The sequence below is a fragment of the Chaetodon trifascialis genome, chromosome 6 (genome assembly GCF_039877785.1).
Source record: "Chaetodon trifascialis isolate fChaTrf1 chromosome 6, fChaTrf1.hap1, whole genome shotgun sequence".
Taxonomy (NCBI): domain Eukaryota; kingdom Metazoa; phylum Chordata; class Actinopteri; order Chaetodontiformes; family Chaetodontidae; genus Chaetodon; species Chaetodon trifascialis.
In genome coordinates this window covers 14,743,769-14,882,517 of record NC_092061.1, presented here as the reverse complement: position 1 = coordinate 14,882,517, position 138,749 = coordinate 14,743,769, and the positions used below count along the sequence as shown (strand labels likewise).

The 138,749-nt window shown below is 41.8% G+C and overlaps 16 protein-coding genes across 19 annotated transcripts in view; 6 read left to right on the top strand and 10 right to left on the bottom strand.

The window, feature by feature from the left end:
* plat (plasminogen activator, tissue) overlaps positions 1-12,271 on the bottom strand; it is a 13,053-nt gene extending 782 nt beyond the window's left edge. The window contains exons 1-15 of the mRNA XM_070965460.1: positions 12,188-12,271; positions 6,706-6,799; positions 6,051-6,093; positions 5,554-5,688; positions 4,624-4,734; positions 3,586-3,760; positions 3,155-3,246; positions 2,879-3,053; positions 2,679-2,764; positions 2,507-2,572; positions 2,205-2,409; positions 1,962-2,098; positions 1,500-1,640; positions 752-900; positions 1-657 (exon numbers count right to left, since the gene is read on the bottom strand). The exon at positions 1-657 is cut by the window's left edge and continues 782 nt beyond it. Of these exons, the coding sequence (XP_070821561.1) occupies positions 490-657; positions 752-900; positions 1,500-1,640; positions 1,962-2,098; positions 2,205-2,409; positions 2,507-2,572; positions 2,679-2,764; positions 2,879-3,053; positions 3,155-3,246; positions 3,586-3,760; positions 4,624-4,734; positions 5,554-5,688; positions 6,051-6,093; positions 6,706-6,768 (1,746 nt within the window). The 5' untranslated portion in view covers positions 6,769-6,799; positions 12,188-12,271 and the 3' untranslated portion in view covers positions 1-489. The remainder of the gene's footprint in view (positions 658-751; positions 901-1,499; positions 1,641-1,961; positions 2,099-2,204; positions 2,410-2,506; positions 2,573-2,678; positions 2,765-2,878; positions 3,054-3,154; positions 3,247-3,585; positions 3,761-4,623; positions 4,735-5,553; positions 5,689-6,050; positions 6,094-6,705; positions 6,800-12,187) is intronic.
* Positions 12,272-17,319: 5,048 nt separating this feature from the next.
* Positions 17,320-35,401, top strand: ikbkb (inhibitor of nuclear factor kappa B kinase subunit beta). The gene is made up of 22 exons (XM_070964019.1): positions 17,320-17,483; positions 18,261-18,391; positions 20,648-20,742; positions 22,792-22,912; positions 24,933-25,002; positions 26,394-26,482; positions 27,422-27,511; positions 27,599-27,723; positions 28,321-28,428; positions 28,535-28,664; positions 28,829-29,023; positions 29,126-29,240; positions 30,513-30,636; positions 30,720-30,871; positions 31,069-31,130; positions 31,226-31,326; positions 31,427-31,476; positions 31,577-31,676; positions 32,726-32,873; positions 33,272-33,369; positions 33,832-33,925; positions 34,048-35,401. The coding sequence occupies exons 2-22, from the start codon at positions 18,287-18,289 to the stop codon at positions 34,105-34,107; spliced, it is 2,232 nt and encodes a 743-aa protein (XP_070820120.1). The 5' UTR covers positions 17,320-17,483; positions 18,261-18,286; the 3' UTR covers positions 34,108-35,401.
* Positions 35,402-35,439: 38 nt separating this feature from the next.
* Positions 35,440-43,860, bottom strand: vdac3 (voltage-dependent anion channel 3). The gene is made up of 10 exons (XM_070964017.1): positions 43,790-43,860; positions 40,536-40,651; positions 39,090-39,161; positions 38,789-38,838; positions 37,700-37,852; positions 37,527-37,579; positions 37,203-37,430; positions 36,900-37,050; positions 36,518-36,575; positions 35,440-36,427 (listed from the first exon to the last, which is right to left on the bottom strand). Exons 2-10 carry the CDS (start codon positions 40,645-40,647, stop codon positions 36,336-36,338), a joined length of 969 nt encoding a protein of 322 aa, XP_070820118.1. The 5' UTR covers positions 40,648-40,651; positions 43,790-43,860; the 3' UTR covers positions 35,440-36,335.
* A 1,515-nt stretch (positions 43,861-45,375) lies between these two features.
* Positions 45,376-48,652, top strand: enkd1 (enkurin domain containing 1). Of its 2 annotated transcripts, none has more exons than XM_070964731.1 (8): positions 45,376-45,454; positions 46,190-46,274; positions 46,440-46,664; positions 46,899-47,071; positions 47,158-47,310; positions 47,481-47,623; positions 47,796-47,932; positions 48,044-48,652. In XM_070964731.1, exons 2-8 carry the CDS (start codon positions 46,190-46,192, stop codon positions 48,202-48,204), a joined length of 1,077 nt encoding a protein of 358 aa, XP_070820832.1. In that variant the 5' UTR covers positions 45,376-45,454; the 3' UTR covers positions 48,205-48,652. The 2 variants fall into 2 exon arrangements, with proteins under 2 accessions (XP_070820832.1, XP_070820833.1); XM_070964732.1 differs by lacking the exon at positions 45,376-45,454 and adding an exon at positions 45,790-45,858.
* A 95-nt stretch (positions 48,653-48,747) lies between these two features.
* On the top strand, positions 48,748-53,871 carry polb (polymerase (DNA directed), beta). The gene is made up of 14 exons (XM_070964864.1): positions 48,748-48,948; positions 49,273-49,330; positions 49,734-49,800; positions 50,561-50,635; positions 50,740-50,798; positions 51,288-51,337; positions 51,503-51,554; positions 51,665-51,719; positions 51,816-51,888; positions 51,982-52,052; positions 52,142-52,228; positions 52,370-52,437; positions 52,710-52,849; positions 52,989-53,871. Exons 1-14 carry the CDS (start codon positions 48,888-48,890, stop codon positions 53,081-53,083), a joined length of 1,011 nt encoding a protein of 336 aa, XP_070820965.1. The 5' UTR covers positions 48,748-48,887; the 3' UTR covers positions 53,084-53,871.
* Positions 53,872-54,801: 930 nt separating this feature from the next.
* Positions 54,802-57,311, top strand: dynll1 (dynein, light chain, LC8-type 1). Its single transcript, XM_070964503.1, has 3 exons — positions 54,802-54,902; positions 55,680-55,818; positions 56,911-57,311. Exons 2-3 carry the CDS (start codon positions 55,687-55,689, stop codon positions 57,046-57,048), a joined length of 270 nt encoding a protein of 89 aa, XP_070820604.1. The 5' UTR covers positions 54,802-54,902; positions 55,680-55,686; the 3' UTR covers positions 57,049-57,311.
* Positions 57,312-57,887: 576 nt separating this feature from the next.
* rpl6 (ribosomal protein L6) lies at positions 57,888-61,914 on the bottom strand. Its single transcript, XM_070964501.1, has 6 exons — positions 60,771-61,914; positions 60,571-60,669; positions 60,186-60,329; positions 58,526-58,574; positions 58,193-58,377; positions 57,888-58,068 (listed from the first exon to the last, which is right to left on the bottom strand). Exons 1-6 carry the CDS (start codon positions 60,915-60,917, stop codon positions 57,916-57,918), a joined length of 777 nt encoding a protein of 258 aa, XP_070820602.1. The 5' UTR covers positions 60,918-61,914; the 3' UTR covers positions 57,888-57,915.
* A 156-nt stretch (positions 61,915-62,070) lies between these two features.
* Positions 62,071-68,255, bottom strand: acaa2 (acetyl-CoA acyltransferase 2). Its single transcript, XM_070964981.1, has 10 exons — positions 68,084-68,255; positions 66,718-66,884; positions 66,444-66,572; positions 65,762-65,878; positions 65,476-65,623; positions 64,799-64,974; positions 64,366-64,495; positions 64,160-64,230; positions 63,335-63,489; positions 62,071-63,255 (listed from the first exon to the last, which is right to left on the bottom strand). Exons 1-10 carry the CDS (start codon positions 68,097-68,099, stop codon positions 63,174-63,176), a joined length of 1,191 nt encoding a protein of 396 aa, XP_070821082.1. The 5' UTR covers positions 68,100-68,255; the 3' UTR covers positions 62,071-63,173.
* mrpl40 (mitochondrial ribosomal protein L40) lies at positions 66,830-70,534 on the top strand. 2 transcript variants are annotated; one of them, XM_070964987.1, is made up of 5 exons: positions 66,830-67,062; positions 68,738-68,821; positions 69,392-69,547; positions 69,822-69,903; positions 70,020-70,532. In XM_070964987.1, the coding sequence occupies exons 1-5, from the start codon at positions 67,010-67,012 to the stop codon at positions 70,248-70,250; spliced, it is 606 nt and encodes a 201-aa protein (XP_070821088.1). In that variant the 5' UTR covers positions 66,830-67,009; the 3' UTR covers positions 70,251-70,532. The 2 variants fall into 2 exon arrangements, with proteins under 2 accessions (XP_070821088.1, XP_070821087.1); XM_070964986.1 differs by lacking the exon at positions 66,830-67,062 and adding an exon at positions 68,447-68,620 and having other exon boundaries at positions 70,020-70,534.
* Positions 70,509-72,026, bottom strand: c6h22orf39 (chromosome 6 C22orf39 homolog). Its single transcript, XM_070964989.1, has 3 exons — positions 71,962-72,026; positions 71,386-71,553; positions 70,509-71,227 (listed from the first exon to the last, which is right to left on the bottom strand). The coding sequence occupies exons 1-3, from the start codon at positions 71,989-71,991 to the stop codon at positions 71,096-71,098; spliced, it is 330 nt and encodes a 109-aa protein (XP_070821090.1). The 5' UTR covers positions 71,992-72,026; the 3' UTR covers positions 70,509-71,095.
* Positions 72,027-72,174: 148 nt separating this feature from the next.
* ufd1l (ubiquitin recognition factor in ER associated degradation 1) lies at positions 72,175-76,742 on the bottom strand. The gene is made up of 12 exons (XM_070964984.1): positions 76,604-76,742; positions 76,253-76,385; positions 75,468-75,500; positions 75,250-75,371; positions 74,961-75,091; positions 74,782-74,854; positions 74,619-74,687; positions 74,464-74,532; positions 74,340-74,390; positions 74,153-74,241; positions 73,401-73,485; positions 72,175-73,136 (listed from the first exon to the last, which is right to left on the bottom strand). The coding sequence occupies exons 1-12, from the start codon at positions 76,604-76,606 to the stop codon at positions 73,062-73,064; spliced, it is 933 nt and encodes a 310-aa protein (XP_070821085.1). The 5' UTR covers positions 76,607-76,742; the 3' UTR covers positions 72,175-73,061.
* Positions 76,743-77,500: 758 nt separating this feature from the next.
* dhx37 (DEAH (Asp-Glu-Ala-His) box polypeptide 37) lies at positions 77,501-85,765 on the bottom strand. Its single transcript, XM_070964980.1, has 27 exons — positions 85,647-85,765; positions 85,318-85,430; positions 85,059-85,228; positions 84,623-84,735; positions 84,141-84,522; positions 83,889-84,037; positions 83,670-83,762; positions 83,445-83,541; positions 83,082-83,195; positions 82,730-82,946; positions 82,478-82,576; positions 82,318-82,388; positions 82,049-82,184; positions 81,874-81,956; positions 81,474-81,706; positions 81,280-81,391; positions 81,058-81,164; positions 80,355-80,543; positions 80,081-80,205; positions 79,709-79,825; positions 79,432-79,604; positions 79,227-79,341; positions 78,708-78,845; positions 78,534-78,628; positions 78,195-78,268; positions 78,009-78,106; positions 77,501-77,904 (listed from the first exon to the last, which is right to left on the bottom strand). The coding sequence occupies exons 2-27, from the start codon at positions 85,415-85,417 to the stop codon at positions 77,828-77,830; spliced, it is 3,477 nt and encodes a 1,158-aa protein (XP_070821081.1). The 5' UTR covers positions 85,418-85,430; positions 85,647-85,765; the 3' UTR covers positions 77,501-77,827.
* Positions 85,766-87,269: 1,504 nt separating this feature from the next.
* On the bottom strand, positions 87,270-89,012 carry gp1bb (glycoprotein Ib platelet subunit beta). The gene is made up of 2 exons (XM_070964985.1): positions 88,943-89,012; positions 87,270-88,011 (listed from the first exon to the last, which is right to left on the bottom strand). Exon 2 carries the CDS (start codon positions 87,997-87,999, stop codon positions 87,376-87,378), a length of 624 nt encoding a protein of 207 aa, XP_070821086.1. The 5' UTR covers positions 88,000-88,011; positions 88,943-89,012; the 3' UTR covers positions 87,270-87,375.
* Positions 89,013-90,384: 1,372 nt separating this feature from the next.
* Positions 90,385-110,380, bottom strand: septin5a (septin 5a). Of its 2 annotated transcripts, XM_070964983.1 has the most exons (12): positions 110,244-110,380; positions 110,085-110,098; positions 97,486-97,576; positions 97,118-97,204; positions 95,681-95,804; positions 95,400-95,534; positions 95,106-95,223; positions 94,846-94,947; positions 93,545-93,641; positions 93,321-93,456; positions 93,092-93,194; positions 90,385-91,581 (listed from the first exon to the last, which is right to left on the bottom strand). In XM_070964983.1, exons 1-12 carry the CDS (start codon positions 110,287-110,289, stop codon positions 91,519-91,521), a joined length of 1,116 nt encoding a protein of 371 aa, XP_070821084.1. In that variant the 5' UTR covers positions 110,290-110,380; the 3' UTR covers positions 90,385-91,518. The 2 variants fall into 2 exon arrangements, with proteins under 2 accessions (XP_070821084.1, XP_070821083.1); XM_070964982.1 differs by lacking the exons at positions 110,085-110,098; positions 110,244-110,380 and adding an exon at positions 99,514-99,917.
* A 543-nt stretch (positions 110,381-110,923) lies between these two features.
* Positions 110,924-134,425, bottom strand: LOC139332016 (septin-2A). Its single transcript, XM_070963676.1, has 12 exons — positions 134,345-134,425; positions 129,646-129,701; positions 129,064-129,163; positions 128,891-128,977; positions 128,317-128,440; positions 127,308-127,442; positions 126,359-126,476; positions 115,515-115,616; positions 115,180-115,325; positions 114,946-115,029; positions 114,801-114,858; positions 110,924-112,250 (listed from the first exon to the last, which is right to left on the bottom strand). The coding sequence occupies exons 2-12, from the start codon at positions 129,670-129,672 to the stop codon at positions 112,185-112,187; spliced, it is 1,047 nt and encodes a 348-aa protein (XP_070819777.1). The 5' UTR covers positions 129,673-129,701; positions 134,345-134,425; the 3' UTR covers positions 110,924-112,184.
* A 1,954-nt stretch (positions 134,426-136,379) lies between these two features.
* cldn5a (claudin 5a) lies at positions 136,380-138,639 on the top strand. The gene has a single exon (XM_070964653.1). It carries the CDS (start codon positions 136,593-136,595, stop codon positions 137,238-137,240), a length of 648 nt encoding a protein of 215 aa, XP_070820754.1. The 5' UTR covers positions 136,380-136,592; the 3' UTR covers positions 137,241-138,639.
* Positions 138,640-138,749: the final 110 nt, after the last annotated feature.

The following is a 138,749-nucleotide window of genomic DNA, read 5'->3' as shown; positions in this document are numbered from 1 at the left end:
AGTGCTGCTGACCTGAAGTCTGTGACTTCTTCTTCAAACCAGCACAAAGCCTGTTAGAAAGAGCAGACAAACATACTGATATTTCCTATTTTTCCTGCCTGAACATCCAGTTTGTTGGATGCAAAACAGAGAATACACATGACAACTTTGAACACAAGAAAAGACAAAAATCATAGATCAAGATGGCCCAGGAGGAGGAAGTAGAGTTTGTCCTGTGTTTCTGTCCATACTGTGAAACTTGAGACCATGGAGCTACATTGAGCCTGTAAACTCATGACTGAGGTCCCCCTTGTGTGCCTCAGTAGGAGTGGTCCTGCTGGTTTAAAACCTCCATCAGGTTGGATTTAGATCAATAGATGAACAGAATCAGAGTCCTGTGGATCTCTCCGTCTGTCTTCTCCATGATGAACATATCTGCGTTCGTTGTTTTACCCACTGCATTTATGGGTACGGTCATGCAACGACATCTTCTTTGCAGTCTCTCTCACATTAGACTGGGTTTGCTGTAATTTTGCCATTGATCCAGTCGATGTAATGGGTGACACGGGTGTAGACCCCAGGCTTATCCCTCTGCCCACACCCGTCGCCCCAGCTGATCACACCCATCAGAGTCATCCTGTCATTGTTACGGCAGACAAGCGGGCCGCCAGAGTCTCCCTGTGGATGAAGTTCAAAAATGAAGATTAGATCGAGCAATGTCATCAGCATTGATTTCAGGAGGAGGTTACGAGTTAAAATCATGCGTTCTCACCTTGCAGGCATCATCCAGGCCTCGGGTGTCACCTGCACACAGCATGTTGGAGGTAATTGTCCGTCCAGACAGCACATCTGGGATGCATCGCTCTTTGGGCCACAGGCGAACGTAACCTCTCTTAACACGCTCGGAGTACTCTGCAGAAACTGTGGAAAGAGTCTTTAAATTAGTACCTCACCATCTCTGAGTCAGTCGATGATTTGATGAAGTGAGACGACCCCCCTGCCCCCATACGACCAACCAACACACGCATCCATGTACACCTCCATTGTTGCAGGACTCCTTAACAACAACTGTGATATTTCTAATTCTACAGTTCCATTTCATCAGTTATCTTCCATCTCTCCCCAATAATATTATAGGAAGACAACAGGCAGCAGTGTGTCTCTATGATCCTCTCACTCTTCCGTCACTACATGATGCTTCTTGTCATGAGGGTGACGCTACTCCATAGGTATTTAGGCTACAGTATAGTATAGACTTGAGTATCTATCAATACACACCACAGTGAGGCTGTTAATTTCATAGGCATGGTCAGAGCCACAGATTCTAACGTGCACCTACTTCAGTCAGAAAAAGGATCAATGAGTCAGGCAGACTGACTAAACACCTTCATGTGCACCTTACACTGCCCTCTGCTGGTCAATCAAGTCACTGACACTAATTTGCTTGTGAGACACATCTGACACAATTGTAGCCCTGCAACATTAAAGAATGCAGTGAATTGGGAGGGACGTTTGCTTACATTCTGAGTCTTTTCCATAGCCGGAGATCTCACACTCAGTCCAGTCAGGCAGCACCAGCCCACGATCAGGCAGACACACAGGAAAAACCTCCGGAGAGTTTATAGCACAGATGCCAACGTCCGTCTTCAGCTTCAAGAGAGCTGAATTGGAAAGTGACCAGAGGAAAGTCAGGGTAATGCAGTGGGAGCATTTGGGATGGAGAACTGAAGGCCGATTTTAAGTCTTAATGAGGCTTTGCTGCCCACTTAAGGTTCCATATCATCACCGCAGGGAGAAAGCATGGCCGCTTGAGTGTCTCATTTAATTTTCAGCACTGTTTCATCTGGACACAACATTTTCAAACTCTATTTTGTTTTTCTTACGTCTATGAAAATCTGACTTGATGCTGCATAGTTTCCAGTAACAACAGAAATATATAGAATATTATATGCTAACATAAAAAGAATGAAATGTTCACTCACCAATGTCATTGTCAAATGATTCATTGTCAAATTTCTCATGGATCCAGTACTTCTCAACCTTGAAAATCTGCTCGCTGGAGGAATTCTGTTTTCGAAACGTTCTTCCCAAAATCACCTCCAATTTCTCTACTTTATCGCTGAAAAAGAAAGTGAATATGTTGTACATATGCTGTATACCAATCATATTAGCGTGTCCTTTCTGTGACTTTGTGCGCATGCGTGAAGGATGAGAGTCTTTCTTACTTATCCTCAAAGCAGTGGGCAGCAGACAGCACCCAGCAGGAGTCAATGAGGACCCCTCCACATCGGTGGAAGTGTTGCCTGTGACGGGCCTGGTAAACATTAATGAGCGCCTGCCACGGCTGCTCCGTGATGTCGCTCTCTCTGCCCCCAAACATGCGGAATGCCGGCCGGTTCAGTGTGTTGTCTAACCGCTGGCCACATGTTGCTGCAGAGAGGACAGGTTGCAGGAAGATGGTTAAATGGTTGGTGATGGTTCCTACACAGCAGACACATCAGAGGAAATGGATGTGAAGATGTCCTACCTCTGTTATTGTTGTTAGGGGTGGGGGCACGCGGGCCGGAAGTGGTGATGATAGATGGGCGTCTTGCTAAAAAAAGAGACCACAGTTATGGGCAGTCTGATAGCACATCACCCATTACCTCTATGCTTCAAGCATAGCTGCAAAATCAAACACTGATAATAAGGCAACTCACAGCATTTGGGTATGTCACACAGCTCCCAGGTCAGCAGCATGTTCTTGTAGGTGTGACACCAGGGGCCTACATCACCGTCTGGATTCCTGTTGGATAAAGGAAGAAGAAATGCAGAGAGAACGCTGAGTTATCCTTTCTGCACGCAGGGGGAACTTTCATGTGTGTTCGTTTTATTACAGTGTGTATCCTGGCACTGCTACCTGCAGAAGTTATGGCTGCCCAGCCCCAGCTCCAATGCATCAGACCTCCAAGCATTGTTGAGCTTGCGTTTGACAGCAGGCGTGTCCCAGGGGAGACAGCGAGAGCCGCTCTTAGTGACAGATGTTGTGCCTCTGTATGACTGACCCGAGCCCAGTACACATTCTTGGTATTTATCTGCTCAAAAACACACATTGAAACAAAGTGTAAAAGCAATTACTTGTTTTATTTTAATTATTAGTATTTCAGCTTATTGTTAGCTTTTAGTAAAGCTGTACCTTCAGGACATTTGGGCATGGAACAAAACTCCCAGACGATCTGAGTGCCTCTATAGATGTAACACCAAGGAGAGTTGTCATTGTCAGGGTTCCTGAGCGGGGAAAAGAAAGGCAAGGACAATGAGTAAACATGCCCAAGGCTCACATAAATGAGGAAAAAACATGTCCTAAACCAAAAAGATTTAAAATGCATCATCCCTGCCAGGCCACTAATTCACCTGCCATTCCAGATCCAAATGTCCATTAGACATGTTTCGGTTTTGGTTTCTTACCTGTCGCTGCACTGCCTGCTTCTTTGACCCATTAACTTTTGCTTTTAACCTTCCTGCCTTGTCAGTGAGCGGATCACAGTGCCTCTTTGATCGAACTGAATACTTGGAGTTTATGCCTCCAGAGGCTCCGACACTAAGCAGATCACTCTGGTCACATACCTGCAGAAGTTGTGATTGCCCAGTCCAAGACTGCTGGCGTCCACTTTTCTAGCTGTGAACCTCCGTCCTCTCAGAGACGTGGAGTTCCAGTTGATGCACTCTGCACCTGAATGGCTGATACTCCACGTGCCGCGGTACCCTTCACCCTGACCCTTTGCACACCTCTCCCTGGTGTCTGTTGGAGAAAGAGACCAAGTTAAATTGGATATACTGTCACTCATTTATATATGAGACTCATATCACTCTAATAACTGACCTAATTTATTTATTCTGACACTATAAAGCATGTTTATTGGATCTGGAAAAACATTGGCCATTCCAAAAATATTTGGATGATTAATGAAAACATTGTTATTATTTCTTATATAAGATATTAAAATCACAACTTGTACCCTAATGGCATTTATATTGTATTTTTCCAATTAGTGGTTTAGAAGACTGACCAAATGTGAACTATGATGATCGTAAATGCAATGAGATTTATTGAGTCTGGCCAATGTAACTCATTACCCTTTGGCTGAAATCACTTGGCTGTGACCACTGAGGTTTGAATAATTATCCCACTGAAAGGGTGGGGTGTCCCTGAAGCCTCAAGAAGTCACCCGCAGAAACAAAAACACTCATATCCCAGAATGTCTTTCCATGGTTTATGAGCCTTTCTTCTCCTGTCCAGACCACAGGCCCATGACACCTACTGTTTGAGTCACACGGTCAGACTTTGACTTTATCTGCAGTCATTAACAAGTTTGTAGAACGTTTTAATCAGTGTTGTGTCACCGGACACCCTGTCATGGACACAGCTGGATTTATTGTTGCTTTAAACCACCGCAAGCCCAAATACCAGACATAGTGGAATAACCAGGGTGGACCTGATGCAGCACAGCACGACTAAATAAGAGACTAAATTAGAGCTGAAATGAAGCTGTTTGATGTAATTAAAAACTCAGTGTTTGAGTTTCTCGACTGTTGGTCGGACAAAATAAAATGTCGATGAATTGAGGACTAATCACGCCCTAGATGGAGTTTTTTAATACTTACTGATCTCACACTGACTCCCACTGAAGCCTGGAGGACACTGACAAATGTAGTCTGAAGTGTACACGGCCTCCTTACAAGTTCCTCCGTTATAGCACTGAGACACATAGCAGTCTGGAAGAGGCAGACAGACTTAGTCAGTCTTTCATCATTCAGTTCTTCAGCACACAAACAATCTGAATAATCAGAATATGACTGATTGGCCACGACCACTCATGCATACAGAGAATACAATTTGTGGGTTTGGTCCTGTGGGCCACACGTGACGTAAAAAGCTCTGAGTAGTGTGCAAAGGTCTGTGTGTCTGGTTCCAGATCCAGATTCTCTTCATAGCCTTACTCTTAAAATATCGTGTCAGGCCAAGGGTTTCTTTCTAGAGCCCAACTGGTTTTATGCCATCACCAGTTTGGTTTTTCATTTATTATTTCAACATTTCCTAAAGGCTGGCGTTCAGAATAACAGCGCCCCACTCACTCCCAGCAGTATGAGCTCACAGACAGTGCACTTTGGCAGACTGCAAATGTGGTTGTAATTTGTCTGAAGGAGGGGCAGTCATGCTTCAGGGAATTCGTCAATGGGGGTGAAAGTGCGCACAAGGGTTCATCTGGCACGAGTATTTCAAACAATCTCAGACTAAACTACACCCACCCAAAAACACAGAGATCCAACAGCTTGTCATTTGGATGCGCTGAAATAACAGGGATTCTGGACACATGAGTGAGGCAAGCCAGCAAAAAATAATCATCCGAGGTAATGGCAAGGACTGAGAGGTCAGTAAGGGCAGGCAAGCAGAGTGGCAGACGAATTAAAAAAGCAGAAGATTATATTCTGCTCATACAAACCAAAAAAGATTGATTAGAAAGGGACAAGACAGAAAGACAAGTCAGCCAGTCCACGTGTGTTTGTGTGTGTATGCATCCATGTCACACTCACTGATGACGGGCACAATATGACAACGCTCTCGTCCCCTTAATGCACAACGGCAATACTCCACACGCTGTCCCCTCCATCGCAGCCAAGTGTCCCCAAAACTACGCACTGCTGACGTCTCACTATCCACACAATGTACTGAGAAAACACACACACACACACACACACACACACACACACACACACACACACACACACACACACACACACACACACACACACACACAAACAATGAGTATACAGCCAAGACACTTAATCAGTGTCACACGTAAAAGCAGTTACAAAAATGAAGGTTCAAGAGCAGAGAGGAAGCCAGACACATAAATGACAATGGTGGATTTAAAGAATCTGAGGATGATGATGGTGGTGATGATGATGGTGGTGTTATTAGGAAGGACAGACAGAAGTGTGAAGGGGCTCACAGGAGGTGTCAAAGGAGGGTGACTTCTTGACATGAACAATCAAAAGCGTCCGTCTAGCTGGCTGCCTGTCAGGCTCACCTCGGTAAAAACGAGTCCCTCTCTTGGAGCGGAGCAGCTCCACCTGCAGCAGAAAGACACACGTTAAACACAGAGCAGCAGTGCATGGGGACTGGTTACGTGCCATTGGTTTTGAACCCAGACAGCCAGTGCTTTGATTTCATTTCTTCAGGATACTGTGAAAATAAACTTGAAGACTTGAAACTTGCTTCACATACAGTAATTCATCCCAATCTGTATTTACTGTAGCTGCCTGTAGGTTTTAGTCAGACATCGCTTGGTGCATACGTAGTCATGCTGCAATAACCAAAATTTGAGAGTGGGTAGCAGGACAAAATAACAAAATAAAAAATAATGAATAATATACTGCAAAAGATTAGTGAAGCAGCTTTTTGCATTTAAAATGTTGCTGTTCAGCAGCTGACTCTAAATTTAAGATGTTGAAGCAATTGAGGGCACAACTGGAGAAGCTTTTCAAACCAGTCAATGCTTAAAACTGCTTCACCATGCAACAAAAAAACAAGTGCAGACTAACTCTTTCCCCTGATGAATTACAAACCACAAGAGAATTGAAATGGATTAAAATAAGTCCTTGATAAGGATGTAGGATTTGTAGTTAATGTGCTGAAATGTGCAAAACCACTTGGGACTTGCATGATTATGGTGCACTTCTTACATTGTCCGCTAGGCTGCAGCAGAGTGCAGACAGGAGTATCAGTGGTCCAAGTGTTCTGGTCATGGCTACTCAAGTGGTCTTCAAATCGAATGATCTGCAAGTAGAATATAAACACGTTAGAAACAAATGACAGAAGATTTTACAAGCTAATACAGTTTAAATGGTCATGTGGAAGAACTGATACAGACACAATCATACAACAAACTGGCATAGATTAGTAATAACATTGTGCCATTATTTGGTATTAATAAGCATTTTTAACAATATCTTAGAATAATATTGAAATAAAAATTTGGAGTCTTTCCACAGAAATAAAAAAATAAAATAAAAAAATGCATGTTTGTACAAAATCTGATCCTGACAAAACGACTATACCGCAGCACAAAGACTGGCAAGAACTAAAATCAACAAATAAGTTGTCAATAATCAGAACACTGAGCACTTCTTTCCTGCATCCTTTGAAAAATAAATAGTGTTTTTTCTGTGCCCAAACACATGAATATTATCTAGCAATGTTGACAAGAAACACACGCACACAATCAAAATGAACAACACAACATAAAACCCTCTGCTGGCAAAGACAATTCACTTCTATTCAGTGCGGCGAGTGAGTGACTGAGCCTGGATTTTATTGTTGCACGTCTATCTGTGTAAATCTTTTGTCATGAATCTGTCATTTTTACTGAGCCAACAATTACAGGAAGACGATCAACACTGCTCACCATCTCCCCACCATACTGTTACTCTGTCCACCTTCCTTCCTCCATCACTACGCCCGCCACTGAGGGAGCCCACTGGGGAGGAAAGGGTGGGCAAGGTGGGGTGCTTGTGGGAAACCGGAGGTTATTTCAAGTTTCTTGAATTTGCGTTGACTTCTCGACTCAAACAGGAAGTTTGAGGAAGAAGGATGGTCTGATAGGAGAGTTAATTCAACAAAATTGTGCTATATGTCTTTGCTCTCTTGCTTCAGTTCATTTCCCTCTATCGCTATTCATCTATAACTTCCCCACAGGGAATAAACAGGAAGCAGATTATGTTCACTTTATGAAAAAATAGACACTGACCACCGCATCAAACACCACACAGTCTGGTCATCCCTGGAGCGATGAAAGGCTGCACGCACAGCAGAAGGTTTCTGCACCATACTGACAGCATTACTTTAACGACGGAGCAAAGCAGCAGCTGCAGGAGGCTGTAGTGACTCAGGACTTCAAAGAGAAGTATGCGGAAACAGAAAGGAAAGCCTAGAGCAAGAATAAACTCATATTTCCCTTTTAGACTTCCAGAAAAAGATGTTTGAAATCAGACTTGTTCCTCTTTTATGGTTTGAAAGACTGCTGTTATGCAGGAAAGAGGCATAGAGAAGAGCGCCTGTTGCTCCTCCGTCAAGTGTGAGTAAACATGAGTCACAAAATGAAGGAGGGGCTCAGTGGATGAAGGAGTAGAGAGGAAACGAGAGGAAAAAGAAAGTTGCACACAATGAAAAGTTTAAAAAAAAGAACTTTCAAGTGGCTTTAAAGATTACTAGAAGAAACGTCTTCTCCTACAGATACATGCATGCAAAGACCCAGACATTCAGCGAGATCCACGTGCATACATGCCTGCACGTCTTTATTCTCTCCGTCAGCTGGTTCTTCACTGACTCACCTTCTGTGGTTGACTGAGCTAATAGAAAACAGCAGTGTGTTTTGATATATCAGTGAGGTAAAACAGCTACGCTGGCAACCACAGACACACACAAACATACTCTCCCTCACACACACACACACTTACACAAAGTGCTCAGGAACGTGGAGCTAATTAATACTCCTACACACAAGGATTTATGGTTGGTTCTGCTATTGTTCATTGGAACAAAGACTCCCTCGCAGGATTTGACTTTTAAAGCACAGACACATGCATTCACACACTCACCATTAAGAGGACAGGTCCCTTGAAAGCTATCCTTGCCTCACACAAATGAAAACCCTGTTGACCTGCGATTTTTCCCCCAACTGAGCCTCACTGACAACAACACATTGTTTTCCTTTTTGTTTCCTTTGTGCAGCTGTTCAGCTCCGTCCCCTCGCCCCAGCACTGTCAGCTAAAAACATGTGTTTCCTGCTAAAACGCTGCCAGCACAGGCCCCATGCATTTCGGAAATGTGTGTACATATCAACACATGCATGCACAAAAACATGTGACACTGTGCACACATCAGACATGAACATATGTGTATCCCACCCTTTTTTAAAGTCTGTGGTATCTGGCATGCAGAGGCCCTGTTTTGGCGCCATCAACACTGCTCCTTTGACCATCCCACAATGCAACTGGCCTGAGTTTTCAGGTTCAAGTCAAACCAGGTTCCTAACCTTTCTGAGTGCAAAAGGGTCAAGGGTAAAAACCCTGATTGGTAATAGTTTATAAGAGCATCATAGCCAATAAATAACAGCAGTAACTATTTAACTTTACAGCCTCTTCTCCCATTAAGGACAGTGGGACACAACCAAACTTTGATGCACACATGCTGCTTGGATCTCCATAACAACGCGTCAGGAGGGGTTACAATCAACAACAATAGCTCATTTTGCTCATAAGGACCAGAGCTATTGATATGCTGACTAATAGCTGGATGCAACAAATGGCTCATGAGCAAGCCACTCTTAAAACATGAGGAGGGCACCAGCATCCCACTGGCACTCATAGGGTTAAGGCATTTGTCTGTTACACCCAATCAGTTAATAGTTGAAACATGTACAACCAAGTATGCTGCCTGAGGAGAGTGTGGTTCCCCTAGTAGGTCAAATATGAATGGAAGAAATGAAAACTTCTTTGGAGCAGCAGCAGCCAGACTGTGAGTCAGCCGCAGCTTCACAACAGTGGTTTTAAGATGCCCCACATTACTCGAGCAAACACTTGCAAAATATGATGAGAGACACATATTAAAAGACTCAGATACTCACACACACTGAGCTGAAAGTAAACGTTATTCACTTCCTATAAATGTGCTGGTCTGCAGGAGCTGGTCTTAAGTGCTGACCACATTCTTTGACATCTTCACTGGACCATTAACGTGGATGTGTAATGATGATGGTGCGCTGAGGTTGTAAAGGTGAGACATTCTTGTCTTCCAGCAACAAGGCCGAAATGTCTAAAGCGGTCAGAATGGTTAAATGGCGTGCAGGGAACATAGTTGCATCTGCCTGTGAGGTTCAAATTTTGGTTCACTGTGCACTTTAAAACATCTGAGGTCACTTTCCTCTCTCTCATCTATGCAAATGTCAGAAATGATACTTAATAAAGGAGCTAGAGTGGGTGGACTGCCCACACACTGGCACTCAGGGGAGGAAGTGGCAGAGGAAACACCTTTACTGTGAGCACTGTGGCACGTTTATCGCCTGATTTTCTTTGGCACTGAAGACAGTTTCTCAATAGTGTTTCTTGGAGAGCTCAACATTTGTGGATCATAAATACCATTCTCTTGTCTCAGCAGGCTGGCAGCAGGCATTTCCGTCAAATCTGAACCTCACAAAATGTATTTGAGCTGGTTTGATCAGCTGGGATTTGACCTTTTACAATAGCTTCTGTTGAGGGCTTTTTCCTTCAGTGAAGAGGTCTGCCTGTGTCTAGTATGTTTGCTGATGATGTGTTATGGCATGCAATATCATGACAGTAAGCTACTTAGCAGGCATTATGCATTCTTTACTGCAGGGTTTTCAGTTAAGCTTCAATAAACCAGCTGTGATCCCTCTCTGTAAAGTCCCCAAGAACACAGGGCTGCATTGTTGCCTCACAGCCTCCCTCTGTGCAGAGGAGCTTTGAACTCCTTATCAGAAAGAAACACAGGCCCAAGGCCAAAAGACGCAGGCAGAGAGAGCAGGTGTTGACATTAGAAATGAGTATAAAGTGAGGAGATAATGGCACAAGAAGAGAGACAGCTACGTGAAAGGAGATGAAAGGATGGAGAGAGGGGAAAGAACAGAGAGAAGGGGGGAGAGGGGCGAAAATAGGGAGAGGAGGGAGATGAAATCAAATCCTTGAGGTCAGCAGAAAGGCAGTGAGTAGTCCTGAGTCATCCCAGTTTCCAGGACTGTACAGAAAGAGAAGAAGGAAGAGACACAGATAGAGGCATTGATAGGCTTTCTAAGCAGTATCGAGCTCATTAGATGAAGATACAGTTAAAAAATGTAGTGAGCGTGGAGGAGTGGAGATGAGAAAGAGAGTGTTTGTCCTGTAAAAGCTGCAGCACAGTGCTGAATTACTGACTCTTGAGGGATTCAGCGTCATCCTCTGATCATTGCTCCCACAGTCTAATCCAGCACCATCCTCTGTCTGACCTACTCTTCACTTAGAGCTTTAAGACCCAACCCGCCGATCCCATGAGTCACAAGCATCAGTGTGAGGCACAAACATAGCTGACTGCCACAGTGCCAGGAATGCAGATAATGGATACAAACTGAACTTGCAACACTTCAGAGTATCAGTGCGATGGAGAGTATCAGCGCTGATGGATGCCAGAGAGGAGAACTCCCAAAGTTCCAGCTCAGACGCAGATCCAGCTCATCAGCCTGATAAGAAGGCTGCATGTCAGTGCTCCTGTGCAGGTTCTGGCTCAGAGTGGTACGCACATGCACGCAGAGGAAACATAATATCATAGTAGGGATGTTCCTTGATAACAAGCACAGCAGCAGAGCACAATATCACTGTGTTCTTGTAACATTTGTAACACTGTGATTTTTTGATGTTGCAAAAAGATTCGCAGTGACCTTGATGACGCCCATTACACATCCCTGAGACACGTTTAAGGATGAAGAGTGAGTGTGCGAGGGAATTTGTGTACTTGTGTTCTAAACAGATTGAACAGCTGGACGCAGATGGAGAGAGCTGCTGAAATCAGTGAGAAAGTGCTGGGATGCCAATTGAATGAGCACATGGTTATCCAAAGTCACAATTTCAGCTGCCCACACAGTTAATGTGAAGCCAGATGAATTAATATCATATAATTATCCTTATAATCTGCGGGTGTCACCTTGACTCAACTGTTAATCACGCTGAGTTGCAGGTTACTACACAGTAACATTAAATATATATTCCTCACTGTCTCTGATGAGATTTTATTTATTTTTACTAATGAGCATTAAAAAAAAGAACACTAATTTACCATCTAATCATGAAAGATTCAACTGTAAGACTTTACACAATGGTACTGAATATTGCCTGGACATATTTTTTGATTTAATGAACTTGAAGAGCACTGGCTAAAATATTTCAATGACTTCTCATCAAATGCAAATGAGACAATCAGAGGTAACAGATGCATGTTAAATGTTTAAGTATCAACATCCGAGTCTATCCATTGAATTCTGATAATAATAATGTTAAAAAGGCACAGAATGAACCGCAATAAGAACTTCTTATATTAGCAGAAAGCAGCTCTATGCACAGTCTGCATAGATCTGTCCTCATCTGCGCAAAGCAAAGACGATAAAAAAGAAGCTCTTACCGACTTAAAAGTCTTCTGGATCGCTCACCTCTCAGCGTCTCTGCAGGAGTACACTGACTGTCGTTGGGATTTGTCGCTCGGACTGAGCTGGTTAACCCTCAGCACCCAGTTTTTATCGGAGCTCTCTGGTCCTGCCGGTGCGCGCAGGGGGAGGGCTGCTGTGACCTCAGCGGGGAAGCGCGGCTGGCCGGACGGATGATGATGCAGCCTGCTGGGCGGTGCCGATACGGACGGGACTGTCCCAAGTGATGCAGCAGGGTAATGGGCCGATTCACACATTATAATAGAAAGGATCTATTCGGACGTTTTTATTAGGAAATCGTCAGCTATCGTTGCAAATAAAAGCTTCAGGAAAAGGGCGTGTGCAATTCATAATTCTTGGAAGGTTTTATGATATTAACTCCTGTCCTTTGAGAGGACAAACAGATCAACTCCTGTGAGGAGATATCAATGTAACATGAGGCTTATATTCAAATTTAGTTGCTTATTTAACAGAAGAGAGAAAAACAAACAAACATTTGCTGAAGAACAATGTTGATAAGATAAGATAAGATAAGATAAGATAAGATAAGATAAGATAAGATAAGATAAGATAAGATAAGATTAACTTCAGTGATCCCTCACAATTAAAAACTTGGTGTCAATCACCAAAAAGGAAGTACAAAAACAGATGCATATCATGGATTAGGGAAGAAACCTCCTCAAATACTATTATAACCAAGCACAAAAAATAAAAATGAACTTACTCTGTACACTTACTATTGTACTCTGTACAATATTTCACTACATGCCTACACCAATGTACAATAAATCATGCCAGCAAAAGATTTATCCTGTATTGTGTTGTCATTTGGAGGTGATTTACAACAGTTTAGCTGTTTCAAGCTACTCTACTGGAGCTTTTAAACTGATTCTGGTAAGTGTGTCGTGACATGAATACCGGCACGTTATTGATTTCTCACACTGTCAGTGACCTCAGGCAGACTGCAATGGGCAGTAGGTGTCACCGTATCTAACCAGCTGGCACCAGGAGTCATTTGTTAAAGCCACTATCGTCTTTATTCAACCCATCCCTTCCTCAGGAAATCAGTCACTTAGCCTCAAGAATAGCTCCATCTTTTCTTAGTACCAAGAGTGATTTTAATAGCAGTGGATAATTCGTGTTCATTGTTTTTACTGTCTGTTAACTCCACATTAAACAGCAGAGAACATGGTGCTCGAGGTTGTTATGGGCGGGTGTAGTTAGTTTGGCGTCTGTCCTCCTTGTTTCCATCTGTGTTATATTAGAGCGCACTCCCACTTCTTGATGAGGAAAATGATACATTAATACAGACACACAGACACACACACACACACACACACACACACACACACACACACACACACACACACAGACACACACACACACACTCATGTGATGACTGCTTTAAAAATGTACTCTATATGGCTCACGCTGAAAGTTATGCATTACATCAAGTTCCTCCAGCACAGCCAGCAGTCTTATCTCTTTGAGTTATGCTCTATTACTGTAGCACACAATATCAAATCCATTGAATACACCTAATCATGTACTGCCTGTCTCCTCCCTTGTGCTGAGAAATTAAAAAAAGTATTGCAGTTATCCTTAATTTGACTGCCCATTATTTACATTATGCAATGAACGGCAATGAAAGTAAATTTTGTGGAAGAATTGCAGAAACTAGACAAACCACTGTTTTAAACCTTTTTGTTTACTGTCTTAATGTGTGGGTGACTGTTTTCACGATTCCTTGGATTCAGACTCTCCATAAACTACAAACAGAGTGTCAAGTGCCACGTATAATGAAGGTAGGCAACAAGTTTGAGCTTGAGCAGAGACAACACAGAGTTTTATATCTGATATGACAATAGAACTTCACATATTTACTGTATGTGAGAGGCTATATATACATATATTGTATGTATATATTTTACATCAGTATACCAGTAATATAGCTATATATGCTTTATTACTTAAAAGAAGTTACAAAAAAACATGTCCAGCTGTGAAAAATTGAATTCAAGATTAAAAAACATTATTTTTCTGTGTAATAATCGTCTTCACTGCACATGCACTGATAGCTATACAGTATAGCTAAACACACTTCCAATAAATGATGAAGACAGTTGGCTTTCAGGGATTGTAAATCCAAAAACAATGAGGCACCAAAAAAAAAAAAAAAAGAGTTACACCAAACTAATGTAAAAATGAAGCTTTCACAAGAAAGATTCATAAGGACAAGAGTATTTATGAAAGCAAGTATCACAGGTGGATGTTTAGTCCCCATGGGAAGTACAACACAGTAATTAATCTAGCAAACATAGCTTTGTACATAGAATCCTGAAAAGCAAAAGTGAAAAGAGTAAACTCATAATTAATCCCAGCATCCAGCCACATGTGGTTACTGGGTTTGCTTACAATAGAGGGCAGAACAAGGCCGGCTCTGTCCAAACGAAACAAAATCCTCTTCCCTGCACCTCAGGTTACCAGTCATGGTAGCCTATCTTGTTTGTTTAATCCAATACAAAAACTGCAGTGTAGAGACAGTCTGCCACATAACCTCCCATAAAAACCTTTGTTTTGTTTTTACGGACTAAACAAACAAGATATAACATGTTATTTAGTGAGATTTAGAGGTGATGGTGGGCAGAGACACCGTCTCACCCGTTTCCAGTCTTAATGCTAAGCTAAGCTAGCCAACTGCTGGTAGCTTTACATTCAGCAGACGTACAGGAGAGTGGTATTCTCCTCTAGCTCAACTAACTCTTGGCAGTAAAGCAAATAAGTGTATTTGGCAAAATGTTGAACTATTGTCACTTAGAATTTTGTATTAGCAACATATTAGCCTCAGATAGCTAGCATAATGGCTAGTTTGGTTAGCAGTTTGCAGGAAAACTTTATTAATAAGCCAGTTAACACAATAAAATCTCAGCAGATAATGTTCCAATAAGGGCATTAGGAGAATTTAAGACATCTATCAATGTTTTGTCACAGAAAAATGGTGCTGTAACAATGTCAGACTGAAGCCAAGGACTAAAAAGGTATTCTAGTGAAACAGATGAACCTAGTGGGAAGTAAACACTTGTGTAATAATATGTTATTGCAGACAACACTTAAGGCATTTCCACAGGCTAGGTTTACATGACTAAACCAAGCTAAATAAGACAACAAAAGTCTTTCATTATGAGTTTCATTTATTCTTGACTTCTGTAGCTCTGTCCATTATATGCTATCCTAACTGGAAAAGATTAGGAAGCAGCATGATAGTTTGTTAGTATAAACAGGAAAGCCCTTTTTTGTCGTACGGACATGAACAATCAGATCTAGTGGATCTTAAACATCCAGAGATTACGTCAAGGAAACGTCAGATACAGTATATATAAGCAAACAGATGAAGTTGGTTGGCTGTTATTGAGTGGGTTATCAGTTTTCACCTGAACTAGACTGTTAAATCCAAGAGTAACAGGTTGTGAAATGGAAAAACGTCACCATACTCTGGAACTTCTGAAGTGCATCCTCTCCAAACACAACATTCATTGGATCAACACTGAATTGGCATTTGGCAACATCTGCATTACAGAATAGCATCAGTATCAGTAAAGACACAATATCCGGAGGACACATCCGAAAACATCCCTGTGTGTAATATATTTTGGTATGATCACAGTATGAGTACTACAAAAACAAATGTGAGGCCAAAAAACTTTATTTCTAAAGAAGAGAGGTGTCATTCAAATAGCGGGACATGAAGTAATATTTACAGAAAGATGAGTTGCAGGTCATGGGAGCAGGGGGTGACTCTGCTGAATGGTTTGGAAAATGTATCCAACCATGACGCTGGAAAACTGAGCCAAGAAGTGTATTATGTCCATTCCCAACATAATGGCAGCCATAGGCATAATAATTACATTCATTGTGCCTGTACAAGCTTTTACTCCACTTTATAAACCAACAGACCCCAGAAATGATTTCAATGAATTTAGATGTTGCATCTTAGTGACCTTGAGGGTTTTCTGTACGAGGGGAGATGACAGAAAACCGATTAAAAAACTCTTTCTTGAATTATAATTCTCTCATTTTCCCCATTTTGCAAACCAAGAGATTTAATCAAATCCTTTTAATGTCTATGGCACCCACTGAAGCACAATGAAGGACCACTGAACCTCAGTTTGGTCACCACTGTGCTACAACACACAACTATAGCAACACAGGAACACAATTTAGAGGCAATCCTGCTGCCTTTTTACAAGAAGCGGTGACTATATATTCTGTGAGCAGTCATGCATTCTTCATTTTTTTCTTCTTTTTTTGCACAACTCAAAATTCAAAAGCTGTTTATTGTGTGGCCATTGTGGCCATTGTGGCCACTATTAGTTAATTCATTTACAACTGCACATGAAAACCTGCATCATAGGTGTTTGGTTATGCTGCCCGGCAGTGGTGGAAGAAATACTCAGATCTTTTACTTAAGTAAAAGTAACAATACCATAGTGTAATACTCAGATACAGATTTTCTGAGTAAAAGTCCTGCATTCATATTCAGTCGTATTTGCATCAAAATATAAGGAAAGCACAAATAGTAAAAGCACTCATTTTGCAGAATGTCCCTTTTCAGAGTAATGTGCAGTATATTTTAGAATTCTAATAACTGATGTATTAATATGCACATTTTTACAGCTAGTATATATACCATACTGCTAAGTATCTTATGAATTCCCAGAGGGATCTGTAAAGTCTGATCCTTAATTTAGATTATTATTCTGAATCCACAAACTATTGTTGACAAGTAAAACTAGAGGAACACAAAATACAATATTTCCCTTGGAACTGTAGTGCACTAGAAATATAATGAAATGGAAATTTAGTCCAGGCGAGTGTAGACATCCCACAGCCAATCAGAACCGAGAACTTTCAGTGGCCGTGGTATTTTCATTTTATTTAAGTTAAAATGTAAATTGTTCTATGTGGGATTAAATATTTTAAAAGTTGAAGTTTACTCATGGAAACGGACTCATCTTTAAGGTGAATTTAGTTAAAAGCACGTGCTTTAGACCGCCAGCTGGAGACCTGAGCCGAGGACACTGCCTCCCTGTGGGCGGGTCTCTTCAGGTTTACAGGAAACATGAGGATCAGGAAGTAGAAAGTTCGTCAGACTTGTTGTGTCGCCAAAATCAGTACTATACAGTTTAAAGTTTAACTCGTTTAAAGAGCGGATACAGACGTTGTTGAGAGAAAACCAGGTGTGAAAGCGTGCGAGCGCTGCCTGCGGAGTGTAAGGTAGGACTTAGTTTAAATAACACTGTGGGAGAAGCGCTTCTCTGCAGGAACCTAAAATCCGACAACGAGTACGTTGTAGTTCATAGTAATAACTCCAGAAAACAGGAAACACGCACAAAGAGAAGTGCTTTTTTATGTGTGTACTTGAACGCATCAGCCTGTAAGGAGCAGAGAGATGAGATTAATATTCACATGATAGATGCACGTACAGTCACTGCAGGACTGAGGAGACCTGGTAATAACATGAGGACTGTAATGACACGGCACTCTGTAGACCTGGGCCTGACTCTTCCACAGACCCTGAGATGTATTTGGACATTTAGTGTAACTAAATCTGTTGTGAAAAGCTTGTCATAGTAGGAATAAGCACGTGTTTTACTAATTACACCAACCTTTGCTTGTTATATTCAAGTGTCCCATTAGGCCATTGCAGTGCAACGGTAATATAGAAGACACGGTGCTGTCTTCTGTGCTTTAGCCTTTGCTCTAATTCATTTGCACTCGTTCTATTCGTAATATCACATGTCAAAATGCCTCTTGAGAAAAAGGCCTTTCTTCTTGCTTCGTGCAGTATCCGCAACTCTCAGTCCAGATTTATCAGCAGTAAGGTCGTGTCGGCCGATTCTGTAGATGTCTGTGTCTCCTGATGTGTCAGAACGTTGGTCCAGAGTGAAATATCTCAGTAAACGTAGGATGGATCAGGTAACATTTGGCAGAGAGATTCATGGTCTCCGCAGGATGAATCCTAACATGTGGTGATTTTCTGTCCCCATCTAGAGTCGCTAGCACCAGCTGAGGAGGCCATGAATCGAGTCCCCCTGCAGCAGCAGCAGAGCTGTGGGCCCTGGGACCAGAAGGAGCGCCTGGGCACCGGAGGCTTTGGGAATGTCACAAGATGGCAAAATAAGGTACACAATCCACACACTTTTGACACACTGCTGTGTCTTTAGTCTGCGGCAGAGGTTTTGGGGTTTTTTTTGTGGCTGTGGTAGGACAGGATGGTAGACTTAATCACAGAAATTCCCTCCAAAAAGACGACATCGGCTAAAAATGTTTGAGCAACACCATCAAGTTATGATAACTCTGATCAGATCTAAATGTCAAAACACGTGTTTCCCTCACTGAGATCAGTTTGCTAAACGTGAACAGAGACAAAATGTAGACAGCTGCACACCCCACAGACCGTGTCATCAACGGATGACCTGCTCTACTTCCTCAGCCAAAGCTGCTCCACAGTTCCCACAATGTGAGCGGCTTTGGGGGATATAATCAGGAAGTATAGCGTTGCCAGTCAGTGAGTTATACTGTGGGATGCACATTTGAGCCTGGCAGTTCCTGTTAGCGGTGTAACCATGAATGCACAGACAGCTATCACTGGAGTACTTTGATGCGGAGGAAAACTTAAAAATGTGACGATTCTCATGCAAATTCTGGAGTTTAAGGATCGTCTTTTTTTGTGCGATTTCATTTATGGAGAAAATGAAATCCTGAGAAAGTGTAAGTCACGCTGAATCTAAAAATACGTGGCCCATGTCTGTGTTCAAGACGTGACTGAGTTATGACTCAGAGAAGGAATACGAATTCTGACCCAAATTTCAGCTCCCCCCCAACACACACACACACACACACACACACACACACGCACACACACACACACGCACACACACACACACACGTTCAACTCTCTTGCCTCACAGTTTGAAAACCTCACTTGTTGTCTGTATTCATATGCAAATATTATCACAAAACTTTCCATTTCCCGTCTGAAAGTGATGCTTTTCTTTCTTCACTGATGTTAGTTTTGTCAGGTAAAGAATATTGCTGTGCTGCACAGCTCCAAGCTTTGGTATATTGTTGTGATAAGACACACACTGCAGAGTGGAAAGGTGTGGAATTAAGCACGGAGGGATGCCATGTTCTGAGTTTGGTTGCAGCGAGGGGTATGTTGAAGGAAGATGAGAAATTTCTTAACTTAACTGTGTAACACCTGTCATACAAGAAAAGCAGCTCATGCACCTTCACGTAAAAAAGACTTAGAATGACCTTAAAAGCGTGTCATGACATCAGTCCAGGAAGCTGCTTTTTGTGCACCCAGTCCAATAGAAACATCTGTAACAATACAATAGCTGTCTATTGTAATGATATCACTCCTAGTCACAGGATGAGAGCGTTGTAGAGTTGCATCATTAGCAACAGGACGCTGTGGGAATACGAACACGCCCGCTGAGTGGACCTTCCTCTTCCTCTCTGTTGCCTGATTTGTATTACTCACACTCACTTTCAAGGCACATTTAGAGCTCCCTTTGAGCCAGGCAGCATTGTCATGTCACTGTATATACACAAGTGGTGGAGAGTCAGAAATGTAGTTGACTACTTGGAAATATTATCTCCTGCACATTTCCTCATCTGTAAACACAGCGTCTGTTGACTGTTTCCATGGTGGTTGAATTCCTGACCTTTATAATTGCTTTGCCGAATGAAAACTGTTGTGTTTGCCCTTTCAAAAAGACTCAAAATGTAGGTCACTCGGGGAGGAAACATGACACACAAGGAGAATCACTTTCAACGTAAAACGGGAAACAACTTAACTAAAACCCCAAAAAGTGACAGAATGTGTCCTGATGAAATCTGAAAAATATTGAATTTTAGACACACAGTTTTTTTTTACATTCACTGTACCTGTATCCTGTAAATCACACCTGTATTGTCTGTGAATTCAGTGTCTACAAGATTATATCTAAAAGCAGTTGGTGCAGACCAGTGTTTAGGAGGCAATGGGAATGACAGGCGGAAAATGACTTTACTGAAGAGACACTGCTGCTGCCGTGGTGACTACACTTACTCAATAGGCAATTTCCTGACTTCCTGTATTAATGATCGTACTGTTGGCTATTAATAGTCCATAGATCAAGTTATGGGAAGCAGGGTGGGTGGCTTTTCCTTGATGATGCCATGAGAAACAGGTACTGAGATGTACTTTTGTTTCCATGGCTAAATGTGCTGCACGTGTTTGGTGTCATACATGTATTTTTGTATGTAGGACTGTTGGTTGGATTAAAAAGACATTTAACGACGTACGTGTGTGTGTGTGTGTGTGTGTGTGTGTGTGTGTGTGTGTGTGTGTGTGTGTGTGTGTGTGTGTGTGTGTGTGTGTGTGTTTTCAGGACACAGAGGAACAGATTGCGATAAAACAGTGCCGTCAGGAGCTGAGTGAGCGAAACAAAGAGCGATGGTGTCTGGAGATCCAGATCATGAAGAGGTCAGATTCACTCTCATATGTATCGACCTACTGAAGGGCCTCAGATCTAAAATCAAGTCCCCTTTGACCCCCATCACCCTGCCTCTGTCGCCTTCAATGCACAGGACACACAGCAGACATGGCAGCCTCATTATATCTTTCCCAGACCCCCAGATGCCAGTCTGACACTTTGTCCTTATTAGACGGATCACAGTGAACATGAAGACAGGAAACTGGAAGGGAGAGGGGGATGACTGGCAACAAAGATCCTGTGCCTTAACCGCGAGGACACACCAGTGTTCCTGTGCTATAGTCACGAGTTTATGTGGGGCTATGTGTCATATGAGCAAAATATTGATGAAAATAATAAAGCTATGAACTACATTTAGTTTGCCATGCTGTCAGGTTTAGGAATGACCTGCCTTAACATCACGCTAAGATCATGTTTAAAGATTATATCTTTTCATGCCAGTGTCGGTTTTACTCTTACAGGAGCTCACAGACGGAGGTCTTCTGTCCAAACAGACCAGATTTCCTAACTGTTCTGTTTATACTTTGCTTGCCCACAGCATCTTACCTCAGCTTGTCCCTCTGTTTACAACAGATTCAGGTCTCTTTTTCCACAGTGATGCGTCTCACTGTGTGACCCATATTTTTTTTTCACTCGACTGGAGAAATCTGTGATTTCCCCGTTTCTTTTTACCGTTCAAACTCTTTTAAGCTTTACCTTAAAGCTCTTTTCTGGCATGGGAGGTAAGTTTTGGTTTGACATGCTGTGACTCAATGTGGTACATTCCACGACAAGCTGCGTGCGTATGAGTTTGACATGTGACTTTTATGGACTCATCTGTTTCACAAGTTTTCTCAAAATACAAAAACTAAATTTGTATCCTGCAAAAATCACACAAGGCTTTTGATAATTAGACCAGCACGGAGGTTTGTGCTATTTTGGTCTGTTTGTGGTTATTTCTGACGGGATAATGTGCCGCCTCCTCATTCTGCCCTGCTCTTGCTGTGTATTTCATTTCCACACACGTCTGTCTTGTCTATTAGCAGTTTCACTTCGGGTGTTTGGTCGCTGGAGTTGGATGGCAGCTTATGAGGGTTTTCATTGTTTGTGAGATGCGAGATGTGTTTGTGTCTGTGTCTGTGTGTGTGTTTTGTCATTTGAGGGTGCAAACATGAGCATAAAACCATTTCTTTCCTCGACCCAGTTTTAATTAGTGTGTTGTTTTCAGGCAGACATGGTCACAACCACAGCCCTCGTGTGCACCCACGCTCAACTCGTGGAAAAACCACAGGGCAGGGGACGCATACATGGCAACCCACTATTATACTATTGCAGCTACTTAATACAGATGTACACATATCATGGAAAACACATCATTTTCACAATGTTTTTGAGGTGTGATCTGTTTATAGAGCTTGTATTGGATTAGTTTTTCATCAGCTGAAAGTTTTAGTCAAACCCAATGTGTTTCCAAATAGGCTTAGATTAAGCATGAGAGAAATATTTTCCACATCAGATCATATATTGAGCAGTTGTCTCAGCTGCAGCGGACTCACACTGATCACATGTTGTACAATGTTATGGTTACACTGTAAAACATCTTCCTGGTGGATCAGTCTGAGTTTGTTATCTTTATATTAAATCAGACCTGAACCTCTGATCATCATGAACACATTTTCAGTCAGAGTTATGAAACGGTGAAGAATGAAAAACAGAGAAAGTGACGGCGCAGATCAAAGAGCAGAGCTGAGTGAGGATTAATGCGACGCAGATATGTGCTGAGTGTCGTGTTGCTTCATAAGAAAAACATGTTTTTGCTGCACAAAATTCATGAGTTTTCACTAACTGCTCAGCTTTTTCTCCCTGTGAATTAGTGGATACTTTTGTATCTTCTCACAACAACCAGAGTGACAGATGTTACCTCATTTTAATGGATCACAAGCCAAAAACATGGGGAACCACTGGTCTAAATCGAGATTTCTATTGAAATTTGTGTCTCAGCAATGAGATGCTGGAATACATTGTGCAGCCCCACTGACTGCTGATCTTGGCTCATGTAGGTTGGATCATGTCAACGTCGTTGCAGCCAGAGAGGTTCCTGAGGGGATGCAGAAACTGGTGGCCACCAATGACCTGCCTCTGCTGGCAATGGAGTACTGTCAGGGAGGGGATCTGAGAAAGGTAAAAGTCTGTGGTAGGTTTGCGAGAGTGTGTACTTGTATGTGGTTTAGGACTCTGGAAGAACCCATAAACCAGATCAAAGTGTTGAATCACAATGAATTAGCAAGCAACAGTAGTCATGTGCGGTGATGATCTGTTTTAAACCGCGTTTAATGACTCTTTCTTTCTCAGCACCCAGTCTGAAAATGGTTTGGCTCTTATTGGAAATAGATCCTGCAAAGAATCTTGTGGAATAAGAAATACAGACACATCCAAACTGAAACCACAAATGTCACTGTTGATTGGATTTTTTTGTAGTTCACTGAGTTTGAGAATCTCACACATGAACGTGACCGTCTGATTTGAACAGTCAGGCCGTTGCTTGCACTTTTTTCGAGAGGGGAAACCCAGAGCATTTTTTTTTTTTTAATCCGAAACTGAGTGTGCAGCCTGAGGCAACATTGGCACCAGGCAGCCGGTAGAGGAGGAAAATGGCAAACATCGAAAACCGCAGTGTCATAAAAATTTCAAAGCATCCCAGATGGTCGGGTTGGGGGCAGATGGAGTGGTTGGTGGCGACAAAAAGCGGAAAACTGCACCGTCTTCTTTTGTCAGGCCTACCGCAAGTTTCCAGCAGTACAACACTTTAAATATATTGTTTAAAGGGACAGTTCATCCCAAAATCCAAAATACATTTTTCCTCATCCCTGTGGTTTATACGTCTAGATTGTTTTGGTGTCAGTTGCGGAGTTCTGGAGTTATCGGCTGAAGAAGAAGAATCGGAGGGACAATCCCCTTTGTTGGTCACACAGCACATCCACATGCACACACACGCCATGCACTGGTGACATTTTTCCTCTGCCTTTAACACATCCTGGTCGTCCTTCCTCCGCGGCAGACCAGGAGCGGCGCCTGGGAACTCAGTTCACCTTCGTCGCCATCGGTCAGGTGGTGATCTTCTTGCATGTTTTTAGTGGGTGTATTTTAAGGAGGATACCCCAGGTGAGCACGGGGAGAACATGTAAACTCCACACAGAAAGGCCCTTTTTCCTCGAGCAGCAGGCACAGAAGGCATGGTGGAGGACACGCCACCAGCACCCACAGCGGGATTCAAACCGGGACCTTCTAGCTGTGAGGTGACAGTGTGTCTGAGATGTCTGTCTGGAATGGAACTAGATGGCACAAAAAATACATTTGATAAACTTGACAGCTGTGTCTCTTTCCAAAAACCACGACCCAGTTACTCAAGATAATCCACAGGCCTTGTTGTGAGCAGTTTCATGCAGGAACTATTTTCTCTCTGCCGACAAAACCAACCAACTGTATCACTGCACAGAATGATGTAAACATTAATGCGGTCTGCCTCGGCTGAGCTGTGAAGTTAGTCAGCAGTATCGGTTAGCTGCAAACTAATCTGCACAAGCTAACAGTGTCAGACCAGGGTTAAAGGAGGAGATATGTCCCTCCTTCAGCACAGTGATACGGTTGGTTGGAGTAGTTCGGTAGGAAGAAAATAGTTCCGACATGAATCTGCTCACAACAAGGTCAACAAGGTTATTTTCAATAACTGGGTCTTGATTTCTGGAAAGCAACATTTCTGTTGAGTTTTTCAGCTGGCAAACATCTCTACAGACAATATCAGCAGAATAGTGCCACAGCTGAGAGGAAAAAAATGTATTTTTGATTTTGGGGTGAACTATAAACAAACAATTCAAAGGCTTGACAACAAATATGTTGATTTACCAGTGGGCAAAACTTCATTAGTTTAACAGTGCATAAGCAAATTGATACTTGGGGTTGTTTCTTGCCTGAATCTGAGCCTGTTCATGACCTCCAGTGTGTGTTTGATCCCTTATAAACAGTGTACTTCATGGATGGAAAACAGCTGTTTTATAGACGACTAGAAGAGCAGGAAGTTCTAAAACATGAATAAAGAGGACGGATTAGTGAACTTTTGCTCAGACTGGGTCCATTTATATTGTTTTCTTCCCATGGTTCATGGTGTTTAAGTCTCAAGTGTCTGTGTTTGTGCTCTTTGCAGTATCTGAACCTCTTGGAAAACTGCTGTGGATTGAGGGAGGGCTCCGTTTTGATTCTGTTGTCTGACATTTGTGAGTATCACGCTCCCCATCGTTCAAGCCTGGTTGTGTATGTGAGACTGACAGATTGATTGTGTGATTGAGTGAGCTGGCAATGTGATTAGTTTCCTGTAGTATGGAGGAAATGATCACGGTGACCAGTATCATGATGTCATCAATGACCCTAAACCACAACCTATTAGTCACCATGGCGACTAATACAACTCACACACAGACGGGGGTTTACGTCAGCACGTGGACACTCACGCTCTGTACCGAAACTAATGCAGGAATGGTCACATCAACAAAGAGGATGCATATGTTATGGATCACACATATCTAGAGTGGAGAGGAGAGTAAGACACACACGCGTACTGTACGCACACACTCACACAGAAACTCCTTTTCCTGTTACCCACGGGTGGACATTTCCTGATAATGAGTGATCCCCTGGAAACTGCTTCATGAGCGAGGGTAAAGACACAGGCATGCACACATGCACACACATCCACACCCAAACACACACACTCTCAGAGTCAGGTGCCACAAAGTTTATGAGTTCCACTTCGTTGAGCAACCTTAGCCAGCACACACACTAGTCACCCTTTGACGTACAGCGAAGTGACATTATAATTTCAGCTGTAAATTGAGATAAACCTATTAGACTTGAGCTCCTACACATTAAAGGCTATGGAATGTATATAAAAGTGTTATCCTCTTAAGGGTCTTATTGAAGAGTGACTTAACACCAGGCTGAAAAGCACTTTTTTACTGTTCAAGCCTGTTTCGCTCTGCTTTGTTGCACCTGTAACCACACTGGACAGTGATGTCACAGGGTCCAGGAGCACACCTGTACATCACTGCAGCACGGTGAGAGTATAAATCCCTGGAGGTCAGCAAAAATAAGATTTTCAGAGGTTATTAATCAGCTTTTAAAAGAGCAACTTAACACTGACTGAAAAGCTTGTTTTTGCTGACCTCTAGTGGTCTGACTCTTTACTTAGTTGCAGTGAAGTAGAAGTGTACTCCGGGGTGTGTCAGTGCACCATGACATCACTAGTTGTGGTGAGCACACTTAGAGGTATAAAACACACCTGAAGCTTCCAGCCAGAGAGCTCCAAAGGGAGGTGCTTAAAGTTTGGATGTCACATGAGGAAGAAGTGAGCTCACCAGACCTCTGTAGCCCACTCCTATCTATATATATATATATATATATATATATATCTGCCATGAGCTCTAATATCAGCCGATAAGTCAGCCCGGCTGATTTCTTGGTCAGGCGCTAGTTTCCAAATGCACCACTAATCTCTTTCACAGCATAAGCCATGAATCCTCAGCAATTTCCAATGCATACAGCTCGAACTCTATGTTCTTTTTTACCCTCTAACTATTTTCCTCTAATTTCTTCTTCTTTGTCTGTTCAGCTTCGGCTCTGACCTACCTCCATAAGAAGAGGATCATCCACAGAGACCTGAAACCAGAAAACATTGTGCTGCAGCAGGGAGAGAAGAGAGTGAGCTAGAGACCCTGTGAACCCTCTTGTTATGACAAATTCACCCAAACCACAACAAAGTGGTCATATTTCAGACTGTCTCTGTGGGTTATATGGAATTAGCGCAGGAGACTCGTCTCTCTCACATCCACATGTTTATTCTCAGCTGAGCACGACTCTGCTGCACTGAATTTTTAATGTGGAAAACAGTCGTTTTGCTTACCCTTGCAGTTTCGAGGAGCTTTTGGGGTTGCCTTGCTCTTACCTCCCTCTTTGGGCTTCCCCTTATTGTGTTCATTATGTAGCATGTCAAATCATCCTCCAGCCCGCAGTAGGATGCAGGAAAATGAACAATGTTACATAAATGAGGCCAGACATATTAAAGAGGTTCTATATTCATGTTTATGAAACACTACTATGTTTATAGAAATTGAACAAAACACACTTAATCTGCACTGCAGTTTATAGTTTTGCATGAACATTTGTTTTTGTCTTGCGTACTAGAGAAACTGTAAATCCAACATGCAGACTTAGTTTATGGTTTAGGGGGTTATTAAGACAAGGGGGTTATACACAAATGGACAGAAACACATTAAAAGTTGATTTATGCTCATGCATTTGTGAGTCTCTTGGAATTTAAAGGAATAGTTTTGGGAAATGCGCTTTTTCACTGTCTGGTGGAAAGACAGTACAGTTAAATACAGTGTGGGGTTAGCTTAACTTTGCAATTAAGACTGGAAACAGCTAGCCTGCCATTATTGGATAGTAATGAATGAATAAACTTTGCCTTCCAGCACCACCAAAGCTCACTAATTAACATGTTATATCTTGTTTTATTAATCCCTGCAAAAGTATAAAAGCCAGACAGCGAGCATACTTCCAAAATGTCAGAATATTCCTTTAAGTTGTCTTTAAGTTGATAAAATTTTGCTGAGACTTTTTTCTTTCCTCCTCTCTTAGTTGATCCACAAAATTATAGATCTCGGCTATGCGAAGGAGCTGGACCAGAGCAGCCTTTGCACTTCATTTGTGGGAACACTGCAGTACTTGGTGAGTGCTGAAAACATAGACAGACACATTTTCCACACGATCTTCTTACCGTATTCCAGACAGTAAGAGTTGAACTTGTCTTTCCAGGCTCCAGAGCTCATTGAAAGACAGAAGTACACGGTCACTGTGGACTACTGGAGCTTCGGGACGCTGGTGTTTGAATGCATCACAGGATTTCGCCCTTTCTTACCAACCTGGCAACCTGTTCCTTGGTAACACCACAAAAAAACAAAAAATTCCTTTGCGTGAATGAAGTTGGTGATTTGTCCAAATGTCAAAAGTCCTCGTGAAGGACATTAAGTTTGTCTGAGGGTGATGCATTTCTCCCTTCTCAAATCTCGTGCGCTCTTCTTTTTTGCTTTTGCACCTCTGTGACTTGTTTTGTGCAAAAAAAGGTGAACAATGACGTTTTTGGATGTTAAGCAATGATAAGCTCAGTTCCAAGTAAATATTATTGTTACGTGACTGGATTGTAACACACAAGGAATATATAAATAAACAGGAGTTGCCAGAGCAAAGAATTGCAGGATATGTGGGTTGTACCTACGTCAAAGCCACTAGTGCCTCGTGATCATGATGAGTGACAGATTAAAAAGTCCAGGGGGGTCAGGGTTACATTAGGGAAAGTTCTGTTCTGTTATTGCAGAAACTCCGGTTCACTTCCTGGCGTGTAGCTGTCTGTGTTCACAGGATGGAATTTGCCGAGATCAAATTGAGGATAAAATTAGAAAAACGTGTTCACTCACAAATGTGAATTTTTAGGGTTTTTTGGACTTTTCTCTCATTTCATCCACCTGTATCCTTTTCAGGCACAATAAACTGAGGCTGAAGCAGGACGACGACATTGTCGTCTATGAGGACCTCTCAGGAGAAGTCCGCTTTTCTAAACATCTGCCACAGCCCAACAACCTCAACAGGTGATTTTATCCGTGACGGACACACACACACACACACACAGATAAAAATGCTCAGTTAAAACTGTTCTTCTCATGTCAGTCTAACGTGTTTACTGGTGTTTGACAGTCTGTTATTGGAGAAACTGGAGAGGTGGCTGCAGCTGATGTTGAAGTGGTCTCCTCAAGAGAGAGGCAAGGACCCCGAGGCTACACCCAGCGACTGCTTCTCCCAGCTGGGGGTCATTCTGCAGCTCAAGGTTAATTGAGGAATTCATTCATTTATTATTTCATTTTGTCTCCTTTCCCCCCACATGGATGTCTTTTTGTTTGTTTAGCCTCATGTTGACAAAGCTAATGTAGAGTTTACATCTTTGAGGGCAAAATTTTGACTTTGTAAGCCCCTCCTTGTCTTTTCCCTCAGCTGGTTCATGTCCTGAACATGATGTCTGCTAAGATCCTGACATACTCCGTGTCGGGCGATGAGACTGTGGCAGACCTGCAGCTGAGGATAGAAAAAGACACCAGCATCCCTGCTGCCAATCAGGAGCTGCTGCTGGAGGCGGGGTTGGCCTTGGAGCCTCATGGACTGGCCACACAGTGTGCCATAGATTACACAGTAATATCTAACATAAACACTGTACACACAAGTCCTTTGCAGAATAGTCAACGGGACAATGCAACAGTGGAGTCATAGTATTGTTTTTATCTGCGTCTGCAGGAGATAGATGGGCGACGGACCGACTTGCCTCTGGTCTTCCTGTTTGATCGCTCCTCTTGCAGTTATGAACCTCAGTTTGCTCCTCGGACACTTCCAGAAAATATTCGCTTCGTCCGTGAGTATACCGCAATAAGCAAACTGTGTTAAGAGACTTCCTCACCTGTAGCCTTAGCCACACACTTTACTCTATTTAAACCACACACACTGTTAATATACAGAGAAAACAAACGTACACATCCAGAGTTCATGGTTAAAATCATTTACAAGTACAACTAAAGCTGTAGCTGAAAAAAGGAAAAACATTAAGCTTATATGGACCACAAACTCTATGTTCTGCCTGAATCAAAGACTGTGTAGGAAAAAAATATAACTAACAGTAATAAAGTTCAAAACAACAAAGCAATAGGTGCAATGTCTAAATTATACAAGAACATATCAACACTGTCATGCCCATCTCTGGATAGGATTAGATCGGCCTGGGAACAGGATCTGGGACCCGTGTCTGATGACCAGTGGGACTCTCTTTTACGAGCAATTCACGGGACCTCACTCTGTGCAAGACATGGCCTCCTTCAGTTTAAAATTGTCCACCGCGCTCACATGTCTAAGACTAAGCTGTCTAGTTTCTACCCTAATATAAGCCCAATCTGTGATAAATGCAAAACCGGCGACGGTACCCTTTTCCACATGTATTGGTCGTGCCCCAAAATACAGATATTTTGGAATAATGTTTTCAACACTCTATCTAAAATATTGGGCAGGGATTTCGCTCCTAACCCTACTGTAGCTCTGTTTGGCATTTCCTGTGGTGGCCCACATTTGACATCTAGTGAGCAACACATGGTCGCTTTTGCCTTGCTTTTGGCGAGGCGCACTATTCTGCTTAAATGGAGGGGTGCTGCCCCGCCCACGCTGAGCCAGTGGCTCCAGGACATAATATCCTGTCTCAAGTTGGAGATGCTGCGCTTCTCCATTCGCAGCTCGGAAAGAAAGTTCTATAAAGTAGGGGATCCATTTTTATCATACTTTCAAAATACCCAAACAACATGAACTTGGGACTGGTTTGGTTTTGGCCCTTGACATAAACATTTACTGCCTGCCTATGCCATAAGTTAACCTTTAAAACTGTGCCTGAAAATATTCTCAGTACTGCAAGGGGGGTGGGGGTGGGGGAGTGGGTGTTATGTGCAGGATCGTTCATTGTTTGTGTTAAACCCTGCAATTATTGTCTTGTTTTGCTTTGTTTTCTTTTCTTTTTTTTGTCAAACAAGGATCTGCTGTGTGCTCTGTGCTTGCCATTTGCATACTTGTCTGGAAGATCCAAATAAAAATATTTGAAATTAAAAACAACAAAGCAATAAACTCTCATTCTTTGTCTTCGTCATAGAAGCCGACCCTAAGCACCTCCTGGCTTACAGCCCCCTGAGGAGGACCTGTGGCCAGGCGTGGCACACCATCCGCTCCCTGAAGGAAGACTGGCAAAGGCTGCAGCAGGGGCAGAAAGCTGCCATGTAGGACACACAAAATACACACTCAAACTTCCACACGCAACATACGTACATGTGCATAACAGTATGACTCCTCCTCCTTTCAGCATGAGCCTGCTGAGACACAACTCTTCACTGTCCAAACAGAAGAATGAGATGGTGTCCATGCACCAGAGACTCATGGCCAAGCTGGACTTCTTCACCACCAGCCTTCACATAGATATGGACAAATACCAGGAGCAGACAGCCACTGGGATCGGTACTGTTACAAAAACATGTTGGTAGATAGCAGGAAGTTTGCACTACAACTGCCAAAACTGTGATTAATTTATCATGCACTTGAAATTATTTATATCTTATTTGGGTTGCTCTGTTTACCTCAGGAGGAAAGTACACTTGAATGTCAGAACAATTTAGTTTGACACTGACTAATGTTCTTCTTTTTACATTTTATAGCGTCAGAGAAACTTCTGGGCGTGTGGAGGGAGATGGAGCAGACTGCTGCCAGCTGTGGTCAGGTAGAGTTTAGTGTGTATCTGTGTGCGTGTGTGTGTGTGTCTAAGTAGCACTCACATGTGCTTTAAAAAGACTAAACCCATGTCTGGGTGTGTAGGCCAAGGTGAGTGAACTGGAGGAGGAGATGATGCAGCTGCAGCCAGACATCGTGGATGTGCAGAGGCAGCCGTGGAGGAGTGGAGAGACTCTGGACACACTGTAAGTCTGGACCGAACTTCACTGTAAAAACAAGAAGAAGAACAAGAAACAGCTGCTTTATGATCTTGGACCCTGCTCTCTTCCCCTCTTTGTTCCTCAGTGAAGGAAAGGCCATGGAGCTGTTCCGCAAACTCAGAGAGAAACCCAGAGGTTCGAACTTCATGCGTCTTTTCACTTCTTACTTTGTTAACACTTGTTTCACGTGAAAATAAACCTTCTTCTGGCTTTCATTGTCTTTCCCCCTGCTCAGACCAGAGGTGCTCAGGGGACAGTCAGGAGGTGGTGCGCCTGGTGCTTCAGGGTGTGCAGTTCTACGAGAAGAAGCTCCGAGACTTCTACACACACCTCAGGTACTCACGTGCTCTGAAAACAAGTCTCAGATCACAGAGAACAGGGCTCGACCCCAGTCCTCCAAAGACCGAGCACAGAACAGCACAGAATGAGTCCTGAGCAGCTCTGTGCTTGCAAAGTCAACCTCCCAATTGGGAATTTGTGTGTCTGTGTAAAAATGTAGCAAGGCATTTACAGAATACCCATGGTCCATTATATGGTTTTGTAGAGCAAAGCTGGGGCCAATTTACAGAGTTAACTACTGTATCAGAGCTTTACAGCTTTGGTACTAGAGACTTGATTAAATTATCTGCCCATATTGAAGTCAAGAATACCAAACTGCCCGATCTGGCTGCCAAGCTGGGCCAAAGACCATTGAGTAAAGGCTCTGCACACGCACACAGCTGTGACTGAAGTCACAAAAAGGATCATAATGGTGAAACAGGCCTTTCTCAGAACACACATTTGGACATGTCATAGCAGAAAAACACAGGAGTTAATAATAACAGTCATAGCAATAATTACAGTAACGCTAGGCTGATACCTGCTATGGTGCCTGCTTGTGTAACATCGTGGCTCACCGGGACACTCAAATGGAATGAACAATTGTTAATGTGATTAGCTACGCCTGTGCGTTTCCGTCTATGGAAGGTAAAAATATCTGCCTTGAGAAATGTCCACAGGAACCAAAACAATCAGGAGAGTGAAGTGTTTTCCACGGTGAGAAGAGGCAGAATAACTGAAAACACTTGTGCTGGTGACTTATTAACTTTAAGACTGTAATGTCATGGCTAAGTGTGAGGTGACAACTTTGCAGCGTTTAATTAAGGACATACTGATATTCATGACAAAGTGTAAAAAGTCACAACCTTTTATTAATGATGGATTTCTTTTTAGAATAAGCGATTCAGTCTGCGGTTGCTAATCTGTAAGTCATTAATGAATGTCGTAGGGTCTGGATGCTGTGTTTCAACACGGAGAGAATCAAATAATCCATGGGAGGGGACGTTCCTGTTCACAATTTAGGAACCCTCATATTCTTCTCTTTCTATTTTGGTGTGTTATGCAGTAAGACGGCGGTGTGCCGCCAGCGTGTGATGGAGCTGCTGCCGAAGGTGGAAGGCATGGTCCAGAGGATGGCCGAGAGCGAGCAAGTCCTGATGAGCTTGCAGGAGAAACGGCAGAGGGAGCTGTGGAACCTGCTCAGAGTCGCCTGTGTGAGGACACGAGAATTGTTCACAGAGTTTGCATATTGACTCTACCGAGGCCTGTTAATGGCATTTAATTGCAATCGTGATATGAGTAGCCACAAATAATAATCATACAACCCCGATTCCAAGAACGTCGGGACACAGAATGTGATAACTTGCTAATCCTCTTTGCGCAGCAGGTAGTTTGGTTGAATTCGCCCAGTTCACAAGCACCACTTGCAGTATGTTTCTGTCGACTCCAGCACTCATCAGTGATTCATTTTGAATGTCGAATCCACTTGTAGAAATACCAAAAGAAGCCCAGTCAATATCAAAACCATAATAAACTGTTTCACAGGGTGTTTTGTTTTCACTGTTTCGTGCTGTATTAACCAACCCTTAACAAAGTGCGTCATCTTGCGCAGAGTAAAGTTCGCAGCCCAGTGTGTGGGAGTCCTGATGGATTACGAACCCCCTCCTCAGTACCGCCGCTACTGACCCCCAGGCACAGCTTACAGCAGTTGTGAGTGCACACACACACACACACACACACACACACACACACACACACACACACACACACACACACACACACACACACACACACTGGAGTTTAAAGTGCTTCATTCAAGGTCTGAGACTCATCTTTTCTAAATAATATTGTTTAGGACCACAGAAAGTAAACTTGGCTTTTCACTTCACTCTCCCACACAGATATTGGCAAAGGCACAGCTTTGAGAATATGTCTGAACTCGTCACATTTTTGGGGTTTTTCACATTTCTGCCAACTTAAGTCAAAGGTTTTTTTTTTGGTGAACTAATGATCTCATCGAACTCACCAGTTCAGTTTTCCTTTGAAACGCTCGACAGACATCGTCACCAGAGCCTTTCCAAAGGCATGCATACGTCTTGTGAATAAACACAGATAACCTATCATCAAAGTTATGAGTAACATCTGCATGAATCACTTTGGGTGTGTCCGCAGTGACGAGTCTCTTGTGGAGGAGAGCAGGACGTTTGAGAGTCGACTCCAGAGTTTGCTGCATGACACCATCCAGGAATCGGAGAGCAGTATGGAGGTACGCACATGCTCACATTCGTCTTGTTCTGATGCCGAGCAGCTGCCTGGTGTGCTGTATCATTCCTCCCTGAATTAAATGTGACTATTAAAAAAACACACACGCCTTTGTTGTTGTCCCAGATGTTGAGGGAGTGGACATGGCTGCGTGGAGGCCAGAATTTCTCCAGTGACCTCTCCTGAATTGGGTTTCATTCTTTGCTTACATGTGGTACTTCACTGCCTCCGTGTGGATGGGATGTCAAGCTGCATGAGGTTTGTTAAACAATGTGAATGGAGAAATAGCTGCTGGCACATATTTGCTTAATGAGATTAAGGAGTGGGTAAATCTACCCACTCCTGGCTGAGATTGTAAAAAAGGAAAATCAACGCCAGCCTGCACTGAAGCAAGTCTATCTCAGATTAGAATCAGGATTAGCCAGAATTTATTAAAGCAGGACCTTATTTATTTGCCCATTTCTAATTTTAGCAAAACATTAAAAATGTTTTGGGGTATTGATATGCACATATCGACCGTTCCATTGGTATCGTGGATCATATCAGGTGATTGTAATTTCCAAAGCATTCAGAAAATCCCAGTCAGGGCACACTCACAAACATTCCTACAGTGTTACAGTCCCTCGTAAACAGTGACCTGATAACAGCTGAGCAAATCTTATCCTCAAATTTAGAAGTGACAGAATTCATGAATGTAAATAATGTTTCAGCTGAACCGGCAGGCAGAAACGTTTCTCTTTTGTTTTGAAACTGCATGTTTTAGTTATATTACAGGGTTTTAGTTCTGTTCTAAAGCAACCTCTGCCTTGAACTGTGTTATGGACCTCAATGTGAATGCTGTCTGTTTTTACATATTTCTCACTGGACCATTAAGTCGTATTGCTAATTTTCTTTTAGCAAGACAATCATCTGACGACATGGGTGATGTTTGTAATTGTAAAATGACTGTATGAGTGTGATAGATATGAATTTTGTTTTTTCATGTACTGATAATCAGGGAGTGTGGACACAGGAACAGGAACACCTACATGGTGCAGTCCAGTATCCCTGTAACTTCAATTATGAAATATTTTATTTTACTGAATTGAAAGCAAACATAAAGTTAAATTTGAGGATTGTAGGAAAACTGTGAGAACAGGTCCAAAACTAACAAAATTAACATAACCAGTAATTAACTTTATCACTCTATCTATTATATTTGAATCCAGATGTGACTGCTGCAGCTGGATGTTGTACAGCTGCATCATGATTTTCCTCACATGTTGCTTCAGAGCTGCACCTCCTGTGCCCACATTAATCCCAACTATTAGAGGCAGTCTCAACTCTCTATGGATCATACAAAGTGATGAGAAATGTTACATATTGATAAGTGTCTGAATTTTTTTTATCTTCAATACAGTATTTTACTGTACTATGAGTGATGTTTTCTTTGAGAATGAAGCCACAGCTTCTCCTCTTCCTTCACCTGTTTTATGTTGACAAAAATAATAATAAAAAAAAACACATCCATCAAGATCATAGTGTTTAACATACTTTATTCCATCCATCAATAAAATCAATTTGAGTTCCTAACTGTTGATCAACTCTACTATACAAAGCACAGCCAGGTAAACTGAAGTGTGGTAAAGGTTTAACAGGTACAGGACACAAAACGAGACAAAGAGGTGACACAGAGGTCCAAATTGCCGTCGGCCCTTTTCACCAAACAGGACCTGAAACGTAGACATTTAGGCAACTGGAGGACCACAGTTTCTAACTGTGTTACTGAGGTCAAATGGTGGATTTAACATGAGTCCACTCTGTCTGAGAAGGATCAGCCACTCTTTGTCTTTTCCACTTAATTCTCTCCTGCTATTATTGCATCTGTTTTCAGTCCTCTAGCCTCTAAAGCATGCAACAAAACCATGATATACCAAAACAAGCACCCTCTAATGATCATATTAATGTCTAAAACCCGGAGTATATCTGAACAGAAATGAGCTGACCACACAGTCAAAATAGGAAAGTGCTTCAAAGAATACAGATAGGACACAAATGCTTGTTTGAAAGTGCACTTTGTCGAGTCAGACTTCCCGTAGCACATTATTTGGAGAAAAGCATGATTTTCCTGCTTGACAGGTCTGTTCTTTTCTTGTATACTCAAAATATATGCTCAAAAGTTGGTTGTGGGACCTGTAAATTATGTAAAATTTAAAATAACCAACACAAAAATAATGCTTGATTCCTTTAAAATTACAGTACTGGAGGTCCTTGAGGCTGTTTGGGGTTTCAGGGTTAAGGCCAAAGACTGTGCATTTGTGTGTGTAGGACTCAAAGGGAAGATGTGATTCAAGTCGCTGAGTGGATCTTTGTGGTGTTTCCACATTTGGGCTCTTCTCCTGCGTCGCTTTCCTCTCTTCTTCTCTGCCCTTCTTTTACGCCTCCAGCTCAAAGCCCATCCCCACTTTGTGTCCACCGCCGTTCACGTTCTTCCCGTCGATCTGACCTGAGAGGGTGAGCTTCACTCCTGCAGGGAAAAGAGTCACATTATGGATCCGTGCATGTGCTCTTTGGATTGTTGTAACAGAAAATAGTATAAAAAAAGCAGTCAGCTAACCTGGCCTGAGGGTTTGTGTGTATCCAACTCCAACGAGGCAGGCGTTGTCGACTTTTGTCTGTGAGGAGAATCATCATGGGCAGGTGAGATAACCATCAGCACGGCATTATGAGGGCTTGTCAGTAAATGTTGACATGCTAACATGGTGACCGCAGTAATTGTGCACATTTTGCGCAAAGCACAACTAAGTACAGTCTCAAAGAGATGCTAAGAGGTGGTAGACTCTTAGTCTTGTTGATCTATTTCTAGGATTTTTCCCTGTTTTCTCCCAAACTGGAATGTAGAATTCCTCATGCACTGCGATCACTGTCCCTGCTAACACTAGTGATGACGGGTTTTTATCATCTTAGATGTGTCCAAATACTTTAAAGTCAGTTCTTACAGACAGAGAGGCGTCCTTATCCAGCTGGTATTTGGCTCCAATTCCAAAGCGTGTGTTGTTGCTGCCAGCTGTCCAGGCCAGTTGCACCGCTGTCTCCAGGTTGCAGTTCACCTTTTGGTAAATGGAGCCGCCGAACTCTGTGCCGTCATTACTGAAATAAAGTAGCAAAACACAGATACAAAAAGGTGGAGATGAGCAGCAGTGGATATTTGTCTGAACTTGATGTTTCATCTGGGGGAAATGTTTCCTCTCTCATCGCTGCTTCCATTTCCTGCCTCTCTTTACTGCCATGCAGTGACTCACACGCTGGTGTGAAGCTGGAAGTCACCGGCCTTGTATCCAAGGGCGAAGTTGTTCTTGGTCAGCTTAGATTTGGCAGTGTCAAACGCCAACTGGTAGCCAGCCAGCCAGCCCTCGTAGCCCAGCACAGCAGCTGCGTGGACGGTGGGACCAGCCATGTCAAAGTCCAGGTCGCAGCCCACATTGACGAAGTCACGCTTGTAGCCAGTCTTCAGCTTGGCACTCTTCTTGCTAGAGAAGGAATAAAGAAAAAAGGGACAGGCTTTATTAATATGTTTATCATACATGACATTGAAGACTACTTTGAATGAACAGGTCTGCTCTTACCCGGTGTTGGGCACAAATGACGTGTCCAGACTGAGCTTCAGGCCTTTAGCCAGCTACACACGGACAGATAGACATACAGGAGACACACAATGAGTTCATACACTGATTTTTTTAAAACATTTCTCAACAGGCCAGTGCTTATAATGACTGATATCTCATTTGTTTGACTCCACCTGGTCCTCCATGGTGATTTCTGTGGTGAGGGTATTGTCTGTGTTCCATTTCTGGTTCAAGCTGAGGCCCAGCTCTTTCACTTTGTACTTGGTCTCCAGGTGGCCTCCTGACTTCCCCGTGTCGGTGTTGCTGGAGCCAGAGGTGGCAAATTCCTGAAGGACGAAGAGGGATGGAGTGATGAGGGGGGACATGGAGATTAAAAACGAGGTGGGCGGGGAAGCAGAAAGGCACATTAGAGCACAACGACAGAAACTAGCATACAGAGAAGAAAAAAAAAGAAAAACAAAACGAGGGAAATCAGCATTGCTCTGCTTTTCCTCTGCCACACAATCCCTCTCAGGTTTGGATGGCTGGTTATTTAAAAGAACTACACCTTTAAGATGGAGAAATGAGTTGGGAAGGAAAACTGAAAATACAGGCAGGACTGTGAGGGAGAGGTTGATGGTGAGTGTGTTTGCCCATCAGTGCTGTAGCAGCTGGGGTAATGGTGTCACTTAGACGAGCTACCGCTGCAAAGGAACACTTGGCAGAGAGCCTGCACACATCATCAACACACAAACACATAACTGCTATCACTAGCTTGCCCTGCAGTGCACCTGCGTTTAATCATTACATACACACGCTCTCTCTTACCATCTGACAGGAATGTCCAAAGAAGAGGATGGAAAAAAGAGAAAAGAGAGAAAGTTAGGCAGAGCCACACAGAGGCTGCATGAAAAAGAAAAGCAGTGCAACAGAAAGCGGAAACCTGGGAGGGAATACATTTACATTTTTTCTGTAAACGAGGTTTGTGTTTTGTGGCATGTGGGAAACTCTGTAATGCGAGTGCTCATTATGGTTTTACCATGGCAACAGGTTCATAGCAACACAGACATGCAGCATGTCTGGAGCAAACTAAACACCCGGCAGCACTTTTTCCCTATCATGATATGACAAGGCCTTCAGGAAAAAGTGTAAAGTGTCGACTTGTCATGTTAGTCTGCTGGCTCTGCGGGTTAGACAGAGAACGTGTCAGGCTGCAAACACACCATGACATGAAGTGATGTGAAGCCAGACGGCAGGCTTACAGAGACAACAGTGATACTTACAACACCACTCTGGGACTTGGTCTTAACGTCCAGCTTCAGGACTCCATAGCCTGGGGAGAAAGGACATTCGGGAAATTGAAAAGAACACGCAGGGTGGAAAAACAACTTGCATCCTTGTTCTGCACAGCGTGGCTCTAAAACAGCTGCAGCAAAAATAAACAGTCTGCATTTGATGTGGGAGAGCAAAGGAAATGTCCTCTAATATCTGTGCTGCTTCAGCATGGCTTCATTGAAAACAAAATAACGACATCATAGCAATAGTGTTCTGCATGTATACGTGAACGCGAATATGTTGAGTTACCATAGCCCTTGCTGAAGATGTCTTTGGCAGATTTCCCCAAGTCTGAGTATGCAGGAGGGACGGCCATTGTGCCTGAAGGAAACAGACATGCAAATGAGCAATTTCTTCAAAACAATAAAGCCCACGGGCAAATCCACACTTTGTTGCAACATTCGAAATGCATAATTAAAGCGATGCGCCAGCAACTGAGTAATGCACTTCCATAAAGTTGGAGGACTCATGAGGGACAGATTAAAAAAAAAAGGTCAAATTGATGCAGCAGAGGTCAAAATATTCTTGTTTTTGCTCCTTAGCATGGGTCCTGCTCCAAAAATGCTGGATCCTACATTTACCATAATGCAACTCCAGTGTCTTTCATTCCCTAAACACCCATATCTTAACACCCTCTTTAAATCAAAATCCTAGAACCAATGTTGCCAACAAATACATGCTGAAAAGCTCTTGCGAACACATGGAGCTCTGCACCTTTGTGGAAGCTGAGCAATGCGACTCAGAGAGCATGAACACTTGTAAAGAACTACACTCACGCACAAAGCAGTGCAAACAGTGTTTCCTAACTAATTGTTCCTTGCAAACAAACAGAATACATCACTATTCACGTTTGTCTTATTTGGGAGACCCTCGCCATCTGGAGGGGGCCTGTCTGGGTACTGGTGATACCCAGCTCTCCTCCCCCTACGTCTCCCATGTGAAACCTATTGATCGCCTGGCAGCAGTCCATTAGCAAGCAGCAGAGGTTGTTAATCTAATGGGACTGATTCCCTAGGAGGAAGGAACTAGAAATGTACAGTAGCAAATAATTTAAAAGATCATACAGTCATCCAGCAGAGACTGTATTTCAACATTAATAACATCCCCGCTACCCTGTGCTCGTGAAGGAAAAGAGACAGGATATGTACGCTGTGTAAAGAAATACTGTTCAAGCCAATGCAGCAGAGCTAACCTAAGCAGAAGCACGTTTGGTTAGTCAGCAACTACCACTCCTGCACAGCACTGCACTGCACCGGGATCAGACAGTCATCAGGGTCCCCTGGGTCAGTGTGCGTGTATGCGTGTGAAGAAGACATCTCTGACAAGGTGACTTTGCAGGAGCATGTAGAATACTCTCCATTCACTTACAGCCTAAAGCTGGTTTAATGTTTGACTACTGACTCTTCCTTTCTTTGCTTTTCTGATGCTCCGGGAACGATTAATCTCGCCAGTCACATCCTTTCTGCAGAGGATGGAGACTTTGCTTAGGCTAATGAAACCTCACTAAGCTAAAGAATCAATGATTGGGTCAGTGCAGAAAACACAGCAGATCTGACAGGAGGTAAAGATGATCACAGACATCCAAGTCTGGTTTTACGCAATTCATGTCACTGCAGCCAAAGCTCAATCCAGGGACCCTGATGAAGCGTCATCTGTATCTCACTAAACGTACCCCCCCCCCCCCCCCCCACTCACCATGTCCCTTGGGTGCTTGATGACATGCCACACAGTGGTCTTTGTTCTCTGCCTGCTTGCCTTTTCCTGTCTTGTCCTGCTGCACCACACTCCCCACTCCTTTCTCTTCCATGTCTCTTCAGAGGAGGGAAGCGTAAGGAGGGACAATAGAAAACTTTGGCAAGTCGTCTAGCACTGTTTTGACAGAAGCAGTGCAGCTTCCATGATTATTAACATGTTCCGTTAGCATGCAGTCAGAGCTCAGAGGTCTCCTTCGTATGCAGGGAACTGGCTAACTATTGCATCACATTGTACAGTATGTGCATAGGCCAGAAGGTGATGAACGCATGTACTTTGTGTGCAGCATTTGAGCATGATAAGGCCTGTGTAGGACCCTTGTAAGGCACTGAGAGATGGCATTTTTATCAGACAAACAGCAAGTTAAAGCAGCTGTGACGCAACTTGATGTTGGTATTGGTGTCATTCACCTCTCATGTGACGCCTATAGGAAAGATGAGCAGAGTCCTGTGTGCACAGTAATCTCTCTCGCTTAAAGCCCCTGCAAACTTGGGATTCAAATCACAAGTATGTCTTTATATCATCAAATGTTCAGAAATACATAAGGGATGTGGGGAAACATCCTTAGCTGTTATTTATTGAATCTACAGCAACTAATCTTTTGTGGACGTGGCAGAGACAAATACTACATTAACATATCATCACCTTTTAGGTTGATATGTGAACACCTAAGCCCCACCCACTTCAAACCGTTGACAAAACCAGAAACACAAACGTAGAAATCCCTCATGTGAAATGACCAAATCTGACAACACGCTAGTAGAACAGCCTGTGGTCTTGTAGGACTCCATCACTCGGAAGTATCTGAGTGAGAAAATTAGTTTTATTTCTATAAGTAACCGTGTGCCAGCTGACCTGCATTTTGCTGACTACGTCCAATTTCTGAACTCATCTTTGTCATTTCCCCCCACAGACGCTCTGTAGCCCCTCACCTCCTCCACCACACGGTCCATTTTTGACCCTGTCCCTCCCAGCCTTCATCTGTCAGTCTCAACACTCGGCTCTAAATATAGCTCAGGTGAACCTAACACTGCAACACACGTGACCAGGACTTCAACATGTGTCCTCCTCCAGGTTCAGCCTTGATTAAAACCCCTATAAATATGGATTTATTATTATTTGTATTGTACTTCCACGCTGTATTTATACACAAACACACTCCGGCTACTCATACATGAGCTGAAACCAGATGACAACCTTGGCTGTGCTCAAAGGTCAAATGACACCCATAAACAACAGAGGTATGTGAAAGGAAAACGGCAACCACACAAACAACAAGATGGTGGTCACGACTGTCAACAATCAAACAACTTTTAAAACACTGCATCAGCACAAAACCTGTATTTTTCCATGTCAGCCCTACATGGATAAAACTGTATTATGTGTTTGCAGTAATTTAGCCTAAATGCATTAAGGATTGTGTACACAAAAAAAGCAGTCATGATGAACATATAACATTTAGTAACACAATTTTCACCTCATTTATTAGAGACCTGCTCCTAAACATCAGGTAATGCTGTTTTTGCGTTAATATACAAAAGAAAATCTGTGTAAATTTCCATTTTTTGGTTGCAGACTGACTCGAGCTCTTTCAGAGTGCTAGTATGTTACATAAACTGATTCAAATAAACAGAAGGCTGCTTTTGATTCTGCAACTACATACTGTATAATTATCATTAATGAGAAAAGTCAATTCCTCCGTCTATGAAATATAAACACAACAAACTGATGCATCAATTTGTGTTGATATAAAATGGAGAAAAGCCTCCAACCTCTTGTATTTGTCAATGTGAAGCCATTGCACTGGATGCTTTTACTTCATAAATGTCTAATCAATCATGACAATTGGCATTGGTTATTCATCTGTCTTACTATTCAAATGACCAATACTCTTAGCGATAATTTTGACATTTATTCAATGGTTGAAAAACAGCAAGACTTTGGCAGTATAATGATGCTAAAGTCCCTGCTAATGAACAGATACTGAAGGAGGACGCTATAACATTGTGTAAAGAGGCGGTTCCCAAAGACTGTCCAATCTTCAGATAAGGTGAAACCAAGTGTATGTGTGGTATATAAGGGAGGAATGTGTGGGTGTGAGATAAGGTCAAGTGAAGTCAAGTTACTCTAAGACAATTTATAGCTTGAGTGTAAAGTGCATGAGGCTTGTTCCGTAGTGTGACCTACACAGCATGAGAGTCACATCCAGTGGGTTTCAAGGCATACAGTGACAACAGTTAGACACCTACTCTGTGTGAGCACCTGTTTGCAGGTGAGCTCGAGTCATATAATACCTGCTGCATCATCCTGACCTGCTATCAGTCATAGGTTTACAGCACTGAGACAGGCCTGAGTACAGGCCCTTGTATAAGGTATTTTTTAAAAAGCAAATGAATTATCACTACCAATATCATTTTTTGAAAACATAGTTAAATATAATTCTAATAATAATATAGGTTAATAAAGGTTTCGCTTTCATTTATTCCTCCATGATGTTTAATAAACACTCACTGAGGGTCACTATCTGTGTCTTGCGTAAAGGTGGCAGTGTCAAGAGGTTTTTGTTCTTTAGCTGCTCATAGACCTTGTGTTTCTTGCCAAATAGGCAGATAAGACGTTTTATAGGGTTTATGGCATCAAAATGCCATGTCCCATAGGTGGACGAGTGTTTTTATTCGCCAGATGCGCCCGCCTCTGCTTTCGATTGCTCGTGCGTCTGCAAAACGCTTATTGTCTGCTGGGGATTACCAACCCTGCCAACACTGCAAGAACTAACCTTCACAAACACAAAATCATTAATCATTTATTTTTTCCCAGCTATGACATCCTGATTGTGGATGTTTCATGGCAATGGTGAAATACTCTACTTTATAACATTTACAAAGAATAAGTCTCATTCGTGTCCCCCTGTCGCCATTAAATTTCGCAAACACATTTTTGGTGAGTAAAACTCACTCAGTGGAGATTAGTTGTCAGGCAGTTAACACAGTTGTGAATTAAAGCAAACTAAATGTGTTATGCAGGCCTGGATTGGCATTAAAACCCTGGCGTAACCGCTGCTGCACTCCCACCCCTTCATGTGTGACTCATATCTCACTGACAGCAAAGTGACGACTGACAACAGCTAAATAAACCCACACTTATTTAGACAATAACTTTTTGAAAGTGAGAATTTGCTAAAGCCGCTTCTTTCTTACCTTTCTTTCCGGGGCAGAGCGTGCAGAGTTTACCAGCGCTGTTCGCTGCAGAGGGGCACAGTGAAGGAGACAGCAGACGCGCAGACTGCGCATACGCAGAGCAGACCGGCGGAGGGCGGGGCCGTTGTGTAATTGACATTGAAAAACTTCTTGCCTTTCCTAAATGTATTCAGACGACTCAGTGTGTGTACTTAGTGTTCCCATTGTGAGAACTGATCTTTGGTGCACAGCAGGTGTTTCATTTGGGATAAACCGATCTGTCCGATACTATCAGTCAGATAATGCTATAATATATGTGACGATATTTATGGAAATCCATGTGCATTGTTGTTCATTGTTGCTTTTATATGTGTTTACATACCCACCTAACCTATTGTATAGTTCTGTGTTTATTTTGGCCTACTCTTGTTGAGCTTTGTTGTCCTGCTTTTAGTGTGTGTGTGTGTGTGTGTGTGTGTGTGTGTGTGTGTGTGTGTGTGTGTGTGTGTGTGTGTGTGTGTGTGTGTGTGTGTAACACTATGAGCATCTTAAACCGGAGTCAAATTCCTTGTATGTGTTCACTGTATATTTGGTCAATAAGGCTTATGCTGATTCTGAAAAGGGAGTTTTTTATTGCTTATTACTTAGTTTATATAAACCTCTGTTTAAAAGGGGGATATTATACCTAATATCGTTATGTATTCTCCACATCAACATCAAATTGTCCCTGAAACACAGAATGTTTACATTTGCTTAAGACACTGGTTCCCAACCTGGGGGTCTCAACCCCACTAGGGGTCACCAAAGCTACACGGGGGGGGTTAAGATATGCACTAAACAAAATGTCACTGGATAAGGCATAATTAAAACAATGATTTTGTCAAAATAAAAACAAATTAAGTATGATTGTTAGAATTTAAAAAAAAAAAACCTCCTAAAAATATGAGGAAAATTAATTTCTGATGCTATATTTACAGGAAATGATCTGCTCAACGTTCATCCAAATAGCTCGCTTTACACAAACTTCTATTTCAGTTAATTGCACAGTTTGGTAGTTGCTTCTTATCAGTGATATGAAAGTAATATGAAATATCCATAAAATATGTCAGGATTCTTCAATTTACTCACTAATGGAAAAGAGAAAAAGATTTATTTATTTATTTATTTATTTATTTATTTATTTATTTTTCAAAGGTTAGGAATCACTTTTTTTTTTATCATTTTATTAGACATGTATATCATTATGGATGCTGCCAGCGTGATACAACAGTGCGAGCCAAGCTCTTGAAAATGCTGCATCGTTTTGCTGTAGTAAGACTCTTACACCGCTCGGGGGCAATGACCTCTAACTAATATCGCTGATAAAAAGGGTCTTTTTGCCCGGAAATATCCTGTCAGGCTGACCTTAATCTCAGACTGCGTTCAGTCTAACTTCACAGCATGCTCTAGCAATCAAAAGGTTATATTTTAATTGAGTAGAGTAAGGCCATAGTTTGAGTTTGGGTGTGACACTCGTAGCCTACTGAGTAAACAGGGGGTCTTTAATAAACCTGAAAGGCACTACTCAGGGACTCTAAGGACAACCAACGGGATTACAACAGAAATACACCTGCTAGATCTGAAACCTGCGCCACAGGCAGAAGAACGCAGGGAAACCTGCATGGCAAGACGAACTGCCACTTAAAGGTGAGTTGTATATGAGGCACATGTATTCTTATTAATATTATTATTATTGTTAGCAATTGGTAATCTCCACACAAATGCGCCATCATTTTTACCGCACTGATTGCGAAGTAGTTGACAGTAATACAATTTGTAAGATGTTGTTTGTAGCCCACCGCTGTATCTGTGTCTTCATTCTGAAAAAACACCCAACAATGTATCAGTTGAATGGTTTGGATACATTTGTCCGATATTCTGACAGGAGTAGTACAGACTGTTTCTCGTAGCTTCTCCATTCTGTCGGGTCTAGTTCTGTGTGCGGCTGCACTGTTGCCATGGTGAAGACTACTAAAACAAGTGTTGATTCCTCGGCGTCATCAGTGCGCGTGAACAAAATCTTCAACTGATTGATAAGGCGACGTCCAAAGGTAGACTAATTAACTTGTTTAGTTTAGGCAACTTAACCCGTCGCATTTGTTACTAATATTTTTTGTTAAACGCATGTTTGTGTTTAGTATCTGCGCAGGAAGTCGTCGACAGATGCTGTGTTGTTTCTCAGCTAGCTAACTTTACACTGAGGTGATTAATTATGGCCATCGTCAGACACCGTTAGGTTATGATAACAAGCAATGTCACGCCGATGAACAGGGATATTCACAGCTGTATTCTCAAGAATGATTAATCGATTCAATCATTCATTTTGTCCAAGTGTTTTAGCGACACTGTGCATCTGACGACTGATTAAAATTGTTTTTGAAGATGTGTGAAGGACCTTCATCAATATCTGGGCCAATCCCTCCAGATCCTTCTCTGTTCCCTCAGTACTACAAACGACCTGCTTCAGGTTAGATGCAGCTACAGACCTCTCTTATATTAAAATCCCAGTGTGCTATTTTCCAGTGATTTTTGGGCAGTGTGCTTAATCTCTCTCTCTCTCTCTCTCTCTCTCTCTCTCTCTCTCTCTCTCTCTCTCTCTCTCTCCTTGTTGAGTTTTTCTTTCTTTCTTCAGCTCGCGGTCGTTTAGAGGGAAACCATGATGGGACTCTGGCCCTGCTCTCAGGACCAGTCGCTCCAGATCCTGTGTTGTACCCTGGCTGCTACAGTGCTCGTACCCCAACACATCGTCCCCGCATTGGCCCCAACGCCACTCATATTCTGGAGCGAGGACAGCGAGGGGTAGTGGGGGAGCTGCTCAAACTAGATGGTGTCTCTGTCATTCCTGTTCCCAAACAGAGTAAGTGCAACTGATTTATCAGCAATGTAAACAATTTTCCCCTCAAATTTATCAGAATCCCCTGATTCTGATAAATTTGTGTTATGCAAAAAGAGTGGCTCTGTTTTGTCGTTCTGTTTTGAAGGATGTTGTCAGTGTCCTTCTCATTTCTCATTTTGATTTTGATTGAGCACATTCACCAAGTATACAAATTAAACAGTAATTTGGAAAACCTTTGCAAAACTTTACCCTTAGAACAGCGGGTATATGACTTCGGTAAAGAGAATGTGCGCCGACTCAGGGAGATCCAGAGACGCTGCAAAGAGCAGGAGGCTGAGAGAGCACAGTCTCGTCCAGTTCCAGTCAAAGCTCTGTGGACCTCCTCCAAATACCAGAATGTCCCATCCAGGGTGATGATGCAGCTACAAGTAAGGAGTGTGTCTACGGATGATGAAAGTCCTTGAGTTCTGAATATTTCCCCTGAATCACCTTTAATCCCGTCTCTTTCATGCAGGTTTCAAGTCCAACTACTAAACCACAGTGTCGAAACTTTCTGAAGGCTCACTCCAGTGATGGGCCTGCCCCACTAAGACCACACTCCAAAAACTCCCCTCTAGCCTTGCAAGGTCTGGCCACCTGCAACTCTACGCAGGATGAGAACTTGCAAGTGAGAATTGCCAATAAATGTTTACTTATCGATACACACACAATATTAGTTTATTGATTTTACTGTATTTTTTCTGCCAAGAGCATTGCACCTCTGGTATATTTATTGAAGAAATAACATGTATATGTATTTTGCTCCTTTTTGTTTTAATTCCATATATGTGGATACAGTTACAGGTGAAAGGCCAGGCCATAGACTTCATTAAACATAATGCCCGGGCTGCAGGAAAAACTGTGCCGCGTCGCTCCCAGTCACTGACAAACCTCAGTGATAAGCCCATCCCCAGTGCAGTCAAGGGAAAGGTGCCCCAGTAGTGAGTATTCTTATGCCTATCTTACCTTCTTACTTTGCAATCAAATCCTAATCAACTCAGAGAAGCCAGTTGGATGAAAACATGCAATTCATCACAGGTGGATTTTGACATTCTTTGACATCATTTTACTGCATTTCTGTTCTCCTTTCCACTGATGCTTAAAACCACTCAGTCTTGAGGACAGGAAGAAGCAGTGGCATAAAGAGGAGGAGGAGAGGAGGAGAAATGCCCCTGATCCTACAGCCCCAGCAGGTCACACCCTGATGCCTGAGAATAAGAGACAGGAGACTCTGAAGTCTCTCAAAGAGAGTATGTCACTGTGTCTTTCCCCTTACATTAATGATGCCAACATTATCTTTTAAAGTACAACATGTATAGTGAATATTTGATTTCTTTTTTCTTTTCTTTTTTCCCCCACAGCTCATCGCTCCCTGGTGACTGAGCTGCTGTCGCTGCCTCTCAAAGCGGACAGTCTGAGTGTTCGCTCACGTCGGGCTCATCTTGATTGTAGGCTCTCTGAAATCGAGGAGGCCATTAAAATATTCTCCAGGGACAAAGTTTATATGAAAATAGATTCCTAACACCTGAGGAGGATGAGGAGGATAGAGAGAAGGAAGAGGAGGAGACAGTCCTATAAGTTCACCGCTTTATTGAGATTCACTTTCATGTTTGTATTTGCATTATGTAACATAACACTGAACCTTGTAAAATAGATCATTATTTTAATGTTGTGAGTATTTTGCTTTTGTAAATTTTAATTTTTGTATTATAAACTGAATTTTACATCAAGTTAACCATTGAGGTTATTTATAATCAGTTATTTAAAGAACGAAAAACATGCCACTGAATGTATGCAGTTTTCTATGAAATGAACAGATGCACTGTAAAGTCTTAACTCTGTCAGTATGCTGAGATATGATTTGTTCTGTCATTGTAAAACCAGCTCGTGGTTTGCAATAATGAATGTTTTTGTGAAGTCATGATGTATTTCTTATATTTGGATATTAAAAAGTTCAACGCACCAGCGCCAAAGAAGTCGTTTCATGTTTACTTTTTAAATGAACTCTGTGATGTCATCGACGTGCGTCTCCATGACGTATCACGCACGTACCAAACCCCTCTGGGTCTTTCAGTCATTGTTCAGGTTGAGCTAGCTATTGTGCTAGTTTAGGCTAGCCACCATTATAAAGGTTTTAACTTTTCATGCGTGCGTGTAAGGCCGTGTAAATTTCACAGGGACATTTGAGTGTTTGTCAGATCAACAATGAGCAAGAGGAAAGCGCCGCAGGAATCCCTAAATGAGGGAATAACAGACTTTCTTGTCGGTACGTGAGGTGGGACGGTTGAGCTTAGCTAACAGAAGCTAGTGTCATAGCTGGGTTGTTTTCAATTAAAGATAGCTTAAAAATAAGTTTGCATGATTAGTAGACATTCGTAAATATTATGAGAAATGCTACTGCCTTTCTCACGTTCGTCATTTGCTTTGCTTGACACAAAAATGTGATTTTCTCGGCTCTGACGCTGAAGCGTTGTCACTGCATGTCATTTAAATGCCTTCGTCTGAGTTGGTATTTTCCTGAAATAGTAGCAATAAATTACAGAGGTATTTGATGATTATAAAACCATCCAATGTTCTGTTTCTGTTCCAGAGCTGGCCAATTATGAGAAAAATGTCAACAGGGCAATACACAAGTACAATGCTTACAGGTAAGCATCTGAAGCCTCACCAGAGAGGTGTGCTTTGCTGAAAGATGAGGGTTTCTGTATTGTTCGTACAACAACGTGTGATGACAAATGTAATGCTATGGAAACAGTGAATGTAGGATGCAAAGACAACATGCCCTCAGCTGTTAGTCTATCATGCATTAGCTAAAACTAATGCAGCTCATGAAGTCATAAAGACCAATAATACAAAACTACATCCTCCAAAATGACCATACAGTTGAAATAGCTATACAATAATAATAATAATGTGTGTGTGTGTGTGTGTGTGTGTGTGTGTGTGTGTGTGTGTATAAATAAAGTGTGTGTCTGTATGAGATGTATTTATTTTATAATATGTTTGTGCTTTTTCATACTTTATATGTCATTTTGCTTCTTCCCTGTTTAGGAAAGCAGCATCTACCATCTCCAAGTACCCTAACAAAATCAAAAGCGGTGAAGAAGCCAAGAAACTGGTACGTGCACTGAATTTGGTTTTAAGCTACAATTCTCACCTTAATAAAAGAAACATTAGTGAATTGTGGATACACTGTAAATATCTCAAAATTTGACCTGGTGACAATGGCTCAGGTGCAAAATGAAATTTTGTGTTGCAACTACAAACTGAGACACGGCAATGCAGTGTGACCAGTCCTGCAACAAACCCCACCTTTTTGGAAGTGATAATGGTTAGTTTTAGTTAAGACACCCAGATGCGGTGGTCAGTATTGCTCAGTGTGTTCTGTATACAGTTTTGATATCATGTATACCATGTCACTCTTGTGCTTGTGTCTTGCATGTCCTTGTACACGTGGATATTTCCATCAGACTACTCACCAAACATTGCTTCCTTAAGAAATTCTCTTTTATGTTCTTATACATGGCTGAAAGGCGACTGGTATAATTAATGATCATGATCATCATAGATAGAAGCAGAATCCATGTCCATATAATCCATTCACATTTTCATGTTTTTTTTCTTGGTGACTTCTCACAGTGAACTGAACAGATTCACTACAGGCACATTTTAATATCTGTCTCCGTATTGAACTTGACAGGGACAGATGACTTGGCCTGTACTGCTTTCATTAATTGACTTCTAGTGTGCTTATGTTGGAGTGGTTGTGTGATGCCCTCTGCTGTAGCCTGAAAATGTTTGTCAACAGCTACTTGGCACATCTTACGTAACTGCTGCACATTGCACTATTCACCACCCTCGTGTTTCACATTTTACAGGATGGTGTTGGAGCTAAAATAGCAGAAAAGATTGATGAGTTCCTACAAACGGGCAAACTGCGGAAACTGGAAAAGGTGAGTCTTCGGGTGTGAGAAGACATGATTGATGCCACACTGTGTGGTTAATGATGGCTTATTTTAACGCATTACATAGACTGATGTGTTGCTTATGTATTTAGATTCGCAATGATGACACCAGCTCTTCCATTAATTTCCTCACCAGAGTTACTGGAATTGGGTAAGTCTTAAGTGTTAATGATCCAAATGAAAAAGCACTTAAATGTTGTCATTTTATGACTAATTGAAGGTCCGGTGTGTACGGTTTAGGGGCATACATTGGCAGACTATGGCAGAAATTGAATGTAATATTCATACTTGTGTTTTCATTTATGTATAATCACCTGAAAATAAAAACCTTTGTGTTTTTGTTACCTTAGAATGAGCTCTTTATATCTACAGAGGTAGCAGGTCAAACAAAACCAAACACTGGCACCAGATGACGCTTTTCATGTTTTTAGTGGCCAACACAGGAGAGGGGTGAGGGGTATTCAGTTGGTTCCAATCTGCAGCCTCATCTCCACTAAATCCTACACACTGGACCTTTAAAATGCACCAGGTTACTAATTCAGTGACCACTCCAGAGGGAGGCAGGAAGATTTATTTGTTCATGTAGATTTATTGTATGCACTACATGTAACAAAGTGCATCTCTTGGATCCTGACTTTAGCCCTGCTGCTGCCAGGAAATTTTTTGAAGAAGGGGTGAAGACGCTGGAAGGTTTGTTTCGCAGTTGATTCGCATTACAATTGTTCACATGTTTGTTTAATGTCATTCGTCCTCTGTGTGATGTGCAGTATATTGTATGCTCAATAAGAGTTGTATACAGTGTCTTTGGTATTGCTTCAATTCAGCACTGTTCTTTATGGTTTGCTGTATATTTAGATTTGAAAAAGATTGAGCACAAGCTAAACCATCATCAAAAGATTGGACTTAGGTAAGTGGCTGAAGCCTCTTTGAATGTTTTTTTCTAAATGTGTCTGAATATCGTAGAGTTTTCCTCTTGCTACAAGAGCTCTGTTTAATGAATTATTTTGCTGCCATCAGGTACTTTGAGGAATTTGAGAAAAGGATTCCACGAGCTGAAATGGAAATGATGGAGGTGATGAAGCAATTTACATTTTCATTTATCTTCAGCTTAGTTTTATGTTGAGTTTTCTTAAACAGCATGTGCTCTTACACTGTGTTCTTTGTTTAGACTCTTATTCTCGGAGAGTTGAAGAAGATCAATACAGATTATATTGGAACAATCTGTGGAAGCTACAGGAGAGGTAAAACTTTTCCCTCAAGTTTAATCCAGTCACTGTTCAGTTAATGACATGAGTTCAAACTCTGGCAATCATGATCATGTTCATAATTACCAGGTGCTGCATCGAGTGGTGATATTGATATTTTGCTGACCCACCCAAACTACACTTCTGAGACCGAGAAGCAGGTAAGACTCTTCCCTCCTGTAACTCACTTACTGTATGCTGTTGGAAATGCAGTGTGTGGTCATTTTGCTCATTTTGTCTTCTTTTCCAGCCCAAGCTCCTTCATGCAGTGGTGGACCATTTGGAGTCCATTGGCTTTGTGACTGACACTCTGTCCAAAGGAGACACCAAGTTCATGGTGAGGCCTGTGCTAATTTTCTCACATGTGCTCAGCTGTGTGTGTTTATGTTGTGACTTGTAACACAGTTAGTACAAGAAGTACACCCAACCCATGAAAAGCATGACTGTGGTGAAGATGTGCTGGGTCTTGTTTTTCTAGGGAGTCTGCCAGCTGCAGCAGAGTGATGACGATGAGGAAGAATACCTTCACAGGCGTATTGATATCAGGTGCCATACTTAGTGTTGCTCTAAACATTTACAGTTTAGCTTTTAACACATACTAATCCACCACAGGATACTAGATGATTCTTTGTCTCAACATTTGTTTGTTGATGGTATCAAATTTCTGATCTTCACATTAAAACATCCCCTCTACCAATAAGAATACCAAACAGGCCTACTTATGTACACTTGGATGTACCGCAAGAACAGTAAAGAGGCAACTTTCTGTTTTTATTCGTTAATTCTTCTAATCAATCGTTTCCCCATTCCCCACCAAGGTTAATTCCCAAAGACCAGTACTACTGTGGAGTTCTGTATTTCACTGGAAGTGATATCTTCAATAAAAACATGAGAGCTCATGCTCTGGAGAAGGGCTTCACACTTAATGAGTACACCATTCGACCAGTTGGAGTCACCGGTGAGTCTCAGTCAAATAAGATATATGAACTTGCTGAACTGTGTTCCAGTCCTGTGTGACTTCTGCCATCAGTCAGTAAACAATGACTCTCACTTTCAGTTTTTAATATGAACTATTTTTGTTTTTGGATCTGTTTTAGGTGTGGCAGGGGAGCCTCTGTTTGTGGATAGTGAGAGAGACATCTTTGAATACATCCACTACAAATACAAAGAGCCAAAGGACCGCAGCGAGTGAAGCAAAGGCATCATGTGCATCATTACATCTGTACTTGAAGCTCCAGCTTTCCTGAAAACAAGATGATCAGATGCATGTGTACGTGTGTTAGTGTGTCACTCTTTTATAGACCAGTCAACTATATTTCTGAAAAGAAAACAACTGTGAAAGTAATTTTAATTATTTGTTTTGGCCTTGTTTTTTCCTCTCATAAGTTGAAATCATCCCCATTTGTTTTTACCTAAGGTTTAATTCTACATGGTCATCCATCTTTGGGAAGGCTTTTGGTCTCAGTTTTTAAGCAAGTTTGTAAATCATGCTCAACAGTTTTTTATTTAACCACACCTGTTCATTTGGTATTTGATACACCAAAAATAGGATTATAGCATCACCTGATATGAGCTATCTTAATGTGGACTGTCTTCTGTTACAGTTGTTTGGCCATCAGGAACAGTGAGGACCAAGGTGTTTCGACACTTTGGCTAAGTTGTGCAGAGATGGTTTAAAGTATAAATGTTACACATGCAGACAACACAGCAGTATCACTACTATATCGTAGTAGTTGTTTTTTTTAATGATTCACCGTGGAAAGGTTGTGTTTTTAAACCTTCATGCAAACTAATGAATGAAAAAAAAATACAACAGTGCTTGAGATTTGAGATGAATAAGAATATACATTTTCCCCAGTGTTACACTCACTGACTGGGATGTGTTTTATGTGGTGTCAGTGAAGATGATTACATGTGTTAGGTCAGGACATTACTGTGTCTTCAGTGCTTTTCATGGGGGGCACTTTGAAAGCAGTAGATTATGAGGTAACATAAATACTATATCTTGATGACACATATGTGAATATGTAACACAGACATGAGTATTAACATTAGGACTTTAGTTTGGTATGTGGGTGTTTGCAAGCGTTTCAGGGAATATTTAAGGGGAAAAAACATGGGAAGCAATAGAAATTTGTGGGTTCAACAGCCGTTAACTTTGAGCATGTATGACAAATAAATGGGTAAAAAAAAAAAGGTGTCAGCTTTAATTTTCATTTTCAACGTTTCTTATAAAATCTTGTGAAAAACGAAAACGTGTTTATTTTACTTACACAGACAATCCCTCATAACATGGGATGGGTATGTAGGATGAGTAAGAAACGTCTTTTCTCTCGTTATGGCAAGAAACCTCCTAGTTAATCTGGTAAGGGACGTAATGCTGTGGATATTGTTAACCAAATAAATACACGGTTTGCTTGTTGTTGGTATTTTTACATTAAAATGAAATGTTAAAAATGGGACAATGTCTCCATTATCAGCATGTATTTCATTTCAGTCGACAACAATGCCGATCAAGTGATGAACAACAGCGTCCAAACATACATTTTTAATTTATCACTGGCAAGCTTCAGCGTCTGTAATTACAAAACGACTTTGTTATTATAACATTGAGTTAAAACATTATATTTTGCGAGAAACGTTACTTGTAATAAATTAATTTAATGTTATGTACATTTTCTTTGACCTTATTGCCAATTTTGTAAAATGTTAAATCCTGCCACGACGCTATCGCCAGTCAAGTTATTTACAAAGGTTACCTCAGCAACGAGCCTGTCGCAAAGCATGATGGTTTGAAATAAAATGCAGGAAGAAAAACCGGGAAGATAGGCCTGAATGAGCCAATGACAGCACCCAAATCATTAATATTAACCAATGGGAAGACGTCAAGGCAGCAGCCTCTTACCGCTACACACCCACATTACTTTTGTGTCAACCACTTCGCGGGAGTTGTCACTACAGGAGCGGTCATCTTTTTAAAGCTAGATAAGCGCTACACGGGAGACTAGAAGGTAAATGTAAGATTTTCGCATGCAGTAAGTAATAGAACGGTTAATGTGTTGTTTTTGAAGTATTATAAAATAGCAACATCTGTGTTTACTGCTGGACGGTGTTTTTTTTTTTTCTTTTCATTTTGCGGGATGAATGAGAAGCTAGTTATCGCGCTTTAACATCAGCTAATCAACAACTCATCACCGCTAAATATGCATGTGACGAACTGTGCTTTGTAAACCCTTCCCTCTATGACACCTTATTTCAGATAATATGAAGTCCTATTTTATGCAAAACGGTATATTATGAGAACGGGGTGTTTATTTTGGTGTTCTGCACGTTGAGGCAGATAGTGGCTGTTTTTTTCCGCTACTTTCTAGCGTTAGTTAGTAGCAGAAAAATGCTGTAATTTAGGAGCCTCATATTTCATACGATTCTTGATGAAACCTGGGGTAAATTTGAGACTATTATCTCAAATGTCTTGCGTATCCATAGAAACTACGCAGAGCGCGCATCCAGCGGGCTTGCTGCTGATGGAAGTTGTTATGCAACACTTGTAGAAATGGCTAATTCAGATATTATGTGTCAGTTATTATGTAATGACAACGTCGTCACTAACTAACCGATTCTTTTCCTTTACCGGCCGACAACATCCTCTACGCTCCTCTGACAGTACAGTTTAAGTCGATCGACCGTTGGGGATGTTGGGATGCTCAGGGTCTCGAGACGATCGCGTTTCGTGTGCGCCAATGCGCCCGTGAAGATGATGAATCCTCCGCTGTGTTTTGGTTTCCCAGGGCAACCATGTCTGAAAGGAAGGCAGTGATCAAAAACGCCGACATGTCGGAGGACATGCAGCAGGACGCCGTGGAGTGTGCCACACAGGCCCTGGACAAGTACAACATCGAGAAAGACATCGCTGCATTCATCAAAAAGGTAAATCCACTGCTGACACAGCAAACATCGTCTGTTCAGTCCAGTTCTCACAGTGAGGCTTTAACCAGCTGATCTGTGAGCAGTCTCACATTTTTGTTCAGTTAACAGCTTTTGCAGCGATGCCACTGCAACTAGTGATATAAAACTATTTGGCACTCCCCGACCAACCGTCCTGTGCATCATTTATTGACACACCCAGCCTGGTATTTGCAATTGTTTCCCCTTTTCCTGAGGAAACGTGCTCCTCTTGGATTGACTGCCCTGCAGAGGCCAGATGCCTATATTTTTGTCTCCACAGTGGCATTCGTGCTTAGTGAAGGGAGGGGCAAACCATGATGTAGCATTGGCAAGGAAACTGAAAAGCTTGAGTATAGTTGTTTACTATCTTCAATGCTCTCCCAAGTCTTAGTGACTGTACACTTTCCAAGTTTACTGGGGGTGTTTTTACAGCCCAGTGATGTTGACAGAATTATTTATGTTTTATAAATGAGATAAATGAAAGGGAAAAAATATGTATATAAAAATGAGCAAAGACACTCATTGTTAATTTCCCTTCAGTTTAACAAAACTAGTTGGTTTGAAAATTGGGAGGTGTGTTTTGGCCGTTAGGTCCGCCACAGACAACAATTTAAAATATCACAGTGAACAAAATCCCAGACTAGTTTTGTCATGATAAATCATTCAAGCTTTGGGTATGTACTCCTCAAGTGTCTAGCTCTCAGAGCCTGACGACACTTTAATCATGTATTTTGACTTAGTAACATCGTTATTGAGAATTACAGTAATATTTAGTCCTGGCCTGGAAGGGTGATACTTATATATTTGGAGTAAAATCATTAGTTTTAGATCTATTCATCTTTTCCAGCTACAGTGATCTCATGGCAACATATTTGGTTCACTTGTGACGTGTGATGTCCATTGCCTTTAAACCATAAATGACGAAGGTGGCGTGTCACTTGTTTTTACTCTCAGATGAGTACTACATGCTTCATTAAGCAATGTATTCTTCTAAGGAGACGTCTTTTATTCACAACTCCAGCCATCATTGTCCACAAATGTTTGAATAACACACTGTGTCTTTGTCCCACACAGGAGTTTGACAAGAAATATAACCCAACCTGGCACTGCATCGTTGGGAGAAACTTTGGCAGTTACGTGACTCATGAGACCAAGCATTTCATTTACTTCTACTTGGGTCAGGTGGCCATTCTGCTGTTCAAGTCGGGCTGAGGGAATGCGTTTTCTCAACATCAGCTGACCTTACATACAGTACTGACTGACTCAACAAAGGCACTATCATTCCTTGGCAAGGGGCCACTGCCTTTTTCTGTGCTGCTTTCTACTTTGTTGTTTTTGAGGATTTAAAAAACAAAAACAAAACAAAAAAAAAAAAACGTGGCCATGTTAAAGAGATGAAACACCTGTATTTATTTTTGTCTTGTTACTTTAGACATGTCATTTTTTATTAAAGCATAGCTTTTAAGCTGTCTGGGTCCAATGTCTGGTGTGGTTATTTCATTGCACTGCTTCATTATATGGCAACTATAATATTTATAATCCCATATGACCAAATACTCATGATGTTGTAAGATGTCTGGATGACTGTGGCACTGACATTTATATTTGTATAGTCTATTTGTTAACTTGACAAATAGGATGAAAATATAAAGTTTCCATAAGCATACTTGACAATTCATAGTCATCACATCTGGAAGATAGTCAGGTATAAAAAAAACCCAAGCACATCAAGGGACAGCATCTGAAGACTTTGATGTCAATAGGTTCAATTTGATGAGGGCCTGCATTACACAAACAGCTCCTTTTTCAGGGGAGTTTTAATCTTGAGTGTTACTTTGCCCTTTTTATGTTTGTGTAGTTAGTTACCAGGTATAGTTTCAGCATCAAACTTGATAATGGAAAATTCACCAATAAATCAAGCTGAATGTACCCTTTGAGCTGTGGAAATACATTTTATTCTATGTCGCAGAGATAGCTGCAGGTCCATGACTCGTCGGTCCAGGAAACATCCAGCAACAATACCAGCACAAATGAGGCAAGGGAGGGCTAAAGATGGTGGTACTCTTTATTACAACACATTTAGAAAACCAGCTTGTGTGGGTAGACACCATTAGACAAGCAGAAGGAAGAACGCAGGTACCCTTTCATCTGAGGCATTTTCTTGATGAGGGGCAGGAGCTGAGCATCCACCGCTTTCTGGTCCTCTTTCCTCTGCTCTGTCAGCTGGTACTTCTGCAAATTGGTTTGAGAAGAAAACCAGTGAGTCAGGTGTCAGAAACCTGGGAGTCCAAGTCTCACTAAAGTGATCAAAATGTGTACAGAGACATATATTGAAACAATATTCAAGTTGGTTCACCTCTTTTTCTGTGTCAAAGATTTCTCCCTCCTGGTGACGGGGCCTCCTCAGCTTCTTCTTCTTGAAGTAGGCATCGTTCAGAGTTTTGGGGATCTTCATGCCAGAGATGTCAATTTTGGTGTTGGTGGCAATGACAAATTTCTGGTGAGCTCGGCGCAGGGGGACTCTGTTCAAGGCAAGAGGGCCTAAAAGTATTCAAACAAGAAAATGCAAATGTTAGAAGAGGTGTATGAAGATGCCCAACATCTTGTTCACAGTGCTACTACTTTGAAACCTGCATGATTCTACTGTTATGTGCAGAAACGCTCAGTAATTAAAATCATTCATCCTTACCAGTGACAAGCAGGAGACCACTTGAGAGCTGCTTCAGGAACACCACACGCTAAAAAACAAAGCCAAGTATTGTTAGTATAAAGCTACTGTATCGGGAGTTCTACAAATAAGGCAACAATTACTGCATCAACCACTACATCGAATATTTAGTGCCAACTTGAACACATGAGGGGGACAGAAGGACATCTATCCAACTCAAGCCATGAGCTCAATGCTGGAAGACTAAACCTATTCGCTCATATTCAGGGCATCTGTATAAGACAAATCTATAGCTGCAATCTAGTTTCATGCCAAGCTATTTAGACAGGGAAAAATGAATCTACTTGACACTTTTTTTTTTTTAAATACATATATCAAGAGGACTATCTGCCTGTCACTTTCATAGCTGAAACATTATTTAGGTCAGCCACGGCTCAAAGTGTGTGTGGGCACACTTGCATGCTTCCATAACTTGCCCATGTAGCATTTGAGAGTGGGAGGGAGGGACAATGTCTGTTGTGCTAAGGGTGTGATTACAGTGATTATTTTCATGCAGAGTGAGGATGTGCCACTGATTTTCATTTTTTTTTTTTTGTAAGACCAATATCTGTTGATACCTGTAAAACTGGTGATGGACAACAGCATTGTGATTATGTTGCCAATTTAAGACTGTTTCTATCTAGAGCAGCTGAGGAAAGATGATAAGCCCACCATGATTACAATCAGTAAAATACCTCCAATGTCAGTGTATTAAAAATGCACAGTTTTAAGTGTCACACAACATGTCGAATGGTTCAGGTGGAGTTTCCTTTGGCAAAGTCCCTCATTTTCTGTATTAGATTCCGCACTGTTTCAAAACCGATCACTTCTGTTGCAAACATTCAATGTAAAACCACCGAACAACTATTTGTAGATCACATGTTTTGTTGTTGTGAAAAGCCTACATTAAAGACGTGTTAATCGACTGGAACAAATGCAGATTCATATCCTGAGTTTTAACCTTTTGATGGTGGAGACTTTTGTTCACATCTGGATCACAGACTGTGTCTTTCCAGATTATACCAATACTTGCACTCAAAGCTGGAAATTGATGGTAATCACACCAGGCTCATTTGCTTATCTTTTAAATCATTGAATACTGTATTAGTGTCACATAAAAATATTTAAAGTGTATATATAGTTTCATGTCTGTCAGGACATTATTTTGTGAAATATGTTTGTTCAACCAAAACAAACAAAAAAAAGACCCTTCTGTTCATCTACATAATGTGTTACACTGTATACCATAATATTGTCTGAGGTTATCGTACCATGAAAATCTCATACCATAGCAACCCTACATGAGATCAATTATGAGAATCTGCATCAGCTAAACAAGTTTGGTACAATATACAACAGTTAGAGATTATCCCGTTTTAGTCCTAGAAGTGAACAAATTGCTGCCCTTAAAAGCCCACAGTGGACGCTCTTTACATTATGTCTGCATCCTGGAAACAATTTCATGCCTGCACCGTCATACAAAGGGTATTACATATTCCACCGTTAAGTTTTCCAACACACTTGCACGATTGTGTTACCTCTGTCACACAACATTTTTCAGGCTGTGCTGTGTGTGACTCATTTCTGATAATCCCGAAGATCATCCATGCCATTATCTAGACGTGCTAGAAATAGTTCTCACCTTTCCACGGTGGCGACCAGTGAGCAGAATGAGGACAGTTCCAGGGGTGATGGAGGCACGCAGCTTCCTCTTGTGCTGGCTGAAGGGTTTCTTTCCATGGCTCCTCAGTTTACGAGGAACATCCTCTGTGGGGTAGTAGCGGGGCTATGATAGGAGGGCACAAGAATGCATGTTAGTATTTTAATCATGTAAATATCTGGTGGAAGACAGACATACAAACACAAGTGCAATCCTTTCCAGTTGAAAGCAAAGAGCACTTGTCTAAACAGAGTTTAACAGCGCTGTATCAATTTTGAATTGTATTTCTCTGCCACCATGACATTTACAGTTCCAACTATCAAAATAACATCTGAAGGGAAAAAACAAGGATTTATACATTACTCACCATCTTGCGCAGTTTGACAACACGAGTGCCTCCGTTCTTGTCTCCTCCAACAGTCTTGACAACTGTGGCCTTGGGTCTCTCCTTTATCTTTTTCTCAATCTGTAACAAGAACAAATTGTTATCAAAACAAGACACAATCAGCAAATGTGAGTCACATTTGGCTTATGTTATCATTCCTTTTGTAGGGTGTCTGCCCTCACCTTGGTCTCAGTGGTCTTGGCCTTCCTCTTGTACATGGCCCTGCGGGCATACATAGCGGAACGGGAGTAGCGGCCGATGCCCCGGGCCAGAACCGGGTTCCGGCTCCCATGCTTCTTCTTGGCAGACTTCTTGTCTCCCTCTGCCATCTGACACAGAGTAAGCAAAACAGATGTTAGTACACAGACTGCAGATAATGCAGGATGACCACTGATCCACCTGACCAAATCTTTGCTGAGGTCCTGAAAGTGTCAACGAACCCAGACTGACACAGATTTCCACACACTTTGATCCATCTAGTATTTCACATTATTTTGAGCTTTTGGTCTGTCAGACCTCCATTAGGTCTGTTGGACCCAATTGCGTGGAAAACTCTTCAATATACATCAATATAGTCAATATACATACTGCTGTTTTAGATATCTTAAGACAACATTGCAGCCTTGGTTGGGCAGTGCATTGTATATTATTCCATAGCACTACAGTTCAGGTACCAACTTCCACTTATCAATTCAGCCAAATAATTAGTGATCCTGATCTAAAAAATACAATGTATTGATAAACAGTTGAAATCACCACAACCATTTCACACAATGCATTGATTAAAAAAACAAAAACAAAAACAGAAAACCTCACAACCATACTAAAAAAATCAATGAGCTTGGTTGAGTGCTAACACTGCACCTATCGTCAATGCAGACGAGGCATGACAAGTAACACTAGCTAGCAGTTAGCAACATGGTACGGACGAGTCCGTCTAGGGGCTAGCCAGACACTTTTACTCTTAAATTGACAGTTCAATGTTTTCTTAAAAAACTTAATGTAACAGCGGAATTGTACGGCTGAACAAAACACAGGACTACCGAAAGACAACACGTTTCTATTTGCCAGCTAGCTAACGTTACAAACAGCACGAAGGCTAGCCGCCGGCCTTGGACTGCCGATACACCAAAGTGATCATTATTACAGAATCATGAAGGATAAATCATGGTAATAACGGTGTCTGATGCATCATCTAGATATACGGATTCGTCTCCTAACGTTTGAAGACTGTATTTTTTATTCTGTAACACAGATGAAGACAGATTTTATTCCAACAGAAACACGAAAGCAAGGCTTCCTTACCTTTGCTATGAAAAAAAGACCGACATCCGGGGATGTGACGTATATAAGGACGCTGCATGATGACGTTGACGTAATTGCGTCGACTTTCAATGACATGATGGTTCATGTAGTCTTAAATATTTCTCCTTCATTCCCAACATTAATTTGCAAATAAAATCAAGACAGCAATAGGTTTTAATAACTGAATAAAATAAACGTTTTTTTTATTAACAAATTCATTCCTCGAAATATATATTTTTGTTTTTATACACTCTTACAAGCTTAATTTTTTTTTTTTGAAGGGAAATATCAAATTCACTTATAAAGATCAACAATTTTTAAATACAAATTTTATTAGTTGAAAGCCAATTGTTAAAAAAAAATACATTCAACAGCAGAGCAAAAAATGTATTTTCTGGAAGATATTGTGAAATGCATTTGATGTGTTTTCATCTTTTTTCAAGAACATCCCTGCTACAAGTAACACATTAATAGCAGATTTTGTTCTGTATTGTTCAACAGGTTATTGTTATTCACATTAAGGGGCTCAAATGTTCAATATCAAATATCACCCATTCAGCCATGGCTGATTGTTATTAGTTTTTCTAAGCATTTTGAGCATAGCATAGTCAATCAATGTTCGTGAGAACTACAAAAACAGAACATCACTTCTTTTTTTTTTTTTTTTGAAAATTGTATTTATTGAGATTCTTTGACACCAAATACAAAACCAGTTTTTGCTAGAGCCAAAATGTTAGGTGACATGCATTGTCACACAGTACTGATCCCAGATGATGGAGTGATAGAGAACACTTTAAGGCAAACCTCAGAGTTGATTTAAGCCTTACTGTTACTCAACACAAGCTGTACATGAATTAATAATATGTGACGTGTAAATGTTATCAAGGACCTAAATGTATCTGAGGCACATAGATAAACATTCTCTTCCACCCTGGTACAAGCACAGAAACATGAGTTAGCTCTTTACCCTCATGGAGCTTCTGAGGAAACACTGGGCTGATTAGATATTTCTTAATAAATGACCTGAAAGACATAACAAGACTTAAAATTACTCAAAGTTTATGTTGAGTGATAGTTTTCTGTGTGTGCCAGGGAAAAACTGAGCTGCAGTGCCTTATGTTAAGAGAACATTTTCCATAACAGTGTTATATGTGTTAATTTTTTGTGTTCATTAAATCTCTTCCTTGCATGTGTCTACTCTTTCATTTCATATTATGCAAATGGTAAGTGGTGCAAGACATTCTCCTGGGGACATTCCTCTGATATTGCAGCTTCTTGAATCAGCAATTTTCAAGGATGATGGCAATGCCCTGACCACCACCGATGCAGGCAGAGCCAACAGCATACTTGCCTCCTCGTCGCCTGTTGAACAAAACAAAGCTCATTATTCAAGGCTACTGAATGTGCAGACATCTCTTGATATATTGTACATATTGGCTACCTGAGCTCATGAACCAGGTGGGCAGTGATACGTGTTCCAGAAGCACCGAGAGGATGTCCAATAGCAATAGCTCCACCGTTAACGTTGCTTTTCTCTGGATCAATACCAAGAGCCTTAGCGACAGCCAGGTACTGAGGAGCAAAAGCCTCGTTGACCTGCACGAAGAAAATCATATCAATGACACACCAGAGGAATAACTACATGAATAATTCAAAACATAAATGAAAGGAAAGGAAAAGTAACTAAGCACTGTATTTAAGTACAATTTTGAGATACCATACTTGTTTCTATTTTAAGCTTCTTTATACTTCTACTCCTGCATATGAAATACAACACATATATTTTTGGCTTGTGACCCCTTAGACAAAAACAGTGTCTTGTTAGGGTGCCTGGTCAGATTTCTGATGTCAGGGTTTTGTGATTTAAGAATTGTCTGAGGCCCCAATAAAGTAAAATTATCCAATATTTAACAAAAAACAGCAAATTTTGAAATTATTGAAATTTATTTGAAATTATTTGAAATGTTTTGATTGTTGCAAGACCCCTCAGATGTCTTACGACCCTTTGGAGGGCCTAGGTTGCAAAACATTGGACTAAATTTTGAAACTGTGTGCAAAGTTTTTAAAACAAGCTCCACCTAAAATGATACTTACACACTCACACATCAGGGGACATTTTTCCACAGAGCAAAAACTGTTACTTTTGCTGATTATACTTCAGTACATCAACATAAGTAAAAATTTGAATGCAATGGAGTATTTCTTATATTGCTGTACTGGTACTTATACTCATGAATCAGACATTGTTTTTCCACTAGTAACAAACCTCGACAAGATCCATGTCCTTCAAAGTCAGACCTGCTTTTTTAAGAGCTTCTGTGATCGCTGGAACAGGACCTGAAGTGATTTAAGAGGGCAAGAAATTCTTACTGTATCAAGTCACGTGAGATACTACTACAGCATATTTAGTCAGTCACTCATTTTAATTCAAAAGGGGTTAAATTACATCTCCATAAGAGTGGTGTCACTCACCAATACCCATAATGCTCGGGTCACAGCCGGACACGTGATAGGCCACAATTCTGGCCAGTGGAGTAAGCTTGTGTCCCTTCACCGCCTCCTCGCTTGCAATCACCACAGCAGCAGCACCATCAGATACACCCTGGATATCAAGAAGACGGTGGTACATTCCATAATACAGGTAACAACATCTGAATTGATATGAAAATACATTTTGGTGTGATCCACTCGAACTGTGGAACTCATGTCACTGCCACAAGTCACCACTCCATTAACAACCAAACTATCATCTCACATTACAGCGACAGAACATTTTGAAAACACTAAAACGTTCTTACTGCTTGAAGTAAAACAGACCTCTTGTTTAACATTGACTCGGATGATTAAAAATTAACCGACCACCTGAGGTCCTGAGGAGGAGTCAGCAGCTCAGGCGTGAACTCACCGAAGCATTGGCAGCGGTAACAGTCCCTCCCTTCTTGAAGACGGGAGCCAGCTTGGCCATCTGTTCCTGTGTGGTCTGTGGACGAGGGTGTTCGTCCTGAGCCATGGACACTTTGCCTTTACGAGCTTTCACATCAATGGGAGCAATTTCTGCTGTGTAGTGACCAGCCTCATGAGCTGTGAAAAGACAGAAGTTAGGATTTAAATACTAATGCAAAACTGAATGCCACAGGAAGTCATTCCTGCCTGTGGCCATCAGACTGCACAACTCCTCCCTCTGAACGGCCCTTGGACTTTTTCACTGCCTGTTAGATCACACATATTTCTACTGATATTATACTGAAACATATTTGACCAAATTCAATTTACAAAGCACACCCTTCTGTATATATCCTGTTTATTTTTTCTCAGCATATATTTTGTTGTATATTTTGTTTTCTATATATATTCTCAGTATAAATATTTTGTTTTTTATATATAGATTTTCTTTTCTCTTTTCTTTTTCCTTGTAAGGAGCACCTGCAACAAAAACAATTTCCTCTCGGGGATCAGTGAAGGAATTCTGATTCTGATTAAGAATGACTTTGTCTTGAGCAGCAAACTACTGTTGTTACTATGTGTAAGGTGAGCAGACCCTGAACACGTTTTAAACGGATGAAAAAATGGAACTCGTCTCACCCGCCTTCCATTTTTGTTGTGTCTGGTAAGCGTAGCTGTCACACTCTTCTCGTGTGATCTGGTATTTCTCTGCCAGGTTTTCTGCTGTGATGCCCATTGGGATTTTGACGTGCAGGTCGGTCAGACCCGCCCACAAGGTGTCCTCTAGCTGTCAAGCAGACACAGAGAAGCTTTATCTTTGAGTCAAAAGCATCTTGGGTTTCATAACAAACTCTTTATAGCCATCACATGGCTTTGCGTACATTTAGGGTTTAGAAAGAAAAGAGAAAGTCATCCAGATGCCAACCTTCAGATCGACTCCAAACTTTGTACCAAATCGGATGTTGCGAACAGCGTACGGGGCCTGGCTCATGCTCTCTGAGCCCCCAGCCAGGACCACCTCTGACTCTCTGAGGCAAATCTCCTACGAACACACAAGGTAACACATTTTTGGTTTGGAGCAACAAGACAAAAGTTAAGGCACATTATGTTCTACTGATAAATGTGAAATATTGTAAGTAATGTGTGGGCTCTCTGCCACATATCTCCAGTCTTTTACGCATACACACTCAGTGGGCACTTTATCAGGTACACTTGTAACTCTAAAGCATTTCAATGCAACAGCTCTAACATCTTAATCATAACATAAGAATTATCTGTATGAAGCTCATAATCTTCAGTTTTTGTTGATGTTGTCAGAGAAGTGGAAATTCAGCTTCGTGTTCATCACTGAGGTCATAGACTGTACTACAGTCCAGTTCAACACCACCACTAGCTATGACCTCGATGCAAAGACCCATAATTACATTAACACCTCTATGACAGTGTCTTATAGGCATCATAAAAAGACGTTGCGGCAGAAGAGTTGTACTGGATTTCACTTGATTGTACAGGTCTATCTAATAAAGTGGCCACAGAGTGTGCAACCCTATGGTTTATTTACATTTGTTTTTCTGCCCAAATGTTTTTGCTTTTGATGGAGAGCTTACTTGAGCACCATTGATGATGGACTGGAAACCAGATCCACACAATCTGTTCACAGTGAGAGCAGGAACTGGGATGGGAACGCCACACCTCAGGCCCACATGACGAGCAATGTAGGGTGCATCAGCTGAGCTCTGAAATCAGAGAGAGAGATAAAGAGAAATGAAAAGGTGAGGAACATCAATCAGCACATAAATAAGCATGTTAACATCTATGTTTCCATGTGATGGTAGTTGTGATCTGTTAAATGTGGCTGTCAATCTGTTGGATTTTAGGTACCTGCATGACATTTCCCATGATGACACTGTTTACAAGTTCTGGTGCGACGCCCCCTGCAGCGAGGGCGGCTTTGGCTGCATGCTCAGCCAGGTCTGTTGCACTGTGATCCTTTAGCACGCCACCATAGGTACCAAACGGAGTGCGCTTGGCAGCTACAATAAATACACCTGCAGAGAAACAGAGCATTTTAGTACAGCGACAAGGGTGCCAAGCCAGCCACCACTGAGCCACAGCCAGATCACAGCATCAGGAGGTGCTAGGTGGACAGTGATGCAGAAGATTAAGACTCAGTATGAAAGGGGAGACTAACATCAGATGGATCAAACTGCACCAGAAGGACAAGAGGTAGAGTATACATCTCTTTCCCGGTAGTATTTATCTAAACAAGTCAATATTGTTACACAGCCAATGGTACGTTCTTATCTTGAAATACTGTGATGATGTACCTTCGAGGTTCTTATCACACATGGGACTGTTTACTAACCTCGGTACATCTCAGGACATGCTGGATGCCATGACCTATCACTGAGTTTTCATTTTGGATGTGATGAAGCTCACTGTAACTCAGGTGACTTGTGCTGAGCGGTGTGTTTGGTGTTGTGTAACATGACCTGCATTTCAGACTCAACTCTGTATGAGGAAAGGGCACTAAAGTGGGCCAAAAACTAAATGCACAGAATAAGACAAGAGTGAAAAATATTTGTGAAGAGATAATCAGCAGTGGAAACTAAGCACATTTACCCAAGTGACTGTATTTAAGTTTTGAGGTACTTGTATTTTATTTGAGTTTTTCCCATTTCATGCTACTTTACAGTAGTACTATGATACATGCCAAAGGGTAATATTGTACTTTTGCTGCATTACACTTACCTGAGATCTGTTGTTACAGTATGACATTCAAAACGTATAATCAGACTTGATATATTTTCAACATCACATTGTAAAAGCAGGACTTTGAGTATTTCAATAATGTGGTTTTCTTACTTTTACTAAAGTAAGGAATGTGGGTCCTTCCTCCACTGTTGGAGATCATTAAGTAACATTATTATTATATCAGACAAGTTCAATGTGCACCTCTTTGGATAGACAGATAAAGAGTGTTGTGTAGTGTTCAACACCTCATTTTGTCACCTTTCACCTAATTTGCAGGAACATTGTGATCAGAAAATGTTTTAGATCTCTGCTGACTTTCATATTTACATATGGTCGACTTTACATTGATGACATTCACTTTAGGTCATTGATGATGCTGCAACAGAAAAAAACATCTCTAACATTTACAGTGTTTAGAGAAGCACAGCCCCATTCAACCCGAATACACGACAGCTTTGTTGGTTTCCTGATGAACTGAGAAGTGTTTCCTTACCTCTGAGAAGCGCCATGATGCCGATTCAACAAACCACCACTGTCAGGATTAAACCTTTTCACTGATATCTTCGTCTGCCTCCTTGAGTCAGTGTGTGGTGAATATAAAATCCTGGCACAACTGCAACCTTTCCCCTAAATAATGCGATCGTAACTTTCCACCCGTCGAGGATGATTCGACAAAAAATCTTACATAGAGATTCAAAGTGAGACAATATTGAATGTTCAAAAAAAACTATAGATATCGCACAACATTGTAGCTGTTAGTTTTATCTTTAAACTACTCAATATTTAGCTGTTACTTTAATTTTCGTGAAATTGTGAGTGACACTATTCGATCACGTCATCTTCCCGCGCCACGTCTGTCTGTCACTTAGGCAAGGGGACGAACCAAGCGACGAGATATGTGCGTGTGAGCATTTCTGTTATTGTGAGCCTGAGTATGAGTTTAAAGTGAAACAACACACCGTGGAAACATGTCCGTGGCCGTATCGCGCTGTCTATGCAGGGTTTTGTCCCGACAGACCGCTCCCTCAAGGTGAGTGTTCACGGTACGATGTGGGCTCTCTGGTGGTAACAAGACGCTAACTAACTGGAGCTAATATAGCAAGGTTATTCACGACCTGCATTCTGTCTACTGTGTGTTGTTTTGTAGCTTCCTTTTCGGGGAACATCACCATGCTGTACAGAGTCCTTGGTTTTCACCAGTGATGACACTGAAGACGTCTGCTCCATTGAGGTATGATCAAGGCTGGATTATAAACTAACTGCCCTGTGGACTCAGGACCCCAGGGGCTTCAAAAGGAGCAAACATATGATATTTACGATTAGGCGATCTCTGTGTCTACTGCATTTAATGGGAACTTGGAAGTGGCAGAGTACTCTTCACAATGCACAAAGGGCTGGGGGTGTGGGCTGGAGCGTCACTAGAAGCCCAAAAATGATGCTATGATGGCTTTAGTCCAGATTGTACAGCTGAAGCGATTTCTTAAGTCTTAGCAGGAAAAAGATCTAAAAACTGAAGTAGATTATGCTGATAAAGTTACAGGTGTGTGTCCAACCTTGCTTGACACACGATTTACACACAAACTCAGGAAAGTCATCTTAGAGAAGACGGTAATGTAATTTTACTGCCATGTCTAACTTGAACTCTGAAATGATATGGATGTGATGTCATTTGTTGTTTATTTTAAGATCACTGTAACAACCAAAGTCCTATATTACAATTTTGGCTTTGTCACAGTTTCACTGTTTCAGAATATACCTTGTGGTTGAGTATGTTCACATAGAGCTGTACTCTGTGTTTAAGAGCGGAGCCCAAAAAGAAGAAGAAAGTGGACCCAAAAAGGGAGCAGTTGATCAGAGACAGGCTGAGAAAAAAGCTGAAGAGGCTGGAGAGGGTTCCGCCTGAGTTTATCCCAATAGATGACTTCATCACTCCAGGGAAATGCCTGGATGAAACAAGGTACCATATCTGAATCATTCTTCCTTCAGTTTTAAATTTGTGTTGATCACTTTGTATTGGTCCTTATTAGCTGTTCCAAACAGTAATGGCTTTTAGCAACATGAGACTGGCTAATACTAGCTCAAGGGTAAAATCTCACAGTTAATGTTTCCTGTTTCCTTTTATGTATCAGTTGTGGTTTTCTTTGACTCACTGCACCTTTGTTCTGTCCTTACTATTGTGGTGCTCGCTGACTTGGAAGTGCTGTTAATTGCTGTTTTTTCTTCTGACAAAGGGAACGCTCTGCACCAAGGCTGTCATTTGAAGAAAGTGAGCGTCGAGCCCTGCTGCTGAAGGAGTGGGCTCGATACAAACAGGTCACCACTTACCCGTCACACCTCCATCACTAATGCTTTTAGAGAAAATGTTGCTTCTGACCCCTGTGCTCTTAGTGGGCTATATTTGAGGAGCTCATCTGTCTTTGTTCTTGCAGAAGCAGCACATGGCTGAAATGGAGGCTGTTGAACATGCCCTAGAAGCACAGAGGGAGGCACTGGAGGAGCTCAAGTTGGAGTCTGAGGAGCTGTACCATGCCGCACTGAAGCCAGACCCCCTTCTGCTTCCCTTCACTTATGAAGGTCCCACCTACACACCACCACAGACCACGCATTATGCTCCTGATGGGAAATACAACGACATCACTAAAGTTTACACACAGTCATGAACCGGGAACAGCTGTGGGTCCAGCCTGTGTGTCTTGTCATGGATTTAGTGTGTCGTTGTTTGTTAGTGGTTCAATAAGCCAAGATGCAGCCTTTCAACTGCCTGCATGTGTATGTGTGAAGGACACATTGCATGTATGAACCACATGTTCAGTTGTTTAATTTCTGTATCAAATGCAACAACATTCATGGAAATTATGAAGAGAATCTTTTTTTCCACATTCACATCTCTGTGTACAAAATAACAGAATAAAACAAAATAAAAATTTAATTTTTTTATTTAGACAACTTGTTTAGAATTCAGTTTGTTTTATTTAAGAGTAAAGCAACAATTACATAAGGCATAAAACAGCACAACTCTACTCTGGGTTGAAACTGTAGAGCTGAATTCTGTCATTAATGCATTGATATTAATATACATATATAGATAATCATCACAAAGTATTTACCATGGCTTCATTACAGCACATTTACAGAGAATGAAGACAATTCATGCAGTTCAAACTCATTTACTGTGAGTCTGTGAGTGCAGTCAGCCTCAGTGCTTCAGTGTACTCAAGCTTTGGAGAAATGATAATCAGCAAAAGACAACACCACCTTTGCAGAGATCACGTTGAACAGATGCTGTCATCCTCATAATTGACCACTAGATGCTGCTACCACTGTCACAGCATTTACATCTGTTTTCATAAAGCAGCTCATAGAACACAGCTTGAGACGATAATGAATGATGACCAATCTCTCCAGCATGTGGCTCTAAACAACTCTGTTAAGTCCATGAAGTGACAAGAATCTGCAGTTCACTTTGTTTTAGCCACCATGGGAACAGCAGGTTAATAGTGACAGTTCAGGAGTCCTGAGGTTTTTCCTGGTTCAAGGGCATGTACCAGTCTTTTGGAGGATCTTGCCTCAGTTTCCACACTGGAGTGAACTTTCTCTGCTCTGCCACTCTGTTCCTCTCACTCGTCAGCAAGGCTTCCTGCAAATCAATATCCACAGTATAAACTGATTGATTTCATTTCCATGACGAGTTTTTACAAGTGTTTATGTATTCTATAGGACATTCAGACACTCTGGGCAGGGTCAGTCAGATTTTACATATTTCGGTCTTTAAGCACTGACATCTGGCAGCTGTACCTTGGCCTGAGGGTCTCTGTGTTTCTCCCACTCTTTGCAGTTATAGTAGTCCAATTTCCACTGCCCGCAGGATGGAGAGGTGCCGTAAGAGTAATAATGGTGGAAATTATTCCACAAGCTTTTGCAATGCGCGAATTCACTCCAATAGACATCACAGGGCCGGGGTGTCTACAAACAGATAAAGGCAGGAATCAGCACAGAGCCAACCTGTACAGCTTGTTGCTATACACATGAACGTCCGCGTGCACAGCGGCTGTTCTGCCGTTACAATGATCCACATCGTTTTCAAGTTTGGATGATTTCATTTGACTGATTAGCAACGCTAGATTTCAGAGCAAATCCTCAGTCAGATAAATGACTGACGGTCTCTGTTAAAGCCTCCTGGTCTATCTGACATTGCTTTGCTAGCTAAGGTTAACGTTACGTCGGCAATTTAGCATCGATAGCTAATCACATTGCTAACTCTTTTACTAAGGTTTGGCATTCTTTAAAAGTACTATCAAGGCCAAAGCAGACAAAATGAAATCAGGGCTTAGCCAAGAACGTATTTCACAATGAATTTTAGGGATAAATTACCCTCCAACGTCTTTCTTCAGACTGCTCCATGGCTACTTGCTCTAACTTGAGCAGGGACAATACTACCGGCTGAATTTCATTTCAGAATAAAAGCGCTACATTTAAAGCACTTACTTTGAAAAGACACACTTAAGGTTGTTAAAAAAAACATTTTGGAACCAACAATGTCAGAATGAAACAACAACACACACCAACTAAAAACCACATAATTGTAGAAACCATCATTATGACAATTTTAATTAGAATTACTTTGCATTAAGGTCAATATTTCTTCTTGGCATTTTACATCTTTGTATTTTTTCTGTCATCTATTTGTGTTATAAAGTATTAATTACTTACCATTTGTTAGTTTATCCATGTCATTACACTTTGTCTAATTAGAAGTGCACAACCAACTAGTCATCCACGTATTCCTAAATAAATGTGTCCAACTTGTGTTGAGAAAAATGCCATATTTACAGAAACATCCTTTCATATTCCCGTCTCATGTGGCATTTCACGTACATGCTTAGTCATTCCAAAAAAAATCATGAGCAACAATTAAATAATTTCAAAAACACAATCCTTTATTTGTCTATAAATAAACCAGGAAAAAGGGAAAACACTTGCAAATTATTCCTATAACCCAGGAAGAAAAACCTCAAACATAAAATTAAATTCTTTATAATTAAGAACAAAAGTAAAGAGATATTATTGATCCCATTTTATAAGAACGGGTGTCCAAATAACAGCAAATTTTAAGTAAATTGTAAAATGCAAAAATTTGAGGAAAAGGGAGGAATATGCCGAAATTAACAGGTAATTCAAATCTGATATTACAACAATATATCACTTCTGTGTGTTGGTGGTGTGGTCTGGCTCACATCAGTCACTCTGGACTGACAGCAGTTTATGCAGCTCAATTTCCGTTGAGCAAAATATTACTGTCAGAGTTTTAATTATACATAACCACAACTCAACAGCAAAATTCTCACTTCAAAAGAGAGAGAGACAAAACCTCAATCCGTCTGAAGACCAATTTTTTTTTTTACTTTGCTGTTGAAGTTGACAATAGATATGATACGTCTGTGCACATTAATCAGTCCCTCCACTTGAAATCTTCACGGCTTTCTGCCCTTCTTGCGTAGTGACTGTCCTTGTCCAGAGAAGGCGATGAATCTATTCAAGGCATCATCCTGACAGAATTAAAAAGAGATTCAAAAGTAGTTAAACCTGGAAAATTACAGAATGAGTGCTATGTGAGAAAATATACTTAAAGAATTTAGAATTTAGAAACAGAATGAATCTCATGATAAAATAGTTTACATAAAGTGCTTTTGAAAAAGGCTGCGCTAAAAAAAGAGTGTAAGGACCTTTGCTGAATAACTGCAAATACATCCTTGTTAAATCTTTACATATTTACAGGTCACATATTAGATCAAATCCTTCACATCTCTTACATCCTCCACAAATTTCCTGGGCTGAGGCCTGGAGTTCCTGATGAAGGTGATCCTGCCAACTTTGAAGTCATGGTTGGGTATGCCTCTGTGTGATGAAAGATTAGAGTTCAATATCAGGAATTTACACTCAAGAATAAACTCTGGGAGAACGATTCAATGTTCGGTGATGTGTGGTAAAACAAAGACTCAACAGGTGTCACTCAGGGTCTCTGCACAGTGAGGAACTCTGAACCATCTTGTGAATCAATATGTCACATTGTGCAAAGAAGAAGAAAATATTACACATCCCAGCAGTCAGATGCTGCGAGTGGAAGTGAGCTTTGGGAGTAACAAGCAACAGACTTAAGCTGATGCTGTTTTTCAAGGACCTCACAAACACGGAAGTCTTTAGTCATTTCCAGCCGTGCTCTACCATACCATAGTGGTCACTAACAGGGCATCGTACCAATAGTTTGGACACCCGTATGCAGCACCAGCAACAAAGACAGGAAATGGTGCAAAAATGCTCACACTACCAGAACTTGGTCAGCGTCAACGACACCGAGTGCTGTGCCTCACAGACTGCATGTTCGTATTCAGCTCACCAAAGGGCCAGAAATAGTATATGTGCCTGGTTTAAGGTGCTGCTGACCCCATTTGGAAAGTTATCTGGACCAATTCAAAATATTTCTATTTTGTCTGGGTTTAGGTGGAGCAAATTAAGACTACGCCGCTTCATGCGTACAACAATAACATACTGAACATTTTTTCACCTTTTGATGTCACTTGGGCCAAGAGGGGCAGGGCTGGGCTCAATCCCTTTTGTTTTTCCATCCAAACGATTGCCAGAGCCAGTGAAAGCCTGAGGGCAAGAAATAGATTAGATGTCACATTAGCCCCAGTTACCAGCTATGAGTAGTCATGAAGACATTTATTTGTATCACGGCATCATTCACTCACTCTGAATCCCATGTCCATGTCAGCGTAACTGCTGGGATCTCCTTCTTCCTCCTGTGAAGAAATTTGTTTTCTCAATTTGTTCAGAGCAGAATATTTTGAGGAACTTTTCGGGTTTGGTCCTTACTGTTGGTTCCTCCTGGTAATGAGGTCGTCGTTCAGGCTCTTTGTAACCCAGAGGAGCATCAAAGTCCACCTGAGAAACAGAGCAACAGCACATTTAAAGCAGAGAAAGACAACAGAATAATTCACTGTTGTCTGTGATGATATAGCGGCTCTTACGTTCATATCACACTCGATAATGGATACTGCTTTGTCTGGCTTGGTTTCCATTACTCGCAGCTCATATATCTGAAACAAACACACACATATGCAGTGGTATTCAGTAGAAAGAAAATAAGATAAAAATCACATTCACATATTAATCTGAACAAACTTGATTTACCTTCTCATTGTAGTTAATAGCTATGACATCACCAGTAGTCAAGCAGGCAAAGTTCCTCAATGCATTTTCCAGTCTGTAATAAAGTGACAACTTAGCTAATCACTTTAATTAAACATAAAAATGTAGGAAAAAAGGGTCAATTTATTGATCCAAGTGATAATGATGATGCTATTTCTTACACTGCCTTGGGGTTTGTGATGTCTAGGAAGTCGGGGCTTTGTGGCTGGAACTTTGAGTAAGTGGCCACCATGAGGTTCACACTTTCCACTGTGACCAGACCACCTTCCTCCAGCAGGAGGTTCTGCATCATCTGCAGCAAACAAAATAAAGATTTCTTTCAACTAATACTTTTACTTCTATTGTCCTAAACTATCAGTACAGTATTATTAGCTGTCTTCTACTTCAGAATATTTAAGTGACAGCAGAAAGTTCAGTGTCTGTGACACACTAAACTTGTTATTGTCTCACCCAGTGTGGCAAGTAGCAGATTCCCTCATCGGCCACAAACTCCAGAACACCACAGTGTGTCATTCTGTCTGAGTTCTTGTTGGTCAGCTTGAACAGCATCGGATAAGTGATATTAAGTCTGCCTGTAGAGGGGAAAGGAGGAGAAAGGTAATGATCACTGAAGGTACACACAGGAGTGAGGTAATAATGAAGAGGTGCTTAATTCAGCTTCCACTTACTGAGCTGGTCGAGAGCTGAAGGTGGCATTATTACTGGAAAAGGAAAAAGCAAATGAATTAATAATGAACAATATCAGGTAAAGTCCTTCCCTGTCAGTTAAAAGACTTTGAACAGATATTCTGAATTATCGAGACCAACTCGGCAAGAAAAGGAGAATTTGATCACTCTTATTAGAATGACATACTCGTACATCTGGAGGTAAAGGGCAAAGAACACGTTTTAAGCAGCTTATCCAAAGGTGAGAATGCAAAACAAATGAAAACAGAAGCTGAAGGACGGAAAAAAACAAACAAACAAAACCTTAACTGATAGACCTTTCCCATGAGAGTTTACCAGTTTGGTCCTTACAAATCTGGGTCTGTGATGGAACAGTTTTAAAGAGTCAGTATGTATGAGAAATATCACTTTTCTGCAAAAACAGCAAACCACTTTAACTCCGGGGAACCACAGAGAAGCAACTGCTGAGGCTTATTTTATCAAGGGACATCTAGAAATGGGTAAGAGCTTGAACTGACAAACCTTTGTCAAACTTAGATCCACAGACATGTTCATAAGGGTCTGTAGCTTGCATAAGACAGGGTTGACTGCACCAGACATTGAGACAGACCTCAACATGAGTCAGCTTTAGAAACTGACCAGTTTAACACTAGACAACACTGGACAGTTCAAAACGATGTTCAGAGGTTCATCTGGAACAATGAGCAGAAGGACAGATTTTTCCAACGAAACCGAAAAACAGCCTTCTAAACGTTTGGATGGAAACTTTTAGGATAATAATGCTCACTTTTGCCTCCTTTCTCTACGTCGGAGCGGTCGTTAGGACCTGCCAGCATGGACACCGAGTAGCAGCGGTACTGAGTGGAGAAACGGTTCTGAAAGCCCCGGGACATCGGGTGGTCGAATACGTTGAAGGAAAACTGTAAGAGGAACAAAATCCACGAATAAAACACACAGATACTTCCGATATTTTACGTGAGTTGGTTACCATCCACATAGGTTTTTAATTCCATCGTGACAGGGCACCTTTCTGCTGCTGCCGTGTTGTTGTTAGCCGCTCGCTAGCTTAAACTGTTCGTTTAAACCCGTTTGATATATGTGCATCGTCAGCGTTGGACAAAATGAGGGTCCTACTCACCATGTCGACACTTCAGGTCTTTGGTCGCCAGACGACTCAAATCAAAAAGTCTGTTTCTGTTTTCTTACTTGAAAATTTGCTTCTGAGCTGTATGTTTCCACTGTTGTCTTCCGTTTCTTACGGAAGTGTACGAGCTGACAGTAGGAAATGACGACACGAGAGAGGTTAGCCAATTGCAGCAGCCCACGGAAATAACTTTGTTTCGTTCTTCAGTGTTACTGCAAATTCACGCAGGACCCTGCATTTTGAGATGAAAACGACTTGCCCTTTGGCCTCATATAGTATAAAAGTATTAAAGATTAGAATTTTACATTAATTAAAAGGGTAAAACTCACACAAAACATTTTTTAAAAGTCAAAATAGAAGAAGAGACAAAGGCTAATATATCCTGACTTTTAGTGCTTTGCATTGATCAAACTCCAAAAACAACTATTATCATTTGACATCTTACCACCGCTGAATGGGCCCTGTGATAAGTCTCTTTTGCACTACTACACTTACCAAAGTCAGGAATTATCTTTCAGTCTCAACTTTCCAGCAAACGTGGTTGTGAAGTCTTTGAAGTGTTCAGCAAAAATTGAAAATTTAACATCTGTAAGTCTGACAATCAAAAGTTGGAGGGCAACCACTGCGCTGAGTGGAGCTTGTAGTCAGAGTGCTTTGTTGACTGCTGTTTTTAAGGACAAAAATGAACATTCAGTCTCAGCTAATGTCATCTTGTCATTAGCCTGCTTGGTAAATGTTCAAGTATTTGTAACTCCACTCCAAACAATTCATGTCTCCATACATAAGCTGAGGGTTATTCTGTGTTCACAGGGTGAACCAGTGGAGCCGCCATTTAATATTTATCAACCACAGTTTCCATTATGCAAGAATAAAACATACATCAGCCTTATTCAGAGCAATACAGTTTTATGGGGTCTTATGAAGACCAATCAGACATAGATAACTGACAGCAGCACACTGATGAGTTAAAAGTCATTATAGAGGCCCAGTTGAAATATTTTCAGGCTGAAAAAACTGTACATGTGATAGATATAGCATATAAAACATAAAACTAAGAAAAGTGTTGCACTTTGAGAGAACATTTTCAAAAATGATCAGGTCTGAGTGTGGACAAGCCCTCTGATGGTAAAGAAGGCAGTTCTACAGATCTACAGGTCAACATCGGTCTCTGGTCAAGCGTTAAACATCATTTTCTGCCTTATTTTCAGATGAAAGCCGTCATATCGGAGGCCAACTTTTGGCTACTTCTTGATGCATGGCCTCAGGTAACCACTGGCAGTATGCAGACATCAGAACTGTAGGAAGAGAAAAATATGTGATAAAACAACAAGATTAAATAACAAGAAGGCTAATCGAATCAGACTCAGGCAGCTTCATGCCAAACACATTAAATCCTCACATTTATCTTCAGTTTTCCAGACAGAGAGGAGAGCATCTCTGCAGTCAACTCTCTTTGACACCAGCGCTCCCAGCAAAGCCTCAGTCCTGGGCTGCAGCCTAAAGCAGCAAAGATACAACCGTAGGAGAAAAGCTTTTCCTTGAAACAAGTCAATGTGCTGATGTGTGTGACAGAGTACAAACTTACTTTGCCCATGTTTTCAGCATGATGGAGGGGCTTGAGAGAAGATGGCCAACATTTTTCTTTAGTTTAGGACAAACCTGCAAACCAGACAAAGCAACCATTACTACACTAGACCGAAGTATTCCTGTCGGGTTTATCCAGGTGCATGTATCGTTTTTACAGCTTTTAAAGGGTTTGTGCCAGGTTTCGATTTCGGATTCAGACTTGAGGTTTTCATGTTTCTTTCCAACTTATATTTAACTTGAGGGCATATTTTTTGGCCTGGCACAAGCAGAACCACAAAGATGGAAGAACGTCTCAATAAATAAGAGACCAGGGAACTTTCAGGTTTCGCTGCAGTACCTGTCCCTCAAGCAGAAACCTGGAAAACAGTTTGTAACGCTCCAGGCCGTCTGGATATTCCATCTCCACTGCTGGCAGCTGCCAACCCACACGGACTGCAGGAGAGACACAGCAATGGCATTAATGTAGACGAGATACCTTTCAAATACAGCCATGGTGTTGTAGGGAACTTACAGAAGGTGCTTGAGCGGTGACATCTGATGGTGCCGGTGGATGAACAGAGCCATGGTGAAGGCGTCTCCAGGGGGGAACTGAAATGACAATACTGAGGCAGAAGCTCGGGGATCCACTCTGCTTCGACTGCTGACACACCTGACAGACAGGAAGCAAGATATCTCAGCAGGTGAAACCATCAGTCTGAAAATCTAATTCAACAACAGCTGCAATAATACAATTCAAGAAGAACTTTATTGTTCTGAACCTTGACAGCATAGAAATGTGGCTTGTCAACGGGATTTTCAGAAAACACACACAACAAAAAAAAAGGAGAGAAAAACAATATCTGCCCGAGTTGTCACACCATCAGTATCATGCAATTAAGAAACACTGAATCTAAAAATCATGTACCTTAGCTTCAACTTTAAAGTGCCCCTGTACATTGAGAACTATAAAAGGAATAAATGAGCCACCAATCAGCACTAACAGAGCACTGAATACCAAATACCACACCTGGTATTTTCACAAAGCATTTACCTTTCATGTACATCTTGGTGGTCTCCATGATCTCCTGGTAGACGACAAACTCCGGCAGCGTTTTGAACAGCGCTGAGGTGGGATGAATGAACACCGGCTCATCCATGAGCGGCGTCTGTGAGCAAAAACAGACAAAGGTGAGGAGGTGAAGGAGAGCTATTCTGAACTCTCCTAAATCACATTTACAGTCCTCAGAGCAACTTGCCTTGTAGCCATTCTTCCATTTTGGGTCCAGTATATCTTCTGCCTGTACACGCCTGGCAAGATGGTCTCCCAGTCCGGCCAGAACAATCTGCCGCAAGCAACCCACCTGGTGCTCTGTCGGTGGAGTCATCTTGGGATTCACAAATACCCCCACCTCTGGACACACTGCGTTCACTGGGATGAGAGAACACCAATCACCTTCTGCACCTTCTGTTTTTGTTCTGCAGCACATTGTGTTACCTTTGTGTGTGTGTGTGTGTGTGTGTGTGTGTGTATACCTGCATTGGTAAGTTGTCCTCTGAGCCTCCTGATCTCCACCATGGCTTTATACCTCAGGCCGTTCTCCTCACAAAACTTTGGAGTACAACCAGCAAATTCACAAGCACCAACAGCACCTATAGTCACATGTATACACACATACATCATACAGTTACCCCATCAACACACTCAATATTAAACAGAGTACAACTTTTGGGGGCACCACAGTCAACCCTCCTCAACCAACTCTCAATGAGACCACCCTCCTGATGTTAAGTCTTTGAAGCCATGTCACATGACCTTTAAAAGTCAACATAAGATTGAACAGACTCTGCTACAGCCTATAGTACAATACTGTGCAGTGGTGTAACTGGAACAAAAAGTCAGCTTACCCAGCATGACCATGAGGTCTCCCAGCAGGAGTGATGCTCCTTGCCCAGCCCACAACCTCCTCATTTGGGTCAATCGAGCTCGACGCTGGGTGAGCTTGGAGTTCTCATCTTCACTTCCTGCAGGTCTGAGGAGCAGCAAAAATGTGTTGTGAGTACAAGAACAAAATGAAGTATGCTGCATGAGAAGACGACTAAGGTTCAAGGACATTTCCCACTCCAGTCTTTAACCTGTTCATCTATAAAGACATATTATTAAAGCAAACCATGTCCTCACCTGTGAAGATCTTCGAAGATCTCCCGGACTGTCATGGCTGCGACCACGGCAATGACGTAGGGCAGGCAATCCTGCTGCTTACCGAGAGATAACATTTTAGCATAACGTGGTGCCACAGGGAATGAAGCCATCGCTCTGCCCAGGGGGGTGATGGGGCAGCTGAGCCTCGCTTGCTCCATCTCTTTCACCCTAATAAGAAAAAAATTAACAGTTTACAGGTGCGGACATGTGATGTGACTATCAATTAGTTCAATTTGTGAAAAGTAACATTTTCTATTAAGATACGCATTCCCCACTAACTTGTTGCTCATTAGCACACACATCAGTAGCATACTGGCTCTTTATTGGTCATTATAAAACACTTATTAATGTCTTATTCTGCAAGACCATATTCTACAACTACTAGGCCATTAACTAAGAGTTTTCCCACAATGACCTCCTAATTACTGCTTATTAATAGCAAGTAAGGATGTTGTTGTACATGAATTACAAGCTTAACAACCTACCCATTCACAACCCTAATCCCCAACCCCCAGAATAAGGCATTGTTAGGACCTTTATAATGACTAATAAAGAAGAATATGCAGGATCACATGTCTCTTCACACTACCCAAACTATTATAATGAGTTATTTTGTGATCCATGTAAGCAGCATATTGATCAAGGCAGGTACAGAGCGGAAAACCAATCAATAGACAGTTACCTTCCGGTGCGTGGTGGCTCTTTAAGAGCTCCTAACGAGACTAATAACTGCTCTGCTGCAACAAGAGCCTCAGCCGACGGAGGCGTGGGGAAGGGGAAATTGACCACCTGCACAAACAGAAAATACAACGTTTTTTTCTAAGAGGCCTATTTCTTTCTCTAATACAAAAACATTTCACTCAGAATCCAGCTGGCAATTTTGATTTGCTCATTTTTTTCTGACCTTATCTATGTTGAGGTCCTTCATCTGTAAAACCAGGTCTTCCACAGGCCTGCGAGTGATCTCAGCCTCTGAGAACAAACTGAAGTCTCCAAATACTGCAGAGGAGTACAACCTGCAGGCACAGACAGACAGACATCTGTGAGCATCAAGAAAACAACTGTGTAATTACAGTCACACAGTCTCAAAGTCTTCACCTGTAGCAGTGTCCCGGCTCTGTTCGTCCAGCTCTACCGGCCCTCTGATTGGCCGAGGCCTGTGAGGTCCACGTGACCTTGAAGGACGAAACTCCGGTCACTCGGTCATAGAAACGTTTCTTAACTCGACCACAGTCCACCACGTACTTGATGCCAGGGATGGTCAGAGACGTCTCGGCCACGTTGGTGGCTACCACACACAGACGAGTGCCAGGCGGAGGAGGCCTGAACACCTGCAGTCAAGAGACGCACACACACAAGATATTTACTCTATCCAGGAAATTTGTGAACCTGTACGGTGCAGATATTTAAACATCTTGCAAAAATATTTTTTATTGCGAAAACAACTGTACTTCTAAATTTTTATCAGTTTTGTGCTGACACATGATCTTAATCTCACCTTAGCCTGTTGCTCCGGAGCCAGCAGAGAGTACAGAGGGAGAACATAGAGAGGAATAGAGGGGTCTGCCTCCTCCTCCTCCTCTGCAGGCACAAAACAGAGCAGAGTTAGTGAGGACACTTATCTGAAATACATCCAACTGCATGTGAAGAATTATCTGTTTGCAGTAGCTCGCCTGCATTGGTGGGGTTGTCTCCGATTTCCAGATCAGAGCCTTCATCCTCTTGGTCTCCAATCCCGGCCTCTCTGTCCTCGTCGCCTTCATCCACCAGGAGAGCAGAGTAGTTATCCAGGTCAATGCGGGGCAGAGACTGCAGACAGACATAATGCTATTAAAAATATGTACAGTCCACTGTGAAAGACACAGAGATTGCAAAAAGACAAACACAAAAAAAGGCCTTTTATGTTAAAGAGGCTCCAGGGGCATTTTAAAGGCAGACTTACGACAGTCTTCTTCTGTTTGGCCTTCTTAAACTTCCTCGTTGCCTCTGAGGTGTCCGCTTCCTCGTCTTCACCTGAACACACAATTGTGGAAATATATTAAAAACATACTGAGAGACATGTCAGTGTGTGAGGGCGTCAAACAGGTGTGTGTTAGACTCACCTGTGGCTGTGTTACCCTTCCTGAAGGGGAAAGCTTTTCTCAGTCTTCTGCACAGCCCGTGAACTTCTGCCTGACCAGTCAGAAACACCAGGATACCACCTGAACGACAGACACACAGTGTCAGTTTGTCCTGTTTTGTATGCAGCTTTTGATCAATTAACATATGAGAACGGAGAAACAGATGTATGATTAACTTCAGACGTTCTTTGGTTTCATCCCTTAGTTTTGTACTAAACAAATGTCTGCGTGCACCTGGAGGCAGCATCCGGTGGATCTTGCAAGTTTTGTGGAAAACCTCTCCGGTGTAATCCTCGAGCGGGGTGCGTTTGTTGAAATGTATGGTCACGGGGAACTGGCGAGCGTCCACCTTGATGACAGGCGGAGGCCTTCGGAACAGCTTCGTGTTGTCTGTGAAGTCCTCGACTCGCAGAGTAGCTGACATGACCAGCAGTTTCATGGGCTTACCTTTCTGCAGGGACATGACGAGTGGAAACAGAGAAGGGACTAAAAATTACTAAAAAACTGCAAGATTACGTCTCGCAAAGCTGCAATTCAGGATGTGACTTTTCACACCGAGGACATGGAACACAGCAGAGTCTCTAACCTTGTTTCTGAGCGGGACAATACGAGACAACAGTCCAATGAGGATGTCTGTGTACACACTCCTTTCATGGGCCTCGTCTATGATTATCACGCTGTACCTCTGGAGCAGGAAATCCTATAAGACGAGACAGAGACACTGAAAAACTGCAGAAACATTGAGGAAATTTAAATGCAGTGTACAGTGTGTTTCAGTCAACTATTGATGCTTCTAGTTCAGACAGTTTTAGTTTGCAGTTCTCAACTTTCCCATATATATACAGAGGACACTTCAGCTGTCAAAATCAAATCAGAAACACCAGCAGGTCAAAGTCGGCCATGTTTATGAAATCAAATTAAAAGACTCCATAGAGAGTAAATATGATACCTGCTGAATCTCCTTCAGGAGAACGCCATCTGTCATGAACTTGATCTTGGTGTCGCTGGTCACGTTCCCTTCATATCGAATCTGGTATGACACCACCCTTAACACACACACAAACACACATCAGCTAATTTCCATTTCCAATCTTGTCACAAACACATTTCAAAAACTAGAAGATTACTTAATTTGAAATATTTTGATTATCAACAGTGATTGAATATTTCTTACTGTGTGGACAGGTTCATCTCTTTGGCCACTCTGTGGGACATGCTGACAGCTGCTACTCGTCTTGGCTCGGTGATACCTATTATTCCACTCCCACTGCAGGAAAAAGCCCATTGAAGAAGATGATGACAACCACATGATACCACACATGAACGTATCCACATTTCTAGTGAAACGTCCAGTGAAAGATTTAAGGACAGCATCACAAAGAGGACAACCTACCTGGCATAGCCAGCTTCATACAGAAACTGAGGCACTTGAGTGGTCTTTCCACTTCCTGTCTCTCCACAGATGACGACACAGGGATTTTCTCTCACTGCCTCCATGATGACCTGCTCCTCTGCCAGTACGGGCAGCTTCAGACGAGCCTCCTACGCCGACACATCGAAATACACTTAAAGCAGGCTCACAAAAAACCTACCAAAATGAAAACCTGTGGTTTTGAGATTTAGTCGTTCACTCACGCATACAAACCTGTATTTCTGGTGATCTGTCAACAGGAATGAAGATTGCCGGCTGCAACGGCATCTTGTTTTGGACTTTCTCCTGATCTGAAGTCTTCTTCTTATTCTGTCCATCTTGTTCTGTCTTGAGTTGTTCTTCCTTCACTTCCTGTTTGTCCTCCTGACAGGGGGAGGTGGTTTCCTTAGATTCACGCATCTCTGTGGTCTCATTCACTTGTTTATCTTCCTCTCCTTCATCATCTTCATCAGACGAGGTATCCACATCACTACTTTCTTCTGCCTTTTGTTCCTCTTCTTCGTCCTCTTCGTCTTTCCATTTTCTTTTCCTGTTTGCTCCACTGACGCTGCTGATCTTTGGCCCAGACTCCCCATTTTGGATTTCATCTGACAACCTGGAAATAAACCCAAAAATATCAGAGCCCTGATTCCACCTTCACCAAACCTTCCAATCATTGATTAATCTTAGCTAAGATGCTGCATTGTTGCACTTACTGTTTAGTCTGGTAAAGTTTGTCTCCTGTTCCCAGTTTGGATGTGGTGTACAGCAGCTTCAGTTCAGAATCTGGAAGCTGCACCTCAGCCAGTTTGGTCAGGATGTCGGCTCTCTGGACGGGGCAGACAGAGGCATGGTAAGTGGACTGTGAGCTAGTCCTTTGTATGACATTTGCTTATAGTCTTGCTGGCAGAGTTACTTAATGTTTAACTGTTTATGTAAGTAACAATATCATGCAGGAGGAGTCATTCCTACTGAGTAGGAATAAACTGGTTCAATCTTGTGTCTAGGTCTGGGTGTCATATGAAAATTTTCAATGTTAGCGCTAATAATGAAAGATTCAGGACTGATACATGTCTTGGCCGTCTGTAATACAGGAATAAGAACATATTAGAAAAACTTCCTTCTCTACAAAACCAAGCATCCGTCTCTCACCTGAGCTTTCTTTTCCTTGCGTTCAAGGACCTTCTGCAGCTCTTTCCTCTGCTTCTTGGTGAGGGGCTTTTTGCTGGAGACAGGTGTCACTGGGGCTTTCTTTTTCTTGGCTTTGTTGGCTGGAAGGACCAAAGCGTTGCTCTCATCTACACCTTTTAGCCTGCGCTCATCTGATGGAAACAAAGACCAACGACTGTTACCAGCCAAAGCCAAACAGACAGCAGCTTTAGGTTTATGGATCCAACATGTGGCTTCATACCTTGCAGTTCCACCACAACGTCTGTCTTCTCTTTATTTGCTGATTGAGGCTCACTTTGCTGTCGTCCCTTCCAGTTGTGTTTTTTCCTTAGTTTTCCCATTTTAAATTGAGGTCTGAAAATTAATAAATAACAAACTATGTATGCAAACCCACAAATATATTTTACAATTGTAATTTTAGTAAAACTTTCCCAGCTTAACAACCACTTAACTTAGAACTTAGCTAGCTGGTTAACTACGAGCTAACTAGCTAACTGTATCTGAATCATTGTGAAATAAACGTGATTTACACAACCGACTAAATCTTTAGAAATATTATAAAACACGAACCGTTTTATTTTAACAGGTCAAACAACGGCATTGGAGATTTAAGCACTTGACGTAAGATATCACAGCCCTCCACAAACCTCACGTGTAAACATATGAGTGTCCATCAGGTAAAACTGTCCGCCGCCGAAACGTTGTGTCCGCAGAAAGGTTCCGCTACAGGGAGGCGCGTTAGAAAAAATAATCCATGACTAGTTGTCTTATTTTAATTGTACACTTCGTAATATCTGTCATAATTCATGGACAGATAGTTTACATAATGTGACTGTCCAAATCAAATACAAAAATAAACTCACGACTCAAGATCTTTTTTTAAAAAGAAATTTGAGAAATTGACATTTTCTATTATGTAAATATATTTTTAAAATGTAATCTATAACGCATGAATTTCTTTTACAAATTGTATATATAAAAAAGAAATACACAATATATTGCCATACAATATGAGTACATTTTAATTACACCTTTAACATTTGTTTTGTGTTTTAATTATCAGAGTGAAGATCCAAGAAGAAATATCTAAAATTGTATGTGGGACTGACATAAACATGGCACAATGACACAGTCAAGTAACAAGTTGCACAAAATATAGATAGAAAATGATAAATTATTCCATATGAAATACATGTTTCAATTCAATGCAGTTAGAAAAACATAAAATTGCCAGATGTCACCATACACATATAATTGTCTTATCAGCAAGTACTTCTGAAATAATCTCTTTTTCAGCCTTTAGATTATTTTAATTGCTCAAATCTACAAATAAAACATCTCAGTGTGCAAAACAAACTTTTACAAATACATCCATTTTTATTTATAATTTTTTCACCAAAAAAAAAAATTCAGATTCTTGAAGACTGTTGATGTAATCATTATCATTATGTCAATAAAAAGCTTATTAGGAGCGAGTGTAATGAGCAAAACTAGGTTAACAAAAGCATATCAGTATCAGTGTTTGACTGCTAAGTAGGAAAGAACTACAGTGCAGAAATACAGGTGATACAGTAAAAAGTCCTGCTTAGCACCCAAACTGAAGGGATCCTTATCAAAATGTTGTCAATGGCATGGGATGAATATCATCTAGCTATCATCCATTTTCATTTACTCTACTCTAAGGTGGTGTACAGTGGTGTGTGGGGGTCTCAGGAAAAAATAGACTCTTAATTAGAATCGGGTTGAGATCTGGTGATGATTTTCATACTTGTCAAACCATTCCACTTGTCATTTATTCAGGGGTTTCCTTTCCTTTGTCACCTGTTTATACGTAAAAATATCTTTGTAATTATAATCCATCCATCCATCCATTTTCTATACCGCCTATCCCTTTCGGGGTTGCGGGGGGGGGGCTGGAGCCTATCCCAGCTGTCACCAGTCGATCGCAGGGCAACACACAAGACAAACAACCATCCACACTCACACCTAGGGGCAATTTTAGAGTCACCAATTAACCTAATAAGCATGTTTTTGGTCTGTGGGAGGAAGCCAGAGTGCCCGGAGAGAACCCACGCATGCACAGGAAGAACATGCAAACTTCACACAGAAAGGCCCCGTCCGGGGATCGAACCAGCAACCTTCTTGCTGTGAGGCACACGCACTACCTGCTGTGCCACCGTGCTGCCCTGTAATTATAATCTAAAACACGAAATCCTGTGACAGACATTTTATCTCTAGTGTGCAAATAACAGCTCTTTTTCCTGTTTCGCATCAAACAATCACACATCACAGCTCCATCTCAGATGCTGCTGTCCTTTAAATGTGCATACTCGTTCTCCCTCAGACCCTCCCCGGCTGTGAAGCTCTCCTCTGTGGTTCTCCTCGCCTCTTTGGACAACCTCTCAAACTTCCTTAGGAACACAAGGAGAGCCACCAGCAGAGCCGCCTGCATTATTACAAACACACACAGACAGACCTGCGAGGCGAAAGCCAGGTCACAGTACCAGTAGTGGCAGGACTCCAGGACCTCCTGCTCGGTTAAATACACCACCAGCCGCCCTCTCAGGCTGGGAGGGGAGCTGCAGTTGACACCAAGGTGTGACTTGAGGGTGGCAGGCTGCCGCAGGAGCCAGGCTCGCAAGTAGAGGATGCCACAGTCACATACCCAAGGGTTACCGTAAAGGGAGACGGAGCGGAGGGAGGGAAGATCATCCAGGAGCCCATTAGGGAGGCTGCTGAGCAGGTTGTTGTGGAGACGGAGATCGGTGGTCCCAGCAGGGAACCGGGTGGGCAGCGAGGAGGAGGTGAAAGACCTACTGCTGCAATTCACCTGACTGCTGTGACAGGAGCAAAGGTGGGGGCATGCTAATGACCTTTGACCTCCAAACAAGAGGAGCAGACACAGGAGCAGAAGCCCCGTCATGGTGACCAATCACTGGAGAGAAGAGAAGAGAAGAGAAGAGAAGAGAAGAGAAGAGAAGAGAAGAGAAGAGAAGAGAAGAGAAGAGAAGAGAAGAGAAGAGAAGAGAAGAGAAGAGACCTGATTAATTGCATCATGTGCTACTTTTGAACTATGTCAACCACAAGGTCTCAGAGCCAAAATTGACACAGTCAATTTTAGTACGCAATTCTGAAATTATTAAAAATAAAATGAAATTCTTAAAACAATTAAAAGCCAAAGCAGGAAATGTTCATATTTGCAAAGCTGGAATACATCAAGCACTTTTGCATAATAACTGTGAAAAATGACTAAAATGATGATCAAACAGTTGCCAGATGTTTCAGCTGTGCTGTACTGAACCCACAACACTGACAGGTTTAGTTTAATTGATAACAGAGCATAATATTTTTTAACCTCTTCATATGTTTTGTGTGCACGCTTGTAATTTGTAAAGTAACTTGTAACTAAAGCTGTCAGATAAATGTTGTGAAACTAAACAGTACAAGTAGAAGAGGTATGAAAAGACTCAAGTAAAGTACAAAAATGTGTACTTATGTAGAGTACTTAAGTAAATGTACCTCGTTACAGTGAACCACTGGTGTCAACACACCCAACCTCGAGGGCAGGACTATACAGTCTGTGGCTGAGACCCCTTGTCAGATCTCCTAATCAGACAGGAGTACAAAGCAAAGACAAACAGTTTGAAATTGATCATCTACAGGCTCCGTCCATCATCTTTTAAAAACAGAGCAGAGCAACTCTGCCAAACTGAACTTCACACGCCAACACAACACCTCTCTAATTTCTGGGATGTTTTGAGAGCAAGAAAGTAGGCCATGGGTCTGGAAACCCTGTTTCAGTGTGAATAACGTTAAAGACAACAACAGAACTCAAGTCTGAATAATGTGTGAGGAGAGTCATTTACCTTCAGAGCCGCGCGTCTTCAGGAGAGGACTGTGCGTCTTTACGGTTGCTCTGAGAGGCCGAGCGTGTGTTACTGCCAGCTGGCAGTCACTGATAAAGACCACTGTCAAATATGAACACACATGCACACGTGCAGCGTGCACACACACAAACACACACGAGAGACATCCAGCAGGGAAGTCTCTCAGTAACTGGTTATTTTAGAGGACCTCCTTTCTAATGAATCTCCAGGAAGTGCTTTGGTACTAATTAGAGTAACACTTTATTTGGAGAGGTGTGCATGAGGCTGACATGAACATGCTGTTGACATTAAATGCTACTCAGTCAATTAACCCTAACCCTCCTTAAAAATGATCTAAATTGACAGAATAATACTTAACAACACTTCATGGTTATGACAGCGTTATGTCAGCCTTTTGCACACCCCTTCACATAAACCTAATTAGAGATAAAGTAGAGACAGTTTTTTAAATTAAATTAAATGCTGGTGTAACATAGATAGTGTTTTAGTCAGACTACAGCAGTCAGATCAACATGCAAGGACAAATTTCCAATAATAAATGATAAATGAATGAATATTGAGTTGGATTCAATTAAAGACGTTCTACCTACTTTCCCTATAATAAGTGCCAGATTGGTTATATCCTAGAAAATTATTAGGAATTTCAGACCAGTAAAATAAAGCATATTTCAAACACTGTTACAAGTTTTTAGGTACTTGTAGTTTATTTGAGTATTTCCATTTTCTGTTGCTTTCTGTTTCTACTCTACTACAATTCAGAGGCAAATATTGAACTTTTTACTCCACTACATGTATCTAAATATGTCAGTTACGTTGCAGAATCAGATTAATGGTACAAAATCCAATGAGCAAATAAAGGATGGTGTGCTATGTTATGTTATTATAGGTTAAGATATAACTTCATTGACTGTCAGGTGGAAATTCACAAGCTACCCAGCAGCATATTAAGTAAATACCAGCTTCAACATTAAAGTGATGTAACACATGAATGCATCAATGATTAGAATCCAATAATATATATCAGTCTGAAAGTGGTCATTCTATATATTCTGTATATTTTGATGGTATCACTTTCATAGTTTTAAAGGGTTACGTTGAGACTGAGTATTACAAATAACTCAAACATCTGTGAGTCAAAGTCCTCTAACAGTAAATAGACATGTCTATCATTCAAAGTAAAGATAAATCTGCTTGTGTCTCCTCTGACTGACAGGGAGAAGATGGCATATGTGCATTGCAGAGGAAGAATGGCTGCAGGAGATAAACATGAATCAGCAGATAATGATCCTGCAGCAGCTCCAGCTCTGAGCTGTGCTGTTCAGACTCTGACAGCCGGATGTGACAGAGGATGTCCTGCTGCGCTCACTGGAACTTAACGTTCAACTCTACGAGCTCCAGAGAAACAATGCACACGCAGTGAAGGCAGGCTGACGAGAAACAAGAGTTTATTTGTCACACCTTTATAAATGGGGCACAGGCTGAGCTCACAGACTTCAGGCAAAATATGTACTGCTCCTCAGCATCACATCTCTCTCTCTCTCTCTCTCTCTCTCTCTCTCTCTCTCTCACACACACATTCAAAAATCTTAACTCACACACAGGACACACATCTTCACTGGCAGAATGCAGCAACTCAATTCCAAGGAGAGAACACAGAAGCACAGACACAGTATTTGCTCCTCATTATTGATCTATTTTTACCGTCAAAGCAGACTGTAGGTCATGATGCATTTTAATACAAGCACAGGGCATCGGCTATAAAGCGATAAAAATAGGCCCACAGCGTTGAGCGGATATGAGTAATGGCAGCATGCTCGACATGCACCCTTGTACCGCACCAACCCCCTCATTATGTCAAAGGCTCTCCATTCACAGTTCGCCACTGGCAATAAGTGCATTTTCAGCTCAGCCAGCACAAAGAAAAATGCTGGGAGAGGATATTTTGACTTGCCATATATGAAAAAAAGTCACATGAAGGTATTTATGAGGATCCAAGAGTAAATCAACAAGAGCAAAAGTTGGATTTTAACAAAAGTAAAGTCAAAAAGACACATGGGAGTTTAATGGACGGACACCTGCTGATATCAGAGAAATACGTACACTCACCCACTCAAACACACACTTGCAAACATATAATAAAAAAACAATATCCATGTTCAAATTTAAACATCACCAACAACCTTAATTTCTTTACAAAACATCTTGTAGCACACATGTTCATACCCTGACAAAATATCCAAAAAGTTTAGCATTGCATTTATAAATTAGATACACTGAGTAGTAATTTAAATTACGCATTTATATTATATATGTTAAGACTGTTAAACCACAGCGGGGGGCTCAAAGTGGGCAAACGGATAGTTTCAAAGGAAAAAAAACCCTCTGACAAACGACCCTCCAGGCAGACAAACTATACAAAGCACCAAACTCAGGATAAATGTACAGCCAGAGTTGCCACTAACACATGATATCCATGTTCAACGTCTGAAGGTCTCACTGTCGTTCAGAGGAGAAACAGTAGGCGGCGCTGCAGCCCAGCTCTGCTCCGGGAGACATCACTGGTCTTTGTCGTGCATCTGCTGCTGCATCTTATTCAGCATCTCCTGCATCCTCTTCAGCTGCAGACAGAGAGGAGCGCTTGGTCAAGCTCACCTGAACAGCTCAGATGACTTGGAGAACTGACAGCGTTTCACCTTGAAAGCACAGATGAATCTAAGGCTAGTGTGTGTGTGTGTGTGTGTGTGTGTGTGTGTGTGTGTGTGTGTGTGTGTGTGTGTGTGTGTGTGTGTGTTCAATCTTCGAATAGATTAAAAATCATACAGACTCTGGCTGAAAGATAATAATCACTGCTGTGCATTTAAATTTATATTGAGTGGGGTGACCAATAATTCAGAAATACTGGAGTAAATGTGCTGCCAAATGGGGAAAATATTTTATATTTATCAGTTGAAAAAAGACACCTGCATTTCACTTATGGTACTGTATGTATGTATGTATGTATGTATGTATGTATGTATGTATGTATGTATGTATGTATGTATGTGTACTGTGTAAATACATACAAACAACATGTTAAGTTAATGAATCGGTGCAGATTGCAGTGAGAAAATGAACTGACAGGATGACTTGGTATGTTTCTTTCTTTCTTTTTGAATATTGATCATTAACTCGATTACAGTATATGTTAAATGTGATTTTGAATGTATTTGACATATCAGGCTGTATATTGTTCGCAGACGTTTTTCTATATCCAGGTTGTACAGTGTGTATTTCATTTTATATTTTACATTTAATTTACAGTAAGCAGGTTTGTGTTTCAGAGGACAATGAGATCTAACTGTTTACGTGTATATTTTTGTATTTGTATGTATGTTTATGTTACAATGTTAGATTCTGCATTTGTTTTATGTTTCTTTTTTTTCAATTTTTACAATTTTAAATTAATGAAATGTTAATATCATCGATTGTGGTGTATGTATTATAGATGAAAATACAACTCTTTGTACATGCAACAGTTTGCATTTCACAGTGTTCATACTGTCAATACTGTGCAGTATATATCAGCACATTCATGTCTATCCCTTACTGTTTATTCTGTGCATTATTACCAAATATACACACATTTTCTCTTTCAGATAGTTGTTCAACTGCACATAGTACAATGACAAAGTTAAATCTAATCTAATTTTCTCTTATGTCATTATGTAGTAATTATTGTAACAGCAAAAACAAGTGTTACTAGCAGTGTTGGAAGAAGTATTCCGATCTTTTACTTCAACAAAAGTAAGAGTAGCACACTGTGAAAATACTCCACTACAAACAAAAGTCAAAACCTTATTTGGGAAAATGCTAGTATTATCAGCAAAATGTATTTGAAGTACTAGTTAGATCAACTCCTGAATTAGTTTATGGTACATGAAATTCTCTCTAGTGAATCAGTTTCATGCAACCATTTCACAGAGAGCTTAGCAGCCATCTATGCTTGTACTGTGAGATGGATATCATACTACACCTCACAGTGTAGACTACAGACTGAAGCACAGACTTGTTGACCTGTGACTCATCGAGGATACATTCATGAAACAGAAATCAAAACATTCACTGTTTGGTCAAACAGCTGCCTCATACCTCCTCATCTTTCATTTTGATTAGTTTCTCAGTCTCCACATCTGGGGTGGAGAGCGGCAGGATGGGGATGGGACTCTCCATACGGTTGTCCTGAGCCAGTTTACTAAGGAGGAGGAGGAGGAGGAGGAGGTGAAAAGAGGTGAAGCAGGCAAATCTGTACTGAAATCTGCAAACAACAGCCGTTATCTGAAACGTTTCCACTGCGCCTCTCTCTGACGTTTCCACCCACCTGGTCATCTCCTGTATGCACTGCGCTCTGTAGTTCTCATAGTGGACGTCGCAGGTCACGTCTTTGAGGTCGTGCATGTGTGAGCGAATCAGCATGTTCCTCAGTTTCACAAAGTCACAATGCGACTGATTCTCCACTGAGCAAAGAAACATGTCAAATTAATAACAATGCCATGCTATGACATTCAAACTGTGTCTAATTTGTACGGTGCCATATGAACATACCTTCAACAATTCCCCAGGGGTACAGCCTCCCTCTCACTCTCTGCCCCCGAGCTTCCACCACTGTGTTACTGCCGATCACTGCGAACGGGGTGCACTCCTGCACAGGCACATGAGGGTGGGTTGGTTTTTTTAACCTTTATCTCTGCAGAAAGCTGAGCATGCCGAGCCCTGGTGCAACTTCACAGAGTTTTACAGGTTCACAAAAAGCCACTGAGCAGCTCAAGACAAGCGTGACCTTAAGTGTTGAGACGCGTAAAAATCTGGTGCAGTAGTACTCAAACGTTTTCTGCCATGCAGGTTATGTCACGTCTCCCCACCACATCAACTGACAGCATTTTTTCAACCAGCAACAAGATTGAGAAACTCGTTCCAAAAGAGCCACGCTGAATGTTACTGATGTAACGTCATCAAGAGCACAAACTGCACATCTCCTCTTTGCTCTTAAACCACATAAACCACATAAAACTCATAAACCACACATGACACGGCTCTGTCGACGGCAAACCTAAGAACAAGACTGCCTTTTCCACACTTTGAATATGTTTGGTAGACAAATCTTTGTCTCTTTCCTTCCTCCTCAAATCTGACCACATCATACTTTACGTGTCATTTCACCTGCTGAATAAAGCTTGCTAGCATCAGAACATTTATTTTTCTTGACTGCTCTCCAAGTCAGCTTGTCAAAGAAGGAGAAGCACAGGTGGAACCAATAACGTTAACATGGCTCCACTCCAGCAGCGCATACAATGCAGTGCAGCAGGTAATAATGCCGTTCGCTACACCTGCACACCAATGAATACGTGACATTCAGCCATGCAGGTAATTGCAGTTTTATGTGCCCAAGTTTTGAAATATCTATCTTTGAGATTTCTGCCACCACCCCAAATATTTTGAAGGTGAGGGAAGTCTCGCACACCCACACCTCGCTGTAAAACACTACAACACAATTCAAAGGAAGAACTGTTTCTGGAAAGACATGCTGTGCTTTGAGGAGCAAAAACGAAACTCTGTTCACCTCCACTGTATCGGTGTGGAGGCAGAAGATTTAGAGGCAGATACCTCAACAGGGGTTAGTGACCTTTGAGAGCACCAAGGTCAGGTGGGTGTTTTAGACACAGGCAGTAGTATTGATTTGACTACTCTTCAGCTAATAACATGAATAAATGAATAACTCTCTTTGGCGTCATGTCCATATTTTCTGAGAGGTGTGTCTGTAAAATTCTGGCTGTGACCCTGAGCAAAAAAATAAACCACAGAGAGGTGAAATGACCTCAATCTGTGGCCCAACTGTCCAGACTCACCTTCAGCTCTTTGTCAAGCTGTTTAAACTCTTCATCCTCGTCGGAGTCACACTCGGGGAACTGGTACACTTTGATCCCAAACTTGTCTATTTCCTCTCGTATCTGCACATTCACACACACACACACACACACACACACACACACACACACACACACACACACACACACACACAAAGACAAATCAGAACAGTGCTTACAGTGGCTTACAGTGTACTGCGTACATTAAAACATTATGAATTCACTGTGGAGCTGCGACTCACTCTGTCCTTGAGCTTTTTTATCTCATTGGGCGTGAGGCAGTCAGCTTTTGCAATGAGTGGAATTATGTTCACTTTTTCATGCAGAGCCTTCATGAACTCGACATCCACTGGGCGCAGCCTGTGGAAAGAAATCCAGAGTGAGCACCGAGAGTGACGTGATTAAAGTCCTGCAAAGTAAAACAGGTTTAACTGATGACTCCTTGCAAAAACAAGAAAAGGTGTTGTTTGAGTTGTCTCTCCACACCCAGGCTCACTGCATTAATCCTAATTATTTGTATGTGTGTGTGTTATTACCCATGCCCAAACGGAGGGATGAAGTAGAGGCAGCAGTGGACTCGGTTGTCCTGGATGTTCTTTCTGTTCAGCCCACTCTCATCCCTGAAGTACTGCTCGAACTGCTGATCTATGTAGTCTGTGATCGGCTTCCAGCTAGGGCACACACACACACACACACACACACACAGACACAGACACACACACACCACAGACCACATGAACAGCTCATCCAGACTCCGTGAATTCAAGCGAGCAGGCTGAATCAGGCACACGTCAGACTAGCAGGTCTTCCAGCTCACCACTCATTGTTGTTGACGGCGTCTCCAAACCCCGGCGTGTCTACGATGGTCAGCTTGAGCTTGACTCCTTTCTCCTCGATGTCTACAGTGTGTTTGATGATCTCCACAGTTTGATTAATGCGCTCTGAAAGGCATCGACACAGAGAGGGAGAAGGTGAGGGGGAGAAAATGAGGAAAAGCAGCTGAAACAGCAGGCCGGGGATAATGTGGAACAAGGCAGTGAATGATGCCAAATGAGCCCTGATGCAATAATTCAAGGTTTTGATTGTATTTCTGTGGACATTATTCAACTTATTTCAAAGTTACTTTCCAATGCACTTGACATTAAATGGCTAAGGCTCCTGATATTCTACATATATTTTTGTTATTGTCAATAAATCCTATAACCCTATAATCCTATACCAAAATTAACAATGTTTCTCAATACTACACGACCAGGTGTTTATCAAACATTACTCAAACAGGACTACATAGACTACAATCGTTGTGGACTACTTTCAGTGGCGGATTAATACATATTTGGTTCTCTAGACCCGGTTGTACCAGCTAAGCCTAATTCTAATGTGTTAATGCTTCACTGAATTAAAACAGGTTGCACTACATAAACTAGGTACTACGTAGAGATTAGCGGTTACTAAATAATTACACCCAGTGACTTTCAAGGTGTAATAGGTTCATCGCTAAGTGAACTAATACCAATGTTATCTGCCACTTAGCCACTTAGTTAAGAGTAAAAGTGGTATCTAATATCAAGTAAGGCTGAAACATCTGACCTGCAAACCAGGGAAATTTGAAAATACTTTTCCCAAAGATCATAAAATATACCTCAAATTAGAAAATGTTTTCCAAGAAATGTCAGATGGTGATTAGTTTGGATAATCTGATATTTCCTGGATCAATATTACCCACTGAAACACACAGAATTCTTTTGGATGCATATATGAATAAAACAAAGCTGAGACATTTCTGAAGTTAGTCCAACCTGATTCAGTAAATAACTAGAAACTAATAACTAATAAGAACTTGAGAGGGATTTTACACACAAACTTGGTGATGGATTTAAGAAGAGCTGAAGCCGTCAAGCTACTGATGTGTGGGATTGAGTCAGAATAGACTGCAGTGCTCACACTCACTATAATATTATATTATATGTCACACTAAGTGCAACTAAGTGGCTCATTCATGTGTTTTTAATGGATCAATTCATTGTTCATTTTGGTTTTTCATGGGATTCACTGACAATAAGAAATATATAGACAGAGTATCATCAGACAGTATTTCATTCTGAGCAAAATTCATGTAAATGCTCCCACTAAAGAAGACGAACTGCAGCACTAAATGTTGCCTCAAACCCCAGAGCTCAGGGTGCCGTCACTGACAGCGCAGTGCATTCATCATCAGTAATACAGAGAGATGATGAAGAGCATAAAGACTCACCCTCAGCATTCAGTAACTTCCTGTCTTTGTAGAGGTCTGTGAGGAACAGGCTGTTGACCAGGGTGGATTTACCCATACCAGACTCTCCTGTAGCACACACACACACACACACACACACACACACACACACACACACACACACACACACACACACACACACAGAGCAGGTCAAAATGTATGTCAACTAAATCCAAATTGAATCACCTTGAACCTCCTTAAAAGTAATTCTACCCTTAATGAAAGTAAGATTAACTGCAGGGCTGTTGTGTCAGACGGCATCAGTGTTAGCTATAGGTGTACCTAATAAACTGGCAACTGAGTGTAAGTTGAGTTTTCTGTCATGTGTGTAGCTTTGAGCTCGAACTGACCTGCCACCATCAGCGTAAAATCAAAGCCTTTCTTCACAGACTTCCTGTGGACCTGGTTGGGCAGAGTCGCAAAACCAACATACTGCTTCTCCTGAGGCAGAAAAAAGGGACACGAAGAAGAAGAAGAAGAAGAAGAAGAAGAAGAAGAAGAAGAAGAAGATTTTTAGTATTCATTCATACTTTAAGAGAGAAAGTAATGATAATTTATATCTAACAGTTATTGTAGAGCTGAAGCAATCAGTCGATCAATCTAACAGTCGGTTGAAAGGCAGCCATGTTGATAATTGATTAATTGTTTCAAGAACATTTCAAGCAAACACTCAGAATATTCTCGAGCGACAGCTTCTCAACTGTGAAGATTTGTTGCTTTTCTTCATGTTGGGCATTTGTCATCATCTGACATTTTTAGACCAAGTTAATCCATTAGGGGGGAAAACCATGAGCAGATGAATCAATAATAAAAATAACTGTTAATTGTAGGCGTAAATTATTGATTAACTGATTGTTTGGCCAATTGAAAGTAAGAGAAGAGTGAAAAATATGAATCTTATAAGGTGATGTTTTCAAGTTGTTTGAACAATCAGACCAAAAATGATTGTGTTTACTGTAACACAAGAGTACTGGTAAATTTACTGCGTTTAAGTACTGTACTTAAGATCAATTTTGTGAGTATTTCCATTATCTGCTACTTTGTACTTCTAGTATAGCACATTTATTTGATAGCTTTAGTGACTGGTTACTTTGCAGATTCAGATGAATAATGCAAAACATGATCAACAAATAAATGATGATTTAACGGTAGAAGTAAAGATGAGATTAAGAGTTTATATCCCTTCAATGTGTTTTGGTTGGGCAATTTACATGAGCCCCACCTTTGCACAGTCATGCATCAAAAATGATAATCCAGTAATAAATATGATTTCGTCATGGGTCAAGTTTAAATGCAGGACTTTTATTTGTAAGAGAGTATTTCTACACTGTGGTACTGCTACTTTTACCCCTTCCAACACTGCAAAACACAAGCAACAGTTACACATCCTCACATCTGAGAAACTAGAAACAGAGATGATGAGAAATCTTTGCTTGAAACGTTATAAAAATGACTGATTATCAAAATGAATTCATTTCAATTCAACTAATTGTTTCACCTCTATGATCATACATCACAGACCATTCGCTTTAAACTGGAAACAGACACTAAATGACTTTCGAGAGCTCAGAGGGCGTCTGATGTGAAAACAAAACGCATCTGGCAGCGTCTGATGCAATAAAATGACCACAACAGACAGACGGCGTCTGTAATACAGAAAACCTACAACTGCGTGGAAAAACACGTGCACGGCATTCCTCTGTGAGCTGCTGGGAATAACCAGCGTCTCAGAGTTTCCACTAAAACGCTCACAGAGACACACAAAGAGAACCACGGGATACCAGTCTCTCTCTGTGTCAGACAGTAGCTCTCAGTCCTGCAGGTTGTCTGTGCTGCATCTGGCAGGACGTCATCTTTACCCAACAGTCCGTCCTGCCATGTGTAGATATAAATACACACTCGAGGCCCATGGAGAGTATTCACCCACACAGACAGAAGCTACATTCAACAGAGCTGAAAAGCTCTTTCTCCCCCTCTGCAAACGCACGAGCCAAGCACACAGCCAGCGCTCTCTTGGGCTGTCATAACTTGTCATGGGCATTTCCGACAGCCCCCTCGGGTGAGGATTGTATTTACAAAAACACAATCACACAAAATAACCACAGGAGGTGCAAACAGTGCATGGCAGACATATTTGCCAGAGAGCCAGAGGAATGAGTATGAGGAAAGCTGCAGATAAGTCGATGAGTAATCATAAAAACACTCAGAGAAAGGATAAATCAATGTCAGCAGTAAATCCGTCACAGCGAAACCTGTCAGTGAGTCCACATGTGTTACAGCTTCTTGTCTATACATTTAGAAAGTATTCCCTGATATGAAATATCAAGTCATGAAATTTTTTTCATCCATTTCTACCCAGAAATCCATTTTTTTTTTACCTTCTGCCTGGCTGTTCTCACTCGTGGGCACAGCAGCCGTTCCACCAGTTTTTCTTGCAGCATGATGGCATCCATCCCACACCGCTCAGACACTGACGGACCGAAATAGCCACGGGTCTCTCAGAAAGTTGAAAAACAACCCAGCAGGGAACGGGAAAAAGCAAGTCTGAAGCCCAGAGACCTTGATAAACTCGTCTCCGGCTCTGTGTCCGTTCCCAAAGTGTCTCAGCACACCTCTTTCCTGTTTGTGCTCTTTAAATATGGGCTTTTGTTCCTCCTACTTTCCCTCTCTTGATTTCTTTCTTTCTTTCTATCTATCTATCTATCTTTCTTTCTTTCTTTCTTCTGCCCTAGAGCAGTCCGGCTCTCCCTGTTCAGACAGGTACGAAGGAATTCTCGCTGACAGGGAGGGCAACAGAGAGCGGGAGTAAGAGAGAGGTGGCAATTTAAGGGAGGAAACAAGGGAGGGATGGAAGAAGCGAAGGTCTAAAAGAAACTCATTCATTCGGCCTGTATTCCCTCCCCCAGCTCCGACAGTTGAAAAATAAAACTCTGCACTGGGAAAAATGACCACCGGCTCACAAAGGAAGGCAGAAAGAGAAGGAACAGAGAGAAAGTGTAGATGCTTCGTCGACCTCAGTGTAGAAAGATGTGAAACAGAAAAGAACTTGCTGGAACTTGACAGTGACAAAAGCTGCAGTGTGGCTCAGAAACAAACACATGAAGACACAAACACTGCAAGTACAGGCCTGCGGAGGGAGATTATCAGATTATCCATCAAATTAACTTGTCAATCCAAATGTTTAGTCAATATGTGAGTATGTGTGTGCGTGTGGATCTATGTGTGGGGACATAAATCTGTTCATACAGTCCCATTGTGGGGACTCGACTTCCTTAAAGGGACAAAATGCAAGTCCCCATAATGTAAGCCAATGTAATGTCCACTATAGTGATGGAAAAGTCAGTGTGTGAGTGTGTGTGTGTGTGTGTGTGTGTGTGTGTGTGTGTGTGTGTGGGTGTGGGTGGGTGTGGGGTGTGGGGTTAAGCTGCTGAGAATCATCTAGACCTGTGGTTCACGGTAAGTGCCTTAAAGATGAGCCAAGGGTGGCATTTTTTAATTACTTATTTTCATTAATGTTTCACCACATTAAAGAAAAAGAAGAGAGAGAGAGAGAGAGAGAGAGAGAGAGAGAGAGAGAGAGAGAGAGAGAGAGAGAGAGAGAGAGAGAGAGAGAGAGACTTTGATGGGTGGAAAAAAAATACACTGATCCTTTACTTAAATAAAAGTAACAATAAAACAGTGGAAAAATACTGCATTCTAAATCTTATTGAAGTAAAGAAGTACCAACAGGAAAATGCACTTAAAGAATTAAAGTAAAAGTACTCATTCTGCAGAAAAATGCCCCATGTGTCTGATAAATTACATTGTTGATTGTTGTTTTTAATAACTTTATATGATGTCAGGAAGTTTACTCTGTTCCCAAGCTGGAGGTCGGGCCCCTCCAAAAGGTCACAAGATAAATCTGGGGGGATGTGAGATGATTAATGGGAAAGGAAAGAAGAAAAGTTGTGACACATAAATTTAAATGAAACCATCTGAGAGGTGAAATGTCTCTTTGGTGGAACTGCTAACGACTCATAAGCATCAAATACGACAAGGGGCCACAAGCAGCTTTTTTGATAAGGGGTCACAATCCAAAAATGTTGGGAGTTGGGAGTTTAATTTTGGTTTAATGGACTGTATATAAAAGCTTAATCTGAAAATATAAAGCATAACATAAACTCAACCAAAGTATATAAATACCTCTAAACTGTACTTAAGTATAGTACTTGAGTAAACTACCTCTTATGTTATATCTTTAAATGTATCAAGACAGAAGAAATAATCATTAAAAGGCCTGTAAAATATGCACTTAAACTGCAGATCACAGTTATCTGCACACATAGAACCAAAAAATACTTTCTCGTAGGTGAGTTTTTTTTGCTGACAATACAAATCTCCTCTACTATTACGCTACTTTTAGCATTATCCTTTAATAATTGTGTGGACACAGTGGCTGCTGTGCAACAAAAATTACACAGGTTCACCTTAAGCAAAGCCCTCTTGTGCAGACAGTCAATACTTTGGACTGCATCTCTACATTAGAGAGAGATTGAAGGTGAAGGAGTTCATGCTGAAACCGTCGTGATGCCACAAAATAAAAAAATATCGACTGTCAGAGCAGTATTTATTGTTTATTTTGAGTCTAATATTTATCCACACTGTAACATAGCCTCAAACTTTCTTAGGCATGCGTTACATCAATTAAAAGTAACAGTTGCAGTAACAGTAACAGTGCTACAACCAGCAGCCTCTGGCAAGCAAAAGCAATTAAAAAAGCAGATTTCCAAATGTCAAACAATTCCTTCCTTTGCCTTATTGATGTCATGTCACATATGTCAAGTTTTACATCAATCAATTTGTTTTTATAGGTCTTTAAATAAATTCTTCCAGCAGATGTCCGCGGTGTCATTTCTAGCTAAAAACCTGCACATGCATGCAGGAGGTATGTGTGGCCATGGAGGAGTTTGGGAAGTACTGGTCTAGACTGTGATGAAAAAAATGGAAAAGAGTTCAGTCACCATGTCATCTCCTCTGGTTACTGCAGGAGAATGACTGTGTATGCGCATGTGTGTGTGCATATGTGTGTGTATGCGTATGTGTGTGTAGAGGTGAACGAGGAGCATTTCATGGTAGAGGTTGCAGTCGATTGCTTCCAGATGTGACAGCTGTGTGTGTGTTTGCGTGTGTGTGTGTGTGTGTGTGTGTGTGTGTGTGTGTGTATTTCAGTGCGTGTGTGTGGGTGTGTACAACTCATACATGATGTGGGCAGCAGAACTTAAATGCTCTTTGAAATAAAATATGTTTTTTCCCCTTTTCTTTCCCAAAACAGGCACACCCCATGATGATGCCACGTACAGGATGTCACAGTCCCACTCCACACCACAGGGGGGAGACAGATGACTCGAGTCAGATAGAAAAGTTTATGGTGTGAGCCCACTGATGCCTCTAAGGGGGGAAGAACCAGTCCTGGTTTTCTCAGCCATGGTGGTGCTGATGCAAGATGAAGAGGTTAGCTCATGGTAGGACATGGACATGAAAGACTGTGTGGGCGTGCTCGTGTGTGTGTGTGTGTGTGTGTGTGTGTGTGTGTGTGTGTGTGTGTGTGTGTGTGTGTGGAGGGGATGGGAGGGTCGATCTGAATAGAAGAAAGGAACAGATGTCTTTAAATGGTATTACAATAGCCCTCCGGCTAAACCCCCCACCTTCAGTCTTTCTCAATGGCCAGCTGTCGCTTTCTCCAGCACACAGAGAGACTAAATATAATCTTTGCCAGTCACACTTCTTTTGTGACTTGCAAGTTCAACATTATGTTCAATTGTCTCGTTACTAAGTGAAGCCAAGAAGTTGTGTCTTGAATAATCTTTTTCACTCACCCCCTCACCTCAATGAAGACACATAAGGTCACACTCTGTTACTGCTTTTACCCCCCAGGGAAACACTTGTTAAAAGTTAAGGTACCAGATGAGATTTGGAATAAGGGCTTTTTAGATCACAGAGGCAGATTAGTATCTGTAGATACAAATTAACACAGTTTAAAATTCTGGCAGGTGTAAAGTAGCTGAGGGGTCAGTCTCTCATTTGTTCTGGTCTTATTGGCTGAAAGCAAAAGTCGAGACACAACCAGATTAGATCTTGGCAATTGTTTGGTTATTCTTACAGTCACCATCATGATGTATCAGTATATACAGGTGTTATCCACCTCAGTCTGTCACTGCCTGTTCATCTGCGTAAAAAGGATGAAAACTTGCCACAAAATTGTCAAAGTTGCTGTTTTGTACCCGACAGAAAAAGTGCCTATCGTAAGAATCACTGACTGGTCACTGCTGTTGAGGAGAGATTAAGTAGTCAAAGTCTCTTGCCTTGTCCAGCTGATCAAACACAGGCATAGAGGGAAGCTAGAGTGTACGGCAGGTGTGGAGGGACATTAAAGGACACACCATGAGTCAGGACTAATGACAGGAAGCAGGACAGCAGCTGTGAGGAGCTTGTGAAGAAAACTCTGTGTTTCGAGGTTTGTTCGACTGATCATTTCAGCACCAAATTCACTTTGTATCCACTGCTTTGATTACTTACTGCATTATTCACTTGGATAACTTTGCTGTCACAGTATTATTTTAGTGGATAAATGCACCATGGCTCTGTTTGTCTGTTAGTTTGTCAGTAAGTTGATATGTTGGACGGTCCTGCAAAGATCCAGAGATGAGAATCAGCAGGCAGCGCTCAGCTTCCTCCTCTCATCCTCTCAGTCATACAAAGCCATCGCCTTCAAGGAAACAACTGTCAAAAGGCCGCAGCAGTCAGCTGCACTGCCGGGGTACAAACACACACGCAAAAATACAAAACCTAATCTGAATGAGTGTTCTCCAACAGCGCGCCCATCATTCCCTGCTGCCAAGTGCTTTCACCAGGCTGCACTGATGAGATGCTACGACACAGACCCACAGAAGACTGACCGTGAAAACACTCTTCAGACACTTTCAGTTTCTTTTCACAGACAAACACACAGTCAAGGTTTCTGTCTTCGTACGACAGAATCGCCTCAGATTGGTTAACGTGTTTGCACACTGTACCGTATGTGCAGTATCCATGGCAACGTGTTCTATTTTGCGCAACAGTGTGCAGAGGAAAACGAGAATATCTTCCTCATGTAGAGGTGTCATTACATGACTTACAAGAAAACTGAAGTGCAAAAACAGCTCTTTAAAGGACTGTATTGATTAAAATGTTTACTCACCGTATCATCAGTCTGAAAAGGTCAATGAGGAATCTTCATTTCAACATGATGATTCTCAACGTATTAAATTAGGCAATGTCTCATTTTATTGCTTATGATTTAAACTTTTTGTCTGTAAGAGGAAACATTTGTTATTTTTTGTATGTGCAATATTCTTCATAACACCATAACAGTAAGCTACTCCATGTACTCTCAGTAAGTGAAAGTGGAACTAGTGATGGTCAATGAAAACTATAGCCAACTTCAGAAATGACAGTACGCAGCACATATTCAGTCATCACAGTGAAATCATGGTAACTGGGCTGAAAACTGTGTGGTGTGTTCGTGGCTGAAAGCGGCCAGACGGCTTGTGATGCAGCAGTGAAGAGCGGTGACCTTTACTGATGACTTCTCTGCATCTCCCAGACGTCCAGCTGACACTTTCACACCATTAACCCTGATTGCATCGGCCAAATTGTTGCCTGCTGACCAGTAAGTGAGGCAGGAGAGGGCGGGAGGGAGCGATAAGGGTAGATAGGAGGGGTGAGGGTGGGTGAGACAGAAGGAGAGGGGTATAAAAACAACATGAATTGACCCTGAGCCCCCGGCCTCTCCCCTCCCCCTCTGTTTTTTCTCCTTGGAGATGCAAAAGCTTGCATGCACTTGGCTCTTCAACATGCTAATCTGACAGCATGTAATTGCTCAGGCAACAATAAAATTGCTTGAATGGAGGACACTTGGCTGTAGCCCAGTTTTAGCATCCATCTCTTCAGTGACTGTGGCTCTAACCTTGAACGGTATTACAAACATATAGAATCCCTGAACCTTAAGAAGAAGTGTTCAATCAGCTAAAGGTTGTTGAAACCAATATTAAGCTTTAATAGGAATTTAATGTAACAATGCAGTGTTTTCAATTCAAAATGAACTTGACTGAAGTACAATTCAGACTTAATACGCAGAGAACAGTTATGAAATAATCTTCATTGGATTACTGCTCAGATTCCTGATCCCTATTTCCAAAGCACTTGTAATCCCAAACATATCGAGGCCGACAAAATGCTTGAAAAGATTTTTGTCAAAGACCTTTGCTATCTGGGTCAGCCTGCAGGTTACCTCTAAAAGCTTCCTGAAGTGCAGAGGCGAGACACGACGAGCACTGCAGCGTTATGAGTAAAACCCAGAGAGGAAGAGAAGAAAAGGTGGTGAGCTGCTTCAGGTACAAGACAAACACAAGAACGACACACACTCGACTGGATCACAGGCATTACATGCATGTTTGCAGCGTGACATAACGACAGTGTCTGCATATGAACACACCGCAGGGCAGAAACTCCTCAAACACCTGAACAAGGCCACCGACTGTCACAGAGGACGAACACCGCAAAGACAACTTGTAGAGGCAGAAACTCTCTCACACACAGAGACGACAGAAGCTGCTTCATCCTACATGACATTCAGTAAAGTAGGTTATTGTGTCCTGTGCTTTCTTAACATACTGCAGGATGATACACAGAGGTCTGATCTAGCTCTGTATATTCAGTGTTATTAGCCTAACGACTGAAATGTCTCAACTTTTACATTGATGGTAATGAAATTTTGTACAGACGTGCATGATCTTCAGAGGAATAATACTACAGATGTTGGTGAACTTTCCTCTTGAGCCTCCAGGAGGTTGACTTGTAGAACTCAGAGAAATATCTCAGCAATGACCAGACACATTGGCATGAAATTTGGCACATTCACAACTTCCCCTCAGGATGATTTGTAATGACTCTGATGATCTCCTGACTTTACATCTAGCGCCACCATGAGGTCAGAAGCATTTAACTCAAGGTACCAGCCTCACAGTTTCACTAGCATGGCTGTGAAGCTGTTATCTACTGCATCTCACCATAAAAAAAATATCTGAGGCATGAGTAGGCTCAGTCTTGACAAACTAATGACGGGTTGAGTTTGAATATTTCCAGCTGTAAAATGTGATGCAGTCAGTGAGGAGCAAAAGGGAATTCTCTAACCTTAAAGCTACGAAGGACAAAACCTGGAAATGAATTCACTAAATAGTTCATCAAAGAAGTTCAACACTTATTGGATCAGCCACTCTCTCCTTCTCTTTAGAGATTTCTGCTGGAAAAACCACTACAACAGGGGGTTCAAATCCCCATTTCAACACCCCACCCAACCCCCTGGGATACGTCTATTGCTGGTCTGCAGCTGGTCCTCACTGGGAGCTGGTGAGGGTCCCATCTGTGGCAGCGAGAGAGAGAGAGAGAGAGAGAGAGAGAGAGAGAGAGAGAGAGAGAGAGAGAGAGAGAGAGAGAGAGAGAGAGAGAGAGAGAGTGTTTAAAGAGTGAGGGGAGGGTTGAGTAATGCAGGAAGAGTGAAGCGAGAGGTGCAGAGGAGAGTTGAGTGTGTCTGAAGCGAAGGGGCACACATGCACGGCCGCTAATGCATCTGACCCAACATCTGTTCGCTGCTCCAGGAAGTAAAGTGACCGCTGCGCTGTTTCATTTCAGATGCAACAAGGTGCAATAATGCCAAAATATTTCCTCAAAGTTACCTTTAAATTGGTACCGCTCTCTCTGCAGTTAGAAAAGTTTGTAATTAATCTGTAATTATGAATGTCAATAATAAAGTTTTTTTTATCACAATAATCCATAAATTCTTTAATTGTGAGTGTTAATATGTTAAAAAAGGGACTTCGGTCTAAATGCTCTGCACACGTTTCCAAAGGGTCAGAGGTCAGGTGGATTAAAAAGACAAAGAAACTCAATAGAGGAGGACAAACAGCAGCCAGAAATTTTCCACAACCTGACAACCCAAATGGCAGGATGGGATGTTTTACAATTCTATTATTCACATTATTCTGAAGATGGTTTGATCCTCGTGTGCTTCACGGTATCAGGGTGACGTATTCCAGCTAACTGATTGTGATTTTCTCTCTGTTTCTGTTCTGTGAGCAAATGTTCAGCGAACATCCACCCACACGCAGAATAATCACAACACAGGATTGTGGGTAGGTCAGATGGTATCGTCCACTCCTTCGCATCAGAGAAGTGTTGCCTGGCAACGTAATATCACAGCGAAGGAAGTGGAAGTTTAGGCCCACGTGAGGGAGCGAGATGTGGAAAGAGGAAGAGGAGCGGGGAAGGGAATGTTGTGAAAATATTGATTTAAGATTGATTATTAGTTCTGATCTCAGCCTTCAGTCAGTCACACTGAGCACCATCGTTTTTTTTTTTCAGCTCCTCCTCCGCAGCCTGGATGAGATATTATTCTCAAAGTGTCCAACAGGGTCAGATGCAGTGGAATACGTGGGAGTGAAGAGCTCACAAGGTGCCAAAACTGTATAGTAATCCAAAAGCGGCCCAGGAGTGAATCACTATACGAGTGGATGATATTTATACAAGGAAGGCAACAGCTGCTTTCACTGTTATTTTAGATCACCACTGTTTCTGCACACACTGCAACAGCTACATCTGCGAGCACACCACTCTGCAACAATCACACTAATCCAGGTTTCCAGCATCTACTCATAAGATCATGCGTCCGTGCATGTGTGTGTGTGTGTGTGTGTGTGTGTGTGTGTGTGTGTGTGTGAGAGAGAGAGAGAGAGAGAGAGAGAGAGAGAGAGAGAGAGAGAGAGAGAGAGAGAGAGAGAGACCTGGTATTTATCACGTTGCGGGGACAAAAATCTGTTTGCACAGTCACATTGTGGGGACCTCCCATATGGGGACAAAATACAGGTCCCCTTAATGTAAATCATTAAATTTTAGGGTGAAGACTGAGGATAGGGTTATGGGTTAGGTAAGGTTAGTTAGGGTAAGGGTCCAGGAAATGAATGTAAGTCTATGTATACGTAGTCTATGTCCCCACAAGTGATAAAAACACAACGTCTGTGTGTGCGCTGTGGTGGTGATGTCATATGATCATAATCATTTCAACTACTGGATTTGGTCCAACTGTGAGTTTCTGGATAAAGGCAAATCTGTCTGCAACCTGACCAGCTTATATCTGCTCACAGTGAGGCGCTGGAGGACACCAGAGGACGACAAAGGACGACAGAGGATGACAGAGGCCATTGAGGCAACTGATGAACACTGGACAAAAATTAAGATGGGGGGGGAGCAAAATACTTAAAAGTGTTGCTACCTAGCAAGGTTTGACGTTAAATACAATTTTCAGGTATTTTTTCCTAATCTGTGCTACTTTATACTTCTACTCCTCTATGTCTCAGAGGGTAATATTTTACTTCTGACTCCACTACATTTATTTGACAGCTGTCGTAACAAATACTTTTACATTCAAGTTTAGGATTATTTATTAACCTGTCCAAAAGAAATTTGATAAGCCTCAACATCAGAGGTGCTGAGTCAAATGCTGCTTTCACTTCGACTTATCAGTCATAATGATTCAATAATATAAAATTTTATGATAATAAACAATTTGGTGGTGACCTGGTGGCCCATAATGAATTAAGATGCTGGCCTGTAATCTCAGTGTCCCCAGTTCGAGTATATGTTGTATGCCATCTCACTACTGTGCACTGTGAATCTACATAGCTATCAGTGTATTAGCTGAAATGAATGCAGCCTAAGGATCTTGTAGTAAACACAGTTTTCATGAAGCATATAATGTTTACTGTTTGTTGACTGTTTGCCATTTTGGAGGCTGCAGCTTGTGGTGCTGTTCAATCATACTGTGTTACTTCTGAGAGGTATTTCTTTTACTATTTGTATTTATAGCAATAAGTATAAATAACACCTATCAGTACATCTTAATTCAATTCAACAGTGCCACCAACTGCTGCATTAAAAAACAACCTTCTGCATTATCTTTAGGTGTACCTAATAAACTGGCAACTGTAGAATAATGGGTATGCAGTACATACACATAAAATATGCCATAAGTGTTCATGTGTTGTATCTATTATGCCTATTTTTTCCTGCTTAAATAAACAGTAAATTATTCTCCTCATTTTATTTATTTATTTATTTATTTATTTAACCTCTAAAGCATCCAGACTTTTGGTGCATACTTTAAATCTAATGACGATCAGGTTGGCTGAGTCATCTAAGCACAGTCAGCACATGCACATACCCAATCTCTGTCATCAGCTACTACATGCCAAGAGGAAGAGGGGGAGGAGGAGGAGGGGGAAGGCCCAGGGTCATCAGAGAAGCGACCTCCCCTGCAGGCTTATGTGGCAGCTGTGTTTCTGAGCCGAACAATGGTCAGGAAGGGTTCACTAAAGGCACCCAGCAGCAGCGGCTGTAATCATGAGTTGTTCTGATGTAATGTTGACAATTAGGTCAGTCCATCGCTCGACTCAACCCCCGATAATCGCTAATAATTCTGCAAGGCAGCGGCGGGTCGCGGAGGAGAGGATGGAGAGGGAGGATGCTGCCTTTTGAGTACCATGTTGGCTGCTCGCCTCTCGTGACGCCGGCCTGCTCCACATACGCGTCTAAAAATGAAACCTAGCCCCCCTCCGCCCGTCAGTCTGCTGATCACAGCTCAGCCTGTGATGGCATGGCTGCCCTCAGAGCATCTTGCGTTAAGAAAACTGACAGGCAAACGCGCGCGCGTCGAGAAATCAAACACCAAAATGTGACATACGAAACGAAATATTAGAGCAGCTGCAGCCCAAGCCTCCCAGTGCGCACCTATACTCCGACAACGCACTATAGAAAAAAGGCATTCCAGCACCTAATAAAAATAAATTTAAATAAAATGCGTGAACAGGATGGCTCTTACCTCTATGCTATCCTCTATTGGCCATCACAGGATGGATGAGGAGGAGGCGCAGGTGCAGGGATGCAGAGCGACGCCCAGGGAGACAGAAACATGAAGCGATCATTGCATTGACTCTCAATAATCAGACGGCTGAAGATAAAAACCAGAAAGCACGCTCACCTGTTTTAACCGGGATGCGGCTTTTGTACCTGATGTTGCTCGTCATGTTGACCGCTCTCCTCCCTCGATTTCACCCAAGCGGCGGCGCACAGAAAGCGGCCCCTCGCCTCGCCTCCAAACCCCGAACAGACAGCAGGAGGGCGGGCTGGGCTGACACACGAAAGCCCCTCCTCCTCCGCACAGACCCAGCCACTCACACTGCAGAGTTATCTACAAGCAGGGGTCCCTACAGGGGGCCGTGAGGGGGTTAGGGTCCACACCAACACTGACATCACTGGAGCTCTGAATATTAATAAAAACATCTTCACTTCAACTGTGTTACTAGGAGAGATAAAGCTGGAGCTCTTACAAGGCTCCTTCACCTATGTCTCTTATTTGTAAGTTTAGTGTATAAATGTAGGCAATTAAATGGTACAAATTTATTCCATCAGCATTTCTAAATGTCAAGTCAGAAACAGCAAAAACAAACATACTCATGCCACATATGAACAAATCACTGGTTCATTTTCTACTGTCTACTTTTTATAAATGGGAAGTTATTATGAAAAATCACCAAGGCACGAGGATCAGACTTGACAACTCTTAGAAAAGCTCTTCATTTCTAACTCTAATAAAGACAAAAAATGTTAAAGAAACACGTCATTCCAAAGTAAACCAGAATCAACAAACGTCCACTTTTTCTTTCTCTAAACAAATTTTATTTCAGAGAGCAATACAAAAAGTTGACGCCTAAAAAACAAGTCTTTACTGACATATGGTTAAGAACTAATAATTATGTTTGTCTTGATAAGTTCAACAGTCTGACACATCTGCATATGAGAGCAAAAGACAGAAATAATGCCAGAGGCTGATGGATAAAAGCACAGTTAGAAAAGTTGGTTTGTTTAGTCTGCTGCTCACAGAAGGCTGGAGGGACTTTCAACAGTTAAATATCATAGCACTGGATTTTAAATGAGAAAATACAGTATGATGAAAGACTGCACATGTAGTGTTGCAACACACTGTTTCACACACATTCAATGACATCATTGAAGCAAATACAGACACATATTAAGTTACTGGAGAGACAAGTTTGAGAAGTTTTCAGTCTGTAGTTTGGCACTGACATTCACATGATAAATACAAAAATATTAACATCGTGGCACATTTATTCAACGATGAAGTGATCCTGAAGTCTGGTTGATTCTCTTCATAACCATGTGCTGTTAGGTTGATCATTTGCTGAACAACTGGAGTTAAGATAGTAGTGTTGGCTTCAAAGTTAGGTTTCTACTTTAACACAATTAAAGGCAAATATTTTGCATGGAAATCTGTGAAAAAAAGAGTATTCCTCATTGTCCACACCTCATTTCTTAACCTAGTTTACATTTCACTGTGGTAATATTTAGAGTCATTGCATAGTCAGAAGGCACTGAAGGTCTGAAACCATCCGGAGGTAAAGGTGATGGAAAACATGAGAATCAGAACAGTTTTTTTAAGCAAAACAAAGACAAAAATGGTGCCATCTGAAGCTTGGACTTGAACAAAATGCACAACTCGTACATAAAATTATGTAAACATGTTAGTGTGATGGCAAAGCATCTTAGTACCGTTGTCACTGGCAGCTCTGTGGACCATAATTAAGATTAAAGACTAAATAACAGATATGTCAACAACAATCATCCAGTATTGAAACATTTTCATTGTGACTCTTTTTAAATTTTGCTCAGTACCACTTAGCAAACTCATACCCACAAAACAAGACAATCAGCAAGATTTGTATGAGGATTGTACAAAGAGTCTTGACAAGACGATGAAGGGAAAGAAAAAAAACATCAGTGGTGAGCTCCTGAACAGCTGATGGATGGATGTTTGGAGGGGAAAAGTGGAAGTGGTGTACAGATAAACATGATGCGATCCTGGATACCTGGATCACTGCGCTTCCCTTCGGCTCCGACCCTTTCACTCGTCTGATTTCATCTTCATCTGTGCCTGCATCTGAGCGATCATCTCCTGCATGCGTCTCAGCTGCAAGAGAAGAATAAAATCACATTCAAAGACTTTTTTCAGGTCAGTCACATCGACATATTTTCATTTTGCTCCTCACTTAATTGACTGACGTCTCAAAAAAATCAGCAATCTCCACGTTTACAGTCTAAAATGTTTCCCTGTTCATTTCTCTTCAGTGTTTGCTGAACCTGGACCAGCAGAAAGCAGCACAGTTGAGACACAGTTCAGCAGTGGGCAGATCTTTCCGTGAGTGAAGTGTTTGATGATTCTGGCAACACTGGCTCACTCAGAGGAAGAAAAACAAAAGATGTAGTATACGGTTGATCTGTCTCTGCTGGTAGTTTCAGACCTAATGTGTGCAAAACTGAAAGAAAACAGCAAATATGTCTTTTCTTGGTCTTTTGAAAACCACACGTCTCCAGAATGTCTGCTCTCAGGAACACAGCCCTGTTTTCAGCTTTGTGACGATGTATGTTTCTAACAGTCAAATAGATTAAGTGATTTATTTATCTTATTCATCTTTATTCAGTCAGGAAACAAATTGGAGGTCAACTGGAGCACACATACATAAGATGGTGGAGAGGAGAATAAATAAAATAATAAAAAACAAATCATAAAAAAGCCTCTCATGGACTAACACCTGAAACAGTTTGCAGGTGCCATCACTTGAGATTTTCTTTGCCATCGCAGGGTAAGCTGCTATGTTACGGGACATAAAGTAAACAGAGGCTTTCAGATTGAGACTAATTTCATTAAATGAAGAGAAAATCAATTTGTTTTAACATGTGTTAATATAATATATATTCATGGAAGCACAGCAGTTGCAATAGCAAATAAAGAAAGTATTTAAAAATGAATGAAGCATAAAATCAATTTCAAACAATAAATTAATAATAAGTAAATACATTTTAATGGTTATGATGGGCCCATACATGAATCAATGACGATGCAAAGCTTACATTTTGAAACTATCATGTGTCAGTGCTGAATAATTAACTCTCCTGTTGCACCCTTTAGCGTCTATCGCCACCTTGTGGCTGAGGATGGAACTTCAAATGATTCATCAGATGTTTTTCTTATCAAAGCTCTGCAGTCTTTTCTCGTTGAAAATCATGAACATATACATTTAATCTCGATATCTACAATTATGTCTCAGGCTCTAAATGCTGATGTCTCTATTTTACAGCTGTTTTAGCAGGCAAGGCTGTAAAACGTGAAATGTGAGGGCATATTCCAGGTGATTTACCTTGAAAAACAGCAATAACTTAAACTGAATATTACTTTAAACTTCAACATAAATTTAATCTGTAATCATGGGTTAATTTATTGGAAATGAAACAATTGAACACTGTCTCCATTTCCCCTGCAACTAGTACAAAATAACATCTCTTTCAGAAGTAGGAAATTATTTGGAAAGTAGGGATATGTAATATAAAGTGCTACCTTTTCATGTATAAGTCAGCATAAAATAACATTAGTTACAGAAATATTTCCTCCCATCCAAAACCCTGACAACATGTAAACAAAGAGACCCCCGTCCAGCTTTGTGTTTCAGACTCCTCGCAATACTGAGGTCATTCCCACCATAAAACTGGGCCAGGACATCCAGGCAGGAAGTGATGGCATATCCTGCCTGGGCACACTGTTTACAAACAGCTCTGATTGCATCCCGCTCGCTCACTATGGTGCACTGCAACAGCAACGCAAACAGGCCAATCAAGAGCAATCAGGAAACAGATTAAAGCCTGATGCAGGTTCTATGAGCCCAAAAGGTAAACAAAAATGAATGCAAAATACTGTCATACTGAAGAACTGACGGGTCTCCTGGTTTGACCCTCAGGTCTTGCAGCCACTAAACCCAGGGCCACACTGTTAAGGGCACATGCAAATGTTACAACACAATATGTACATCAAAGATGACGAGACAGTTTTTTACACAGTCAGGGTGCGTCTTCACTACATACTGTGCTCAGAGCACATGGCAGTCAGATCCTCGTGTGCCTTTAAAGGTCTGGATTTTTTCAAGTGCGTCTTAATACATTACTCACGCGCCTGTATGTACTCTGAACAAGTGCTTAAGTTAAAGTGACGTTAATATGAGGCTTCAGTAGTCTGCGTTCATCCCAGTAATATACAGATACAGATCCTGAGGGATTTAAAGGATCACAGCAGCAGTTTTCCATGTTTAACCCAAATACCTGCTTCCACCCTCCATCAGTGCCAGTCATTTCCCTAAGTATGAAGCCCTATTGCCCCTCTCTAAATGTTCTGCTGGATGGCATTACTTTTCAAAATGAAATGTTCAGGTGATGAACCCAATAACTACAGCGCCACTTGTGTGAATTGGGAAATGGTTGTCAGTTAGTATATGAATTTTGACTTGCATAAAAGATTTACTGGGGTGATGGTATAAAAAGTACGGGTACGGTCCTTTAAGTACTGTCACCTCATATCAAACATTGAGAAAAAGTGAATTTTGTACTAAAAAGACTTAAATGAACTGCTAGAGCTTCATATTTGCTCCTGTCCCCAATTCCATACAGTAGCGTTGCATGCGCAGTTTCTTACCTCGGCCTCTTTCTGTAGCAGGATCTGGTCCTTATCCAGCACATCCTCATCCACAGCCCTGCAGAGAAACAAAACACATTTTTAAAAGAATGCTTGAAATAGAAGAGGTCACCTGCTTTTTATGTGAGATGAACTGCTGGCTCACCTGCCCGCTCTCTTCAGTCTCTCTGAGCGGAAGTTCTCATAATGAAGATCCTGAGTGACTTCCTGGAGGTCTTGCATGTGGGTTCTGCAACAAAGGGACATGCAATCCTTTCTTCACACACTGGGAGGCAGCAGAGCTTCACTGTAAACTTTTTCCTCTTGTGGACTTTTACATCCAGATTAATGAGGAAGATTATCCTACGCATTAAGACGTTTTATTACCAGGGAGACTCACACAAGCATTGTACGTAATTTGAGGAAGTCATTGTGTTCAGGGTTCTCCACTTCAACAACTCCCCAGGGATAGAGACGACCACGGATCTTCTTTCCCTTCACTTCTATCAGCTGGTTAGAGCCAATCACAGCAAAGGGAATGCTCGCCTGGGAAAGGAAGATAAAGGTCAGTGAATGAGAGACAAGGTCGGGAAAAGGATAAACGGAAAATAAAGGTATCAGAGAGAAGGGGGTGAAGTGAAGGGAAGCAGGGACGAACGGGTCACTCGCCCAGCAAATGGAGGAGACTGACGTAGCTCTGTAACAGCTGACCTCAGCTGTGGGTCCCTCTCTCACCTTCAGGACTCTGGTCTGCTCCTTGAACTCCTCATCCTCGTCAGAGTCGGCGTCAGGTAGCTGATATATTTTGATCCCGTGCTCCGCGATCTCGTCCAGGATCTGGTGGGTGGAAACAAGAGAAACACAGGGTGAGCCGGCAGGGCTATGACCACATCGAGCAGGTTCCACCGCATGGAGAAAACTCAAGTCTTGAGTCCTTCAGAGGTGTCACTACAGACACAACCAGAGGGTCAGCTTACATCTGTACTCAAACAGTCCAGAAACCAAAGATCTAGACAAACAGACAGAACATCCTCACTCTTAATACCATCAAAGACCATTTTCCCTTGAAATATCTTTCAATAAAAACATCTCCAGCTGTACAAATTAACCTGTAAACTTTGTATTCATGCTTCATTTTGCGTTAAGTGCATCAATCAATGGAGCATCTTGTGCTTGTACTGCAGTTTAATTTACTTGTACAGTACAGTAAAAGTCTGACAACATAACCTGAAGCTGATGTCAGCGAAAGCTGCAGCTCATGACTGCAAAAGTAGATTCCAGCATTGCAAAGACTTACATACTCTAAATATATAATGTATATACAAAATGTGTAAACTGTGAGTCACGTGGACAAAATAACAGCTGTTGCTCTGACCCATAAAAAGAAAGTAAGACAGCTCTATAGACTAATAGGAGGGTGTGAGCGAGTACCTGTTGTTGCAGCAACACATTTAATTAAAGCCCCCCATGGAGGAAAAGAGGGGTGAGACAGAAAGGGTAGACAGGTGAAAATAACAACCGCCTGTGTGTGTGTAAGTTCTGAAAGAGTCAGAAACAATGTTCTCACCCTCCTTTCTTCACAGGCCGACCGGTGAAGAAACAAGTTAAAACAAAGGGGCTTTCTTCCGCGCTACCTCGGGGACAGATGTCAGTATTTATTATTCCAAACATCAAAGCTACATTTTTCTTTTGTTTTCCCGAGAGCAGAATTTTTAAATTGACAATGTAGTCTTATGTAACGGAGCCAAAAAATGTCAAGTGTTGTTTTCCTGACTTTTTGGGGACTTTCATGTGCTGTAGTGCAGAACAGGACAGTGGTCAGTCAGCCAGGAGCCTGGGAAGTGAGCACAGGTTTTCCTACAGAGCGCAGCTCCTGTTTGAGCCGTTGTTATGGCTGTCGCTTGTTTTCTCAGTGAGCTCTGCGCGCAGTGTGTGTGAGATAGTGTGTGCGCGGGGAGCGACGGGTATTGTTGTGGGGCAGATCTAAAAACAAACAGGCTTTGCAGGACTCAGAGGAGAGCGTGACACAGGACCAGAGCCTCTTGTTCCTTCATTTACTCACACACACGATTTACAGATCCGTCCAACATGGAGGCTGGATAAACATCGTTCTGGTGGCGCAAAGCGTAAAGAATTTTGGGAAACTCTGCACTCAGTGGGAAAATAAACACGCATGACACAATGGCAGGAAAAAATGAGAACAACAAATCCAGACACACAAGGAGATTAGATCGAAACAAATTTAGATAAAAATGTGATGAAACAGGGAAAATTAAACTGAAAAACCTCTGACTGACCAGGAAATTGAACAACCAACGAATACAGCGTGACATTTTTTATGAATGCAAACTAGCATTAAATATCTCAAAACAATATCTGGTCATCACAGGAACATGAGTCCATTGTCTGCCATCATCTGTTTCCAGACCTTGCTAAGCCAAAAGCTGCGAAATGGCTGTTTACCTGACTTATTCTGCTCTGTAACATGTGCTTAGTACAGCCTGACACCTATAATCAAGACCTCTCAGGGATCACCAAATGTCAAAATCACCGCCTGCTCCAAATCCCTGTTGTCTCCTGCTGATTTACTGTACACAGTGTAGGCCTTACACCAGCCTCTCCTCCTCCTCCCAGTTGTGTGTTTTCGTTGGCACAGAGATGTTGGCACAGGGAGCCATTTTGATTTTATGACCATCCTGTCCAGCTATAATACGCCCCCCCCCCAACCCCCCACCCCTCCCTGTGCTGTTATGGTTGGCCATAGAGGTCCACTCAATGCTGTCGGGGCAATGGACAAACAATGCCACACAAGACTCTGCTCCAGAATTAATTAGAAAAGGAAGGCAAAGATTTACCGCCTTTCTGGCTCACATCGTTGAATACGGAGCATTGTGTGTGGAAATATTCCGTCATGTTGGGCCAGTTATGATAAGTGCGAGGGCGGAGGCCGATGCTGTCCAGTTAGAAAATGGGTCAGAAATGAGACAAACTACAGGTGAATCATACCAGACATGTGTTTCCAGTGTAAAGTCACTCTCATAGAGTTCTAGGAATGGCAGTATTAAATATACTGTTGCGGTTATGGGTAGCCCAAATATAGCATACCCACAGGTCTATACATAGTCATAATTACACAGGGTGAAGTCGTGGGAGACATGGCTAAGCAGTTTTTCTGCAATTGCACAGCAGGTATGACCAAAACCTCCAATTATAATGAAACATGGTGCAAACTCATCATTACAAGGATCAACAGTTTCATCACGTCAACCTGAAGAGGGAATAATATTTTCATCATTTGTTCATTCTCACAAGCAAAGCCACAAAAATATGAATGACTCAAACATCTGCCAGCAATGACGAATGAATCCTGGACAAACAACACTGGAAGACACCAATTGGCTTGCAGAGAGAAAAGGCCAAAGAAACAAAAGAGGGGATTGTGGTGAACACTGCAGTCCTGGCATTCAGCAGGTGACCGCATACATGAGGACACACTCGCAATTATACAGTTTGATTGTTGAGGACAGAGCAGGGCCTCCTCTGGCCTGGCATGGTGTCTGTATCTATCAAACTAAAACTCTAACGGGGAACAATACTTGGAAGTAGACACATGTAGCAGAGCATTCTTGGGAAATCAACAATGCAGAGAGAGGAAAAAAAAAAATCGACAAAACAAAACAATCAAACTGCATCTCCACACTAATCAGCACTGCCTGAGAAGAGCAGGGATCAGGAGCTCTGAGGGACCAGACCAGCAGCCCTTTTACGTGATGTTTATGTAACCTCACAGCTGCCTGCCAGCTTCAGCAGAGCAGCCATGGGAATGAAACGGTGCATCACTGCCATTAGAAGCAGCATATCTGATCAGCTTTCAGTCGCCTTTAAACCTTGTTTCATACTGATAAAACACCTTGAGGGACAGGGGCCCTCTTTTTCCAAAGACTGCAGAGTTTATTAAAGGAAAATTCTGGTCACGGTGAGCCTTAAATCCCTTTTCTTAGTGCTCTCTGTCCCCTTTGAGATTTGAGAACTGTGTGTCTACATATCGGTGAATAAAACAACTGCTGGCTTTGCACCTTTCTCTAAATCTTTTTCATTTTCACCAAGATCTCTGCTTTTTAGAGGAAAGAGCTACCGTCAGGAGATATGTAACCACTCAGGTGAACCAGAAGTATTTTATAGTAACAAAAATGTACAATCATGTGTAACAAGTGAAGCTTTTGCATGTTTCATTTCATTACCTTCAAAATCCAACATTGTTCCAGTGACACACTTGTGCTGCGCATGGTGTTATGTCCATTTCCTTGTTTACATTTTTGCTTAATTGCTTCACATTTCCTAAATGCTATTTACAAGCATTCTTGGCAAATAAACTGCAGACACACACACACGCACGCACGCACGCACGCACGCGCGCGCGCGCGCACGCACGCACGCACGCACGCACACACACACACACACACACACACACACACACACACACACACACACACACACACACACACACACACACACACACACCTCTAGTTACTGTATTGCCAAGATTTCCACTGTGCTTTATAGAGGAAGTTGGCCACCTCACATGAAACAAGGACCACCCCAGCTAACATCAGAAAAAATGAGTTCCCTTTCATGTAATAAAAAAAAAAATCAACCTCATTTCACAAAATAAACACCATTTATTTAATAAGAATGGGCATCATTTCAGCCGTCATCTACTAAGTAAATTTGTAGTAAGATAAGTCAGGTATGTCTGAGTGGCTTATCACATCGGCTAAACAAATGTTCTTGAGGAAACCTTGATTGCTTCATGTTTCCATCTCAGAAATTTGGTTTTGATGTTATTTCAGAGTAGTATGAAAGCAAGGAGAAAAATTATTTACATAAAAATGTTTCTTTAACAGTAGAATGTAAAAATCCTTACGCTAATTAAGTGAGCTTCATATGTGCTGTTTGCATCGGGAGAAATGTCAGACTGCAGCTAAAGCTTCAGTTCACTCTGTCCCAGGTCAGAACAAAGCTGAGAAACAAAGCACCAGTGGGTCTGATGAATTCAAACTGTCCAGCCAAAACAAAGAGATAAAGTATGAGTTATGGACAAGCAGACATATGGACTCATCCCATATAAAATACAGGCTCAAGCTACTTTCTGATAAAAGAAAAAGAAACTGTGATGAGCACCAGCGTCTCCAGCAGTAAATCTCAGTCTAGAATGGTAGAAAGCCTTTGAAGTTCCAAGTGCAGACTGCAGACCGCATTACGTCTATAGAGTGAAGAGGAGGGTTGCTCCGTCATCTTCTACCAACAAAACACAACAAAATGAGACTTCTCCATTCAAGAAAGCCATGATTTTGTCTGCCTCTGACATGAGGCATCAGTGTGGCTCTGAAGTAATCCATCAACAGATACAAATATTTACACAGAGAGAAGAGGAGCTGCAGGTCACTGTAGTGAATATTTCGGACAACACCTAGTACATACCTCGATTACAAGATTACAAGACAAACACAAGTCTGGCAGCATGAAAGAAAAAACATTCCTTGCTAGATGCCTATAACTAATCCTTACTTTCCAAACTTAATTTGCCAAACTTAAGACACATGAGAACAAATGCCTCTCTTGCCTTTCAACTAGCTGGCTCTCTTCTGCCTGCAGGGAGTCTGAGGGGGTAAGGGAGCCCCAACAATACCTGATCTAGGGGAGTCGGATTTAGGCCTCATACCAGCCTCCCACACACACACACACACACACACACACACACACACACACACACACACACACACACACACACACACACACACACACACACACACACACACACACACACACACATAATCTGGCGTCAGGAGTAGGAAAAAGGTAGCTCAGCTTTGTAGCTCCGGGAGGCCAGTGGACGACCAGAGATGGAGGACGACCTTCAAACCATCAACAGCACAAAACTCTCAGTCTGTTCAAATATCATCTCCTTCAAAAAGCCAAAACAGCACAGACTGACACGTAGCAGCACCAGGAAAACAATACCTTTCTGTTCACAGGATTAAAGACACTTGCATGCATGCACAGAAACACATTCCAGATATATTCAGTCAGAGTCTGAGACTGAGTGGACGGTCCAGACTGGAACAGACTGGAACAGAACAGCTGGGTTTGCTCTAATGGTAGGTACTGATGGAAAGTTCAGAGGAAGTCACCACAGCCATGGTAACAGGCAGGCATCAGAGTTACGGTGATCAAAACGCTTGCACTCCAGCGCGCGCACACCCTCACACACACACCCCCACCTACGCTCCTATTGTCTGGGCTAAGTATTAGTATATTTAAGACCACCCACCTCTCACTCTGATCAAAGAGCATGAGGAGGAACAATTGAGCTATTCATGTAATGTTGTATCTAAGTGGGATTTAGAAGGGGACGGTGAGAGTTTAGGATTTCAACAACACATCAGGTTTTGCAACTTGGTCTGTTAATCAAAAGGGTCTAAATGGCAAAGGGTGACTCATTAGCAGCACGGCAAAGTCCGGAAACCATCTTTTCAGGTTGGCCCTCAGACAAGGAAACCTGCTGTTTTCACACTGCAGTCGGCTTGCACTTTCTTCACTTGAGAACAGATGATTATGTGCAATGGAGCTGCTTGCTCCATGAGGAAAAACGCATATTTATTGTTTTAAAAATCTGCAGAGACGTTGATCATGCCCCGGCACAATGACCGCTGGAGGGCAGAAAAATAAATATGTCCGCGTGTTTGAAACACAGGCAGGAAGAGGAGCGGGCACAAGCTGACCAGGGGGTCATACACTTACACACAAACACACACAGGAGCAGTGAGGTAGGAATGAAGTAATCACCGCTCAACCTTTACTCATGGGGCGTCAGCCCAGACATGCACAAAGAAAGAATATTAAAAAATGGAGCTCAATATGAACTCATTCACATCATTATTCAGCTGCTTATACCTGCCACAAAATTTCCTTTTCCAGCTCGATCTACTGGACCACTGACGTTTACCTTCTGTGTTAAAACTGTTCCTTCTGTTATTGCATTTAAGAACACCTAGTGACAATACTGGCCAGTGCGAGCTGTCCGGCACTGATAATGTGTCCCAGTGGAGCCGTAAAGCTGGTTCACACAGCGGGACTGCAGCGGAGGAGCCGGGGGAGACGACAGCGAGTCAGACAATGAGGGGAAAACTGTGATAGTGCCTCGCCAGCAGTGAAATATGGCAGCTGAGGGGACAAATGTGGGAGGGAGGATTCTTCATGGGAGGCTGTGAGCAGAGATGGACAGGGAAGGACAAGAGGCTGGCTGAGAGAAGAAAGGAGAGGAGATGAGGAAGATGAGGGAGGTGAAAAGATATGTGGGGAAAAGGCACAGAAGAGATAAAAACAGAGGGGAGTGGCAGGAAGAAGAAGAAGGGTCGAACTGTTGTCTGCGGCCCTGTGCGAGAACAGAGGAGGAGCTGGGTTCTCTAGCCACCGCTGACCTTCTCCACACAAAAGAAAAAAAAAAAGAGATAACACACAGGTTGAGATTAAGGCCTGTGGCAAAACAGCATGCTCAGTTGTTTCACATTTATGCAAAGATTAGTTTTAGTCTTCCAGTGCATTCTGAAAGAATTCTCATATCAGTTTGCTATGACGTAATCAAAATGAGTAGGTCATAAACTGCCAAGTCACATTTTTTTGGTATTCAGCAGATGACATCCTGGATGCCTGAGCTTACCTCCAGCACCTGAAGGCACCAAGCCTCAAGACACAACAGCCTTTGGTTTAAACTGCCTTAGGACAGAAGATGAATCAATAAAAAAGATGAAACCCTCAGAGGATTTCATATCTCTGCAAGTTGATTTCTGTTCTGCACTAACTTGAACAGCAACCACTTGCACAGTGACCTGAAGTTTATACTAATATTTGGACACATTTTTATCCTTATTTTCAAGTAAGGGTGCGACAACCATTTCTTTTCATTACTGCAGATTATTTTCTCAATCGTTTGGTCATCGACACTTAATTGTTGATTAACTGTTATAGAATCTTGTGGAAATGAAACACACATGCACATAAAACACAATCTTTTGTTCAGACCAGAGTAGGCATTTTTACTGTAGTGCTTTGGTTGGGATTCCAGTCTAAACCAGCTATGTTCCGTCCTCTGTGTTCAAACAGAAAACAACTGGTGAAGCAGTTTGAGACTAAAGCCCTGCACAGGATATGACTGTAGGGTCCCAGACTGAGAGGATCAGTCTCTCAATATACCCCTCCTCGGGGCAACTTATGAGCTCGAGACCACAGCGACCCCGGTGAAGGAAATTGGCATTAGAGCAAATTAAAAAAAAAAAAAAAAAAAAAAAAGACACAAAGACGGAGAGGAAGAAAGTAAGAGGCAGCTGAGTGAGGCACTGCCAGGAGAGGAAGGACTGGGTGAGAGGCAAGCAGAACCGAGGGGATGAAAGCTGAGTGATGGGAGGTTTGTTAACTTTGTCCATGAGCCTGAGCTGTGCAGGGCAGCAGGTTGTGTCTTGTCAGTGGAACAGTCTTGACACATTGCAGGAAACTTATATTGTTCTGTACAAGCTGTTTCCCCCTAATAATAGGAGAAAGGACTGGACAAGCCTTGAGAGAGAGGTGGGGGTGGGGGGGTCCCATTACTGAGAGACAAATGGCTCCAAACGGTGAGAAAGTGCCGTGCTAAAAAACAAACGAATAAATACTGTGGGAGAAACACTGGGGGTTATCAATCATCCTCCAGCACTTGGCTCTCTGGCAGGTTCTTGGCTGCTGGCGCTCTGACCTCAAAGGACGGCCTGGTGCCCCGCTACACTGCACTGGACTGTATGGCAGGACTCAGGCACGTATACCTAAGAGGCACTTCAGCTAATCTGATCAAACCAACAAATACGCGAGCCAGATATATTTGTTCTCCTGAGACACACTTACAGAGATGAATGAGCATTACTGTGACACTTACTCTTTACAATGATCACATTTACGTACACACAAGAAACCAGATTACTGCGATAAGTCAGTTAAGGCAGGACATCCGAGACCGCATTCACAATAGGATAAGATGTCACCACACTTTTTTTGTGAAAGCCCTAGAACAATTTGAAAATGTCATAAGAAAGCTGTTAAATGATATGCTGCATGCTTTGCTCTCTGTCCTGGTATTTGTTTTAACACACATTTAAATTTAAAAAAACACTGAACTAAGGACAAAACATGGTAAAATATTCAGGTTCCTCTGGCAGGGATTTAGCCGCATAGTCTCTTAATCGCCTTGCCTGATAAAGCGAAACAAGTTTTCAAAGAAGTATTACTAATATTAATTAAACACATGCTGACAGTTCTGCAGAATAAAATCCACCATGTAGATTTGAAATACACCAACAATGCACAGAAGCACCACTGCAACACACTTATTTTTACAAACTGAGATAAAAGTTGTATATGCCCAAAATGTGACCAAACAGGAAATAATATGCCCTCCTTAGAGACACGATGCCAGTTCTAAATGTGGGGCCGTTAGCTCAATTAACCCTCTGGATTTCCTGACAGTAATGGCTCGTCCAGGAACTCACTATCATGAGATACAATCAAACTAATTAGTTTTTTGAGCATTAATATAGTTAAAAAATAAACATTTTTATTCATGGGTAGAATTAGAAAAGGTATAGATGGTAGTGTGTGTGTGTGTGTGTGTGTGTGTGTGTGTGTGTGTGTGTGTGTGTGTGTGTGTGCGTGTGTGAGTTTGTATTTTGTTTAACTCAGCAGCTAATTGGTCCTTAGCATACAGTGGGAGATGTCTGTTAAGGGAACACTTAGTGGAGCATGTGAACAAACTCTGCCGGACAGATAATGAATTGAATGAAAAGCAAAACTGTAATCAAGAAATCAGAGAGCCAAAAAGCTTGGGGGTTTTCTATAGTTTGGGGCGGGGGTCAGTGGTGGCAGGAAGCATGGTTTTGTTCATCTAAAGTGCCAGAGGAACACTCGGAAGGTTTGAGGAAGGTCACAACACAAAACAACTCTGCAGAGCACAATTTGACTGGTGGGTCCTTTAAGGACAAGAAGCGGAGGGATTTCAGCTTTGATGGTGCTGGAGCAACTTGCACACAAGCGAAACAGAACGGTACAGTTATGGTTACTGAGTTCTTCTATTGTCCTAATGTAATAAATGTGAAATCTTGCTGTCTAATTCTGGAAGAAACCCTGTGTGTGTCCTGAAACTGTGTCTCAGTCTTCCGAAGATGCTGCATCATCAGATCCGACTATGGGAGCCCTGAACAAAGAGGACTCGCTGCTGAGGAGAAGAGAGCTGAGCTGGACTCCGGTCAGCCTGACGCCCTGCCAGACCACCGGCTCTGAGGCCTGAATGAAAGGCAGGTGGGAGGTCTGGGCATGCATGGGCAGGTGGAGAGACAGACTGACTTCCAATTAAAAACAGAGTGAAGTGGGCTAAGCTGAAAAAAGTCATTTGCAACAACAGCCCATACACTGCCAGCATTTGTTCCTGAACTAGGACTGCAGCTAACGATTATTTTCCATTATCGGTTAGTCTGATGATTCAACTTTTCAATTAGATAGTAAAAAAAAAGATGCCCAATACCAGTCCAGAAACTAGAGACATTCCGTTTATAAGGATATAAAACAAAGAAAAGTAGCAAATGCTCAATGTGAGCTCAAAAAAATCACTCAAACAGGTAATTGAGTATTAAAATAGATGGCAATTAATATTCCTATTGGGCAATACATAGAGTGCTAACCATGCCTTTGTTTAAATTCCAATGTTTTGGTTGCTTTTTACTTGCTGCTACAAACAAATAATATCCAAAAAGATTACTGATGCAGTATTAAGGAGAGGAAAGGAGAACAAAGTAACACTAAAGCAGGAAAATCTTATTAAACTCATCTTGCAGAGAGGTTATCGGCTGAACACACTGCATGTGTGCATATGTGTTGTGTAGCACTGTGGTGTCCTTTCCCCTCCGGACAGCAGGAAGCTAAGGAGCGTGCAGGCAGGCACACACTTGGATCACTCCCAGCAGGAAGTATCTGGGACGGGTTGAGACTGGATGAGATGTGCTGCTCTACATTATATGCAACACTCCTCCTGTTTGTGCCTCCTACTGTTTCCTCTCATGTGTTGTCCCTCCCTGTACTTTTGAACAATCTGGCAGTATCATCAAAAACACAAAATGTAAGACGTACATCACTGCAGCTACACGGGAAAGTACGGTACACGTGTGCTTTCCCACATGAATATGCGGATGTCTGACACGTCAGTCAGAATGGATAAGTGATTTTGCCTTGATTAGTGTATTACTCAATCCACTTTCTAATGGCTAAACCGTACAACTGTGAATGGGACAAACACAAACACATAACACACTTCAAAATGCTTACACATTCCAGCTTTTTCCTTGTGCCAAGAGCCAAATCTAGGGGAAAGATGATTGCATAGACTGTATACAGAATACAGTGGATAGATATAGATCGAACGTGTGTGTGTGTGTGTGTGTGTGTGTGTGTGTGTGTGTGTGTGTGTGTGTGTGTGTGTGTGTGTGTGTGGACATCAAACCCACCCTTCTCTTCAGGCGATCCCTCTCCCTCAGGGTCAGTGTGTCAGCCTTGGCAATAACTGGGACTATGTTGACTTTGCTGTGGATGGCCTTCATAAACTCCACATCCAGAGGCTTGAGACTAGCAAAGAAAAAGACAGTAAGAGAGAAGCTAAATTAAGAGCAGGAAACAAACAATGCCTTTCATCGCAGATTCATCTTTTCCATCTGATTGATTGGTCAGTCCATAAAATGTCAGAAAACAGTGAAAAGTGTCATCTTTATCTCCCAAATCTCCAAGTCTCCCAGTATGACGGCTGATTGGTCGACTAGGAAAGAGAAGAGCCGCAAATCCTCGTGTTTGAGCAGCTGTACCTAGTGAGTGTTTTTTGCTCAAACAATGAGTTATTATTATTAATTATGAGGATATTTGTTGATATGTGGATGGTACATATGGAGTTTTTATTCTCACAGTTTTGAGAATGAAAAATAAATAAACAGGGGCAGACAGGAGAGAAATCAGAGGTGACAACACTGGATTATGTAATGTAAAAATGGCATAATAGCACGAGAAGACAAAGCAGAGGCCATGCCACACTGCTCAGTTCAGCTAACTACCTTAACTTAAAGATATGGAACTACAGTTCAGACAAAATTCAGCCCTTTTTGCCAATATAGGAGCACAACAATCACTGTTTATGTTGTGGTCATTGGAAGTGTAGGCTAACTAGCCAAAGCCAAAGCCTGCTAGCTATAAAATGTTTCTGGTGAAACACCAGCTGGCAGCTTCACTAGCTAGCAAGAGGTGCCTTATTGTGCCTTGTTGGCATGAAATGTGTGCCGGTGGTGGTGTCTGTACAGGTGTGTGTGTGTGTGTGTGTGTGTGTGTGTGTGTGTTTGTGTATGTGTGTGTGTGTGTGTGTGTGTGTGTGTGTGTGTGTGTGTGTGTGTGTGTGTGTGTGTGTTTGTTTACCCGTGTCCAAATGGAGATATGAAGTAGAAGCAGCAGTGTACTCTGTTGTCCACTATGTGTCTTCGGTTCAGCCCACTCTCATCGTGGAGGTATCGCTCAAACTGATTGTCGATGTACTGGATGATGGTCTTGAAGCTGACATCAGACACACAGACATAAGCCTCCTTAATCACATGAAATAACCATGTAAACATTATTTTACCATCAACACTGAGGATAACATTGTCAGTTTCCAAACAAGGAAATCAGTCACACCATTTTGAAGGTAATCGAGTATGAAGTCAAGGAGGATCTTCACTGTCACGGTGAAACTGTAAGCGAAATATTGTTTTGGACTCCACCAATGAGTGAGTAGTGTGGTTTTATATGTCAGAAGATGTCCTGTAGCACTGGTGTAAAATTATGTACCTCCAGTTTAGGATGGATGAATTAAGATTAAGATTACAGCTGCTGTTCTTACAGTCTATACCTTATCTTCAAGGCAGACATCAGTATTCAGACTCTATTTTGTCTTTTCTTGTTGTTTAGCAGCAAAAACACCACAATAGTAGTAAAATGCCTCCAAAGCATTGAATGTGGCTTGATTCATTTACATTTACACATTAATAATCTAATTACTAGAATTACGATAGAGAAAATCTGCAGGGGGGAAGTAAAGGGGAAGTTTATCTGTTATTTCACCTCTTTTGCATTTGTGTCCAGCAGTGTAGACATACAGTTATGCCAGGACAATCGACAGGAAAGGGATTTTGGACAGGGAGGCTACACTGACACCACCAGCAGGAGGATGCCACACAAGCAAAGATACACACGCACGCACGCACACACACAGGAGGAAATGTAGACACAGGGAATGCAGAGGGAGGAGAGGTCGGAAATAGGGAGTTTTGGATGAAACTTGAGAAAGGGAGTTATTAAGGACAGCAGGGAAGGATGAGAGAGCACGCCGGACAGGAACCATGTCCCAAGCTGTTATCACTCCCTACTCCTTCACAGCACATAAACACACCAGTCCTGGCTGTTGATGGCATCGCCGTATCCAGGGGTGTCGACCACAGTGAGGCGAAGCTTCACTCCTCTCTCCTCGATCTCCACAGTTGATGCCTCGATCTGCACCGTCCTCTCAATCTTCTCTGTGGAGGTGAAGTACAAGAGTAATTGACGGTTCGCAAAACAAAGCAGACACCTCAATACCTTAGTGGATTGATTCACATCACGAATATCCTAAATTCCTGCCTGAGCTACGTGCTTACACGAGCTACTGAGCTGCCACAACCGCAGGCTTCAACAAGGTAGATACGCCTTAAAAAATGAAATCATTGGTTTTGTCATCCTGAAGGGCTGCACGTTTTCTTATCTGCACAAACTGACCGGGGAGGGCCTGGGTAATTGTTTTCAAGCCACAACAAGTCCAAACCTAAGTCAAGTCATAAGAAGGGCAGGGACGCATTTTGAGACTAAGGCATTCTCAACATTCCTCTTGAAATAATGCTCTGCTGGAGACATTGCAGCAGACATTTCTCTTTATTACAGTGTGCGCATTTGTGCATGTGTGTGTGTGTGTGTTGTACTGGGGAGTATACCTGCAGCGCCAGGGATGTAGCGTTCAGGGTACAGATCAGTGAGAAATAGGCTGTTTATAAGTGTTGATTTTCCTAAACCAGACTCCCCTGAAAAACAACAAAAATGGAAAATAAAGTTCTATTGCCTAACAAAATCAAACAGGCTATATTAAAAGAAAAAAGTGATCACTCACCTACGACCATTAGGGTAAATTCAAAGCCCTTTTTCACTGATTTTCGGTGCACTTGGTTTGGGAGGTTGGCAAACCCTACATAACCTGCTGCATCTGGGAACTGTGACACACAAAAACATACAGTGTTCAAAATTAGGGTCAGAAACTGTAGTTGATGAGCAAAAATTGAAAAAGTCATAAAAATACGTAATGACTCACATTAAAGGAGGTAGTATTTATGTAATTTTAGTGTTATGTGATTTCCTGCGTCGTCCTATTCACGCTTCACTTGGTAAATCAACTAACCGACTCCTCCCTAAGATTTTTCATCATTTTGTGAGGCGTATGCATAAAGGTGCATGAGAGCGTATAAGAGTGAGATTGATGATGCTGCATATTGTTGAGAAATTCCAATGGGCAATAAAACCTAGCCATGAAACACATTCATACAGGATATCCTCTCTGGATGCCTGTGCAAGCGTGTGTACATGAGATTACAACTACGAGGAGTCTTAATCACCTTATTAGAAAACCCCTCCTGTACAGTCGATCTGTCATACTGTAGGTTAGAATAAAAACTGTAAAGCACTAAAATTTACTCACCTTGCCTTTCTCTCCAGATTGAGACATCGCTATTGTTGACTGGATGTCTGATGAGTCTGCCGGTGGAAACAAATGACAGATATGGTGGTGAATGAAATCAGATAAATCACTGAAAAACAGGTCAGAGTAACTCCCCCTCCACGAGCAGCAAACCACTTCTTCCAGGTATTTTGAATAAGATTACAACACAATTCCACCTCAGGACATTTATGTTGTGTATTGCAACACAAACAACTCTGTACATTGAGTCTAGATTGACACGTTCATTCAGGCTGACGACTTCACTGTTCTTTAACCCCATCACATGGAAGGAGCACAGATTAGGAGCTCTGGGCAACAAGTCTACTCCCAGACTCCCATTAAACCTTTATAGTCCTGGGCACCCCGTGCTCCTGCCCCACTATATGACCCTGAGCGGACGACAGAGCAACAACTTTGCTTGATAAATTGGCCACATAATGACTGAGCAGGAAGAACAGGCTCCGTTTTATCACTACCACACTGGCCCTTGACAGGTGGAGTGTGATAAGCATTAGAAAGAGGCAGGCCGCCGTGCGCTGCCAAACAGAGATGCACTCTGGTTATGTAATGTTAGTTGGGGGAAAAGAGGTGGCATGGGAACCTGAACTGACCTTTCTCCATTGGCATGTGAAAAACACACATTTGGGGAACCATTTCACGCTGTTAAATCTATTAGATGGTAGTTGGGGGGCCCTCTGTATCTACATGAAAGTGGGCAAAGATCTCTCACACTGACAGGGTGGTTTCACCGAGCCCACAGGGAGAACAATAGCCGTTTATCCCCCTGGTTCCTGAAGCCTTTCCTATACAGGGCAGCTCAGCTGGGACAGAGGAGAAAACACGTGCCTCACCCTGGACCATATTCAGGACCAACCACATGTGAGGAGGGCAAGGGGAGACACCAATAATTTGGGGTGCACAAGTGCCATAGAGGCTAGCCCAGTCAGATCAATAGATGGATTATGAGGCCTTGTCTGGAGATTAAAAGGGGAAAATATAAGCATCAACTTTAATAATGAACACCAAACACAAATTATATTGTAGTTATGAAAATCCTAAATAGCAGTATGACACTAATTCAATTAAAGCTGAAACAAAAATGATCTGAAACTATTTTAATAATCTATGAACTGTTAAAAGAAAATTCCAAATCTACATGGGCTGTAGCTCCACAAATGCTCAAATGGTTTTCTTGGTCTTCTATGAAAGTAAAACTAATCATTTTGGGTCAAAACAAGGCATTTCAATACATCCACTTGATCTCTGGGCAGTGTGATGGACACTTTGCACAACTGTCTGACATTTTATAGACCAAATAATTCATTGTTTATTATTTCTAATGTTTCATTGGAAATAATTTACTATCCCTCAAGCCACAACGCAAGTGTGGCTTAATCGTTATTTTCAACCCTAAAACCACAACAAAGCAAAAAAGAAATATGCTTTCATTGTTAATGAATATCTAAGTTAAATAGCGGCCCACACAGGCATATCCCTGCATATCACACACATACACACACCCCAAGTGTTATTCCTCGACAGGCTCTGTGGGAACCAGCATTAGTGCAGCGGCAGATTAATTAAAGCGTTCCAAGATCGCAGTTGTAATATCACAAAGACAACACTACAGGACAGACAGGCAGGAGGCACGCTTCAATAATACTCTCTTAATAATGGCCATTTAATCGGCCAGGCTGCTGAGCTGCTTACACACACACACACACACACACACACACACACACACACACACACACACACACACACACACACACACACACACACACACACACACACACACACACACACACACACACACACACACACACACACACACACACACACACACACACACACACACAGCTATCAACTGGCTAGACGTGGGGGAGATTAAACAGTTTGGGCCAAAAGGGAAAAATGCCACCTTAGTAAAGCCAAAGTTCTTGGCATGTAATGCATTTACAGTTGATTTATTGGCTGGACTGAAGCCATGTAGGGGCAGCAGTGCTAGTAGAACTATTCACCTTCCTGACAGGCAGTGTCAAGGGTCCACACACCCACTCTCAGTGGATTAAGGACTTTCTGCTCTATTGGAAAAATTGAAACAATAATTTCACACCGTGGAGATTTAGTGAACTCAGTGGCACAACAACAAAAATGGTAATTTACTGGCAACTGATCACAGCAACAGGGAACCCAGAGCTACTGAGCATAATAAAGTGATGTCTGGCCTATGCAAACACACACACATCAAGACATGTAGACAACACATGTAGACATGTAAACAACACACATGGACAAGGGGGCTTGACTGTAATTAAGCAGGCCTTGGGGGCCGAAAGTAGTGGTGGTGGTCAACAGTAATAAAGTTGTGATACTGGTCTTTAAGCTGCGGTTTTAGAAACACTTTTTAATATGAGCCCAGAGAGAGGAAAAAAAGCCACAATAAGCGGAATGAAAAGCCTTTCAACCATGAGGAAACCAGCCGGCCTGTGTATAAAACACACACACAGAGTTTAAAGCACAGGATGGACCATTTATGATGATGGGGAAAGCATAGGAAATGACCAAAAACAAGAGAGATTCAGCGACAAATGTTATCCTAACACTGTGTTACTCACACAGCTGCTGTACAGTATGATGAAGATCTGAAAAAAAGTCGTCTTTGCTGTTGACTAATTGTGAAACTAACACTGTAGGTACAGTTAAAAGGACATTTTTTCATCTCCATGCCAGTTTCTGGCCATGGATTCTGTATTATTATGTTTGGTGAATGGGCACATGAATGTGAGCATATTACAAATAGATAAATGAACAGTTTGTTGGACCACGACACAAATCCTTACTGTGTTGATGATTATAATTTACTTTCATTTCTCATTCATTAACAAGTAAGAAACTGTCAATTTAACACAAACTAAAGGAATCTGAAGACGTCCCCTTGTGCTCAGGGAAATTGTGAAAGACATTTTTTCCACACTGTTGTGATAATTTATTATTTTTTGCATCCATGTGATGGTCTACCTTGATTTGCCCAGTATTTAACTGTCTATATTTACCTGAGGGAGACAATCCCAATATCCAGTCATTTAATCTATAAATGAATTATAAATAAATTCAGTCGAATTTAGAGAATAAGAAAAATCTCACAACATATATAATGAAGTAAAATTACAGATACCATAGAGGAAATTATAAATATCATCCAACTCCATGACAGAATTGTGAAATAAGCACTTGTTGCAGCCCTAAACTGGGGTCATTACTACATTACTTGACTGGCTACAGGATAGGTAGGTGCCAATAAATCTAATGTCAATTATGACTGTTTTCCTGGAATAAATCTGTTACTTCCAGGAATCAAAGTTATTCCTAACATGCGTTTCTTCATCCAGTTAATCCACACACACTTAGTGAATAAAGGTACCTGCTGAGTAACTTCAGTCTGTCAATATGAATCACATTTTGTTTTTCCATTCACACCACAGAACCAAACAGGAGGAAACATGCCCTTGTAGTTTATAGTGTCAGACAGAAGTCTTCCCTGGCACTGGCCAGTGTTTATGAGACAAGGTCACAGGAAGGGGAAAGGTCAGAGAGCGGTGAAGGTGTTGGATCAGAGGCCCGAGACATCTTTCAGTGCTAAGACATGTTGTCCTTCTGATAGCAAACTGATCTCAGTCCAGCAGAGTAAAAACCCAAGTTGTTTCTGAAGTAAAGGGCAGCTGCCAGCCCAAGATTACAGTTTACAGTCTACCATGGTGCCCTTAGTGTTCACCAATCAGCAAGAAAGGAAGTGAAATATGCATGTTTTCACTGAGCCAAACACACAAGCAAAGATGGATGATAATTCTTCAATAGTGGCCCTAAGCCACATCTTAGACAGACACATAATGAGACTATGTTATTGTTTCCCACTGTTATTGTGAAGTTGTCTAAACACAAAATTTATTTTGACGCAAACGTGCTTTATACTGAAAGGTCAGGGATTAATCGGATGTGAGAAAGCGATTTCAGAGTATAGGAATGTTACACAAGAGGGATTTACAGGAAATTTGTTGAAGTCAATTCTTTCGGTCTGATGTAGATTTAGGAATAGGTAAACCCACTGAAGTGTACAGTTTCCCTGCAGCTGTTAAGTATGAACTGGGACAATGGGACAACATATGAGTCTCAGTACTTTAAGAAGCGTACTGGGCTTTCATCACTGTTTAGAAGACCTGAAGAGGAGGAAATGTTGACTTACACATCGATGTCTAGTACTTAGAACATAAAGCAATGCTTCAGTGACTGGCCGGGGGAGTCTGGGACGTGGGTGAAGGCCTCTGGTGCAGTTGTATGTCCACCACACCCAGTCTGTCAGACACTGACTGACTTCACCAAACATCAACAGGGACAATGACGCTACGATTTCTAGTTAGTTCAGGAGCTCCTTAAACTTTGATTTCCTCTATAAAACTTTTAAAAACTCGTTTTCTAAACCGAATGTGTGTGTAAAACAGCTCTGAACATTTGTTAACGTTACATGTCAAAGTTTAGCGAGCAGCAGTTGTTGCCGCGGCTGGTGTCATGTTGCTAACTTCAGGCTTCAGCTGGCTGTCGGGTGTGTCTTCTTCACCCTGCTCAATCACTTCATACAAAACAAACGAAAAAACAACAAACGACCGAGCAAGTGCCTTACCTGAGCGTAACTTTAAAATAGCGTTAAGCTACGGGAGCTTTTGCCTCTTGCCGCTGTCCCAGCCCAGGAAGGGAAACCCGGAAACCGTCCCCGTGCGTCCGCCCTCGTCCCTGAAGCTTTTCATGAACAACCGTCCTGCTGCGCCACTGACGCCATTACGGCTCAACGGTCAGGACGGCTGACCCGTGAAACGTCATTACCCGTCAGATCCAACATGGCAGACTGTGTGTTACAGTTTCGTCACAAGTCGGCCAGTAACGGCTCCTTCTGCCCGTCCACCCATGACTCCGTGGAAAATGTTGACTGTATGCTTCATGTGATCTATCTTGTCCGCTCCAGCAACAAACTGTATTTGGCTTAGTGAAATTTTATCATGGTTAAAGATCAAATTATCATATTTCAGAAATATCCTATTATATCCTATTATTTGATATTTCACATTTTGTACAAGGTTATGTCCTTGTGTCTCCATGTTTCCATTTATTTATTCTACAAAATTCCACTTAATCCACTTAACACTTACACATTATTTACAAATTAAGATTTTGCATATAAAACGCAGCCTATGATACTATTATAGACTATGGATGAATATAGGGTAGCTCCTCAAAATAAAGCATTCAATATCAGTTAGGCTAGCTTCAGTGAAACGTAAATAATAATTTGAGTGCAAGACTCTCACTTTTAGAAAAGTATTTTTACATTGTGATAGCTCAACTTTACATAAAAACTTCTTGCAGGTCTAAATATATTTTAGAAAGCATGTCTTGGAGAAGATTTGTGTAGATTTTCTGTATAAATTTCAATTGGCCTGGATAAACATGCACAATCTAGGGAACTTGACAGGATGTTTGGTGTAAATTTGTACAAATCCATTGTTTACAATAAGGGTGCTGATAACACAAATGATTGTTTAGTGTGGGTGGTACACTGCATCCCAAAAAAGAAAGAAAAAAAAGTAAAACAACAAAAACATACACAAGAACATGGCAGACATACATAACATATAAAAAACAAAGCAACTATTAAGAAATTAAATAATGAATCAAAAAGTATAAAAATAATCGTTAAATTGATTGATTTCAATGATTAAATGAAGACTATTTTGGGCAATCCAAAAGATTTCGTGATTTTAATGTGTAATGATAAATCGTTCAAACCTTTTCCCTGTTACCTCTCTGTAATGACCGTGGAAACAGAAAGGCTGAGTGCCTCTTAATCCTGATGTAAGGGTGCTGTTTCAAATTAAAGTGAATGCTTTTAAGATGAATATGAGGTTTTCTTTTGTTTTCTTTCTTCTGCTCTGGCATTTTAAGACCAAAGCCAATTAAGAGCCTTATATATGTATATATGTAAATGAAATGTGGCATGAAATGTGTGGTGGTGGTGGTGTCTGTACAGGTGTGTGTGTGTGTGTGTGTGTGTGTGTGTGTGTGTGTGTGTGTGTGTGTGTGTGTGTGTATGTATGTATGTATATGTGTGTGTGTGTGTGTGTGTGTGTGTGTGTGTGTGTGTGTGTGTGTGTCTGTGTGTCTGTGTGTGTGTGTGTGTTTGTGTGTGTGTGTCTGTGTGTGTGTGTGTGTGTGTGTGTGTCTGTGTGTGTGTGTGTGTGTGTGTGTGTGTGTGTGTGTGTGTGTATATGTATATATATGTGTATATATATATATATATATCACAGTGGGTGTTTAATGGCCATTTTAGGCTATGTATTCCTCAGACAAGTGACATTAGCGTCGATGTCAGAAAAGTCAATAACAAGTGCATGATTCATCCAACCACTGCATTTCAGCTGCGCCTTAAACACCCCCCGCGCGTCTATCCCCCCTCTCCTGCCCCCCTCTATTCATTGTAAATAACTGTTCAAACACACAATACGCGCTGGACCGCTTTATTCAGCCTCACAACTTCCCTGCCTATTCATTGGTCCCTCGAGGATGCGGCCACAGCTGATTGGTGGAAAGTTTCTCCTCGAGGTTTTACCCCCACCCTGCAGATATTCGTGATCCGGTGCTACTGTGATTCCAGTTGTTTTCACATCCCCTCTAACAAAGAGACTCAGACCTGCTGTCTCTTACATCTCCGCGTAAATGTGGTGGGGGATGCGCAACTAACGATTGACGCTCCTGCACATCGAGGCGAGAACGAAGAAGTAGTCTGAAGGGCAGAAATACACCTTGCTCTCGGGAAGAGAAATTAGGAGAAAGTTTGAAAAGCTTCACGCAGACTTGACTGAACATAAAGAGCGAAAATGGTGTCGGCCGGACTGGAGATCCTGGGACTATCGCTGTGCGTAATTGGCTCGCTTCTGGTGATGGTTTCGTGCGGGCTGCCCATGTGGAAGGTGACGGCTTTCATCGAAGCCAACATCGTGGTGGCTCAGACAATCTGGGACGGCTTGTGGATGTCGTGTGTGGTGCAGAGTACGGGCCAGATGCAGTGCAAGGTGCACGACTCCGTCCTCGCCCTCAGCCACGACCTGCAGGCGGCCAGAGCGCTCACCATCATCTCCTCGGTGATGGGCGTGCTGGGGCTCATGGTTGTCATCGCAGGGGCGCAGTGCACCAACTGCATCCGCGCTGAGTATGTCAAAGCCCGGGTGGTGAACGCCGGAGGGGTCATCTACATCATCAGTGGGCTTTTTGTGCTGGTGCCTCTGTGCTGGATGGCCAACAACATCATATCGGACTTCTACAATCCGCAGGTGCCCGCATCCAAGAAGAGGGAGATCGGCGCTGCGCTCTACATCGGCTGGGCGGCCTCAGCGCTGCTGCTGATCGGAGGAGCGCTGCTGTGCTGTTCCTGTCCCTCCAGCGGGAACTCGGGATACTCGGTAAAGTACTCACCGACCAAGAGAGCCACGCAGAACGGGGACTATGACAAGAGGAATTATGTGTAGCAGTGTGGCTCATAGCAGGCGGTGCGTAAAAGTGGCCTGCAGCTTTTGAAAAACTGTTTTCTTTTTTGACGGACATTATCTTTGCACCTGCTGGGGTTTTTTTTTGTTTGTTTTGTTTTTGGTTTGTTTGTTTGTTTTTAAGAAATCTGAACTTTGAAAATCAATGGAAGCACCTCTCACTGTTTTTACACTGGCCCTTCAATACGCTCGGACCACAAATTCACAAATCCTTTTTGTATCAACAGGAGATTTTTTAAAAAGACTATCAACTACAAGAGGTAGCTCACAACAAAAAGGAGTATCTTTGTTAGGTACCTGCTTTTGTAAGTCTGCGAAATTATTGGTATTTTGAATTGTTTACCGTTGTAACCGCAAAGTTTTTCTTTTCTAGAGGAACTCTTGCCATCGCATATACACCACTCTCTTGCCTTGATGTGCATTGTCAGCACAAAGTTGTACAGTAACTGAGAATTATTGCACTCCCACACATTCAAAGACCCTTTTCCTTTAGTGGAATGACGCCGACATGTTGAGGACTCCAACAATGTCTCATAGCAATAAAGAGAGAAGAAGAAAAGCGTAGACATATGAAAGCCCTAATAAATATCGGACAGGCTTTGTGCTGTTCAGAAGTTGATGGCGGCGACTTTTAAGTTTGCGGTCTAATCTTGGACCTGTAGAGGCTGGAGAGCGTGGCATCTATAGGTCACAACAAGACATGTTACAGTCCGTTATTTCGGCTGCAGTGAACACCTGCTACGTTTTTTCATCACTGTCACCGCAGGAAGTCTTTTCTTTTCAAAACATTCGAGGAATAAACCTTGTTTTCTGTTGGTTTGTTGACGTTTGATGTAATGATTCATTATTCGTGTATATGAAGATGCAATATTGTTTCATTTTATTAAGATTAAACTGAATATATTGTCTGAAATATTTAGTTAGTGTGTTCTTAAACAAAACTACTGAGTTGTGATGGTGTGCAGAGGCAGGATTGCCCTCCGCGCCTGTGCGTAATGCATGCCGTTCCCACCATGAATCCATAAACCCCCACGGCGGGAGAAAGTATTTTGGTTAGCCATAGAAATCCAGATGACAATACCCATTCAGCTAGAGTGGGGCTCTGCTGTTCAACTCACAATACTCCACTACCCCCACCAACACCACCACCACCCCTTTTCAGACCACCCCCACCCCTCCTCGTCCGCAGTCAATGAAAAGCGTTCAAATTAGAGCAATGGAGAAGTTGCTGGACTCGTCTTCCCGCAAGTCACTCCATTCATTAGTCGTCACAACCCCATCTCCCTCCATCAGGGCGGTGCTAAGATAGATGGGCTCCACGACAAAAGATTACACACCATCACTTTGAAGCAATTAGTTTATCCACAGCTGCTTCATGGGCACCACATTTATCCAAACACTGGGGATGATGTGCACTGAAATATTGTATCGAAGGCGTTAAAGGTACAGGACTGTTTAACTTGTGGTAACAATAGAAAAACACAATAGCAA

Coding starts and splice junctions, on each gene's coding strand:
- dhx37 (XM_070964980.1), bottom strand. CDS start 85,417: ATGGGAAAACTAAGGAAAAAACACAACTGGAAGGGACGACAGCAAAGT. Junction 84,736..85,058: donor GCAAGGAAAAGAAAGCTCAG/GTGAGAGACGGA, acceptor TGCCCCGTCCAG/AGAGCCGACATCCTGACCAA. Junction 82,577..82,729: donor CCACCGGATGCTGCCTCCAG/GTGCACGCAGAC, acceptor TCTGTCGTTCAG/GTGGTATCCTGGTGTTTCTG.
- ikbkb (XM_070964019.1), top strand. CDS start 18,287: ATGAATCGAGTCCCCCTGCAGCAGCAGCAGAGCTGTGGGCCCTGGGAC. Junction 28,429..28,534: donor CAGCCCAACAACCTCAACAG/GTGATTTTATCC, acceptor GGTGTTTGACAG/TCTGTTATTGGAGAAACTGG. Junction 31,677..32,725: donor GACTTCTACACACACCTCAG/GTACTCACGTGC, acceptor TGTGTTATGCAG/TAAGACGGCGGTGTGCCGCC.
- ufd1l (XM_070964984.1), bottom strand. Junction 74,855..74,960: donor ATCACAAACCCCAAGGCAGT/GTAAGAAATAGC, acceptor ACTTTATTACAG/ACTGGAAAATGCATTGAGGA. Junction 74,391..74,463: donor ATTACCAGGAGGAACCAACA/GTAAGGACCAAA, acceptor ATTTCTTCACAG/GAGGAAGAAGGAGATCCCAG.
- gp1bb (XM_070964985.1), bottom strand. CDS start 87,999: ATGACGGGGCTTCTGCTCCTGTGTCTGCTCCTCTTGTTTGGAGGTCAA.
- mrpl40 (XM_070964986.1), top strand. CDS start 68,559: ATGTCCGTGGCCGTATCGCGCTGTCTATGCAGGGTTTTGTCCCGACAG. Junction 68,822..69,391: donor AAGACGTCTGCTCCATTGAG/GTATGATCAAGG, acceptor TCTGTGTTTAAG/AGCGGAGCCCAAAAAGAAGA. Junction 69,904..70,019: donor AGTGGGCTCGATACAAACAG/GTCACCACTTAC, acceptor TTGTTCTTGCAG/AAGCAGCACATGGCTGAAAT.
- polb (XM_070964864.1), top strand. CDS start 48,888: ATGAGCAAGAGGAAAGCGCCGCAGGAATCCCTAAATGAGGGAATAACA. Junction 50,636..50,739: donor AACTGCGGAAACTGGAAAAG/GTGAGTCTTCGG, acceptor TTATGTATTTAG/ATTCGCAATGATGACACCAG. Junction 52,438..52,709: donor CACAGGCGTATTGATATCAG/GTGCCATACTTA, acceptor TTCCCCACCAAG/GTTAATTCCCAAAGACCAGT.
- septin5a (XM_070964982.1), bottom strand. CDS start 99,588: ATGGATGCCATCATGCTGCAAGAAAAACTGGTGGAACGGCTGCTGTGC. Junction 95,224..95,399: donor ATCCCTCCGTTTGGGCATGG/GTAATAACACAC, acceptor TTCTTTCCACAG/GCTGCGCCCAGTGGATGTCG. Junction 93,457..93,544: donor CCCCTGGGGAATTGTTGAAG/GTATGTTCATAT, acceptor TTCTTTGCTCAG/TGGAGAATCAGTCGCATTGT.
- rpl6 (XM_070964501.1), bottom strand. CDS start 60,917: ATGGCAGAGGGAGACAAGAAGTCTGCCAAGAAGAAGCATGGGAGCCGG. Junction 60,670..60,770: donor CCAAGACCACTGAGACCAAG/GTGAGGGCAGAC, acceptor TTCTTGTTACAG/ATTGAGAAAAAGATAAAGGA. Junction 58,378..58,525: donor TGGTCTCCTGCTTGTCACTG/GTAAGGATGAAT, acceptor GAATACTTTTAG/GCCCTCTTGCCTTGAACAGA.
- cldn5a (XM_070964653.1), top strand. CDS start 136,593: ATGGTGTCGGCCGGACTGGAGATCCTGGGACTATCGCTGTGCGTAATT.
- enkd1 (XM_070964731.1), top strand. CDS start 46,190: ATGTGTGAAGGACCTTCATCAATATCTGGGCCAATCCCTCCAGATCCT. Junction 46,665..46,898: donor CATTCCTGTTCCCAAACAGA/GTAAGTGCAACT, acceptor CTTTACCCTTAG/AACAGCGGGTATATGACTTC. Junction 47,933..48,043: donor TCTGAAGTCTCTCAAAGAGA/GTATGTCACTGT, acceptor TTTCCCCCACAG/CTCATCGCTCCCTGGTGACT.
- vdac3 (XM_070964017.1), bottom strand. CDS start 40,647: ATGGAAGAGAAAGGAGTGGGGAGTGTGGTGCAGCAGGACAAGACAGGA. Junction 37,431..37,526: donor TCATTTGTGCCCAACACCGG/GTAAGAGCAGAC, acceptor TTCCTTCTCTAG/CAAGAAGAGTGCCAAGCTGA. Junction 36,428..36,517: donor CACACAAACCCTCAGGCCAG/GTTAGCTGACTG, acceptor TTTTCCCTGCAG/GAGTGAAGCTCACCCTCTCA.
- dynll1 (XM_070964503.1), top strand. CDS start 55,687: ATGTCTGAAAGGAAGGCAGTGATCAAAAACGCCGACATGTCGGAGGAC. Junction 55,819..56,910: donor TCGCTGCATTCATCAAAAAG/GTAAATCCACTG, acceptor TGTCCCACACAG/GAGTTTGACAAGAAATATAA.
- acaa2 (XM_070964981.1), bottom strand. Junction 65,879..66,443: donor CCATCATCAATGGTGCTCAA/GTAAGCTCTCCA, acceptor GTGTGTTCGTAG/GAGATTTGCCTCAGAGAGTC. Junction 64,231..64,365: donor CCCGAGCATTATGGGTATTG/GTGAGTGACACC, acceptor AAATCACTTCAG/GTCCTGTTCCAGCGATCACA.
- c6h22orf39 (XM_070964989.1), bottom strand. CDS start 71,991: ATGGAGCAGTCTGAAGAAAGACGTTGGAGG. Junction 71,554..71,961: donor CTGAAGAAAGACGTTGGAGG/GTAATTTATCCC, acceptor ATCTGTTTGTAG/ACACCCCGGCCCTGTGATGT. Junction 71,228..71,385: donor ACAGAGACCCTCAGGCCAAG/GTACAGCTGCCA, acceptor ATTGATTTGCAG/GAAGCCTTGCTGACGAGTGA.
- LOC139332016 (XM_070963676.1), bottom strand. CDS start 129,672: ATGTCTCAATCTGGAGAGAAAGGCAAG. Junction 115,326..115,514: donor AGCAGACCAGAGTCCTGAAG/GTGAGAGAGGGA, acceptor TTCCTTTCCCAG/GCGAGCATTCCCTTTGCTGT. Junction 112,251..114,800: donor TGCTACAGAAAGAGGCCGAG/GTAAGAAACTGC, acceptor CTTCTCTTGCAG/CTGAGACGCATGCAGGAGAT.